Here is a 144,179-nt window from a genome sequence, read left to right on the forward strand (position 1 = left end):
AAATAACTAACTAAACAAACAAAGAAACAAACAAACAGTAAATACACTTTGCATTCACTTCATTTTCATTTCCTCTTCATTTTTTTTCATTTTCATTGTCTCTTTAAGACAGCAAACCAAAATGAAAACAAAATGTCAGGTTTCATGTATTTATGCATGTCTTTGATGAAAAGTAAAATTAGATATTTTATATACTATTTTACTGAGGAATACAATAAATTCTGCCTTTTACTGATTGATATAAGTGCAGTTGATTTCCATCAGCATACAGGATGAGATATGGATGAGGTGTATAAGGATTTAGTGTCACATCAATTGAGAGAAACATACAGTGTGTGATGAGTAATCAGAAAAAAAAACTATTAAATTATTATACACTGGATCATATTCATTAGACTTTATATGAGTATTTGAAGAAGATTAAATAATGAAACATTCATCAATTATTCATTGAAATAGGTAAAAAAAAATTAAGTTATTATGGTAGGAGCCTTGGAGTATAAAACTGTTTTGGCTCACATGAAATGCATGGCATTAATAAGGAGCTATAGTGAGCAAGATAAAGACTACACGGAGTGCCAACCTATCTCAGGGCACACACACACCCCCATTCACTCGCACACTACGGACAATTTTCCAGAGATGCCAATCAGCCTACCATGCATGTCTTTGGACCGGGGGAGGAAACTGGAGTACCCGGAGGAAACCCTCGAGGCACGGGGAGAACATGCAAAATGAAAATAATTCTGATGATACAGTGGTGTAACGCTAATATGTACATGTTAATGTGATAGAAAATCAGAAAGCTCACTGTACCTGCATACTGCAGAATCCTCTTCAGTTCTGTTGAAACTAATTACAACAAAACATCACTGTCATTAGATTTCAGATCAGTAATTATTTTTTTATTTAGATTTTGCAAAAAATATTCAATTTATACCATCGCTGTTGAATAAATTGTAAAATCCTTTGTACTCTGGCTTCTAATACATTCTTTTGAATTGCTTGAGGAGGTGTCTTATTTTCTCCCACTAAGTTGTTAAAGTGGGGGTGGCGTAGTCATTCTCAGTTTAATTATCAAAATTAGGAATTTATACCTTATGTTTCACATGCTACTGGTCACAGTAGTTACAGGTATTCACATCAACAAAATGGCAAGGGTGCCCAAATTTATGCACCTGTCTAATTTCAATTTGATGCTTATAGCACTTTGTTCTGTTAATCCAATAAACCTCATTTCACTACTGAAATATTACTGTGTCCTTCAGTTATTTGTTACATCAAAATGAAATTGCTAATCCAAACACTATTTATTAATGAAAAGCATCGAAATTGTCAGGGGTTCCTAAACTTTTGCATACGACTGTATATGGTGTAAGACATCATTTACAAGACAAGAAGCTTTTTAATTGTCATTTCAACCATATATATATATATATATATATATATATATATATATATATATATATATATATATATATATATATATATAGCTGTCTGTCACAGTACATAGTGAAATGAGACAACATTGTGGTGCTACCTAAAAGTCAGGACTTAGTAAGTCGTCCTAGTCACATAAAGTGCAACTGTGCAAACAGTGCAGGACAGGGCAAACAAGACAAATAAGACAGTGCAGGCAAAGAGTTACAAGACAAAAAATACAATACACAGACAGTAAACAAATAGTGCTGACCAGTGTAAATACTGTGTGTAAATACTGAATGTTCAAACAATATTTAATGCAGTAATACTAGAATGAACACAGTTTCTTAGCAGCAGGTCCTTGAGATAATGTATAGAATTGTACAAAAACAGCAAATGACTGAAATATTGTATAGTATGTGCAAAACGACTGAAATATTGTACAGTATGTTCAAAGGAGCAACAAAGTGTGCAAAACAGCATGTAAACAGTTTGATGGATGTAAGCAGCATGTACAGTTTGGTGTGTCAGTGTGAGTGTTTGGTGTAGGTCTGTGCAGTCCACACAGGTGATGTGCGTGTGTATGTTGTGCTCAGTTCAGTTGTTATTGAGAAGTCTGATGGCTTGTGGGAAGAAACTGTTACACAGTCTGGTCGTGAGGGACCGACTGCTTCTGTACCTTTTTCCAGACGGCAGGAGGGTGAAGAGTGTGTGTGTGTGTGGGGGGTGTGTGGGGTCATCCACAATGCTGTTGGCTTTGTGGATGCAGTGTGTAGTGTACTGTAAGTGTCCATGACGGAGGGAAGAGAGACTCTAATGATCTCCGCTGTCTTCACTATCCGTTGCAGGGTCTTGCGATCCAAGGTCGTACAGTTCCCAAACCAAGCTTTCTTGGTGATGGAGCTGGTGTTGAGTGACCAGGTGAGGATCTCCGCTAGATGAACACCAAGATATTTGGTGCTCTTGACAATCTCCACGAATGATCCGTCTATGTTCAGTAGAGAGTGGTCACTCTGTGCTCTTCTGAAGTCAACAACCATCACTTTAGTTTTATCAACATTCAGAGACACGTTGTTGGCTATCTATACCAGGTAGTTAGCTGTTGCACCTCCTCCCTGTATGCTGACTTATTGTTCCTGCTGATGAGACCCACCACAGTCATGTCATCGGCGAACCTCATGATATTGTTCGATCTGTGCATTGCTGCACAGTCGTGGGTCAGCAGGGTGAACAGCAGTGGACTGAGCACGCAGCCCTGAGGGGCTCCAGTGTTCAGTGTGGTGGTGCTGGAGATGCTCTTTCCGATCCAGACTACTGAAGTCTCCCAGTCAGGAAGTCCAGAATCCAGTTGCAGAGGGAGGTGTTTAATCCCAGCAGGCTCAGCTTCCCAATCAGGTGCTGAGGGATGATTGTGTTGAATGCTGAACTAAAGACTATGAACAGCATTCGTACATAAGTGTTTATTGTCCAGGTGGGTGAGGGCTAAATGGAGGGCTGTGGTAATGGCATCGTCTGTGGAGAGGTTTGGACGATACGCGAACTGTAGGTGTTCCAGTGAGGGTGGTAACTGGGTCTTGATGTGCCTCATGATGAGCTTCTCGAACCACTTCATAATGATGGGTGTGAGTGCAACGGGATGATAGTCATTGAGGCAGCACACTGTAGGCTTCTTTGGGCGATGAGGACAATAATGGTACTTTTGAGGAAATTGTGTCTCTAACTTTATTTTTTTGTGCATGTGTGAAGTTCTGCATTCACATTCAAATATCTATTTCCATTGTCATGCAAGAAAAGGAAGAACATTCATATGCCATGGTTTTTAATATGCTTATGCTTATAGCACATCATGGCATAAAGATTAGATTTTGATCTCTAAAAACATACCTGAACAATACAGGTATGTTTTGAAGACAAAACTATCCCAGATTAAACAATGTAAGGAATGCTGTAAGAGCATTTTGAACTTTTGAGCAAGAGAACTTTTGACAGTAACTAATACTGTAATGCATTCCTTTAAAAAAAAAATAACTCTGTTACCATATGGTGCATTGTCCATTACTTTTTCAAATTAATTCATTTTGAATTGTAGCCTACAGTATAGCCTAACCTGTTTACAGCAGCGACGCATTGTAGGTTTGGTGGATGCCAACCACTGTAAACACGAAGGAGACACACTGTGGAGGTGTTTCCGTTTATTCAAGTATGTGTGGAAGTAATGGCGAGTCAAGGCGTTAGCAAGACGAGTTTCTCAAAGTGGAAATATGCTCATTATTTTACTTTAGTTGAGCATAAAGACAAAAACTTTTTAGTCAAATGTAAGGTATGTCTTTCTGGTTCAAAGGTCCTATCTACTGCGATAAACAGCAACTCCAATCTGTCAAAGCACATCCAGAAACGACATGCCTTGATTAAGCTAGACGCTAACCCCGGGTCAGTGGACACACTCCAAGTGAGTCAAGCCCCTCCAGCCAAACAACAGTGACTAGATTTTAACCGGACTGTTGTTTTTTTTTATTTATTTCAGACAACCTTGTGATATATTCAGTTTGTGCTGGTCTGACTTAAATAAAATAGTGTTAAAAATTACTTTGTGTTTAAGTCAGTTTTGTGTTTGTATAGACCATAATGCATAAAAGGGCATTAATGGGAACATTAAAGAACTTTCCTTAAAAAAGTAACTATCCATCCATCCATCCATTTTCTACCGCTTATCCGGGGCCGGGTTGTGGGGTCAGCAGTCTATGCAGGGACGCCCAGACTTCCCTCTCCCCAGACACTTTCTCCAGCTCTTCCGGGGGAATACCGAGGCGTTCCCAGGCCAGCCGAGAGACATAGTCCCTCCAGCGTGTCCTAGGTCTTCCCCGGGGCCTCCTCCCGGTTGGACATGCCTGGAACACCTCCCCAGGAAAGCGTCCAGGAGGCATCCGGAACAGATGCCCGAGCCACCTCAGCTGACTCCTCTATATGTGGAGGAGCAGCGCCTCTACTCTGAGCTCCTCCTGTGTGACCGAGCTCCTCACCCTATCTCTAAGGTAGCGCCCAGCCACCCTGCAGAGGAAACTCATTTCGGTCGCCTGTATCCGGGATCTTGTCATTGCGGTCATGACCCAAAGCTCATGACCATAGGTAAGGGTAGGAACGTAGATCGACTGGTAAATAGAGAGCTTCGCCTTTTGGCTCAGCTCTTTCTTCACCACAACAGACCGTATATCAACCGCAACACTGCAGAAGATACACCGTTCCGCCTGTCGATCTCTCATTCCATCCTTCCCTCACTCATGAACAAGACCCCAACATACTTAAACTCCTCCACTTGAGGCAGGAGCTCTCCACCAACCTGAAGGGGGCAAGCCACCATTTTCCGGCTGAGAACCATGGCCTTGGACTTGGAGAAGAAAACAAAAAGTTCAAATGATGTAATGCATTTAACACCAGACCTGTCAGGCAGAACAAAGCATGCTGAATTATTATATTCTGAGTTTTTGCCAAGTGAGATCTGACAGCTCTAAACTGGGGGTAATTTTACTGGAGTAACATTCATTAGTTTTTAGTGTGAGTATATTTAGCAATGGATTCAAATGATTTGATTACATTTGATCTTATGAATTTAATAAACAACTAATAATAAACAACTTGTGAAAGGAATTTGTCATTTAAAAAAGTTTCTAATAATAATAATCATCATCATCATCATCATTATTATTATTATTATTATTATTATTATTATTATTATTATTATTATTATTATTATTATTATTATAAAGACATTTAAAATGACACACCTCTGTGTGCCTTTTGATCATATCCTTAGAATCTGTAAATGGTCTCCATAACATTTTTGTCACATGACAATCTGACCTCAACTCTCCTGCCTACAATATATTTGTGTATTTGTGTATGATTGTCAGTGCCAAGGGAAAGAGAGGGAGAAGGAGAAAGGGAAATGGAGAGCATGCAGGAAGAACCAGGTGAGGAAACAACAACAATAAATTGACATATAGTGAATAGTGGCAAGCAAAACAGTAACTACTCATACTCCTATACTAACTTACTGGCATTAAGTAGCCTATATTACATTTACTTTTTGTAACATTATTTTACACCACATTTTTTCATAATAAATGAGGAGGAAAACAACAGGGAGAGTCCATGAGAGGGAATTGACCAGTGAAAGAAATGAAGAGACAGAGGGAGTGCAACATAGAGACCACCAAGCCAAAGCAGCAGAGACAGAAGAGAGCTGTTCAGACTTAGGGGACAAGGACACTGGTCCTAAATAGTTAAAGCTCATACTCAGTTTGGCACACAAAATAGAGACTTTCAAGAAAAGTGGTTCAAAATTTTCAGATGGCTGGAATACTCAGCTAGACAAAATACTGCTTTCTACTTTCCTTGTAGGGTATTTGGCAAAAATGTCAGAAAGGATGCACTTGTTAATGATGGAGTTAATAACTGGCAAAAGGCACTTAGCAAGTTTCAAAAACATGAAACAACACAGTCTCATAAGGAAAGTGTGGTTTGTTGGAACAGCTACAAAGCAAGCCTGTCAAAAGGGAATGTTGTAGAGCAGATAGAGGCAGCAAGTACCACTAAAATTAGTGAAAGAAGGCAGTACCTAGAGCATATTATGGCAGTAACCTGCTTCTTGGGGAAGTAAGGCATAGCATTCAGAGGTCATGATGAAACGGATGAGAGTCACAACAAAGGCAATTTCCTAGAGTGCATATCACTTTTGACCAAATTTGATCCCTTCAAACACCACGCACCTCTCATCTGATAGCCAAAATGAGATGATAGAGTGCTGTTCACAAGAACGAACAGAAAATATCATCAGTGAGATAAAGGGAGCAGATATGTATGTCATTATGGCTGATGAGGCCAGGGAAGGAAAGACAGAACAGTTGGCACTCTGTGTTAGATACGTGTCTGTTGAGGGTGCCGTCAAAGAAAGGTTCCTAGCCCTTACAGAGGTGTCACAGTTTGATGATACTTTGATAACAGCTGCAATTGAAAATCAGTTGGTAAAGAAGGGAATTGATCAGTCGAAATGTGTGGCACAGACCTACGATGGGGCAGCTGTCATGAGTGGGGATGTTGGGGGTGTACAAGCCCATTTTAAAAAAAGCACCCTGAGACAAAGTTAACATAGACGACATAGGTTAACTCTTCCAAAGTAGAGCCAAATGGGGATTAATGGGAAGTAGTTCAAAGATTTCCCTCTCTTTTTTTTATATATAGATCTTTACTTTTTATTTTCAAGACCTTGACATTCTTTTATGAACAGCTCTCTTGACCATAGGGGTTCGTGCGTGGATTCATCCAGTTGGTTTCTAACACAAAGTTAATTGTTGTCCCAGTGATTCAAATTGTTCTAGGTCCTATGGCATTTAACATCATGCTTGATAGTTGCCATGAGGTGTTTGTGGCAATGTTTTGTATGGTTTATATCAAACACGGAGTTGGGCATGATCACCATACAGCTTGGTCTTTTTACTTTGGTTTCATCAGTCAAAAGGATAATGTTTATTCAGATGTAATTTTGCTAATTATAGTTGTGCTCAATGTTATTTTAGAATAGAAGGGGCTTTTTCCTAGCCACACCTTCATGACAGCTATACCTTTTCAGGTTTTCTGATTGTAGTCATTATCAGATAGATAGTGTCATATCAGTCCCAGAATATGTGTCAAACTACAATTCCCAAAAGAACAATGATCACAGAAACCTGGATTCTGTCACATATCTACACAGCTTAAAGACTCTTACTCCACTCACTGATAGTAAAAGTACTGTATACATTCAATATATACAAGCAATCTATACCAAGCCATTGTTAATTGATTTTTTTTGTCTTGCTCTTGTTGTGTGTTGATTGTAAAATATTAATTTGTACTCTCACGATTTAATAGATTAAATTTGTGAGATAAATATTAATTAAGTCTTAAATACAGGAGAGATGATCAGTGGTGCTGAATTTTTACGTCCTTCATGTAAATAAGGACTGAAGTATGGATAGAATTTCTCAGTGAAAGACTGACAAATGAAAGAGTAGATATGGGATCTGGACTTGGGATCAGACCCTGCTCATAATCCTCAGTCAAACAGTCCAGTATCCATTCTGAGGAGTCAGTGAAATATGCCCCTTCCTGTTACTGTTCTCTATCATGACTCCTAATGTCCAGTCAGTTTTCCCTTTGACCTGCACCACAAAATAAAATCTCCCCGAGGAGAAACTCTGCTTTCCCAGAACACAGACACACTGATTAAACCTCACTGGTGTATCAGCGAGATTCTGTTGTACAGTCGTGGCCAAAAGTTTTGAGAATTACGTAAATATTGAAAACTGGAAAAGTTTTTATAATAGCAATTTGCATATACTCCAGAATGTTATGAAGAGTGATCAGATGAATTGCATAGTCCTTCTTTGCCATGAAAATTAACTTAATCCCAAAAAACCTTTCTGCATTTCATTGCTGTTATTAAAGGACCTGCTGAGATCATTTCAATAATCGTCTTGTTAACTCAGGTGAGAATGTTGACGAGCACAAGGCTGGAGATCATTATGTCAGGCTGATTGGGTTCGAATGGCAGACTTGACATGTTAAAAGGAGGGTGATGCTTGAAATCATTGTTCTTCCATTGTTAACCATGGTGACCTGCAAATAAATGCATGCAGCCATCATTGCATTGCATAAAAATGGCTTCACAGGCAAGGATATTGTGGCTACTAAGATTGCACCTAAATCAACAATTTATAGGATCATCAAGAACTTCAAGGAAAGAGGTTCAATTCTTGTAAAGAAGGCTTCAGGGCGTCCAAGAAAGTCCAGCAAGAGCCAGGATCGTCTCCTAAAGAGGATTCAGCTGCGGGATCGGAGTGCCACCAGTGCAGAGCTTGCTCAGGAATGGCAGCAGGCACGTGTGAGCACATCTGCACGCACAGTGAGGCGAAGACTTTTGGAAGATGGTGACAAGAAGGGCAGCAAAGAAGCCACTTCTCTCCAAAAAAAACATCAGGGACAGATTGATCTTCTGCAGAAAGTATCGTGAATGGACTGCTGAGGACTGGGGCAAAGTCATATTCTCTGATGAAGCCCCTTTCCGATTGTTTGGGGCATCTGGCTTGTCAGGAGAAGAAAAGGTGAGCGCTACCACCAGTCCTGTGTCATGCCAACAGTCAAGCATCCTGAGAACATTCATGTGTGGGGTTGCTTCTCATCCAAGGTAGTGGGCTCGCTCACAATTCTGCCCAAAAACACAGCCATGAATAAAGAATGGTACCAAAACACCCTCCAACAGCAACTTCTTCCAACAATCCAACAACAGTTTGGTGAAGAACAATGCATTTTCCAGCACGATGGAGCACCATGCCATAAGGCAAAAGTGATAACTAAGTGGCTCGGGGACCAGAACGTTGAAATTTTGGGTCCATGGCCTGGAAACTCCCCAGATCTTAATCCCATTGAGAACTTGTGGTCAATTCTCAAGAGGCGGGTGGACAAACAAAAACCCACTAATTCTGACAAACTCCAAGAAGTGATTATGAAAGAATGGGTTGCTATCAGTCAGGATTTGGCCCAGAAGTTGATTGAGAGCATGCCCAGTCAAATTGCAGAGGTCCTGAAAAAGAACGGCCAACACTGCAAATACTGACTCTTTGCATAAATGTCATGTAATTGTCGATAAAAGCCTTTGAAACGTATGAAGTGCTTGTAATTATATTTCAGTACATCACAGAAACAACTGAAACAAAGATCTAAAAGCAGTTTAGCAGCAAACTTTGTGAAAACTAATATTTATGTAATTCTCAAAACTTTTGGCCACGACTGTATGTCTCCATGTGTCACTTGTTTTCCATCAGCAGACAGGATGAGGTATGGATTTGCTGGATCAGGATCCAGAGTAACATCCACTGAGAGAAACACACAGTGTTGTAAAGGTAAAAAATTTAAATCATTATCCAGTGGATCATATCCATAAATATTTATAAAGAGGATTTGTAGAAGATTAATTAATTTACTATTTTTTTGTTTATTATTTGAAAGGGGAAAACTTGTACAGTTCATGGTAGTTGTCTAAGATGAGAAATTTATTCTCATAGTATGTACAAAATATATTTAGTGAGGGTTTGTAGTGATAATATCTGATATGTTTTTGAATTTTGAAAAACAACATTTAATTTTAAAGTTAATGACAGGGACACTGCATAGTATAAATATTATTGGTATTATTTCTGTAACATCGCTGGTGTCTTTCAGACAAACCCGCGGCCACCAACATGGATCTTTATAGGCTCACGATCACATAGCTGCAATTAGCACAACTCGCGACACCTGTTCACGCCTCTATTCTATAGACAATACGGATCAGAGCACGCTGAGATGTAATCTCTCGCTTTTGCTTGCTCGTGCGCTCCATCAATAAGGGGTTAGGTAAGAAGTTTATATGGTGGCCCAGAAGTGCAAAACACATTAACAAATCCGAAAACACAACGACAAGTCATACAACTCGGAAAAGGTAGGTATCGTTTGTGAATGTATACTTACCAATCATCGGACGAGACACCTTTCATTCGCCTGTATATCTTGAATGAGAGGTGTCTTGTCTAATGATCGGTAAGTTTCCAATCACAAACGATACCTACCTTTTCCGGGTTGTCTGAATCGTTGCACGAAGCACATTAACAAATCCTTAAACACAACGACAATTCAGACAACCAACGGAAAATGTAGGTATAGTTTGTGATTGGAACACGTACCGATCATTGGACAAAACACCTGTCAATCAAGTCATACAGGCACACAAAAGATGATATTTTGAAAAATAACACAATTTTAATTTTTGGGTGAACTATACCTTTAAGAGTTACATTTAGCCTTAAATGTTATATGGATATGGGACCTGGAGCACAGGTTTTATCAGCTGACTGTCTTTTGTTGCTTATAATAAATTGGAATGTTGATAACACATAAGCAGTCTTTAATAATGCTCTAAATTACATGTAGATTTATGCATTAGTGAGTGTGGTGGTGTTGCTCTAGGATGGGTGTGTATGAGGCTGGGAGGGGGAAAAAAATCACAGTATACTGACTACAAAAAACTAGACTACACCACTGATAAGTAGGTATAAGTGGGCATCACATGCTTCTTTGAAAAAAAAATACGACAAAGGGTCAGACAGATGAGCATATGAGAAATTATTATTACAACCCTGTCTAGAGTTGTACACAAGCATCTGTACAATAGCGTCTCCTCAGGGTGGGCCCAGGCCAATATAATAAAAAAGAGAGAGAGAGAGAGAGAGAGAGAGAGAGAGAGAGAGAGAGAGAGAGAGAGAGAGAGAGAGAGAGAGAGAGAGAGAGAGAGAGAGAGTCTATTAGTTCAAGACTTTCTTGCCTGAAAGGAAAGAAAAAGTACAATTCAGTGGGACCTACAAGCTCTATATCATAAACAGGGAAAAAAAGAACCCAATCTAAAAAAAAAAAGCCACACTCCTATCAGTGAAACAAGTAGACAAAATGTACAGTGATCAATATACACAAAGAGTAAACACACAAGTTCAAAAGAAAATCCAAGCTCAGAGCCAGAAACAGGCACAACATTGCACTGACCAATCAGGTAGCACTCACACTATGAATATTAATGAAACTCCCTCTGCTGTCCATCCTTTTAACGTTTTTTTTTTCTAAATAAAATATGAATCTGTGTTTGATTAAGTTTTAAAAAGAAACAGAGTTTTGTTTGTTTTTATCTACACAAACATCAGCAGCTGAACTTTATAAATTTTATTGATCAAATTAAATTCTGCAGTAAAACTCAGAGTAAACTGTAAATGATCTTTATTTATGTGATTTTAAATGACAAAGTTCCACAATAATAATGTCACATAATCATAAAAAAAAGAGAGAGACTGTAGGATTACAGGATTCAATTAAAGCATTTAATAGATGATTGAATTTGTGAGGTTTAAATGCATTCTGTTTTAAATACAGGAGAGATGATCAGTGGTGCTGAATTTTTACCTCTTCCATTTTGACAAGGACTTAAGAATGGATAGAGTTTCTCAGTAAAAGTCTGACCAGTGAAAGAGTAGATATGAGATCTGGACTTTACATCATAAAAGGAGACCAGACCCTCCTCATAATCCACAAATACCCCCACCACCTCCACCATCTCTCTGTGTGGGAGGAGGACATCAGGATCAAGACAAGCTTCATACCGAATCCCATTCCTCAGTACCACAGTCCAGTAGTCATTCTGAGGTTTCAGTTTAATCCTCCCCGTCCTGTTAATGTTCTCTCTCACAACTCCAACATCCCAGTTAGTTTTCCCTCTGACCTGCACCTCATAATAAAATCTCCCTGAAGAGAAACCCTGCTTTCCCATAACAAAGATATAACGATTAAACCTCTGTGGTGTATCAGGGAGATTCTGTTGTATGTCTCCATGGGTCACTTGTTTTCCATCAGCAGACAGGATGAGTTCAGGATGAGCTGTATCAGGATCCAGAGTCACATCCACTGAGAGAAACACACAGTGTGTGATATGAGTAAACAGGTTAAAAAAAAGAATTATCATCCAGTGGATCATACTTGTTAAGATTTATAGGAAGATTTGTAGAAGAATAAATAAATGAAAAAAGGAAAAATCTTGTACAGATTATGGTAGAAGTCTGTCAAATATGAGAAAATTTTTTTTTCCTTCTTAGTCATATATTTGTGTTTTGTTATTTTGTGTTTTTTAGGAAATACATTAGGGGTGGGAGAAAAAAACGATTCACCAAACTATCACGATTCTTTTTAAAACGATTTTGAGATCGATTTGTTTAGCTCAGAATCGATATATATATTTAATTTTACTTTTCCAGAGAGGTGGTGGGAAGATGTTATCGCTTTTATTCCAACAGAGGGCGAAACGTATTTTGTTGTTGTCTGTATTAGAAGACGTCGTATCCGCTTTAAGCTGGCGCAAGAAAGCAAAACCATGGCAGAGGCAGGGGAGCAAACCTCTTTGAGAATTGTTTCTGCACTTTCACGTTTTAAATCACAAGTGTGGAAACACTTTTGATTTTACACACTGCCAGGAAGAGCTGCGCTGGACATGACTAAAATGGTATGCAAACTCTGTCATACAGTGATAGCATATTGTGGCAATACGACCAACTTGAGCCAGAAGTAAAAAAGTTTAAGCAAAGCTCAACGACTTATCTTATCTTTATTAAGCAAACAAAAATCACAATTTAAAAAATGAATCGCAATAGCTACTGAATCGCAATATGTATTGAATTGGCACAAAAGTATCGGGATAGTATTGAATAGCCAGATTAGTGAATCGTCCCAGCCCTAAAATACATAAACAGTCACATAACATGAGAAAAATACAGAGAAACAAACTTATTCCTGATCGACAAAATACTACAGTAATAGTCTCTATACAGTACCTTTTACATTTATATTTTCATTATTTGGCAGACGCCCTTATCCAGAGTGACATTCAGTATATACACTGGTCGGTCGGCGCTGTTTCTGTTACTGTTTATTGTCTTTTGTGTATTGCATTTTTTGTACTTTTTGTATTGTCTTGTAACTTTATGTCTGCACTGTCTTTTGCCCTGTACTGTCTTTTGTCCTGCACTGTCTTGTTTGTCTTGTCCTGCACTGTTTGCACCAGGTTGCACAGTTGCACTTTATGTGGCTAAGACTACTTACATGTCCTTAGCCCTGTCTTTGTTTTATGTAGCACCTTGATCCTGGAGAAATGTCTCATTTCACTGTGTACTGCACCAGCTATATATGGTTGAAATGACAATAAAAGCTTCTTGACTCTTGACTTGATTTACATTTTTATGTCATTTAATACAACTGGGCAATTGATGGTTAAGGGCATTGCTCAGGAGCAAAGCAGTGGTAGATTGACGGTCTGGGGATCGAGCTCACAACCTTCCTGTGAGTAGCGCAATACCTTAACCACTAGGCTAAGACCTGAATTTCTACAAGTTTTTCATTTTTTTTAAAATGGGTTTTTAGGGTGACATTTAATGTTAATATACAATTGTATTATTTTTGTAGAACAAATTCGCGACTTCGAAGTTTAAGCTTTGCTTGTAAATGATAGACACACTGCATGGTGTAAAAATTCTTTTCAAACTGCCTAAATATCAAACTCTGACCTTTGCCAGGCATGAAGATTACATTTAGATTTGATAGATTTCTTTGCCCATCTTTTATCAGTTTTGCACTTAAAAAGTTTTGCAGTTAAAAAAAGGCATAAAGTTAATCTCTGTACAAACATACATCTGTTCCTGCATTATTTTGTTAGTGAAATGTAAGATGATCAGTGTTTCTAAAGTAGAAAAGGGTTTAAGGGCTTTAGTGCATGACAGTAATAAAGAGCTATAGTGAAAAGGATAATGAGACACTTTAATACTCCTTTTATCTGGAGAGATCTACAGATTAAAATAAGTGTAATGATGCAGTGGTGTAATGCTGATATGTACAGTACATTTTAATTTAGAAAGCTCACTGTACCTGCATACTGCTGAATCCTCTTCAGTTCTGTTGAAAATCATTACAACAAAACAGCACTGTCATTAGATTTAAGATCAGTTATTGGTATTTCTTATTTAGATGTTGCAAACAAATTTCTCACCTGTTTCCATTAATTTGTCATCGAGGGCCTTCATCTTCTCTCCACTGCAGGCATCACAAAGAACCTCAGATTTGTCAGAACCTCTTTTCTTCTTGAAGTGATCTGCAACCTCTCTCAGTGTTGTATTAATCTTCAGTTTAGGTCTCTTGGTGAATTTCTCTTTACATACTGGACATTGACAATGTTGACTCTGGCCCCAGCACTGTGTAAGGCAGCTGTTACAAAAGTTGTGTCCACATGGAGTGGTTACTGGATCAGTAAACACATCCAGACAGATCGGACACAGAAGCAGATCTTCAGACAGGAGACTGCTGGAGTCATGAGAAACTACTGTAGATTTGATAGAAAAGAATATGTTACACATTGTTGATAAATGGTGTAAAATACTGTCATTTGTTTCAACCTCATCTCTATACAGTATACTGCATCCTGTATTTTAGGTGTGAAAATCACAGATCATAATTTGTGCAATTTTTTTTGAACTGTTACAATTTTTTTAAATTTTATTTTAAACTCACTTCAATTGATGCTGTTTCTGTCTTTTAATGTTTGTAGAAAAACAATTGTAGAATACATTCATGACTTTCACAGTCAGTGTTATTTGCAAAATAAGTTCTTACACAAGAAATAAAAGTACAAACAATGTCCATTAAAAATAGTTAGTATTAAAATTCTTTCAGTATTTCATTATTTTAAAAGTGATGTAACCTTTTATTAAATTAAGTCTCTAATAATCATTAAATTAAGGTTAAACAACCTCTTTAGAATGGCTAGTTGTGCTGATAATTATTACTAATTACATTCCACGATCATATGTTTTACTTAAGCTCTAAATAACTTTACATTTATTTGGTAAAGTATTTGTAAAAAAGTAATTGTACAATGCATGGTATTATACAGTATATATAAAGTTTTTTAATTTCTGTTGTAATTTTGTTTATTTCCATAATGATAGTCTTCATTGCTCAATTTCAAAGTTTATTTAAGGTTTAATTCCAGTTATAGCATTCAATTGAAATAAATCTGCAAAGATTTCACTTTTAATTATTTATGCTAAAAAAACATTCAAAAATACAATTCAGTATTACAAGCCCAAACCAGAAAAAGTTGGGACACACAAATAAAAAAAGAAGGTAGTGATTTCTAAAGTTACTTTGACTTGTATTTCATTGCAGACAATGTGAACACAAAATATTTCATCTTTTGTCTGGTCAGCTTAATTTCATTTGTAAATATCCATCCTTTCCTGTCATTCAGACCTGCACACATTCCAGAAAAGGTTGGGACAGGAGCAATTTAGGGCTAGCAATCAGGTAAATTGGTTAAATAATGATGTGATTTGAAACAGGTCATGTCAACAGGTGATTGTAATTATGATTTGGTACAAAAGCTGCACCTTTTGGAGCAAAGATGGGATGAGGATTGCCAGTTTGCCAACAATTATGTGAGAAAATTATTGTAATGTTTAATAAGAATGTTCCTCAAAGAAAGATAGACATTGTGCATAACATAATTAAGGTTGCCGGAAGTCAAAGTGACCACTAGGGGATGACCCAGAAACAAGCTTCATTTCATCTTTAAAGCATCAAATCTTCTAAAAACACGAAAAGACCTATTTACCTAGTAAAGTTTATACTCTCAATATTTTTTAAGCCCACACACAAAGCATAATATGATTCACAGCCTTCATACTATTAGAAAAAAATGAGAAAACTGACCTAGGTGGCGCTAGACCGGTTTTTCCCTTACCGTTAGACGCTTCCCTTTCTTCACTGGTATAATATATTCCAAAACAAATATTCCACAAAAATCCACACAGGTCCAAGGAACTGGAATCTGTAAGCCTTTTAATCCAAAACGCTTTCGTCGCGCCGCAAATATTCCGTTTGTGTTCCGAAAACTGGAAACAGTAGTGCGCCATCATCTAGTTTTGCCGCTCTAACTTCTCATTGGGGTATTCAAAAATTCTATATTTACGTCATATTTATAGCCTAGGACCTAACGAATCAAACAAGCCCTCACTTGAGCCAATCGGTGCTTGTATTGCAGAGATAGACGGCTGGGAAGCCGATGATGTCATGACATAATTTTTGGGAACCCGCCTTTGACTGACAATTACTCCTTCCAATAGCAATGAAATGGGCCGGGACCTATACAGCTCTTTAGCCAATAAGCAGACGATTCCAACGATATGCTGCAACCCCCCTCTCTGCTGCCTGGATCTGCGTGAAAAAGCTGCGCAGAAGAATTCTTGGGTAATCCTTGACCTTTCTCTTTTCTGAGCATGCAGCCTTTTAATTCAAAGTTATACAGTAAACAAGTACACAAAAACGCTGGACCATACGACCATGTCCGTAGAAAAATATTTTTATTGAAGCCATTTTTGGGTCTTTTGACTTGAAATTTTTTTTGGTGAAAGCCAAGACATGTGGCTATGACCCTCAGTTATTTGGTCCCTAACATGTTCCAGAAAAATAAGATTAATCAGTTTATCAGGTAAACAACCCAGGCGGAAATGAAAACCTTCCATTCTAGCCTCTGTAACTTTGTGCCAGTAAGGCCTAGAATCAATCTGAAACTAGTTTCTGAAACTAGAGAATCTCTTCTTTCCAATGAGACCAGACCCCTGTGTGTCAAAGTATGTGGGAGCTGTACCACTTTTTGTTGGGTAGGTTATGTAGGCGAAAAACCTGCAAAAGGGGGCCAAGGCATAAAGGGGTGTAGTGTCTGGTACACGTCATTTTAGATTTCATGTCCCAGGCACGCCAAACTTCAACATCTACTGTTCAATTAACCGATGACCACTCAGGTTTTACGATTTTATTGAGGGCTACACTCCACAGCATCACACACCCACACCTGGCTCCAAAATGTCTGGAGCCTCCACAAAGACCAGATAACCCCATGTGGCTTATTAGGGGCCCGCAAACAGAACACACACACACACACACACACACACACACACACACACACACACACACACACACACCACAATGAGACATTCCTTTTACTAATAAAACCCGAAGATAAGGTACTCTAAGGTTCTCATTCTTATAACCCTTTTTGTAATGTGTTTCTTCTTTTGAGGCTTGTCTGACTTAAAATTATTTGCTCCTTAATTTCCTGACAAGGGTGTATTTTATTCATGTGTCAGAAAACAACATTGTATTTTAAAATCAGTTATACTCTAATTACTGACCATGGTATGTTAATGTATACCTGTTCTAATGCCGTATGCCCCTTTAAGGTCTGATGTCAGAATGTATACGAAGCTATCATTTTCTTTTTACTTTCCTAATGAAAGTACATCTTGTTCTATGTTTCATTTTTGTTTCTTTGCCTTTATAAGAACACAATAGCGTATTAACATCAGTTACCCTTCGATTACGGATCTATGTATGTAATGTACCGCTGCCTTCATACCGTCATTACCCGTCATGTTTAGTATCCAAATGACCACAAAATTATCGGTTACTCGTTTTGCAAACAATGGTGTATTTTATTTATGGTGTATTATACACCCTGGATCATACTTTAAAGTCATCTAAAAGTTTGATAGCTAAACCACACCCACAGACACCTGAAACAAAGGGAGTTTTTCCCTCCAAAACCTTGACCGAAGTATTGGTCATCTCCCCAAAGATGGGTGGAGTTCACGACCTTTAAATTGTCAGAAACACCACTAATCCGTGGTCAGACTTTCGGAACAGCTTCAAGACGACTCCATCTTCCTTCAAAGAAGTTCCAGCAAGCTTCACTTCCAAGAACGACAACTGCTCTGATCTTCAGGAGAACTTGGAAGAACGTCTGACTCCACCCTAACTGACTTTTCAGAGATTTCTCTGTTGCATCCGGACTCTTGTGCAGTAAGCCAATGCAAGTAACCGTTTCCTCTACCAATCAATTTAGATGCGTAATTTTAAGTAGGAATCTTTCATTGAATCTTAAGGTGAATTTAAGTTTCTGTGAAGATTTCCCAGTTAGGGTGTGATTAATTTTGAAGTTTAAGCTTGCCATTCCTTTCCTTCCTTTCTCTAGTTTCTTCTTTCCAGTCTCTTCCTCCCTTTCCCCAATTTTAATTTCTTTTGTTTTATTTTATTTTAATCTTCGTTTTCCCTATTTCTTTTGTTTGTTTGTGTAGTTAGTTTGTGTTGTGTTTGTCTCATTCATTAAATGCCATATTCTTGTGCCAAATAAGTGATTGTCTCTGAGTATCGCTCACAAATTAAGGTACCTGCAATATTTGGTCTGAACTACATGCTCTATTGAGTTAATTTAATTTAAATTACGGTATACAGTAAAAGGAAAGCGAATCTTTCTTGGCCGGGAAGATACTGCCTTCATAGAATTAATAAAGGTTACACGGCCTGTTCGGCGGACGAACAGACCAAGTAAGTGTAACGTTAATTCCATTACCGTTAATTTCAACTTAGGTTACAATATTTAGAGTCACTACAACGTGTTATAATTACTCAAATATTTACCTTGCTTCACGAGCCAAAATCGCTACAGGGGTTAAAAGATTCAAGGAATGTGGAGGAATTTCAGTGCGTAAAGGACAAGGGCGCAAGCCTAAGCTGAACAACCGTGATCTCCGATTCCTCAGGCAGCATTGCATCAAGAATCATCATTCATCTATAAGCAATATCACCACATGGGCTCAGGACTACTTTGGCAAACCTTTGTCAAGTACCACAATACGTAGTTACATCCACAAATGCCAGTTAAAACTGTACTGTGTACATATGTTAGCAGTGTCCAGAAGCGCCGTCAACTTCTTTGGGCTCGGAGGCATCGGGGATGGACAATCACACAGTGGAAATGTGTACTGTGGTCAGACGAATCAGTATTTCAGGTATTTTTGGGGAGAAATGGATGCCGTGTGCTCCGGACCAAAGAAGTAAAGGATCATCCAGACTGTTAACAGCAACAAGTCCAAAAGCCAGGGTCTGTCATGGTATGGGGTTGTGTCAGTGCCCTTGGGAAAGGTAACTTGCACTTCTGTGATGGCACCAATAATGCTGAAAAGTACATATAGATTTTGGAGCACAATATGCTGCCTTCAAGAAGACATCTTCCAGGGACGTCCATGCATATTTTAACAAGATAATGCAGAACCAAGTTCTGCACACATTACAAAGTCCTGGCTGCGGAGGAAGAGGATACAGGTAATTGACTGGCCTCAATAGAGAATGTGTGGCACATTTGGAAGAGCAAAATGTGACAACGAAAACCCTGTATGTGTTGTGAAAAGGAATGGCAACGTTACAAAGTGGTACTGTAAATGCATTACTGTTCCAACTTCTTTGAAATATGTTGCAAGAATCAAAATAGGATTTTTTTTTAAAAACAAAATAATCATGAACACATTAAATAATGTGCTATTGTATTGTCTGTAATGAAATACAAGTCAAAGTAAATTTAGAAATCACTACTTTCTTTTTTTTATTTGTGTTTTCCATACTGTCCCAACTTTCTGATTTGGGGTTTTGTTTATTTGGCTACATATCTAATTTCATAATTAATTACTTGTATGTTAAAATACTGAATCAATCAAGTCACAAAAAGCCTCTATAGTTACAATATACTAAGTGAAATTAGAAAAATACACAAATGTGAATTAGAAAAAATAAGTAACAAATAATCATGTATGAGCTGTATAACTTACATGAATCTGGTGTACTCATGCTGCTCTTTCTTCTGTATTTTATTTGTGATGAAGATTCAGCCAATTCTTCCTGTGTTTTTAACCTTTTCAGTAACAAATCACATAATTTAGTTCAAACCTGTAATAGTATGAGGTTTTACTGATTAGTCTGTCTGCAGTGTTAAAACCTTATTAATAATACTAGAATCATTTAGATTGTGATATAAAACACACAGAAATGTTAATTCCTAATATGTTTATATAAATGTTTCACCCAAATCAAATTCAAATCAAATTTTGTTACATTACACATACATAAAGAGTACAACATGCAGTGAAATGCTTTAAACCCATTGCTTATCTCTGTACTCCTTACAAAGTATAATTGAATTTCAGTGTCAGTATTTCAGCAGTATGTTAACATTGTTACCATGTGCAGTTCATTCTGATAAATCACACACTGACAAAACTTCTAATTGGTAAAACATTCTCTAAAGTACATACCCTTATGTTACTGGTTTCTTTTCAGCAAGTGAGAATTAGCTACAGTACAGTATACAGTACAGCTACAGAGAATTAGCTACAGTACTCCTTTGAGCCTTACTGAATATCCTGCAGTTAATTTCAGAAACTACTGTAAATGCCAGGGGTTGTTTTTGATTTGAGATTTTTTTCTCACCAGTAGAACTGGTTTTCATTTTTACTTCAGTCACTTCCTTGTTCACTTCATAGTGTTTAATAAAGGAGCAGTGACACATATAATTATAATGCAGTTTATATCCACTCACCAGCTACAGTAAAAATATCCTTGTTAGTGAATGGTGGTGATCCCTTTTCTTATCTTTTTGATCCATTCTTTTGACTTAACCATATTTCTAACATGCAGTCAAACCTGACACTCAATAAACCCCCTAGCCAGTTCAGGTAGTTTGTTTTCTAGCTCAAGCAAACCTGGTGCACCACATGAATCCTTTATTACAACCATTTGTTTTGTATATTTGTGATGTTGTGAGGGATTCTATTTAGGGTCTGAATAATTGAGACTGCAGTATTCATTAAAAGTTGCATTGTCAGGTGAATTTGGTAAACCACTTAATCATTGTGTTGCATTAAACTATTTCAATTGCTTTTGTTTGATTTGTTCATTGCAAACAGCTGATCATCTGTAAATTTTGACAATAACCTTGGTTTGCTCCCGCCTCCGCCTTGTGTGTGCGGAGTTTGCATGTTCTCCCCGTGCCTCGGGGGTTTCCTCCGGGTACTCCGGTTTCCTCCCCCGGTCCAAAGACATGCATGGTAGGTTAATTGGCATCTCTGGAAAATTGTCCGTAGTGTGTGAGTGTGTGAGTGAATGAGAGTGTGTGTGCCCTGTGATGGGTTGGCACTCCGTCCAGGGTGTATCCTGCCTTGATGCCCGATGACGCCTGAGATAGGCACAGGCTCCCCGTGACCCGAGAAGTTCGGATAAAGCGGTAGAAAATGACTGACTGACCTTGGTTTGCAATGGGAGTTGAATAATACTGTTTGCAACTATATTTTATTTTTATATTTGTATTTATATTTGTAATTGTATATATATATATATATTGTATATATATACATACACCATTTTGACTCTTACAAGTCACTATAGACACAATGCTGCTATTTTTGTTTGTTTCATCAATTAGTGGGCAGCATATTTGGGCAGTTTGAACTGCATTCCGCTTTTTCTGCACTCAAAAAAATGATGAAATCAGATGAAATCAGCATTCATACAGGGATTTAAAAAAAATCAAATCCCATTGATTACTTATTTACTAAATCAGTCTTGTATAATTTGGACCATGGCTTCAGGTCATACTGTACATTTGTAGACTGAAACTGGCTTTCTTACTTCCTTACTTCCTGTGTTTTTAACCTTTTCAGTAAAAAAAACAATCACAGTTGGTGCAGTAAAAAAAATCACAATCACAGTTGGTGCTGTCATGACGGACTTTGGCCACGTGCATCTGTTTGTTTCTCGTCACGTGTCCCCGCCTTCATCTGCTCCTCCCTGTCTACACACCTGTTTCCTATTGTGATTACCGTTGTCCTGTTGTCTTGTCCTGTCTTTAGTCCGTGTCTTGTATAGTGTCTCCTTTGTTATTAAACCCTGTTTATTTTGTTATCCTGTGTTTGGGTCCATTTTTATCCCACGTCATGACAGAAGATTCCGCCGCACCAGGACCCAGCAGGATAGCGGTAGCTTGGACTGGCCGATTGGGAGCATTTATTTATTTATTTATTTATTTATTTATTATGTGACTTTTTTTTCCCCCTGGACTTTGCTGGTTTGGTGACATCGGTCCGCATTTTTTCAGTGAGGGACACCGCTCCACATCCAGTTTCTCCGTGGTGGGACTCACTTCCTGGTTGCGGGCCATGTCGCCAGCCCGAGTTTTGTTTTCTTTTTTCGGTGTCCTGTGACATCGCCCCGCATTTGTCCGGTTCCTGTCCGTGGGGGGTGTTGCAGGCCCGTATTTCACCCCTATGGATTTTCTGTTCTGTGGAGGATTATTATTTATTTATTTATTTATTTATTTCCTCCCTCCATCCGTATTCCTGGTTCCTGAGAGTTGGGACTGGCTGCGGTGCGTCGGGGGTAGCGCTCGGCCCTCCAGCTCGGCTGTGGATGTCGCTCGGCCCTCTCTGGCTGTGCCACAGTGTGCCTTGCTCCCCCCACGTGCCTCGCCGGGTACCTTGCTCCCCCCACCTGCCTCGCCAGGTGCCTTGCTCCCCCCACCTGGACCTTGTCAGGATTAGGCGCTTCGGGAGCCGCACCTCGGGGTGTGTGTGTGTGTGTGTGTGTGTGTGTGTGTGTGTGTGTGTGTGTACTGTCAGGACTCAGCCTGGACTTTCGCCACGTGCATCTGTTTATATTTCTCATCACGTGTCTGCCCCGCCTTCGTCTGCTCCTCCCTGTCTATACACCAGTTTCCTATTGTGATTACCCTGTTTATTTAACTGTGCCGTGTTGCCTTGTGCAGCATGGAATCTACTGTTGTCTTGTCCTGTCTTTAGTCCATGTCCTGTATAGTGTTTCCTTTGTTATTAAACCGTTTATTTTGTTATCCTGCGTTTGGGTTCGTTTTTATCCCACGTCATGACAGGTGCAGCTTACTCTTTCCAGTAATTTAGACAAAATTCCATCGACTGCTTATTTCCTAAATTAGTATTGCATAATTTGGACCATGGCTTCAGGTCATTATCCACTTGTAGTCCGAAACTGGCTCTCTTGGTATTTCATGGATTTCCTTGTTAATCAATATCTAAGCAATGTATTGTTGTTTTAATTAAAAATGTTTATTGATTTACTCTCAAAGAACATTTGAGTCATAACCCATAACCCATGATTTTGGGGACTTTACTGTATATTGTGTTCCATGTTTGTGTGCAGGTTTAATTCCGAGCCAGAATTTCCAGCATGCCCTAGCCTACACCCCAACCCAACCCCCCTTCCCCCACCCTTTTCTCTCCATGACAACATTACTGGTCTCCTAATTATAGAGGAAATAAAGGATGTAGGGGGGCATGGTGGCTTAATGGTTAGCACGTTTTGCCTCACACCTCCAGGGTTGGGGGTTCGATTCCCACCTCTGCCTCGTGTGTGTGGAGTTTGCATTTTCTCCCCGGGCCTCAGGGGTTTCCTCTGGGTACTCCAGTGTCCTCCCCCGGTCCAAAGACATGCATGGTAGGTTGATTGGCATCTCTGGAAAACTGTCCATAGTGTGTGTGTGTGTGTGTGTGTGTGTGTGTGTGTGTGTGTGTGTGTGTGTGTGTGTGTGTGTGTGTGTGTGTGTGTGTGTGTGCCCTGCGATGGGTTGGCACTCTGTCCAGGGTGTATCCTGCCTTGATGCCCGATGACGCCTGAGATAGGCACAGGCTCCCTGTGACCGATGAAGCGGTATAAGTTCGGATAAGCGGTAGAAAATGAATGAATGATTAAAGGATGCAAGGGAGATGGTGGTAGTGGTGATGTCTTGGAATAGTGATTGTTGTGTTATGGTTTCTGTTCTGGTGTTTATTTTCCCTGACTTTGGGCTTGGTTTCTCCTTTTAAGTTGTTGCTGTGTGTTTACTCGATATATATATATATATATATATATATATATATATATATATATATATATATATATATATATATATATATATATATAGAGAGAGAGAGAGAGAGAGAGAGTAATATATATACACACACACACACACACACACACACACACACACACACACACACACACACACACACATTATATATGTGTAGTAGGGGTGTGGCTGCCTTTTTGAAGTACTTTTGTTTAATTCAGGCAATCAGCAAACAGTAAAAATGTGGTCAAATCTCCATGTGGTCAAGTCCATCCAAAACAATAAGGCAAGATGTAAAAACAAGAATAGCAGGTTAGGACACATCGAGCATTAATTTAGAACTAGCTGAACAAACAAAGTCTATGAAGGTGTGTGAATAAACAAGTTTGAAATAATAGAACTCCAGTGACTGTGAACATGTTTGTGTAATGTTTTCTAAGTTTATTATAGTTCATGTTGGTCATGTATGTAAGTTACAGTGTGTTATCTGAAGTGGAGTTTCTGGAAGTTTCCATAGCTAACCAGGTATTTAAAATTGACTGTACAGCACTTTAAGAGGAAACATGTAGTCACTGTTCTAAAATTCATCCAAAAAGATCAAATATTAATTTTTATTTTCACTATTTAATATACAATTAAATATATGTGGTGTAAAAGTATAAATTAAAAATAAAAAGATATATAGATACTGTGAAATATAGTATGCTTGTTTTTATTTATTTAAAGTACTTTGTAGAGAGTGAACCCTGCTGAATTTAAACAAAATGAAACCCATCAGAAACTTGGCAGCATTTCTATTGGTTTGGTTCATTTCTGGAAAAACACACACATACACACACACACGCACACACACACACAATGGCAAACGCATTGGCCCCTCTCACTGAGTGACACAGAAAGAGTGTGCCATGTTAATTTACTCACCCCCCCCCACACACACACACACACAGACACTGTAAATGATGTAGTCCAACAAACCTCAGATATTAAAATAATCTGTACAACACTTTAAAACAGAATATGACTTTCTAAAATTTACAAGAATATAAATATTTGTATTCTATTTATTATTAGATTATTATCATTATTAGAAAATTAATTTATTTAATTATAAAATACAGGAGAGATGATCAGTGGTGCTGAATTTTTACCTCCTCCATTTAAACCAGGACTGAAGTATGGATAGAGTTTTTCAGTGTAAGACAGCCAGTGAAAGAGTATATATGAGATCTGGACTTCACATCATAAAAGGAGACCAGACCCTCCTCATAATCCACAAACACCCCCACAACCTCAACCTTCTCTCTCGGTGTGAAGTGGACAGGGGGGTCAGCACAAGCCTTATACTGATTCTCATTCCACAGCCCCATAGTCCAGAATCCATTCTGAGGATTCAGCATAATCTTCCCTTTGATGTCAACATTCTGTCTCGCAACTCCTAATGTCCATGCCATTTTCCCTCTGACCTGCACCTCATAATAAATTCTCCCTGAGGAGAAACTCTGCTTTCCAAGAACATTAGGGCATTTTTTAAACCTCAGTGGTGTATTAAGGAGTTTCTGTTGCTTATCTCCAAGTGACACTTGTTTTCCATCAGCAGACAGGATGAGTTTAGGATGTTATGTTTTATTATATGTTTATTATATCTTTTCATGTGACTCGACTGAATAAATGACACAATGTAAAGTAGTGACTGTACAGCTTGTATAACAGTGTAAAGTAAAACTAAATAAATAAAGACAGAAAAGTTTTTGTTAAAGACTATACATCTATAAAAAGTAGTAAAGAAATCCAATTTCTTGTGAGGAAAAAGTGAGGACACCTCCACATTTATTTGTATGTATTTTATCATTTTTTTTACTTTTATTGATAAAATTATTTAAAGGTGTATCACATCAGGTGCACAACATTAATTATCATGAGAGGTGTGCAAGGAGGAAACCTTTGCTGTCTGAGAAAAACATGAGCGCAAGACTGAAGTTTGCCATAGAACACAGATAGAAAGAACAATAATTTCTGCAATACTTCTGCAATAATGTGCTTTGGAAGAATGAATCTAAAATTGAATTACTGGGACACCATAATAGAGGGCATGTGTAAACCAAATACAGCATTTCAGCAAAATAACCTCATTCTATCTGGGAAACATGGAGTTGGAAGTGTTATGGTTTGGGGACGCTTTGCTGCAGCAGGACCCGGCCGGCTCACCGTAATAGAATCCACTATGAATTCTACATTGTATCAGAGGGTGCTCGAGAAATGTGTGAGACTATTTGTCAAAGAATTCAAGCTGAAGCGGAACTGAACCTTGCAACATGACAATGACCCAAAACATACCAGTAAATTCACCAAGGACTGGCTGAAAAATAAAAAATGGAGAATTCTGGAATGGTCAAGTCAAAGCCCAGATCTAAGTCCTATTGTAATCCTGTGGGATGATTTGAAACAGACTTCAAACATCACACAATTGAAAGAATTCTGCACTGAATAGTGGGGGAAAAGTTCTTCCAGTTGATGTCAGAAACTGGTAGATGGCTACAAGAAACGTTTCATTGAGGTTATTCCAAACTTTTTTCCTCTGATCAAATCTTCATATTTGTATTTTTGTTGAATAATTGAAAACAAAGTGGGGTTTTTTTTGTTGTTGTTGTTGTTATTTGCATCCAGTTATATTACTACAGGTACAAATTGACATGATGACATTTTTTAATAAAGAACTTGGGTATGCAATATCAACTAATATTAAAAAATATATGTATATACTGTAAGTCTTGAAAAGACATACAGTATAAGCATATTCCTCACCTTCTTCCTTTAACTTGTCATCGAGTGTTTTAGTGAGTTTCTCATTCAGAGTCTGCTGAAGCTGAGACAGAGCTGTCCTCACAGTGTCCTCACTCACATCAGTGTTAATACTGATCTCAGTCCAGTTCTTGGTGTGTGGAAGTCTGCACATGGAGGAGTAAACCTACAGTAGAGCAGGACAGAGGAGAAATCCCTCAGCATGGTGAGTGTTGTTCTGTGATGTTCTGCATTGTCAGTGAGCAGAGAGAGGAACACTGACCTGTAGGAGGTGGAGATGCTCCTCAGTGTGTGAGAGCTGCTCCAGCTCAGTGTCTCTCCTCTTTAGCACACTGATTTCCTGCTCCAGCTCTTTAATGAGTCCTTCAGCCTGCCTCTCTGCTGCTTTCTGCTTCTCCTCCATCATCTCCAGCAGCTCAGCCTGACTTCTCTCAATGGAGCGAATCAGAGCAGTGAAGATTTCAACACTGTCTGCTTTCTCTTTCTCTGTGCTTCTCTAAAGGAGGAACACATTTTCACTTTCATTATATTACAACATTAAATAACTAATGTTTAATGCAGTTTGTTAATTTCAACAACTGAAAGCAAACAATACATAAACTATTTTTCACATGCTTTGCGTTGCTGTACTGTGTTTGATTTCTTGAATCTTCTTTAATCTGTCCTGAATCATCTGATGCAAATCTCTCTGTGTTTTTACCAGCTGAGTCTGAGGACAGAGCAAAATATAAATAAGAGTCTTTTATGTCTGTTAGATTTGTCTGGTTGATTTTAGATGGACTGGGCTGAAAGGTTCTTTCCATTTAATTTGGTGTTTTCCCATTTTACCCTCATTTATGTTCATGTGTTCTCTTCTGTGTGGCATTGTGTATGTCTGCATGTATATATTTTTTTGCATCTATCATGGTGTATCACTTCACTTCACTTCACGCTTCTTGATTGAGTCATTAATCACACCTGGACTCAATTAGCTTGCTAGTCAACAGCCTATATGAACAACCAGGCCTTCAGCCACACATCGGTAGATCCTAACAACTTCCAGTATGGTAACTTGTCAGGCTTACTTGTTTGCATTCTGATTTTGAACATTTTTTTTCTAGCATGCATGCAACTCTCTCAGCATGTAAAACAATTCTGGGAACTCACTTTTTTTGAGCAAACTCACCATTGTGGCCCAAATTGAGCTCCCCCATCAGCAACTCCTCAATGTCTTCCCTCAATCAGCCCAGATACCTCCTGACTGTCAGCCTGCCACAGCAGCCTCTGGGGCTTCCCCCATCACATGAAGCACACAACCCTGAACTCTATATGGGTGAACTGGGGAGATGCAAATTATTTCTCCTTCAATGCTCCCTCATGTTCTCCCAGCATGCATTAGCCTACTCCAAGGATGCTGTTCCCCTAGCCATCAAATTGGTTAACCGTGTGATAACCTGTGAAGACAGCAAAGAGATAGCAGCTCCTTGCCAGCCTCCTGTTTAACTGACCCCAATGCCCTTGAGCCTCCACACAGCCATCAAGCCCCATCCAGTCCTTGGCCTGGAGAGGTTCTTATGTAGTTTGCCACCCATGCTGAGTGTGGCCATACATTTAAGGCAGGTGTGTGCATCTATTATCGACTACAACAGAAAAAAACCTCTCTGCATGAGAATCAAATCTCAATCCCCAATGGTTGAACTTTGGTTTAATTTCACTAATTACTAACTTGACTAAAGTGTATTCTCAATAGTGGACTCTACTGCTGCTCTGAATTACAGCACACAGAGAGAAGAGACTCTGTGATTGGTGGATGATCTGGAAGACAGACTTTGTTGTAAGAATTGTAAATAATTAAACCAGATGAGATTCACACACAAAGGTGTGTCACAAATGTCTCTTAGGTATTTAGTGGGACAAGAATTTTTTACACAATAAAGCACTGTTTAAAAAGAGTGTAATACATATAATGAAAACTTCCTTGAAGTTTTTGACCTTTGCTCCTTGGAAACAGTTGCGGCTGTGGAGGGATGGTGGGGAGGAAAAAATCTAGATAATCCAAACCTATATATATATATATATATATATATATATATATATATATATATATATATATATATATATATATATATATGAGTGTGTGTGTGTGTGTGTGTGATTAGTGAAACACAGTGCCAATAACAAGGGAACCAATCAGCATGAAGCTCGATGGGCATAAGGCTACAATAATCTAATTGTCTATTGATGCGAAGCATATATGCGAAGTATATATATATACTTAGTCTAAATTTATGCACTGGTTTGTTTACTTTTTGGATTGCATGATAAAACACCTTTTAAAAACTGTCAAAGGTATGTCTAGTTTAAAACAATGTATATATAATAGTGTATATGTGTAAAACACTTTAAAAAACAGACATGACAGACTTTTTGTGAAAAACAGACATGTTTATATAGGCATAATAGATAGAAAGTTCATCAGTAAGTTTGTTTTCACAATTTTCTTTTATTGTCATTTCAACCATATATAGCTATCACTGTACACAGTGATATGAGACAACGTTTCTCCAGGACCATGGTGCTACATAGGTCAGTGCAATCCATACAGTTGAGTGTGTGTGTGTGTGTGTGTGTGTGTGTGTGTGTGTGTGTGTGTGTGTGTGTGTGTGTGTGTGTGTGTGTGTGTGTGTGTGTGTGTTGTGCTTGGTACAGTTCAGTTCAGTTATTGAGTAGTCTGATGGCTTGTGGAAAAAACTGTTACACAGTCTGGTCGTGAGGGCCTGAATGCTTTGGTACATTTTTTTCCAGATGGCAGGAGGGTGAAGAGTGTGTTTGAGGGATGTGTGGGGTCATCCACAATGTTGTTAGCTTTGCGAATGCAGAGTTTAGTGTAAATGTCCATCCTAGTGGGATGAGAAACTACAATGATCTTCTTAGCTGTCCTCACTATCCACTGCATTGCTGTCCGATCCAAGATGGTGCAGTTCCCAAACCAGACAGTGATGCAGCTGCTCAGAATGCTCTCAATGGTCCCTCTGTATAACATAGTCAGGATGGGGAGGAGATGTGCTTTTCTAAGCCTTTGTAAGAACTAGAGACACTGCTGGGCTTTCTTGGTGATTGAGCTGGTGTTGAGTGACCAGGTGAAGGTCTCTGCTAGATGAACACTAAGAGATTTGGTAATGTTCAGCAGAGAGCAGTCACTCAGTGCTCTCCTGAAGTCAACAACCATCTCTTGTGTGGTGTTCAGTGTCATGGTGCTGGAGATGCTGTTCCCGATCCAGACTGACTGAGGTCTCTCAGTCAGGAAGTCCAGGATCTAGTTACAGAAGGAGGTGTTTAGCCCCGGCAGGTTCATCTTCTCAATCAGGTGCTGAGGGATGATTGTCTTGAATGCTGAACTAAAGACTATGAACAGCATTCGTATGTAAGTGTCATTATTGTCCAGGTGGGTGAGGGCTAATTAAAGGGTTGTGGCAATGGCATTGTACGTGGAGTGGTTTGGACGATACGCCAACTGTATGGTGTCCAGTGAGGGTGGTAACTGGGTTTTGTTGTTACACTTTTTAAAGTATTCTTAAAGTTCTTAAAGCACTTCATTACAATGGGTGTGAGTGCGATGGGACCTTAGTCATTGAGGCAGGTACACTGTAGACTTCTTTGGCATGGGGATGGTTGTCTGTCAGGGAAATTTTGAAGTTGTCAATAAAGACATCCACTAGCTGTTCTGCACATTCCCTGACCACCCTGCCAGGAATGTTGTCTGGTCAAGCAGCCTTCCATGGTTTAACTCTGCATAGAGTTCTCCTCACGTCAGCCGTGGATAGACAGAGCTCCACACGATACGTGCTGGGAATGTTTGTGTAAACAAGATCAAGCATGTTTTCCCCTCCTGTTGCAAAGTCCACATACTCATGGAATTTAGGGAGCACAGATTCAAATCTTCGGCGATAAAAAACAGTCCACCAGGGCGAACATTCTGCAGATCGTAATAGGCCCACAGAGTTCACATAGAGCCTCTTTAGCACTGGGGGGAATGTACACTCCAACAATGAAAATGTGGTGAATTCCCGTAGTAAATAAAATTGCTCAATTTGGGGGACAAAAACCGTTAATAGATCTCGGTCTCTGCAATCAGTCCTGCCTCGATAACTCACTTCTCTAAGAGTATTGGCTTTGCCATGCTTGTGTTCCGACTCTCTAATCCATGTCTCTTTATGATTAGTTTTGTATTTTTTTTGTAAGGTGTATTTTAGGCTGAAACTACATTGCAGCTTGTATGAAGCTCTCAAAGGTTACCGATAATAACTTGGAGAGTCAGCACACTGTCACCGGTGGTTCATTTAAAGAACAGAGTTCTATAAAATTCTTGATAGTGTTGATGTTCAGCTTAGGGACTGGTTCAGTCTGCCAGATCTTGATGTTGTGCAGAAGTTAGAGGAAACTCTACTGACTGGAGAAGTAAGTAAGATTGTTGATCAGTATTCAGAACTGAACAGGGACAATCTAAATGTCCAGCTTACTGTGTGTGTGTGTGTGTGTGTGTGTGTGTGTGTGTGTGTGTGTGTGTGTGTGTGTGTGTGTGTGTGTGTGTGTGTGTGTGTGTGTGTGTGTGTGTGTGCGCGTGCGCGTGCGTGTGCGTGCATGTTTAATTCAACTAAAAACAATAATTAATTATTTGTATTCTGTGATGTGTTATTTTCAGATCTGGAAATGATCTGCTGGTTCATTAAAAACAAGTATTATAAACTTGCATATTTGTTTTTTTTTTTGTTGTTGTTTTGACCTGTGTAACCTTAATAAATAACACCAAAAAATACTATTTTAAATATTTTTCAAGTCAGGTAAACGGCAATAAACTTGTGTACTTTTGTGACAACCCGGCTCTGTAGACCAATTATATTTATGTTCCCATCAAAGTCAAAGTCAAACCTACGCCCTTGCTTTGGCATATTAAGAAAAAGGAAATAAATAAAATGTAAATGGAACACGGTGGCCACTAGAGGGCGAAATCCGACAGGCAAATCCAGAGTATGAGTTCGGTGTAAAAGATTTCACTGCCGCCTGATATAGTAATAAAATGAATCCAGTTTAACTAGCACATACGCCCTGGACGGAGTGCCAAAGTTCGGATAAGCGGTAGAAAATGAGTGAGTGAGTGAGTGAGTGAGTGAGTGAGTGAGTGAGTGAGTGAGTGAGTGAGTGAGTGAGTGAGTTAAACTTATCAACAATTATTATTATTATTATTATTATTATTATTATTATTATTATTATTATTATTATTATTATTATTATTAGCCAAAGTCAGAAGTTATGCCACTAAATCCTTGCAGTGGAACTATCTGTTAAAATTAACTTGACCTAATTCATCCATCATGTATGAGGGCATGGAGTCAAATAGGATTTTGAACTTAAAACTTAAAACTTAAAAAAAACTTAAAACTTAAAACTAAAAAACTTAAAATAGCATATGTTTGACTAATAAGTTTATTGATGCTGAAGATTCTAAACCCTCATATCGTGGTTATTGCTCTAAAAGATTATAGGCCAACAACTTAATGTATTAGAATATACATAGCAATCAGAATCAGAATCAGAACCAGGTTTATTGGCCAAGTGTGTCGGCACTCACAAAGAATTTGGTTCCAGCTTTTTGTGACTCTCAAGAGTACAGACATAAATAATACTATACTATACAAACTATACAAGACAATGCAGACAATGAGATACAATATAGACAGAATGAGTATTAAATATGAATATAGAATATGAACAATCAGTTATGTACAAAAAGTGTGGGAGTGCAAATAACAATATTGTGCAATATTATGCTTCTTGTACAATATATAGCAACAGTAGTGTGTGTAATGTATACAGATGGTTTGATGACTGACAGCCCTGAAAATTCAGTACTTATACTGTAGATATGAAGCAGTGAATACCGTACTTGTACACTATTACAATAAGTTAATGATTTTGTCACTGGTGCCTAAAGCCCATCAGTGACCTTCTATTAGAGAAAGTTAAGCAGAAGGGTAAGCAAGATATGTTTCTATAGAGTATGATACATGATGCAGGCCTAATATTAATTCTTCACTTGTAAAGACTCAGTGCTTTTGAGGTTTAAAAAATTATTATCCATTGCTTTATCATTCACAGAGTCCAAGTGTATCCAGAGCCTATCCCAGGGACCTGGAGAAAATCCTCACACACTCTGAAAGAACATGCAAAACACATATATACGCATAATTCTTTCATCTGCATTAATAATCCAATGCATTTCACACTTCTAATCAACAAATCAAATTCTTGATCATTTTTGGAAACAAAGTTCTTTAAATAAATTAAATAAACACCTCAACAGTTCCTGTGGCAAGTAGTTAAATTTTAGTAAAATTGCCCTTCCAAAAACAATGTATACTGTAATATTGTTAAAGCATATCAGTAAAAAACAAAATAATATATCTTGGAGGGTAAATGCAGCCGATGACTCAGATCAGTTCCGGATCTCCACCTGTGACTCGTCCACCTGTGGAAAAGAGAGACCAAATCCAAATGCAAGGTTCCAGTGTGCTTGGTACAGTATACTTTTATTATACAAAAAAAATAGACTAACTACATGAAATATAACATATATAAACTGAATAACAGGGAAGTGGCAGCCTAGTGGTTAAGGTGTTGGTCTACCAACCGGCAGGTTGTGAGTTCAAATCCAAGGTCCACTAAGTACCACCACCCTGAGCAAGGCCTTTAACCCTATGTTGCATAAGTGACAGGAAAAGAAGCAGACAGAATATCTCTTGATTGATCTTGTGCAAGAAAAGTAGGTGCCATTACCATGTTGAACCACACATGGGCCCAGTGTATGCACTTTTAGTTGTAGTACAATAGAACAATGAACTGCTGAGTTCAGGCAGACCTAGTACTGTAGCTTACTGTCACCTCACTGAACAGATAGTGGCTGTGTTTTATTATCTCAGCTTGACACCTACTTTTTTGAATAATGCTTAGAACCCACGAACAGAGAATCTGATAATCATAGTGGTATTCAGAAGGGTCTATGTGGAGCAATCTGAAGATAAGTGTGTTTGTGTATGCATTGTGCATGGATTTTCTACTTGAGACAGCTACTTGATTACCTAACCCAAACATAGTTAAAGCTGGATCACAGCCAGCACCACTGACATACATAATGAAACAATTTCCAGCTTTGGCCAAATAAACACATCAGGACTCAGTGAGCTCATGGCATGTAAGTAGCCAACACTGTTTTATTCAGATTATTGACTCATGAAATAGAATAACACAAAAGCATGTTAACAGATAAATCAATGTATATATTTTTTTACATTTTAGTTGAAGTGTCTTTTAAAAAAAGGAAAAATCATCATCCACCATTTTTTGTTAAGCAAGTGCAGATTACATTCAGATTAGGTTCAGTTTTCGAATGTAACATTTCTGTTTGTTTCCAGTTTTAATTAAAGAAAAATGCAAGATTTTCAGTGTCTCAGATCTTAGATCCCTGCTGTATGTTTGTGTTCAAATTTTACAGCAGACTGGAACTACGGTATTGACAAATTGTTACTTCTAAGTTAAAAAAAAGTATATTGTTTTCTTCCTTAATATACTTTTTTTTAACTTAGAAGTAACAAGAGTGGGCTGATTCATATGCACATTAGCATCATTTCATGCACTTTTTTTTCCAGTAATGTTAATTGGAGGAAATTGTTCGATCCTTCAGTTATTTATCTCTGTATAATGGTAAACCTTAATAACTCAGACATTTAAAATACACACTCACACACGTACGCGACTGTAAATCCTTGTCAAATCTTAATGATTGACTGGCCTTGTTGTGCACAGGGCGGTGATTTCAGGACCAGTGTTCGTCATAACTGCGTCAGAGCCCAATTCAGCTGAGACACACACACAGACACGCACACAAACACTGAGGGGGGGGGAGAGAGAGAGAGAGAGAGAGAGAGAGAGAGAGAGAGAGAGAGAGAGAGAGAGAGAGAGAGAGATCGGGGTGTTTGCATTGTTCCTCAGTCTCAGCTCGGAAAGCAGCTCCACAGAGCGTCTGCTACAAAACCTGTAGTGGAAGAGAACAATCTCAGAATTGCTTTTTGAATAATAAGAAACCAAAGAAGTCGTTCCCGATCTCGCCGTGTTAAACGTTTAACCGGCCGTTTCAGCACCTCGAACAGCGCACACAATGGCTCCTGTAAACGCGGAAGACGGACATGTCGGTGAGTAGCTTGAAGGCAGACTCAAAGACAACTTATATATATATATATAATTGACAATATATACATATGTTGATTATAGATTCTGGGTAAATATATGCTTAGAAATTAAAGATAATCCCCCATTACTTAATTTTATGTAACTGTAAGTTAATTACATGGTGCGGGGCGCTGTTTAATGTGCGTGATTCTTATGTGTCGATGAAAACGCTGCTTTTCTGTGACGCGCGAGGTGGCTATAAGTATATAATGACGTAGTTGTTGTGGCTTACCTTATTGCGGTGTACAGTGTGGTGAATTTGGGCTTATATGTGTGCGTGTGTGCGTGCGTGCGTGCGTGCGTGCGTGCGTGCGTGCGTGCGTGCGTGCGTGTGTGTGTGTGTGTGTGTGTGTGTGTGTGTGTGTGTGTGTGTGTGTGTGTATGTGTGTGTGTGTGTGTTTCCACTGGGAGAAACACCCACCATGCAGTAGGAAATTTCCACACCATTATTATTATGAACTCACCTCTATATGTAATTAATTCTGATGATCCCCATACTACAAAATTATCACCAGAGTCGAAATATTTCATATACAGTCTATTATATACAACCAGGATAAATCTCTTGAGAGCTTTGCCTAGGTGTGCAGCAAGTGTTGTGGGTTTTTCTGAGTCATCCTCAACTACGTCAGTCACGATGTCTGTATTTATCTGCTGACTTTGATGCAACACAATAGTTTGTACTCGATGTGCTCATATGTGACGAAAGCTAAAAACAGAAGATCATACATATACATTTTCAAGTTAGCAAGTCTGACTTAATTTGTTGACATTAAAGACAAGTTAATATTATTACATTCTGACCCACCTTAATCAGGTTATAGTAAGTTTAATGTCTTGCATGCAATTATAATAGTGACCTGTTGTACTTATTAGATTATTAAAAATTATTAAAAATAGTCATGCCTGAATCATATCATCTTGTTTTGGATGCACTCTGGCATATAGTAAACCATATTGACTAAATAAAAGTGCCAACTAAAGTTAAAATATTGGAAGTTCATTAAATATGCTTCGGTCCTATATTATTTAAGCTAGAGTTTCTAAAGATAAACTAGCTGACATTATTATGTGTGTTGTCTTGTCTTCCACAGCAGAGGTCCCAGTGAGTGTGGCTGTAGTCAGTGTTTTTGGTCTTGTCTTCAGTGTTTCTGCCTTTGCCTGGATTTGCTGCCAGCGCAAGACCAACAAGAGCAACACCAAGACTCCTCCATACAAATTTGTCCACATGCTCAAGGGTGTAGACATCTATCCAGAGAGCTTAAATGGCAAGAAAAAATTTGCTGGAGAGAAGATGCCAGACCCAGTGCAAGGAAAGTCAAGCCCAAGTCCCAGCAGCACGCGTCCAGCACTTCACCTCGACCTGGAAAAACGAGACCTGAATGGTAATTTCACATTTGTAGCACCTGTTGCCCAACCCAAAGTGCGAAGCTCCCCAGACTTGGACATCCCATCCCCACACCCTGGCTTCAGACAGGGGGGATACCAGGAGGAGGAAACTTCAGAGAGCAATGTTTCCAGCCAGACGCCCACACCAGCTCTGGAAAAGGCCCAGGACAAGGATAGTGGTGTAGGCACACTCTCCTTCTCACTTGAGTACAACTTTGAGAAGAAGGCCTTTATTGTTCATATTAAGGAGGCGCATGGCTTGTCTGCCACTGATGAGCAGTCCCTGACCTCTGACCCTTACATTAAGCTCACTTTGCTCCCTGAGAAGAAGCACAAGGTGAAGACCCGGGTGCTCAGGAAGACTCTAGATCCAGCTTTTGATGAGACCTTCAGTTTTTACGGCATTCCATATGCTCGTGTCCCTCAGCTGGCTTTGCACTTCATGGTGCTAAGTTTCGATCGGTTTTCTCGTGATGAGATCATTGGAGAAACGCTCGTTCCATTGGCTGATGTTGACCTGGCTGAGGGGAGGGTCCTGATGAGCCGTGACATCATCAAGCGGAATGTAAGGGTAAGGCCTAGGGTCTTCTAAGGTTCTAGGTTAAGTTCTTATTCATAATTATTAATAATTATTATTAATTAAAAATAAGAAGAGGTAATTATTATTTTAAAAAAACACTTAATGACTAAATATCAATGTTCTTACCCATTTTAAAATATTCAAATGTTTGAAAAAGTGTATCAGCTTGTAAAATTGGTCTATTATCTTATCACTAATGGTAAAAAAGAAAAGCAAATACATTTATACAACAATCTCATTTCAGCACGTGTGTGTGTGTGTGTGTGTGTGTGTGTGTGTGTGTGTGTGTGTGTGTGTGTGTGTGTGTGTGTGTGTGTGTGTGTGTGTGTGTGTGTGTTTGTGTGTGTGTGTGTGTGTGTGTGTGTGTGTGTGTGTGTGTGTGTGTGTGTGTGTGTGTGTGTGTGTGTGTGTGTGTGTCTGTCTGTCTGTCTGTGTGTGGTGCCTGATATGGTTCAAAATGGATCTCCAATTTCTGCAATTCAATAAGGCACCCTTAGAATTGCTCAATACTAAGTCTACATGACATGAGCAACTATAGACACACCCATGAGCCCAAAGACACTTAATGCTTTATGGCTGTGTATGGAGGGATCAATAAAGAGGTTTAAATGTCCCCTAGGCTGAGGCAAAGCTGAACCACTGAAGCAAAAGCTCTAAATATTTAATCATATCTCTAATAGATCAAACTACATAACTTGTATTTTAAGGGTGTAACATGAAATATTTGCATGAATAAGTACATTTTGGAAATAATAATATCCAAACATATTCAGAGGATTACTGTTTGGAATTTTAAATAATCCATTCATATTTGGGGAATGTGATTGTTATCTATTTGTTATTGATAGCTCTGGAATGTACCGTCTCTTCTCAATATATAAACGGTCTGTGAACGTTTCTTTCCAAGGGGAAAGCTAAATGATTTCCTTTTCATTGGTGGATGATTTATGGACTGATGAGCTGTCATATCGCCCAGGTGGCTATTGACTTAGATCCTGCTGATTTTCATGGCTGGCTGACTCACACAGTAATGCCTGTGACACTGTCACAACATACTGTAGAACAATTGCTACTGCTAGAGATATGTCATGATTTCACCATCATGCATGTATAATGAAGTTTATTTGGAGTGGTATGAGAAGTGATTATTCTCTTCTGGTAAAAACAGCTCACAGCAGTAATTGGTGGCCACTCTGCTCGACTTTAATCACACAAAGAGGTCGAGACACATCTGAGTCATTGCCACGGGAGGAAAAAGAACCCCTGCTGTTGGTTGCCATAGTAGTATATCACCAGATTCACACTTGAATGTGTTGAATAGAGCCAGCATTTAATGTACTGGGTAGACTGGGTAGAGAAAAATTAATAAGATGCTGGGTCAGGTTGTGTTTGGAACAGTTGTAGATTTAGGTGCCATGAGTTGTACTGATAGAAACTGTGATATCCATGCACAGCATCAAATAGCATAAAATGTCTGCAAATGCAGAAAGAAGAAAGGCAATATGTCTGGAAAAGTGTTGTGTCTTGAATATGAATGTGTACTTTTTCTATCCACCTCTTTTCTATGTAGAGGAGTGCAGGAAGAGGAGAGCTGCTACTGTCCCTATGTTATCAGTCGACCACCAGCACCCTCACTGTGGTGGTTCTTAAGGCTCGTCATCTGCCTAAGATGGACCACAATTGCCCCTCTGGTGAGTATATGACAACACCTAGCCAGAAAGAAAGTTAAATATATTTTGACAGCACAGTTTTATTACAGCATGGTCTAATAGTATTCAATATTGTAAACATCCTATAAACAAGAGTCATCTAGCATATAACAGAAGGAACACTGTTTAATGTAAAAAAAAAAAAAATCCATTATTACCTTCAGTAACCTCATGGGAGTGAGGAATATAATACTTAACATTCTAACACCAGTATTGATTATCTAGAAGACAGTCTTGTGTATCTCAAATACAGACTGCATTTGTTTATTTAGTAAATCTTTTGTGCTCTTGTTTCTGCTTTAGGCCAGAATAACTCATAAAGATATTGTCATGACCTCAAAGCAATCAGTGCATCTTAACGGCATTCAGTATCTTTTCTTCATCAACCAAGTTATAGGGCTCTGTATTGTAAGATCCAACTGAGCCTTACTCCCTCTTTTTTCTATTTCCCTTTGTGTCTTTCTAGATCCCTATGTGAAAGTAAACCTGTACCAGGGCAAGAAACGTGTATGCAAGAAGAAGACTCATGTAAAGAAGTGCACCCCAAACCCTGTCTTCAACGAGCTATTTGTCTTCGACGTGCCTTCAGAGGAGGGCCTGCGTGATACCAGTGTGGAGCTTCTGCTGCTGGATTCTGATAGGACCGCACGCACTCCTGTCATCGGCCGCCTCCTCCTGGGCACATCCACCCCAGGCACTGCTGGCGAGCACTGGCGTGAGATATGTGATCATCCACGGCGGCAGATTGCAAAGTGGCATGCGCTGGCCGAAGACTAGGTCATGACATGTGAAAAATGCTCAAGAACTGTCAGAATACAAAGGAAATTAATCGGGACTTCTTGTGTTTAGGGGACTTATTACGAGCAATGTCACCTTTTGGCTATGTATTTAAGGTGGGGCTTCTTCCAGTGGGGGAGAGTCAATTGTATCCAGCCAATCAATGATTCCAAAGACAATCTGTGACACCCAGTGATGATTCTCTTCATACTTCATATAATTGGTCACCACATTGTGCAGTTTCAAATGTCATGTCTCTATTGCTGTTCGCTGCGAAATATGAATATCAGTGTATGGAAAAATGTGAAAAAGATACATACAGTTACTCTGAATATAGATGTAAATATATGTGGATGAACCTTATATTTTGTAAAGGCCTTTAATTTGATCACATTTCATTATCTTTTAACAGATCTATTCTCTTTTTTGTACTTCATTTATTGATTTTGGTTTTGGGTACTTTGCCTGTTTTTTGTAAGTTAAAGTGGCCAGTCATATTTCATATTTCAGCAATGTGGGGGTAGCCTAAATTAGGCCCACCTTTATGAATGATGGACTGCATGAGCTAAAAAAATGAACTGTTTGTATGGGAGCCTTCTATCTAGGTTTGTGTGTGTGTGTGTTCAATTCTGATCAGAGAGAGGGCTCTCTTTACAGTGAGCACAATGGAAGAATGTAATGTACATTTACCTTAATATAAAATGTCATGCTCAGAGAAAGACACTATGCCTCCTAATTTTTTGTACCTAATATTTACATGATAATGTTAAGGCAAACATGTAGCCATTTTATGTCAGAGGTTCCAAACACATGCACACCCTTTGTTTACTGTTTAGCTCCAAAACCCATGCATTGCCTATGCTGGAAATTAATACAATGCTAGAGCAAAAGAGGAAGCTTCATGAACCTGTCATAGACCAGACATTCTAAACTGAGCACACATAATACTGGAAAGGTTGATAAAGCTTGTCAAATGACAAATTAAGTTTTCTGACTTTAACACTAACTACCCATTAAATATCAATATAATAACAATAAGGTTTGAAAAACTGTTGTAATTTCTGCATCAGATTTTAACAGTGATGAGCCAAGATTTAAAAAAATATATATACTGTATAGAGGGACAGAGAGTGTTTATCTCATTTATATCATATATTGCTTCATCATTCTCTCTAATCACCTTTTTTGTTTCCTGTTGTGCCACACCCTAGTCCTTCATCATTTCTAAAGCTAGCACCCATCTCTCTCTCTCTCTCTCTCTCTCTCTCTCTCTCTCTCTCTCTCTCTCTCTCTCTCTCTCTCTCACTCACTCTCTCTCTCTCTCTCTCTCTCTCTCTCTATCTATCTATCTATCTATCTATCTATCTATCTATCTATCTATCTATCTATCTATCTATCTATCTATCTATCTATCTATCTATCTATGTTCCTCTCTGTCTCTCTTTTATATATTGTAGCCAAGTTGATTTACTGTATCTGAGAAGGTAGGGTCCTTTTAGCACATTGTGTTCTGCTGACCAAGAGGAGCTAAATTCCAACTCATCAAATCTTTTGTGCTTTTGGCATATTTTGCAAGGTAAAGAGGAGGGGAGGGGAGAATACAGTGGAGAATGGACTTCTCCACATGACTTATGTAGAGTGTCAACCATTTTTCATACCTTATAGCGTGCCACTGGCGATTCGTTATCCCTTCGTGCAGTGACTGTGTGGGATGTGGACCTGTGACAATCGTGTAGGTCTCAGAGAAAATATGCAGTTCTGTTTGGGTTTGTGTGCACATTACAAACTCAAACCACCATGTCCTTTTGGCATCAAAATATCTTATTTGGTTAAAACATAGCAGAGAGTTACAGCTTTTTTGTCAATAGACAGCTTAAATGGAAACTTTAAAATATATTAACAACAATTTAACAGGAAGGGGAATCAGCTTGGATTATTTTTTGAACCAGAAACCAATAGGTTTGCAACCATTTAATATGAGTGCATGCATCCTGTTTCAAAGTGAAATAAGAAAAAAGATGAACAGTTACAGTGTTTAAGAAACCATTATTAAATGCTTACTTCAAGGGTAGAAATGCATCAACCTTGTCTCTGACGTGTTTATGTGTCTATTAGAATTGTATTTTAGCAGTGCTCCTGAGTTCTCAGAAGTGCTCTAGTCAAGGACTCATTTGTGCAGACATAGGCCATGGAGAATAACCTATTGGGCAATAGAGAGAGGAGGGGGAGAGTAGAAGCAAGAAAGATTTTTATGGCTTGAGCATCCAAATGCAATTTAGAGGAAGACATATTTTACAGCATGGCCGGTGGAGCCTGGAACATTCTCCTGGGGCTAACTCGGTGATAAAAGAGAGAGAGAGAGAGAGAGAGAGAGAGAGAGAGAGAGAGAGAGAGAGAGAGAGAGAGAGAGAGAGAGAGAGAGAGAGAGAGAGAGATGGGGGCTAGCTTTAGAAATGATGAAGGACTAGGGTGTGGCACAACAGGAAACAAAAAAGGTGATTAGAGAGAATGATGAAGCAATATATGATATAAATGAGATAAACAATGAGAGAGTAGAAAGATTGTGTGTGGAGACAAATCAAATCACAGTCTATGAGACCAGAGCTGAGCTGAGAAAGAAAAAGAGGAGGGGAACATCTAATCAAAACAATGGATGATTCCTGAGCAGATGGTGGAAACATCTGGCCTGGAGAATTGGATTAAATGAAAGGAAAAATGCAGAAGGATGTACAGAGAGATGGAGGAAAGAGAAAATATCAGCAAGGATTACATGGGGAAGCTGGGATTAGACAAAGGTAAAGGTAAAAATAATAGAAAAAGAATAGAAAGAAAGAATAAAAATGGTGAAGAAAGACAGAGAGATGCTTGACTACTTGATATTTAGAAGAGGCTGAAAACTGTCTTAAGAGTAAAAAATAAATTGAATAGAAATACAGATGATTAAATTTCAGTAGGGGAAAATGAATGAATATTGTGATCTCAGATAAGGACCAAGACAAACATAAATTGTACGGGTGAGCAACTTAACAAAATAATGTTAATGCCATGATATTATGGAATGACCTTGTGATGATAGTCATATGCAAAAGTTTAGGAACCCCTGACAATTTCCATGAGTTTTATTTATAGATATTTGGGTGTTTTGGATCAGAAATTTCATTTTGATCTATCAAATAATTGAAGGACACAGTAATATTTCAGTAGAGAAATGAGGTTTATTGGATGAACAGAAAATGTGCAACAGAAAAATCACATAAATATTTAGTAGAGGCTCCTACTACTAGATTCTGGATGAATGTATTTTGGACCATTCCTCCTTACAAAACATCTCCAGTTCAGTTAGGTTTGATGGTTGCCAAACATGGACAGCCCACATCAAATCACCCCACAGATGTTCAATGATATTCAGGTTTGGGGAATGGGATGGCCATTCCAGAAAATTGTGCTTGTTCCTCTGCATAAATGCCAGAGTAGATTTTGAGCAGTGTTTTGGGTCATTGTTGTTTTGGGTCTTGTTGAAATATAAAGCCCTGATGTAACTTCAAATTTGTGACTGATTCTTCAACATTATTCTCAAGAATCTGCAGATATTGAGTGAAATCAATGCAACCCTCAACTTTAACCAGATTCTCTGTACCGGCACTGGCCACACAGCCCCACAGCATGATGGAACCTCCACCAAATTTTGGGTAGCAAGAGTTTTTCTTGGAATGCTGTGTGCTTTTGCCGCCATGCAAAAATACCAGCAAATAACTCAATCTTTGTTTCCTCACAGCACCTTATTCCAAAATGAAGCTGGCTTGTCCAAATGTGCGTTTGCATACCTCAAGCGACTCCATTTGTGGCCTTTGAGCAGAAAAGGCTTCTTTTGCATCACTCTCCCATACAGCAACCTTTTGCAAAGTGCACTAAATTGTTGAATGATGCAGTGACACAATCTGCAGCAAGTTGATGTTGTAAGTCTTTGGAGATGGTCTGTGGGCTGTTTTTGACCGTTCTCACCATCCTTCGCCATTGCCTTTCCAATATTTTACGTGACCTGCCACTTCTGGCCTTAACAAGAACGGTGCCTGTGTTCTTCCATTTCCTCACTATGTTCATCACAGTGAACACTGAAAGCTTATATCTATAAGCATAATGTTGACCAATCTTTGTTTTCAGGTCATTTGAGTTGTTTTGAGGCCTCCATGTTGCCAAACTTGAGAGGAGAGTCAAAGAGAACAACTTGCAATTGGCTACCTTAACTAATTGTAACAATTGTATATTGGTGTAAGGTGTTCATTTAATGTTACAATTTTTTTAATAATTTAATGTAATTATTATTATTATTATTATTATTATTATTATTATTATTATTTGTATCAAATAATATCAATATTGCTGGTTTTGTTACAGTTTGTTGCAAACCTATAACACAAATGTGAATCAAAAAGTTTCCTTTCTCTTTGCCTTCATATATTTTTTGTCAAATTGCTCTAAAATAGTTTGTAGTATATACTAGTCAGATCAAGTCAAGAAGTTTTTATTATCAATTCGACCACATATAGCTGATAGAGTGAAATGAAACAATGCTGGTGCTACATAAAGACACAGAGCTACATAAGACAAAACAGATCTCAGGACTGAAAAGTACATTACGCTATACACATAAAGTGCCTACTACAGTATAGATATACTGTACTGTACTGTTTATGGTTTTACTTTAATAACATACTGTAAACTGATAATAATGCATATTAGGAGAGGCAAAAAGGCATAAGTTCAAAACCTATATATTTTTACAGCTTTTTGACCACTGAACATGATTTGTCATAACAAAAAAAAGAGTAGAAATAGTAAAGCTATAGTAATGTCTCTGCACTGTACACAGGTCTTGAAACTGAAATGGTCAGATGAATCAGTTGTGTTAAACAAGGAAATGCACTACAGCATGCCATGAAGAGCTCCCCAAGGACTGAGAACCATTAATGCAGAGCTGTAATAAGACTTTATTACACTGTGTGTCTTAGCTGTGTGTCAGGAGGCCATATTCTCAGCTCCTATGGGGTTGTTGTTCACTGTCTCTCTGAGGTAAGGGGTGTCACATTATGTTATAATGGAAGTCATAGCTAATTTTAGGCCTCTGTAAATGTTTTTTCCGGTGCGTGCACTTTTGTAAAACTCCACACTCTAAGAAATTTGCACATCAAACTTTCTAATATATACAATTCATGCTTTCAGAGACTGGAATGCATTTTCACAGAGAAGAGTATGTGTGATTCTGTTCAGACATGGACACCATCAAAATGAATGTACTTATTACTATATTTCATTAATGTTGTCAAATTATATAAATATATAATAACAAGAAATACTTTGACAACACTTTCTAATGTTTTCTTCTGCTCTCTTGTTCTATAAGCTAAATTTGAGTCTTAAATTTACATTATTTGTGTATGTAATATATTTTAAATGTGTTGACAGAATTCACAGGTTGTAGAATTTCAAGTGAGTTTTCAAGCAAAACACTTCAATTCTTTGAATGGTAATCACTGATACTTAAAGAATTGGTAGCAGGAGATGATCACACAGTGGGTAGCATGCTGCTTCCCTTTAGATTCTGAGCTCTCAGGTTATCAGGTTATCAGGTTTATGTGGCGTTTCACATCTTCTCCCCTTTCCACATAGTCTTCCACCAGATATTTTGGTTTCCTCCCACCACCCAAAAACATGGCAGTAGCTGGTAGGTATGGAGGTATGAATGCATGCAGTAGACTGAAAATTCCATTTAGGTTGTATCTCTGCCTCTTGCCCAGTGTTCCTGGGATAAGCTACAAAAAAAAAACAAGTGAGACTATTTGGCACGTTATGGCTTAAATTAAAAAAGGAACATTTTGCAGACACTTTCATATTGCCACATCCATTCCAATTCTGTCCGCATTGATTCATACAATGTACTCCATCGCTGCAAATGTGTTAATCTTCAATGTCCTTTTATGGTCACTGCTTCCTGTTCTTTTTCTGTTGCTAAGGTTGTTAAATGGGTTCCACATTTTTCTTATTAGTCCATATTAGTGTGTATATTTATAATCACTTTGTGTTCCTGTTTGACTGTTTACATGTTTCATGCATATTTATCACAAGTATAAGCTGTTCATCACTTCTGTTTATAAGTTGTTTATCACTGTTCTCTAGTTCCCCTGACTGTGTTTCCTATCCAGTTGTGGTGCATCAAATACAAAACACAAGATTTCACCTTGCGCTTCACTCGTATACATGCATATCTGTTGTTACCTATATCAACATTTTATCATTTTCCTACTTATAATGATGCTTTCTTGAAAAATGCAAGCAGTTTTCTTACATTTCTCTGTACATATGTGAGTACAATGCATCATACAAATAAAACAGTACAGAGAATGAAATCTGTTCAGTTTTCCTACTGTGACTATGCTAGATTTTCTAATTGATCATCAATATTCATATTAGCTTAATAATGTTTAAAAAAAAAACATTTCAGATGTCTATGGCTCATGGTTATTTTTAACTGCACTTAGTTTATCACATTGTGGTTGAGGGAATTGATACTCTGGTATCCATAGTACTTTATACATCAGAGCCTGATCCAATCTGGACTGGTTTACTGCTGATGTAGTAGTTTGTTTGTTCTAAAGAAAAGAAAAAACTATATATAAAACGATGAAGAATTAAAGAAAAGAAATATGCAAGAATTTATGATGAATCTTACAAAAGATCCTGCTCAACCTTCAGATGGTCCTGGTTGTCATGGTGATGGGTGGAGGGAAGTGAGTGAAAGAGGAAAGATGAAGAAGGAGGGAGATTGCAACAGATTCAAAGTTTATTTCTTATAATTCACTTGACTGGTGCCCGGTGCTCCATGGTGAAGATTCAATTCTGTTCTGCTATGTGATCTCTCAAGAGTGAAGAACACACCCACACAAACACACACATGGGCATGCACAAACATTGCTGTGAATTTTGCCATTGCCCAGGAGAACCATTAGCAGCGTGTAGCATGGCAGATGCCTCCTCTCGGCATGACTAAGAGGGCCTGCACACACACACACAGAGAGAGAGAGAGAGAGAGAGAGAGAGAGAGAGAGAGAGAGAGAGAGAGAGAGAGAGAGAGAGAGAGAGAGAGAGAGAGCTGTGTCACCAAGCAAGGACTTTTTGGATACAGTTCTCTGTCGTTCTCTCTCTCTCTCTCTCTCTCTCTCTCTCTCTCTCTCTCTCTCTCTCTCTCTCTCTCTCTCTCTCTCTCTCTCTCTCTCTCTCTCTCTCTCTCTCTCTCTCTCTCTCCCTCTCTCTCTCTCTCTCTACATCAATTTATTTTCCCTTTCTTCTTCCCCCTCAATAAGCTGAGCTAAACACTTCTGTTCTCTGTTGTCATCTGAGGATCTTATCAAAAAATTATTAGTCAACCACTGAGAGAGATGCATTTGCACCCTCTCTCCCTCCCACTGTCTCACACACACACACACGCACACACACACACACACACGCACACACACGCACGCACCACCTAACAAATTTATCCTCATTCCAAATCATCCAGTGTTATCTCAAACTCCTTAGTATCTATAGCAAGTCACCCAGTTTTGTACAATCAACTTTTATTTTCACTATATGCTTAAATATTCCAGTCCAGACTTGACCCCTGCCACTCTTTGACCAAACTATACGAAAAAACTCATTATCAAAATTGAACAACTTGTTATTTGTTCATCCTTAATTATCAAAGATGAAAGCACAATTTAATGCAAAAACATACTATACTGCAGTCCTCTTCCAAACATATCACATGAGAGCAGGGGAATGTTGTGTCTGGTATGATGCTGGAAGAAGATTTAAAGGCAAATGTGTGTGAAGCAGAGGAAATGTTTCAACTGGAAAAGCAGTAAAAGCGAAGCAGTAATCAAACTGCAGACTGATTCCTGGCTCATTTATCTGAATAACCTTTAAAGACAGACAGACACACACACACACACACACACACACACACACACAAACACACACATTTTAGTTTTACTATCAGTGGCACCAAGAAGAGCAGAGCAAAGTGCAAAGTGAAAGCAATGAGAAACTGATGAACTTTTATGGTGAGTCATCTGTCAGTGCCAACACGTGCACAAGCTCTCACATGTATACTTCCTACACTTTACCCCATGCCCACCCCCACCCCCCATCTCTCTCTCTCTCTCTCTCTCTCTCTCTCGCTCTCTCTCTCTCAAACACGAACACATTTATGCAATATACACTGCATGCATCTAAGTGCAGAATGGTATTTTCAGCAAAAGCAATAAACAGGCAAGTAATTACATCCTGACACATGCAGAGATAATGATTCTCAACCAGCCATGGTGTCTGTGCATCCTTAATGAGTGTGTACATGGATGCTTGTATGTATATGCAGATTTGTGTAGGTGCTGTAATTGAGCAGCTCTCGGGCCAGTTCTGTACAGATAAGGATTATTCATCTTTGAATAATCTACCGGCAGAGTAATTATGTTTGTCTAAGAACTAAAATAAAGAAGATTAAGGTTTGTAAATTTGTCCAGCTTGTACAAAACACAGCATCAAATATCATTACTTGAATTAAGAATTCTAACATTGTATCTACCATCTTTTTTTCTACCAGTTCTATTTGTCTATAAAAAATCCACTTCTTAACTAATCAAATAAAGATATGATCATTAATGTATTAACCAGATCAACTTATATTTCACCTCATTTAGACAACTGAGCTGTTGAACGTTTAGGGCTTTGCAGAAGGGCCCATCAAAGGCAGCTTGGAAGTGATAGGATGTGAAATTTTAATCTTCCAAAAAGTAGACTAACAGCTTAACCATTGAGCTATTACTGCCCACAATATTGTCTTGTTACAGTATATTCAGGGTGCAGGTCCATTATTGGTTGTTCTAGCACAATCTTTCAATCACTGTTTGAAGTTAAGGTACTATAACCACATAATATCACATATAGGCTAAAACATACTTATCACAAATTAGAGGTAAGTGAATGAGCTTTAATTTATTAAAGTCTAAGTCAGTTGACAATTACATGGTCAAACATACTGTAGGCAATGGACAAATAATCAGGCAAGCAGTGCAATATGGGCCAAAAATGATTAAAAGTCAGAGACTTAGAAATCATTCTGGAAAACTAAAAAAATTCTCAAATAATGTTCATACTGAGTTTTTTATGTAGACAGTTATTAGGGAAAAACAGGAAACAGGTGTCAGAAATGAGACCGTGTGTGTGTGTGTGTGTGTGTGTGTGTGTGTGTGTGTGTGTGTGTGTGTGTGTGTGTGTGTGTGTGTGTGTGTGTGTGTGTGTTTTGATGTCTAAGCCAGATCAGTGGTGGGTCTGGATTTAAGTAAGTGTGTGTGTGTGTGTGTGTGTGTGTGTGTGTGTGTGTGTGTGTGTGTGTGTGTGTGTGTGTGTGTGTGTGTGTGTGTGTGTGTGTGTGTGTGTGTGTGTGTGCGCATGCCAGGGAATGTTGTACCAGGTGGTGTTTCAGAGAAAATTCTTCTGTTCAGCATGCCACAATACACACACATTTAGTGGGAATGAACAAATATACTGTATAAATGGATACATATACAAAAGACGTAAATATAGAACATCTTCAGTTTTCTTAGTCCTTTACACACATACAAGACATCTGATACAGTGTGGTACCATGTAAACGTTGTATAAACCTGTGTAAAGGTGTTCCAAAAATCTTTAGTTGTGGCTTTTGACTAATCACCTTCTCATTAACTTCTTCTGGTAAAGTAGGTTCCTGTCTTTTGTATACTATCTGCTTAACTCACTTTGTTCTAGAGTAGTGTGACTTGAATCGTGTTATATTCTATAGCATTGTTGATTTTTATAGTGTTGGTTTTTGTTGTTCTCTCAGCTGATTAATCAGGAGTAGTTTCAGTCTCCCTTAAGGTGTGAATTGGGGGCAGGGCTTACCTATTTAAATTGAAGGTGAACCAGCCTACTCTTCAGTGTGCTTTAACTCTCTACATTTGATTATATTGTCTTCTGGTAAAGTAGGTTCCTGTCTTTTGTATACTATCTGCTTAACTCACTTTGTTCTAGAGTAGTGTGATTTGAATCGTGTTATATTCTATAGCATTGTTGATTTTTATAGTGTTGGTTTTTGTTGTTCTCTCAGCTGATTAATCAGGAGTAGTTTCAGTCTCTCCCTTAAGGTGTGAATTGGGGGCAGGGCTTACCTATTTAAATTGAAGGTTTGTTAGTAGCTCTCTCTCTCTCTAACATTAGTGTCTAGTACTGTCTTGATATATTCTACCATACCTCAATTCTCACTCTTGTTTGACTACAAATATGTGCCTTAAACCCATCTCTGTACTCAAGGCCTACTCTCGCAGACGCTCTCATCCACAAAGCAGAGGTCACAATCCCAATAACCTCATCTACCCTCCTCTGTTGTGTAAGTCTCAAACAGTAGTGGTAGGTGGGCTCTGGAATTGTCAGTCTGCGGTAAAGAAAGCTGATTTTATCTCTGCTTTAACTTCCCATTACTCCTTTGATTTTCTTGCTCTAACAGAAACCTGGATATCCCCACAGAACACTGCTACACCAGCTGCTTTATCCTCTGCCTATGCTTTCTCTCACTCACCACGAGAAACAGGCAGGGGTGGTGGTACAGGTTTATTGTTGTCAAAGAAATGGTGCTTTAAAACCTCTACTCTTCTCTAATTTAACCATCTCTTCTTTTGAATTTCATGCCATTTCAGTTACCTCTCCTATCAGCCTTGTTATCATTGTTGTCTACCGCCCTCCTGGTCCCCTAGGAAACTTCCTGGAAGAAATGGACTCACTGCTTAGTGCTTTCCCTTCCGATAGCTCCCCCCTGACAGTGCTTGGTGACTTCAACCTCCCCTCTGACAAGCTACAATTCTTCTTCCCTCCTGTCTCTTCTCGACTCTTTCTCCCTCACACTCAACAGCTACATCCCCACACACAAAGGAGGGCAATGTCCTGGACCTGGTTTTCACCCGTCCTTCTCCAGCTACAGATATGACTGCTACCCCACTCCACGTCTCTGATCATCACCTGGTATCCTTCACCATCACTCTACCTATCTTACCTAAAACTACCTCTCACCCCCTTGCTCTTACTCGCCGCAACCTTCACTCTGTCTCACCTTCATCTGTAGCTTCTGGCACTCTTTCTTCCCTTCCTGATGCTAAGTCTTTTTCCTCACTACCCTTAGACTCAGCCACAGATACTTTCCTCTCATCTCTTTCCTCAACTATGGACTTCCCTCTGCCCTATGTTCACTAAATCCAAGAAAACTTCTTCTTCTGCTCCTTGGCTTTCAGATGTGCTGCGCAACAATCGAAGAGAGCTAAGATCATCAGAGAGAAAGTGGAAGAAATCACAACTTGATGCAGATCTTGATTTTTACAGAACACTTCTTGTCAAGTTCTCCTCAGATGTGACTTCTGCCAAGACTTCCTTCTACAAGGAAAAGCTTGAAGCTTCCTCACATGACCCTCGGAAATTCCACAACATCATCTCTTCTCTGCTAAACCCCCCGGCTCCACCTTCTTCATCCTCCCTGACTGCAGAAGACTTTGCTTCTTTCTACCAGGAGAAGATTGAGGAAATCTGCCGGACCTTCACTTCAGCCCCGACTGCACTTACATCTCAGAGTATGGATTCCCCTACACCTTCGTTGTCACATTTTTCAACTGTGGCAGCAGAAGAGATTTTACAACTCATCCAGTCCTGCAATCCTACCACCTGCCCATTGGATCCACTCCCTACCACTATGCTCCAGACCATCTCACAAGACCTCTTGCCCTTCATTTCCACTATCGTCAATAGATCCATAGCATCTGGTCAGGTGCCAACTACTTTCAAGAGAGCAAGGGTTATTCCCATCCTAAAGAAACCTGCTCTGGATCCATCAGACATCAGTAACTACAGACCGGTATCACTTCTCTCATTTCTTTCAAAAATTCTTGAACGCATTGTCTATAATCAACTGTCTGTCTATCTCTCACAGAACAACCTCCAAGATCCCAAACAGTCTGGCTTTAAAGCAGCTCACTCTACAGAGACAGCCCTTTTGGATGTCTCTGAGAAGCTACATACTGCTAGATCAGCCAAACTATCATCCGTCCTTATCCTCCTTGACCTTTCAGCAGCGTTTGATACGGTCAACCACAAGACTCTCTTATCCTCCCTCAAGAGTCTTGGGATTTGCGGATCAGCTTGGGAATGGTTTGCCTCCTACCTGGAAGGACGCTCATATCAAGTAACATGGAGGGGAGTGACATCTGCTCCACGCAGACTCTCCACTGGCGTCCCACAGGGCTCTGTACTTGGTCCTCTTCTTTTCTCCTTGTATACTCACTCTCTTGGTGAAGTTATTTCATCACATGGGTTCTCTTACCACTGCTATGCTGATGATACACAACTTATCTTCTCTTTCCCACCCTCAGATGCCACAGCTTCTGACCGGATCTCAGCATGTCTGGCAGAAATTTCATCATGGATGACTGCTCATCTGTTAAAGCTCAATCCTAGCAAAACTGAACTGCTGTTCATCCCAGGTGATTCATCCCCAGGTCATGATCTTGCTATATCCTTGCACAACGATCTGATCTCCCCTTCAGCCACAGCTCGCAACCTTGGGGTAACCATAGACAATCAACTGTCCTTTTCCTCTCATGTTGCAAATGTGACTCGCTCATGTCGGTTTCTTCTCTACAACATTAGAAGGATTCGGCCATTTTTGTCCACACAGACTGCCCAGGTACTTGTTCAGTCTCTTGTCATTTCTAGACTGGATTACTGCAATGCACTGCTGGCAGGTCTACCTATGAATGCAATTTGTCCTCTGCAAATGACCCAAAATGCAGCTGCCCGGCTTGTTTTCAACCTGCCAAAGTTCTCGCATACCACCTCGCTACTGCGATCCCTCCACTGGCTTCCGGTAGCTGCACGCATCCGGTTCAAAACACTGATGCTGGCCTACAAAGCCAAAAATGGACCAGCCCCCTCTTACCTCAAAGCCCTCATCATTCCTCGCACTGCACCCCGTAACCTCCGATCTACCAGCACTGCTCGACTGGTTCCACCATCTCTCAGGGTAAGAGGCAAGTATACTACAAGACTCTTCTCTGTACTGGCACCAAGGTGGTGGAATGAACTTCCCATAGAGGTCCGGACAGCCGAGTCACTGGCTATTTTCAAGCGGCGGTTGAAGACCTACTTATTCAGGAAGCACTTCAACTAGCACTTCTTTCCTTATCTTTTGCATTAAAAAAAAAAAAAAAAAACCTTTGACACTTTTTCATTCTAACTTTGAACAAATGTTTTAAACTCTTGGTATCTTAAGTATGTAACCTAGTGAACCAGCATTAATGTATTCAGTGTTAGAGATTTAAGCACTTATGTACGTCGCTCTGGATAAGGGCGTCTGCCAAATGCTGTAAATGTAAATGTAAATGTAAATTAACTCGTTCTTACTCTGTTTCACACTTCTTTGTATGTATTTATTCATGCTGGTGTCCTTTAAATGTTAGTGGCCTTGTGCTCCAAAGTAATCAAGAACACAAGTTGCTACAGATTAAGGTCAAGCTGCAAGCAGAATATCAATGTGGACTCTGTCCTAAAATGTCCAATACTCATACATCACCCCCTTCTCTTTCTCCCTCTCTCTCCCTCCATCTCCATCTCTCTCTCACTCACTCACACACGCACGCGCACACACACACACACACACACACACAAATTTAAAGATAGAGAGATAGACATAGGAGAGAGAGGGAAGGAATAAAAAGAATTCTAAAGGCTGATCTGAGAGAGAGAGAGGGGGGGGGGAGAGAGAGGGGGGGGGGAGAGAGAGAGACAGAGAGAGAGAGAGAGAGAGAGATTCACTGCCCAAATTGAAGATGAGCAAAACATTTTCCAGCCACTGTTTTGTTCATCTATAGTGTCTGTCATATGAATTTCATATCAGAATATTCATAAGAGAGATAATACAACATATCTGCTCTTTGGTTACTGTAAGTATTAGTGACTTCAAGGGTTAATGATTCATTGGATCTCTCGCTATTTCAAAGCACATGGTGTGTTCTGACCTAAAACCAGCCATTTGTCATTATATAAGAAAGTGTACCCCAAACTGTGCATAATATTAACAGTACCACAGTGAGCCGTCACTTCAAGACCCCAGCATGTAATATTCACAGTTCAACATGGTTCACCACAGGTGACATGTATTTACACAGGAAAACAAATCTGTTCCAGTTAAGACAGGAAGCAGACCACTAAAGTTTGTTCCTTCAGGCTACAAGGCCGATTATATATTTATTTAAAATATTTATATTCAATTAATACCATTTGTTTTTTGTCAAGATATAAGAACTCACTTGCTTATGTGGCTTCTACATTTGTGTCAGACTAGTGGGAGTATAAGCTGAGGCAAGAAGTTTTCACAACAATTTGCACAGCGGAAATAAATTGAACAATAACATGCAATTCTATTGTACTTTTTTTTTCCTGATGTTATTTATTATGCTGTACCTCACAGATTAACTAGTGTTGCTTTAACCAAGAACAATCATAGTGGTGAGGGGAATGTCAGAGCGAGAGAGGGTCAGAGAGTGAGAGACACAACAGCAAACCTGTCTACAACAGAGGGAAAGCGTGAGAGAGAAAAACACTCAGCTGCTTGATTCTTGTAAGTTTTTGTAAGTGATGTTTAAGGCTAAAAAAACATGTGAGCAGCCAAAAAGCCACAAACAGCACGTGATCCAGAAGCTGCTGTACTGCACAGGAGAAATGGAGCACTTTCACGTGTACATGAAGGGTAAGCCCCTACTTACCAAATGTTCTGTAACACACTGTAAGTTTAATGGAAATGTTCACAAAGAAACTTATTAAAACTTATTAAATATGTTTATAAACATATTAAATATGTTTATATAGCATGCATTAACTGCGACTTGATGCATTAACTGCGACTAAATTGTTGGCTAAAATTGCATTTTCCTTAAGTTAGTGAGCCAGCTCTTACTCCAGGCTACTACTAGCACAGACACAAAAGTGGGTTTACTGGGAGAAAAAATGTAACAGTAAATCTTTGATAAAAATTATATATATTTTTTTGCATTTAACTAAAATATAAGGTATAATGGACAGATTTTGTTGTTAGCTATAATTGTTAGCATCATTGCAATGAGAATTTCCAGAATGTAATATGATAGAACACATTATATCAGTCTTTCTCTTTCAATTTCCAAAGAGAGCTTTACTGGCAGAACTGTGAGAGGGAAATTACTATAAAAGCTGACTACATCTATGTAAAATATGAGCAGTAAGAACATCAAACAAAAACAATAAAGGTGAATGCAATAACAATTACAGGATGTCAGATTGCATACCACAAAGATATTATTAATAAAAAGAATTATGATGAGAAAGTACTTGATAGTGATGAATGGGCCAGATGAGGGAGTCTGTCTCCACTGTCTCTCAGTCTCTACCTCACTTTTCTATTCTATTCATTCACAATGTAGGGTACTCAGGCATTTTTTTGTGTCATAGTGTGATATTACTCTATAAAAGTCTGTAATGCAAATATTCTTCACTATGTCCACACCCTGTACTTCATATAAGATTTGGAGATAGAGAAGGCAAAACATTGAGTTTTTAAGTATTTTCTAACATCAAGTATTTTCTAACATCATACGGAATAATATCAAGTGACAGATATAGTAGCTTGTAAAATATTTCTACATTACAAATTATCCCCAAATAATATTGTCGAAGCAAACCTATGCATTCCATTGCTTCTCTCTCTCTCTCTCTCTCTCTCTCTCTCTCTCTCTCTCTCTCTCTCTCTCTCTTGCTCTCTCATTCTCTCAGATCAAACTTTCCTCATGCAGCTGTTAGAGTGGTTATTGAGAGGTGTCTCTGGTGTGATCATGGTGAATAACCCTTTGAGTGGAGCTCTGATTCTTACTGCTCTGTCAATTGCCAGTCCCTGGCAGGCCCTGCTGGGAAGCCTGGGACTCCTCTCATCTACAGTCATGGCTATCCTAATCAGCGTGCCACAGTGAGGGAAAATCACTCACACACACAGGCACACTCACACACACACCACTTGATGAAATAGAGAGACATTTTTGTGGTGTGTTTGTGTGCCACAGAGCTGAGGTTTCCAGGGGAGAACATGGTTATAACGGGATGTTGGTGGCATTATTGATCGGTGTGTTCAGCAGTGCAGGAGACTGGTACTGGTGGCTACTGCTGCCTGTATGTCTTGCTGGAGCTGCAACGTAAGGCCCTTACATACACATATATGTCCACACATACACAGATTTTGGACTGTGATAGATATTATGGTCTTATACATTACTTCCCCCCTCTCTCTCTCTCTCTCTCTCTCTCTCTCTCTCTCTCTCTCTCTCTCTCAGTACATTTGTACATAGTGGCATAGCTGCTGTGTTAAACAAATGTGATTTGCCTGTAAGTGTTTTCCCCTTCAACACTGTCCTGCTCCTGTATTTGGCCTGCATCGGTACTGAGAACCCATACTACCCCAGTCATCCAGTCCTGCCTCAGGGGGGAACACTGAGCATTAACAGCACACAACTCAACATACCTCAGGTTAGGACATCAATGAGCTCATCAGGGGACACCAGAGCTGCGCTTGCTTCCTCAGTATTCCAGACATGTTTGAGTATGTGTTCATGCTGTGAAACGTAGTGCAGACTTGGATGACTCACTATTTGGGGATTTGCCAAAAAAGGAAGTATAGAGAGATGGACTCTTTTATTACTAAGCTGTCCATGAACAGCTTTTAGAAGATAACAAACTTAAACAAAATGCTTATCGGTGATTGCAGTATTTGTTTCAGTGCTGCTTTTGAATCCATATCAAATGTTATAAAATATTTTTGAACTTGTGCTAGCACAGCTGAAAGCTTTTTAAGGGAGCATTCTTTAGGTTAGTTTATTGTATACATGAAACTATACAATATACAATATTTATTGTATTACAGTTGGCCAGAAAAAAAGATGTGTATTTCTTTCATGCTAAGAACTTACCATGCTGTGGATTTCTAATCAAGGACATTTCCAAGTGTGTGTGTGTGTGTGTGTGTGTGTGTGTGTGTGTGTGTGTGTGTACTTTTCTAGTCTTTCAATCTACTTCTTGTAATATGGGTCCTTGAAAAAGAGCCTATTTATAATTCATAGTGTTTCAGTCTACTACCTCCTCCATGCTAGTCTGAATTTCAAGGAGTCTATATCCATGTTGCCTCCCTACTAGCCTGTGATGTGTCAGGTCTGTGATTTGTTTGTTGCTTCCTCAGTGTAGTTGCACCCCATGTTGGGCCTTTCAGGCCTCATCGATATACAACAACAGTATCCAGTGCTTCCTGTAGGTCTCCATGGAGATAACTTCAGCTAAGAGAGATTGTGCAATGGTGGAGGTGTCTGAGGAAAGAGGGAGCAAGAAAGAGTGGTAACTTTTATACATCTATAGCTCATTTACTGCCCTGTGTCATGAATAGCTTATTGGGTGAATAGAAAAGTTCAGTGCTGTCCCCCTCACCTCTATAACTCTTACTGGAAGGGAAATGCATTATTCATTACAAACAATGTAAATCCAACTGTGGCCTCACATTGCGTCTTTACAGTGCTGGTCAGCAGATAGAAGCATGAAGCATCATTTTCTTCCACACTTTTTTCTTCCACTCAACTTTCTGTTAACATGCGTGGATACAGCACGCTGTGAACAGCCAGCTTCTTTGACAATGAATGTTTGTGGCTTATCCTCCTTGTGAAGGGCATCAATTATTGCCTTCTGGACAACCGTCAGATCAGCAGTCTTCCCCATGATTGTGTAGCCTAGTGAACCATATTGAGAGACCATTTTGATGGCTCAGGAAACCTTTGCAGGTGTTTTGTGTTGATTAGCTGATTGTCATGTCACCATATTCTAATTGTTTGAGATAGTTAATTGGTGGGTTTTTGTTAAATGTGAGCCAAAATCATCACAATTAAAAGTACCAAAGATTATTCCAGTCTGTGTGTACTGAATTTATATTGCATAAGTTTCAATATTTGAGTTGAATTACTAAAATAAAATAACTTTTCCATGACATTCTAATTTATTGAGATGCACCTGTATGTGTTACCAGTTAAATATTCAGTATGGCATGTGAACATTTTGAATTAATGTCATGCAAACAGGATATTTACATGTCCAGTATTTTATAGAACGATTCCTCAATAAGACATAAAAAAATTAAATGATTTTATCTCTGCTTTGTGTAATGCATACTTGAATAATGAGTACCAAACATAAGAACATACAAGTTTTATATGGTTCCCAATAAAACAATATCAGCTTCATCATCATGTTTAGTAACATGCTTTATCCTGGTAAAGGTCCTGGTGGATCAGAGGCATATTTCAGAACACTGGTTATAGGGTGGGAACTTACCCCGGATGGTACACCAGTTCATCACAGGGCATCATCCACACACATTTTCTTACCAACAGGCAAATCAGAGTGTCAGCTCAAATTCTGGATGACAGTAAACTAGGGAACACTTATTAAATATACATGTGAATATACATATGATTAGGGTTTTAACACAGATCTAAATATTACAAGTCTGCAAATGATACAATATGTGGTTCAGCTTTATAATACCTTTCAGATATTCTACTGTATATGTCTGCCGTGTTCATAGACTAGTAAACACTGATTACACACTCAATAATGTAATAAAATGTCATGCAGCTCTCTTTCTGCAATAAAACTGCTGTTGAACTAAAACAGTAACTAAATTTTATATATATATATATATATATATATATATATATATATATATATATATATATATATATATATATTATGCTGAGTTTGATTTTGTCTCTGTTTTCTGTTAGCTTGTGCAGGGTGCAGTGTTGGGAGTAGGGCAAATCTACGCTTGTGATGATCTGGGGTCCACCCTAATCATTCTTGCTGCTGTGTTGCTTTTTTCTCCAGTCTTAGCCTTTCACTCACTGCTTGGATCAAGTCTTGGGGTACTTGCAGGTGAGAGAGAACTGGACATGGGGCTCAATAGTGACTCCTGTTTAATGTTCATTTTTCCATATTATGTTGTGTAACATTTTTCATTGTTCATGCACAACACCAATAGACTTTATTATATCTGTAATGAGTCTGTCTGTGTTTTCCTTTGTTTCTGTCTGCTGCCTTGCCCTGTTAATTGTTTGCGCCGCCCACTTCTTGGTTACCATGGACACTAATTGTACTCAATCTTTCCTCCAGGTGTGTTGTCTTTGTCTCTGATTGTCCCTGGTGTTAGCCGTTGCCGGTGTAGTATGTTGTCTAGTTATATCTCTGTCTCTGTTCCTGTTCCCTGTTTTTGCCTGCCTATTTGTTGTTTATTTCTTGTTTTGATTTAGTAAAACTTTAAGCTGCATTTGGATCCTCACTCGCCTTTGTCTCACCGTGTCTCTTTGTGACAGAACGACTAACCCTAATGAATCCAACAGAGATCTTATTTTGCTTACGCCAGGAAGATTCTCCGATCGAGGAATACACTGAGGTATTTTTGGACGTGTGTAACCAGGTGGACTTCGAATAGAAGGTCCTGAAAGATGTCTTCAGGTATGGTTTGGAGGACAACCTGCACTATTTAATGCCTGCTGGCCGAGAGATGGGGTCCCTGTCAGACTTTATCAATTTAGAGTTGCCCTACAGTGCCTCCGTCCAGCCCAGTCCCGCGCACACCTGTGACCAAGCCGGTTCACATGGCTACAGTACCGGCAAGCTCGGCTGAGGCCAGTGCTAACCGGCTGGTCTCAAAACTGGCGGATAAGCCGACCGGGTCGTCTGAACCAACCGAACCAGCCGAGTCGCCGGAACCAGACGAACCAGCCGGTTTGCCGGAACCAGCCGCGCCGAACGGTTTGCCGGGACCAGCCGGACCGACCGGTTCACCGGAACCAGCAGAGTCGCCGGAACCAGCCGGACCGACCAGGTCGCCGGGGCCAGCCGGGATGCCTGAACCAGCCGGGACGCCGGAACCAGCCGGACCGACCATGTTGCCGGAACCAGCTGGGTCGTCGGAACCAGATGGGCCAGCCGGGTCGACGGAACCAGCTGAACCAACCGGACCGACGAAACCAACCGGACCGACCGGGTCGACGGAACCAGCTAGGTCGACCGAAATGACTGAGTCTGAGAACGCAGTCGACATGGTTACACCCAAGCTCCCTGAACTCTCTGCCTGGCCTGAACCAACCAATTTTCCTGTGCTGTGTTTTGTTTCACTGGATGTGCCAGCCCCTCTACCTCCTGTCTCTGCTTACAGGCTCAGAGCACCCCCAGCACCACCCTGGTCTCTGGTCCTGCTCCGGTCTCTGGCCCCGCCTGCGGCACCGCCCTGGTCTCCGGTTCCGCTCTGGTCTCTGGCTCCGCCTCCAGCACCACCATGGTCACCTGCTCTGCCGTCTCCGCCCTGGCTTCCTGCTCTGCCGTCTCCGCCCTGGCTTCCTGCTCTGCCGTCTCCGCCCTGGCTTCCTGCTCTTCCGGCTCTGCCCCCCGCCCCCTGCTCTGCCCCCCGCCCCCTGCTCTGCCCCTGGCCCCCTGCTCTGCCGGCGCCGCCCTGGCCCCCTGCTCTGATATCTTTGTCTCTGATTGTCTCTGCTTTGTTATTGGTTCGTGTTCACTATGTCTACTCTGTTTGTTCACCTCCCTGGTGTTAGTCGTTGGCGGTGTAGTATGTTGACTAGTTATGTCTCTGTTCCTGTTCCCTGTTTTTGCCTACCTATTTGTTGTTTATTTCTTGTTTAGATTTAGTAAAACTTTAAGCTGCATTTGGATCCTCACTCGCCTTTTGTCTCACCGTGTCTCTTCGTGACAATATCACAAATTGTTGATTGTGTGGCAGGACAAAAAAAAAAAACAGATTGAAATGATCTTGACCATACTCCTGATACTATGTGGAACTACTGAAACTACTCATTAGGCATAAATAATAGCTTTGACCCTTGACTAATCTTACACACGCACATCTCTCTCGCTTTCACCATTGTTTTGTTAAATAAAAAAAATAAAAAAATGTATATGCATGGAAATTGTTTAATCAAAAGAGACAGCATGAAATAATCCCCCTCGGAGGTAAAAATAAGAGTATCATTTTAGCCTATAGACCTAGCAACACGTATACAAAGCATCTCATTTTTAATTGCTAGCAATTGGCTTTAGTATTATTGATTATTTCCTTCACCAAGGGAGTTCTGTCGGTGTTCACTTATTTATTCTCTGTTCCATGAATTGTACAAGTTGGACTCATGAAACATTTCTTCGATCGCGGCAGCGGCGAAGCGCTGAACGGCTCTATGAATGGGAATTTAAATGGTCGGGTAATACGGATGTCGTAACCGGATTGGTGCAAGTCGCGGACAGCTGATTAACAGATGATGCATGCTTGACGACGTGGCCTGCCAGAACTAACGCGATGCTTGATATATGAATCAAGCTGATATATGTGATGCTTTTAGGGGAAACACTCAGCGGTCAATACTCAATATATGTGTTTTTGATGTCTTTTTTCTCTTCCCCACATTATGCACACACACACACACACACACACACACACACACACATACATACACACGGTAGCACATCTCTGCCTGGTACCATACTAGCTAGACAGTAATGGGTTGTGTGTGTGTGTGTGTGTGTGTGTGTGTGTGTGTGTGTGTGTGTGTGTGTGTGTGTGTGTGTGTGTGTGTGTGTATGTAAAGATACTGTTTATGGTTGTGTAGCTGCATAAGAGAGTCATTTACTAACGGCTTGATAAAGCATATCTGATGCAGAAAGCACAGCTCCAAGCTGTGCCTAATCATCAAGAAACAGCCATGCATGCCTGGTCTAGTAGGCGTTGGTGTCTGAAGCCAGTTAGAAAGCCAATTTAGCAAAATCAGAAATATTCAAACTGTTTTCCTCTAAAGCCAGCTAAAGAGTGTTGCACAGCCTACACAGTGTGAGCTACAGAGTCTCCATTCAGTAACATTTAACATTTATCACTTTGCCACATTGATGTTTCTCTGTGCTAACATATAATGATTTAAACAGACAGTGCAGTACTGACCTAAGACCAGCATTTTGTATCCGTAAGACTATAATTATACTCACAGATTATCATTAGCCTCAGCCTTTACTAAATGCATTTTGGATCAATAGGCTGAGAGCTCTAAGCAGAAGGATTTCATCCCTAAAAAGAGAAGCAGTCTGTATCATTTTCCATCCTGCACTCTATCTCCCTCTTCTCCCTTCTGATATTCAGTTTCATTTCCCGTAAGTAAAGCTCAGTGAATATTACACAGACTGAAGTCTAAAGCAGAACAATGCCACATTTATTCAGACCAGACACCTCTTGTCTTCTTTTGAAAAAACAAATAAATAAATAGACCTATATGAAAACCAATGCAAAATTAAATAATTTAATTAAATAATGATTAAATTAGTGACAGGTCTTCTCTAACAATTGATTGATCAGTCATAGCTCAGCAAATGTAATTATATATAGGCACCTCTGACAGAGGATAGCGATATGTTTTATTAGGGAAGTAAATGCTTTCCTAAACTTAATAATGTGAATTAATGTGTAAAAAATGTGAAAAACAAATTACCATTCAGTAAAAATTACACTCAACCAGAGCATCTGCATTGATGCATGATATAAAAATTGCAACACAGATAATTTAACATATAGATGTGCACATGAAGCATTGAAGAAAAATGTGATTACTAATGATCACTGAGGATCATTGTTTGCTAGATGACACTGGACACTTTAACAACAATCATTATGGCATTCACATCTATTGCATATAATGATATATTTCTATCCCTTGTGGTGCTGGAAACATGCTTCTGTTTTATTTCCATCCCAATAACAGAGATAGTAAGACCTGTGGGGTGGGGGGCAGTGGGACATGGGTTAGGGTGACTGGGGAGGTTGGATAGCAATGGTGTAGGTTAGCATCACTCTATCCTTTTAGTCTTATAACACTACCAAGACAAGAAGAAGTAGAAGAATATTTTAATAAAACATTTAAATAGTAAATAATAACAGTTTGGATTTGTTTTGAACAAGAATGTGTTATGTGAGCTGATAAATGGGGATGTGGTAGCTTACTGGACTACTGCTTGTTTTAAGCACTTCTATGGATCTTAAGTCTAGCTCAAGCTGCCACTGCTGGGCTCCTGAGCAAGGCCCTTCCCCTCAATTGCACAGTTGTATAAAACGAAATTAAGCCATAAATTATTTTTTTTTTCCTTTTGATTTGCATAGACATGGATGTCCTTTATCATAAACATATGGATTGGCATGTGAATATAAAAACAATGAATAGAGGTAACTATATGAGGGATGTGGTAGCCTTGTGGTTAAGGTGTTGGGCTACCAATCAGAAGGTTGTGAGTTCGATTCCTATGTTCACCATGCTGCCACTGCTGGGCCCCTGAGCAAGGCCCTTAACCCTCGATTGCTTAATTGTATAAAAAAAAGTAAGTTGCTCTGGATAAGAGCATCTGCTAAATGCTGTATATATATATATATATATATATATATATATATATATATATATATATATATATATATATTAACTATCACCTTCTCAACATCCTCTCTGAGAAGAACACATTCAGGATTACAATACAGCACATTCTGTTTAACTTCACAGAGATTTTATATTTAAAACAACAAACAGTCACCTTAAAGATAAACACCCACAAGTAATCTATAATTGTCTAATATCCTGAACAGAAAAATGCAAGAGATTTACTGTGAAATTCATGCAGGATAGTTTGGCAGGTGATAAGCATTGAATTTATACATCACACTAACAGTGCTAGGAGCAGTTTCAGGGCAAAGAGATGAAGTCACACATACGCACTGTCACCATGGTGATGCTGAAAATAGGAAAGAGATAAATCTGTATAAGGGCACAGATGCATAATTTGGTTTACTGACATATGTGGATGCTTTTTCTAATGCAATGATTCCTATGGTGCTTTACTCCATCAGATATTGCAGTGCACATTTAAGTGGTTTGGTTAGAGAGAGAAAGGGAGCTAAAGAGTGAAACAAGAAAAAATGCAGAAGAGGGCATTAAGTCTAATAGAATAAGAGATGAATGAATCATAGCATTTGCATGGGAAGTGATGTAAGTACACACTGATTCATTACTGTTTACCGGCATTGTGTGTGTGTGGGTTGCGTGTGTGTGTGTGTGTGTGTGTGTGTGTGTGTGTGTGTGTGTGTGTGTGTGTGTGTGTGTGTGTGTGTGTGTGTGTGTGTGTGTGTGTGTGTGTGTGTTTGGGGGGGGTAAGTTCTAAAATAAATATGGGTCACAAATAAAGGGGAAAAATCATGACATTTATATTTGCTAATATATTTTGGGGCCACTTATTCCTTCAGACAGTTCTTCTGGTTGATCACTTATATCAAAAGATAACACATTTTTGTCCTGACAGGAGTATTTTCTTCCCCAATTAACTGAGGGCTCACTGAATGGTTTGATCAGGATGTTATAATGTAAATCATATTTGATGGTCATTATTGTCACTAGATCACAACCCCAGACTCTGCTGACTCATGGTAACAAAACAATATTATCAACCAACCTTATGTTGTTTTTTCTTTTCATTTGTCACCTGCAGATAGATAGATAGATAGATAGATAGATAGATAGATAGATAGATAGATAGATAGATAGATAGATAGATAGATAGATAGATAGATAGATAGATAGATAGATTATTTATATATTTTTACTGTATTTAACAAATTTGCAGATGTGTCATAACACCAAAATAATCTTTCTAAGCATTATGTTCAAACTCTCAAAAAATAATCTGTAGGTGGAAAAAATATTTTTTTAGAAATCCAAACAACTCTCTTTTTAAATGTCATTTAAGAAACAGCTTCTTAAAGGTAATTTATTTAAGGGACAGATGCTAAGAATCTGACAGATCATTTGTCCTCAAAGTTAAAGTTTGACCTATAAATCACAAATGTTTCTGTTCATTTGGATGCAGTTCAAGCAATGATTTAAAGCATCTGGGCAAAAACCAAATGAATGATGAATCACCAAGAATATAAACCAATTTTATCGTGCACTATCCTTGGTAAAATGGCTGTGTGGTTAAAAAAAAGGTGTTGGGAGGGGGTTTAGGGAGCTGGGGCAAGGCATAGAGTATTAAATCAGTCACCTCAACCTCTCATATCAACATAAATTAATCTGTATGGACAGGGGAGTAGTCAAGGCTTTTTGAAAGCATGGCTGAATTTATCAGAGCTCTGCCTTAACTGTGCTTCCTAACAAAGATTGCATATTTAAAATGAAAGAAATGATTTTATTTTTTATGTTTATTTCCTAGCATAATTAAATATCCCTTTGTTTCAAGTAAATAAACAGTTACTATTATGATAAATTGCTTTAAATGCATGTTTTTGCTGACCGTTAATGGAAGGGGATTAATCAGTCTGTCTAGCCATTAAAGTTTCAGCCCCTTTTACAAAGATATATACTGTAAATTATGTGTAGAGACGATGCAGCTTGTCTTGGCAGTAACAATGCAATACTGATTGCAACAGAACAAAAGAATATGAATAAACAATGGAGTATAACCACATTACCATACAACCACTGGACAGAAAAGAAAGAAAAGAAAAGAAGTGGGAGAGAGAGAGAGAGAGAGAGAGAGAGAGAGAGAGAGAGAGAGAGAGAGGGAGAGAGAGAGAGAGAGAGAGAGAGGGAGAGAGAGAGAGAGAGAGAGAGGGAGAGAGAGAGAGAGAGAGAGAGAGAGAGAGAGAGAGAGAGAGAGAGAGAGAGAGAGAGAGAGAGGATTATGGAGGTAGAGGGCATGAAAGAGGAATAATGAGCTATAAAGAGAAAGAGTGGATTGGTTGTGTTGTCCCTTTCCCATAATATAATAATCTCCAATCATCCAATCATCTCAGATCACAAAGTCACCTGATTATTGCATGTCATTTTGCATTTTTTTAATCCAACCACATCCGGGGTAAAAAAAAAAAAAAAAGGAGGAAATTGTGATATTTTTACTGAATATTTACACCAAACCTTTTAACTTATTGTGTTTCATGAACCCTGTTTTCATATTTTTGTTTCCATAGTAACTAGTCCTCAGCTGAGGTGTCAGAGAGGCCTAAGGCCTACATAGTACTCCTCCATGAAAAATGAAGCAAAACATAATAATGCCAGTGTTTGCAAGATGCACTTATGCAGAGAAGAAAAAAACATATATCTGAGCTTGCATGCTTCAGGAGATATTAAGTGTGTAGTCATCCATCACACCAGAGCCGGAAGATTGTAATTCAAACATGCAGTATAAGATTCATTTACTGTAACTGTGTCAGAGGAAAATGTCATCAAGACTTTTGAAAATGTGAGTTAATGTTCTGCTGTGTGTGTGTGTGTGTGTGTGTGTGTGTGTGTGTGTGTGTGTGTGTGTGTGTGTGTGTGTGTGTTGGGGGAGTGAAGGTGGCATATCCTCTTCCTCTTGTCTGGATGAGCAAAGTGCACATTCACACTCACACTCTCCTGACTGACAGTGAGGAGAAAAACCCCAAGGACTAATGTCTGGCTATAAGAGCTAATGCAGTGTGAATGTTCACAAGCCAATGAAGGCAGATTCTCAGCATTAACACTTTCAGTTCAGGAAAACCATTACCTTAAACGTAAGTAAAGAAGAAAAGTACAAAAATGGGTGCAGTATAGGGAGAAAGAGAAAGAGAGAGAGAGAGAGAGAGAGAGAGAGAGAGAGAGAGAGAGAGAGAGAGAGAGAGAGAGAGAGAGAGAGAGAGAGAGAATTTTCTAGGTGCAGGAAACCACACCTTAATCCCAGCGTAGTTTACTATTTTAAGAGTTTCTGTATTTTAGTCACATAGAAAAGGCAGAGTGGAGACTAGTCTGTGCACTTGTGAAATCCCACACAGGGTAGAATCTAAAAATTGTACTCTTGTGAGTTACAAATACCAACGATTTGCTTTCTGTAGGGAATAAAGAACCATTTTGGACACTGAGAAAGTGCAAGGATAAATAGTAAAGAAAGAGAAAAATCACACTTAAGTCTGCAGTGCCTCCTCCAGGCAGTAAGCACAATAGCAGTCAAGTGTACAAAATTGTGTTTATATACCAAAAAGATTATTAAGATAAGTAGCTATTGAGTCAACATTTAAAATACATACATTGTTTAATCGTACATGAAAATTGTTTCTTCTTCCTTTTGTAAAATTAGCAAACAACGATCCTTGGCTTTTACTCTGTACATCTCTCTATGTCTGTCTCTCTACAGGTATCTCTGTTGCAGTGCAGCAGGATGTTTTATACACAGGGCTGGCTGGTTTTAATGGTGCTCTGGGCTGCATGGCTGTTGGACAGTTTTTATTCACATTAAGCTGGAGAACCCATGTCTTCTCTATTATTTGTGGTGAGACACTCCTTCTGTTCTAATGTTCAGACATTCCTAATTCCTCATTCAGGCCAAATTCTGCTCTGTTTACATTCAATACTGTACACCATCTGTCCCATTTAGTCTCATTGGCTTTCTATTTTCCTTATATAATGAATCCTTCCTGTTTTTGTTTTCCTGTAATTAGTCTTATTTATGCTGATTAGTTTCAAATGTTTCCTTTGCTGTTGATAATGTTGTAGAATACCTCACAAATATTCTGTGACATTCTAATTAAAGTAAACACAGCAGACCCAGTGTAAGAATTCACATTAGTTTTTATTTATTGATATTTGTGGATATAGCTTCTCTCTGTTCTCTACAGCCTTCCTCTCTTCCTATGCAAACATCGCCTTAAGCAATCTGCTGGCACATGTGAGTACACCTTATGTATTTATTAGTTAAGAGATAAACCTGAGAAGTCGTACATGGTGCATGATTTATCTCTGTTTGTGTTGTGTGTGTGTAGGTGGAGCTCCCTGCCAGCAGCTGGGCCTCCACATTAACTATAAGTCTTATGATGTTAGTAAGTGAACAGAGCATCTCAACATACAGCATTGCTATTGACCATAACAGCTCACCTGGAGGGCCCTTACACACTCCCAGCCAATGTGCTGAGGCTAACACAGACAGTAGTTCTGTGTGACTTACACACACACAAACACACACACACACACACACACACACACACACACACACACACACACACACACACACACACACACACACTTGCAGTGAACCATGTTTATTAATGGTGTCCAGTCCATATATTTTCTCTGCTAATTAATGTGCTTGCTCTTCTGGAAACTTCTGATGAATGCATCCCAGAGGTAAAGAGTAAAGTCATTTGCAATAAAAATAACTTCTTAAGATAGAAACATGAGTGGGTAGCATGATTCATCAATTTTGCTGTTGCAAATATTGTCCGGAAATATGACTTGGACAGACTGAGTCTGGTTCTCTTCTCTCTGTGTGATTTCCCACTCGAATCCACCCAATCGCATTAAGCTTAGACCAGCTGGTCCAATGTGAACACTGATCTTCAGATTGAATTTCTGCAGGTCATAACAGATCAAGGCAATAAAAGTCATGTCAACTAAATGGATAGAATGTGTGAAAGTTAAATATTAAGCTCAAATATATCTAAAGGCATAAAGGTCTCAAATGAGTAGCAATATCCAAATGCAGACAAATTAATAACAGACTTTAAAGTTAAATTTATGCAAAACAAAACAAAAAAAAATATGATTCTAATTACCTGCAATATTTTTGAAATTTCTTTAAATAAATACAAAATGCAAACAGCACACCCTCTGCTCCAAACTTTTCAGCATTACACTGGCTCTATTGTTAATGAGAAATGTTTGACTTTTCATTTAGACATTGTTTAAATTGCACACAAAGTATAAGAACAACAGAAATGTTAAACCAGCAAAATTGTGTAGCGTCTATGAAAGTAGACTAACATTTATTATGAATTTTATTATAAATTGTATGATTTGCAAAATGCCAAGAAGGTGTATAACATCTATACTACATGTTTAAACATAAGGCACTTAGGCCAGGCTGCTGCCTATTTTTTATCAACCCATTAGGATTTACAAAAAACATAAATAAAGAAATAAAATCCTCAACAGTCTTTCTCATAGTTAAGGCAAAAACAAAGATTATATATAATATTTTATAGTGCATACAGTAAATAGTTAATGTTAATAGCCCTTTTCTTTTCTCTTACGTTCTTATCGTCTTATTCAGATTTTGAGTTGATACCTTGATCTCTGGCATAGAAAATCTGAAACCATGACAGCTGAGTTCGAACAAGAAGCTTTTAATGGTGCTGTAAACAGACTTCATTCCAATACAAAATAAAATCAAACATAGTCTTTAAAAACATTCAACATAAAATATTCTACATTAAATATCCTTAGCAGCCCAGTCTGGGCTTTTTATTAAACAAACCTATATTCCAACCAGCTAGAGTAGTGCAAAAGTTAGCAGAAACACAATTTTAAAAATACAGACATGCAAATAATAATTGACTTAAAATGAGATAATGATAAAGGGCAAATATCCAACAAAACATTACCTATTGTCAGACAAAAAAAATCTATTTTCCTGACTGTTTCTGCCAACCTAGAACCATAAGGAGTGAAAAAATGTAAAGTAGTGTATGAGAGGGTGCATATTGCTGCATGCAGATAAGGGGGTTGAAGGCGATAAAAGCTCTCCTTCACAGAGATATTTATATGCTGAATTGTGTGTGTGTGTGTGTGTGTGTGTGTGTGTGTGTGTGTGTGTGTGTGTGTGTGTGTGTGTGTGTGTGTGTGTGTGTGTGTGTCTGTGTGTGTAGTGATGAATACTGCACAGAAAAGGGGAGGTACTGTATTAAAAAAGCCTACAATGTCATTCAGTAATTTTTCATGCTAATTCCTGTAGGAAAGTAAGCCGAGACTATTCTTATTGTGCAAGCGGTGTGTGTGTGTGTGTGTGTGTGTGTGCGTGCGTGTGTGTGTGTGTGTGTATTTTTGTACTTGTGTGTCTGAAATAAGTTGAGCATCTACCTGTTTCCAGAATAAGAATTAAGTGCTAAGCAAACATGTTTGTGTGTATTGTGTGCGTATACAGTACAGTGAATGATAGTGAGAATAGTGCTATCCTTCAAACGCCATCTACAGTAGCCTAGTCACTGTGCGTTATGCTCCTAAACGCAATTACAGAAGCTTATCACTCATAACAAGTTACAGAGCATTAATACTAAAGCTATAAGACATGTAGAGTGCAGGTTTAGTGAATAAAACAACAGAAAGATACAGTATGTGCTGTATTGAATCAAGCTGATCAGGTGTGATATAGCGTTGGCAATGGCAGTTATATGGCAGTATTCATGAACAATCTTTATGCAGGTGTGCAGACCAAGTTACACAGCGGATCAAAAAACTATCATATATTAAAAAATACAGAAATAAAAAAAATGTAGCCTGAGTTTCCAGGTCATGTTTGCTGAACAAGAAGAGGCACAGAAATAGAATCAGTCCTCCCATCAGGGAAGGAGGGAATAAACCCATACCCAGTCTGTGGTGTAGTCAAGAATATAGTCAGTGTATACATGAGCATTTTTCTTGGTCTGTTCCTGTGTGTATACAGCTAATGATAGTAGACCTAAATATATTTTGCAGTATTACAGGAAAAAATCACCATGAATGATTATCTTCACATGGAGTGGACTTCACTGGCAGGACAGAGGCAGACAAAACCTGTTGTCAGATTGTCTTCCGTATGTCCACAATCAGTTTGGTTCATTTTGAAGAATTTTGCTTAGTGAATTCTTCATTTTCTACAGTTACAGGTAAGGAATGTTGGAATGCTACTAACATATGTATTATTGAGATTAGTCATGATAAAAAAATACTTTAGACTGGACTACACCACAAGACACGGGTCATTGTCAGCATTACTCATTAACAGAAACCGAAACATGGACATCAGGCCAGATGAGAAAAAAAAAAGTACAGACCACTGCACACCTGACTTCCAATAGGGTCTTTACGAACATGGATCTAAAACAAAAGGCCAATGATGGACCTCATACTTGACACAAATATCTTAGATTTAGACCCTCTTTGAATGAACTCTTCTTCTAAGCGCTATGGTGAGGTTTTAAACAAAAAGCTCTTGTAAAGATGTTAAATGGTACTAATCATTTGCGAATAAGTTTTATTCATCGCTTTTAAGGAATGCACCAGTCATAACACTAATAGTGCTAATCATTTAAAGGCTATTATAGAGCAGTTAGCATCATGCTAACCAGGCCACAGTGGCCAGTTGACTGTCAATAGCATGTTTTTGGGCAACGTGCTTCATCAGCCCCAAAATAGCCCTGTATTCAAATGGTACTTTCAACAGGCCCTCATCGACTTTCCTCCATTACAGGGAAGTGTGTATCATCTACATGACACAAGTGGCCACTTGCAGAAGGAGGGAATGAGGGCATAGTGGAGAACAGATTTACTAGACAGCCAGCCGAGAGCAGTAATACAGTTCAATCAGCTGTCAACTCTAGATGAAGTATTTCAATTTCAATTTAGTAAATTTTACATTTGGGAAATATAATTTTATTGCTTTATGTTCTGATGTTAGATATTCTGGGTAATATCTAGCTCTCCACAAAGGGTGATTTTACTAACAGCTCTTGAGATAACAAAGTATTATAATGGCCCTTGATGTGTATGTGATGTGTTATATCTACAGTATATGAAACTTCAAAGGGAAAGTGGATGAGGACGTGTTGAAAGATGTATTACAATCCTTGAACTTGACGCCTTTACTTAAACCGAAGGGCTGTTTAACGTGTATCTGTGCCCAAAAAAAAAATCCATCAATAATATAATCATTATCGTTATTGTTTGTAAGATAGTTAAGGCTTTAGAGCAGCCTGCCTAGGGTTAGTCCTTCTGTGGAGCAAGCCTCTCCCCTCACAATCTCCAGAAAACCTAGCTTAGTGAGGAACTCCTGCCTTAGCCGGTCTGTGGGCTGCACTTCACAAAACACACCCTGGGAACCTGCAGAGAGAGAGGGGGGTGGGGGGGTGGGGGGGGGGGGCACAACACATCATCATCTATCAAGAGTGTTTTTTTCTTTCTCAAACCTCAATCTTCTACTTTGTTGGGTTTTTAATCATCAAGCTGATTTTAAATGTCTATATTTGGATTTAGGAGTTTACAAAAAATATTAAGTCCTTTAGCTCTGTGACTTCATACAGTACATAGGAGATGACAATGACATGCTAGACGGCTGTGTAACTGTTCATAGGAGGTTTTATTACTATTACCATTAGCCATATTGCTCCTGTTCATTTGTGTTGTTTAAAAATTTAATGGTTGTTTCCCACTGGTCAAGCCTCAGACCTGTCTGATGCAGGAAATTATTATTTTGGCCAGTTCCTTTGCAAGGAAAACACACATTAATTAACATGTAGTCACTTGCCCAAGAACAAACAACACCTGTTTCCTACCGTTAGCTTTGAGTGCTGTGAGCAGGGCCGTGAGAAGGCTTCTGCTGACACTGCAGTCCACCAGTTCAGGCAGAGCATCAAGCCGGACCTGAGATGGGAAGTGGTAAAGCAGGGAGTCTGGGTAATCCTGCTCCTCATGCATGCTCAACAGCGCCTCCTGTGATTGCAGGGAGAAATTAATTTTGTGAATTTTTAGTGTGCAAATTCTTGTATTCTGTCAGTATTCTTGTTTGTGACATGTCTTAACCGTGATTGTACTCCGAATGTTTAACCAGAAATACAGTCATGAATACCACTAATAACTTGCAAATATGTTTGAGATCTTAAAATAGTAAATTTGCTTGAAGAAAAACTGATCACACTATTATACTGTGAGGTTTATCTCTTCTAGTTTGAACTCTGACCTTTTGAGCAGCGTGTCCATTTGCGAGATATGTACGTGTGGGGTATTTGTCTCTCATAGCAGGCAGCCAGGTGGCCTGGCACCTCTTGACAAATGAGCGTACATCCAGAATGCCAGCAACACACCCACACACACCAAGTTCGTCCTCCAGAACAAAGCCGTACTCTGGACACAGGGCCAGAGATGCACCCAAACACCTAAACACATACACAAACACATACATAAATAATCCTTTAAAGGTCTAAGATGTACCTGTGTTATGAATTATTGTTATGGCAGTATAAGGAAAGAGACAATTCTGTGAAGCTTGTATGAAGCTACGTCTGTGAAGTTTGCATACAAATGTAACCTGTCACCGATGAAGTCTGGATGAAGCACAGTCACATCCTGAGTACCTCTGGTTTTCTGATAAAGCTGACACACCATATGGTACAGCTCCACCTAACAGCACCCAGGATAAAAGTGCACAAACATACTCACAAATGTTAATTTAGTTTAGTTGGTATAAGATCATTCAAAAATATCAGTGTTTACTGAATTTTTACACCTGGTCACTTCATGCGTTTTCTGTGATCCGATAGCTATCCGATCGTAAAAAGACCAGGAGGTGGTCTGGGACGCATTTCAGATGAAACTGGACAGGTGTAAATGCATGTGGTTCAAGCCACATACGTCAGCGCTATACTCCTCCCAAACGGAAGTACGTCACTCGCAGGTGACTCACGAGTCGTGCATCACGCCATAAACAAATATGTTTTCCCACCAGCGCTGGCTCCGATCTTTCACCCAGGGGTCTCGTTGGGTCTTAAAATGCATTGCTGCCGCCAGTGAAAATGCAGAAAACAGTAAATGCTGTTTTTTGTAGCAAACGCACACCAAAGCGTGTTCCATTTCAATTACCTTGGAAATGAGGTAAAATATATTTGCATATTGGGAGGGAGTAGAATGATCTGACTGATATCCGATTCGCCAAGACGCATTTATGTGGCCTAATGTAAATGGAACAGTTTTAACAAATCAGATAACTATCGGATCAGAGAAAACACATGAAGTGACCAGGTGTAAAAAGGCCCTAAAATACAAACTACTGTGTTTGGCTTTTTAAGTTTAGAAATGTGAGGCTGAATAGGCTGTGAATGAGGGATATTGAGTGTGTTATGGGTTAAGAATTTGTAAATTTACGACACAATTTTGTATCACCAAAAAAAAAAAAAAAAACAACAAGGCACCAACCGGCCTTGGCTGTACAGTGTATATCTCACCTTGTCTTTGTGCTGGAAGGGCCGTATGTTATAGAGACGAGAGGTGGGGAAGAGAGGAGGGGGGTGACTGAACAACTCACTGCTGGTGCCTACAGGAAGAAGCATCTTCAGCACACACCAGATGGAGAGAGGAAGTGTGAGAAATGAAGAGGAATATATTGCATGAGTCATGATATATTAAATTCTCAGTGTCATCCATACCTGCACTTCCCCTGACAGCCCACCTTTAATAACCCAGGGCTCCGCCTCCATACCGAGAAGCTCTGCCCCTGATGAGGCTCCACACCCTGTTGGGTAGAAGCCACTCAGTCTCACAGCACATACAATCACACGCATGCACACTATGGCATAGACTGGAACGAGATACTCACAATGAAAACAGTTCTTCCAGGAACCCAGTGGAGAACTTTCACTTATTACCCGACCCTCTGAAGAGAAAAGAGATAGACAGATGTATCAGTACAGTTCAAAACACTGCAGATATAAACCAACACTTCCATATAGATTGTCTCAACTTACCCAGCCAGCTGATGAAGGCCTTGGCTACAAGCAATGTGTTTCTCAGGTCCCAGACATAGGGATAAAGGTCATAGAGCACAGCTCTGTTGACGCTGTTCACCACGCTGCCATGCAGAACCGCAATCTCATCACATGCAACCTGAAACTGCCCAGCTCGCACTCGCCACTCCTCCATCTGAGCACAAAACACAATTTAAATAAGAAGGAAATAAACCAAAATACACTTAGTATATTTTCTAAAAAAATCCTGAAATTAATTAAATATTAATGGGACAGAGCACAGAGCCAGAGAGGATATCGAAGATACCACTTTTCCCAATTTTAATACCAACACAGCTACTGAAACACTGAGTCTCAGCTGATATTGGTATCTGTCCAATATTTTTTTCTTTTATACTCTTTGAAAATCTGTTTTTATTATTTTTTATCATTTAACTAAACTCCACATTTTAATTCCTTCACCCAAAAATCACTAAACCTTTATACTCACATAAAATGCAATTGTATGATAAATCCTTAAAGGGAATTAATTTGAGTACATTTGGCACTCAGTGAGATTTGGTATTAAGAACACAGTTGCAACGTATTAATAAATTATTAGCATATAAAATATAATAGCTCCGATATGAAAATGAAGGCCAAGAAAACTATAGGAGATTATACAAATCCTTATTCACCAGTCTGTCAGAAGAAGGTTGGGATTGGGGGCTGGGATCTGGGGCTTTTTCCCAATTTTCTCAAGATACGCTCCAAATCCACCATGGTCCTGACCAATATCAATCTGTTACTGAATGGGGGCAGTCGTCGCCTAATGGTTAGTCTGACTTGTAACCCGAAGGTTGTGGGTTCGAGTCTCGGGCCGGCCACAACTGAGGTGCCCGTGAACAAGGCACCGACCCCCCCAACTGCTCCCCGGGCGCCGCAGCATAAATGGCTGCCCACTGCTCCGGGTGTGTGTTCACGGTGTGTGTGTGTTCATTGCTGTGTGTGTGCACTTAGGATGGGTTAAATGCAGAGAACAAATTCTGAGTATGGGTCACCGTACTTAGCCGTATGTCACTTCACTGAAAGTCTGACAGACAGTGAGTGAGTGAGTGAGTGAGTGAGTGATTGAGTAATGACTGCAAAGTGGAGAAGGTTAAACTTTTCGTCACCTTTGTGTGTTTTAATGTCTTCCAATGCTATTTTATAGTACTGTCACATCACGTACTAAATGATTTATTTATATACTAATTTTCAGCAACTGTTTATCCTTGTCAGGGCATCTGGGAATATATAAACTATCCTATGAATATTGAGACACCAATGCTTCCTGCTGCTGCACGATTGTCACTCGTTTATTATTCAATATGAGGAAAATATTGCTCTCTTCCTATGATGCCTTTCAACAGAAGAAAACGTACAAAGGACATGCAGAAGTCACAAACATTTCCACACATATTTGGCTCATCTAGTGTATCCTGCACACATACAGAGCATTCTGTATCACAGATAGAGACCTTCTGTGGTTGCATCTTCTTGCTGCTGCCGTTGACACTGACATAATGGCAGTGGTTTTTGAGCCAGGTGAGTGCCTGCAGCAGGCTCTGGGCAGGCGGTCCATGCTCATGTGGCAGGTAGTATAATCCCACCAGCAGTCGCACTTGAGCCTCACTAAGTGGAGACTTCCCAGCACACAGGCCTTTTCCTGATGCCTTTTCCCATCCTTGGCCTCCAGGGACCCGCTCCTCACTCTCACTCTCAGCTGAGACCTTCAGCACAGAGGTGGAAAAAGAAACCTGAGCCCTAGCAGAAGATGGAGATTTAGACTTGGCTCCATGCAGATTGTCTAAGCTTTCAGGAGGTTTAGGTTTGGAGGAGAGAGAAGATGGTTTGTGCTCTGTAGGCCTGTTCTGCCGTCCTGAGGAGAAAGGTTGTCACAAATGAAGAAATCAGAATTGCTTGTATGTCTAATTTTACACACTTTATCCAAGATACTTTCCTGGATGCAGAATTTATTTATTTTTTTTATTCCATTCATTTTTAGCCATTAAATTATATACTAACAGAATAAAATACAAAAGAGATGCGACCATCTCCAGTGATTTTAAAATTGAATTCACAGAAATAATACAAATACAAACGTCTCTTGAATTGCCTATTGAAGCATGTGTATCCTAAATATTTTGGATAAAATGATTCCTCGCTGTATTTTCATGGATTTTGAATTATGCACTTTTTTTTTACATTTCATTAGACATAAAAATATATTTTTTATTATGTTATTACAGGCAATTATACTGTAATATGCTTTTACCATTTTAAAAGGTTTACATGTGTTTAATTGGGTGTTTAGCATGCTGCAAAATGGCCTATGGCACATCACATTTACTGTAATTTATGACAGCAATTGCTTAAAGTATAGATTTTTTTCATAAAATCTGGAATTTCTGACATTTTAAATGAAAAAGATTTGTATGCATGTAGTCATGCAGCTATGTACGACATGCTAAATTGCAGTGTATCTGAGAATTAAATCTGTTATGTTAAAAACCTGTCTTATTACAAATACTGGTATAAAAATGACATCTAACATGTAATATGTGTGTTTTGCCTAAATAAGTAAAACCAGCTAAATCTGTAATATGTAACACAAAAATGAGTTGTGTGTTTGTATCTAATGGATAAGTGGTGTGTATAAAATACCAGGCTGTAGTGGTTGGTTCAGTTCACTCATCCAGTCTTTCAGCGCAGCAGAAAGAGCTCGCTCCGGACAGTACTGATACTCTTTACCTACACACATACACAGCTTAGTTTATTATACAAATCTAACCCTAGATTTATTTAATTCTTGTCTATATTGGTTATCATAGCAGTGCTCTTTATTTCATAACTTCTTTTGTCCATGGCATGGCATTTATTTGTTCAATAGGAAAGAGAAACAGATCAATAGATGACTGTACAATGCAATTTAATCAAATCCAATAAGGTCTAGCATCTCTGACACCGAAGCTGGTAGTCTCCAATAGTCATTATCCTTTACATCCCACATATACGCTATTTAATCAGAGCAACAGAGATAGTGAGTAGAAACACAGTGTGTGAATGAATGTGCATTAATGTCTTTGAGTTCATCATATTGTGTGAGTGAGCCTTTGGTCCATTCCAACTCTTTCCCTCTCATACTCTCTTTCTTTGAGAAAACAGACAACCACACACATTTCTCATCATCCCTCAGTGATTCATTGGGTGCCGTGGCCCACTTAACCCACCATCACTTCTCCCATAAAATCGAATCCTCCATCTCCCACACAATCTTTTCACCACCCTTCCTTCTGTCACTTATATTTTCCTCTCCATTTTTCGTTTCTTTCCCTATCATTCTTATTGTTATTTTCAATCCATAATTATAATATGCATACCCTTCCTCTCACCTTCTCTCTTCTCCTTCCCTGCTTTGTGCCATGTCCCAAGTGTGTGTAGAGGGATATAGTTTGCTTCAAATTCACAGTTAGGGTTTAGCAGCAGACCCCTGAGATGAGCTTGAAGGCCAGGTGGACGACCCTTGAAAGGCCCCAGGAAGACACGACGTGAATCGTAATCATTAGCGTGCAGATTGTCCCACACCAAGGGAGGGCGCTGTAACACTGACTGCACCTCCTTCAGCGAATCAATACTTAGCTCTCGAGAGATCACCTTGCTTCCTATTGGATAGAAAAATAAAACTGTAATGCATTCACAGTGACAATGGTCAAAAATGGTCAATTTGGAAATGGAATATTGTTTATAGTTTATAAATTGATATTTATAGCTAAATATATTAGCATGCTCACCAGTCCAAATGACTGAGATGCCAGGCAACAGATCTTCTCCCACTGTCAGCAGATATGGAGACTTGGAAACGGTGGGAGAGCAGAGCGAGCTGCAGTACTCTACACAGAGAGTAAAGGGGAGAGAGAGATCCTAGCTGGATATATTTGCTTTTCTCTTAAACAGTACAAAAGTCTACCATTGGTATGGGAGTACATTTCCATTTCCAGCATTTAGCAGACACCCTTATGCAGCACAACTTACATTTTATCTCACTTTATACAGCTGAGCTTTAATGACCTTGCTCCGGGGCCCAGCAGTGGAAGCCTGTTGGATACGGGAATCAAACTCACAACCTTCTGATTGGTAGTCCAACACCTTAACCACTAGTCTAGCACATCCCCATGAGAGTACAATGGTACTTGCTGTCTCTGTCTCTATTCCCATATGGGAACGGCAAGTAGTATAAATCAGACCTCAGATATACCACAACATTGTTGCTACTATTCATATCATTTACTGTTAACACTAGTGTTGTGAGGAAAATTATGCCCATGATGTTAGTGAACTCATTAATTTTGAGAAATTATATGCAATGATAAAGAGACACAAGAATTCAATCGGGGTACTAACATTTTGGTTTGCGATCCCTAACTGTGCATATTAAGCATAGTAAGAAATGGTGACCTGCTAATAATAAACATGGACAATGACCTACCAGTGGGGCAGAACAGGAAGACAGGTGGCTTTCCCAGGAAACGGAAGATCTCATTGGTCACAGAAACCTGAGCATGAGCGAATGAGGAGAAAGCCTCAGTATCAGCTTGACACATAGAGTGGTCGATGTCATCAAACAGAATAGCAAACGCCTGGCAGCCCAGATCTGCCACCTAGTAATGAGGACAAAAAAAGAAGAAGAGAAAGTAGAGCAGGCTTTTGTTTCACTTAAGGGACTGAGCTAATTTGGAGATTTTTTTAACCCCAATAGGCCAGTGGTAAGCTAAACGATAAAGTAGGTCTTTGTGGGTGTATGGAGGAGTGTCGTTATGTGTGCAGTTAAGGAGCTGGAAGCTAATAATAATTACCATTTCCTGCAGTCATTTCTCCCATGCAAAATAGACTGGTTTGCAGTCATGAAACTGTGTATGTTTATGTATGAATTCCAAATACCTGTCGAAGTTTACGCTTGAGCAGTGTGAGGTCAGAGGAGCTAGAGAAGACGATGTCCTGACCAGGAGACAACGCGTACACAAACTTCAACCCACTCGACTCAGCTTCATGCACCAGTGCTTTCAGCTGGGCTGCAGAGATGTACAGAGAGAGCAAGAGTTAAAAACGAAAGGAGGCCATGACTAAATAAATAAATGCCACATGTAAAACAGTCCTATACCTTCCTCCTCTGTGGAGTACACCTCTCTCCACAGCAACCGATGTTTCAGGTCATCTTTAGGACCGTACAAATAGGTGTTCAAACCCCATCTTTGCATCCTTAGTGTAAAACAGAAAGATTAAAAAAAGAAAAATCTGTCTTTAGTGATACATACGGCCTAACACAAAGAAGAACAAAGGACAAATTATTACTACTATATTTTCAAGATGCCCAATTATTAGCGGTTATTATAATGTGTAAATCTTCTTCTACTCATTGTTTAAGTCATTTGTAATAAAACATTTATTTTAAAAATGCTGATTCTAATTCAGTGCTGTTTTTTTTTTTTTAACATGGACCATAATAGTGTATACAATTTAGCAACATGTTTTTACAAAGAAAGTATAAGAACCACAAGTACTATACATACTAACATAACAAAAGCTGCTTGATATATTTTAAAGCATTATTTATACAACAATATGTTTCTAGGCTTTTAGTCAATTCTGGAAAAAAGATACTTAATAAAAAACTTAGCTTTGCAATATTATCATCAAATGGATCAGGATAATTTGTTTATATCAGGCTTCAGATCAAAATTTTCTAAGCGAGCCTTAAAGGAGGTGTGCATCTCACTTTCTTCATGCACAGTTTGAATAGTTTGTATATGAAATTGCAATTGACTTTGAATGCTAAAGCCTCTTTCGTTCTTGTCCTGTATAAAGAACCTCCTCAGTCAAAACCCTTGAACTGAGTGTGCATTAAGAATGGGGCACTTAAAGCACATAAAACGGATATGCCACAAACAGCATGAGAGGCCGTGGGAGAAATGCAACACTTTACTTCATTATCAATAATGGAGCAGATTGAGTCTGAATCATTATCACAGTTTGTCTGTGTGCTGAAACATCCATAACACTACTGCTAAATTTTTACAGGTATGATATATAAGGGAAATATTTTACCTTTGTTTGCCTTATTGTCTGACAGGTCACATGACCAATTAATCACACTATTTCAGTGAGGCTGATCTTGTCCATGCAAAGAGACACTATGCAGGTCAATACAAGTTCAGATTTCGTATTTATAGCTCTGGAATGATATTTAATGCATTAAATGGATCCACCAAGGGTCAGTTTCAAAGATTTTTTGTTACACTAGATACTGATATGACTCTGGATGAGTATTCAATAGACAAATATCTCTGGGTTAATAAGTTCTGTCTCCGGAAATATGCATTCACTCATACAGCTTCAGAGCCTGATCAGAGCCACAATGGATCCAAAGTTTATTACAGGAACACTGGGTGTGTTGACTGGGACTCCGGCTTATCACAGAGCAGCACACACACACCTGGGCTGACTAGCAAGGCCACTGGCTGGAATGTTTCTGGGGATTACCCATGCAGACTCAGGGTGAACATGTGGATATATATCATCATGAATAAGTGAACAAAACATATCACATGATGTATTATAAGAGATCTTATAAGAGATCTTATATGTGTGTGTGTGTGTGTGTGTGTGTGTGTGTGTGTGTGTGTGTGTGTGTGTGTGTGTGTGTGTGTGTGTGTGTGTGTGTGTGTGTGTGTGTGTGTGTGTGTGTGTAAGTCTGTGTGAGTATGTGTGTGACTATAATAAGAAGCAAAAAGGCAGATGCCCCACATATATTGAAGTTGAGCTGGAGTTGGATGTCTAAAATATTAAAGCACCCCCTGAGGGTTGCCCTTGAGCCAGATATGTGAAGCCTGCCGCTCTTTGCTATTGCACATAACACCAACCACTGGGTCAGGTTTAAAAACAAAGCCTTTCCTGCCTTTCTCTCACTCACTCATTTGGATTTCTCCAGCTGTCAGTTCTATCACTCTCTAGCCCAACCCAGCAGGAACTCACTAGGCTCAACTGGGTACATCTTGTCACCTGCCTGCTTCAAAATCTTTCTCTGTCTCTCTCACTCATTTACTATTAATCCTTTCTTCCAGCACAGAACTTGGGCCAGTTCCCTTTCTCTCATCCTAACTGTTTCTCTCTGTTTTTTTCTGTGTGGGTAGAATGTTCTCTCTTCTCCTCTCTTCCTGTCCAGATGGTGTCCTGCTCATTTGTGCTCTTTTATCACAAACTACAAACACACACTTATCCCACTGCTACCCTAATGTTACAGACAGAGTGAAACATGAAACAAAAACATTTCAGAGACATGAAAATAATGCACACAATGGAAGTTGAAAACTAATTAGAGTAGTAACAGCACTTTATGGACACAGTTCTCATTTGCACTGCTGCTAATGTATAGGTGGCAAAAAGGAGACAATAGGGTTTAATAAGGAAATAGTTTTTTTAGATGATTTTTTTATTTAGAGTAGGAAGGAGATCCATGACTAGAAAGTTACTAAGCTACAGAGAAACTAGAAATGACTTTTCTAAACTGAGTTATATTTAAGTTTGGATTATGAAGACTGTAGTGGATACTTTATGTACTTATATATCAACTTTTAAAATCACGATGCTTCAAGACATTTTTATGTTAGATATAATATGCATTGCATTAAATATACAGTAGGTTTTCTAACAAACTACCAACAAAACAGTAGTGTTACATTAAAAAATCTTTTTATAGTATAAAATGTATAAATAGTCTTTCATGTAATGTATAGAGAGACAGAAGTGCTAACCAATCTTTTCTACTGTTACACTTGACCCATACAGAAAAAGACATACAGACATGTCTGTCCTTCTCACTAGCTCTGACTTGGTTTTCCTTACTCTCAGGTTCTCATTCATCTATATACATGTAATTCATTCTCACTTCCTCACTTCCTCTCTCTCTCTCTCTCTCTCTCTCTCTCTCTCTCTCTCTCTCTCCAGTCACTCTAGTTCTCATCTAACGCCTTACATCACCACAGTAATCATCACTTTATCGATTCCCACTTCGCCCAGGGATAATGGAGCCAGTCTGCGTCACTCTTTTTCTCTGAGGGATGATGGTAAAGGCACTCGGGCCTGTGAAACTGCAACTCAATGGAGCCTTGCCAGCACCAGTCTGTGCTCAGCTGCTCCTACTGCAAAGGCCATTCGGCCAAAAAACTGTGCAATTCAGTCACAGCTTATGCAAGAAATGGAATTTCTAAATAGAGATCTGATTTTTTTTTCACCAGCAATTGCCCTTTAACTCTATCTGGCTTTGTTATGTTTTGAGTGTGTGACCAGCATACTCACCACTGAAACAACACTTTTCTCTGCTCCATGGACCAGGGCCGCCCATAGAAACCTGAAAGAGGGGGGTACACATTAGATCCATGTACAGTATCACAAATGTGTGCATGAATACATTCACATAAAGTGTAAAAGGCAAAAAACACTACAGATGTACAAAAGAAGGTACCTTCACTATTGCAGGTATAATTCAGTTGTTTGTTTACATCTAAACTCCCAATGTCAGTGTTTTACTTCTTCCATCCATTATAAGCCAGAGTATATGTTACAACCACACACATACAGCAAACAATTTAGAGATGCCAATCAGCCTAAAATGCATGTCTTTAGACTGGGGCATGGGATGAACATGTACAGGTACTCAGGGTGGATACAGGAATGGAAACAACCCAGGAGGTGAAAGCCTAAAATGCTATATAACCAATAAGGCCACCATGCCCAGGGAATGAAGCTTAATTCTGAAGTAAAAATGTATAGCCCTGAAGAGTAATCAAATCATTATGAAGGCACATTCATAGCAAAACTACTGCAAATTTGTTCATCACATGTTAACTTGAGAAACTTAAACAGGGCTCTAGCATGAATGTGCAGCTTGTTAAGCTTGTTATAACGACTGTCTCCATAAATATCTACTGTATGTGGGTAGCATGCTTGTTTGGTATGCATGTTCAGTGCCTGCTGTTCAGATGTCTGTTTAGCCATAAGCAAAGTGTAATGGGTTGTGTGCTGCTGCAAGACAGAAGTGGGTCAACAAACAGAGGAGACACACATATACACCTCCAGACTGACATTTTCCCTGCTGGGCAAAAGATTAAACTGGCCAATAATATGACATGGACTTACAGACACAAGCTGAGCCAATTAAAGTGTGTGTGTGTGTGTGTGTGTGTGTGTGTGTGTGTGTGTGTGTGTGTGTGTGTGTGTGTGTGTGTGTGTGTGTGAGAGAGAGAGAGAGAGAGAGAGAGAGAGAGAGAGAGAGAGAGAGAGAGAGAGAGAGAGAGAGAGAGAGAGAGAGAGAGAGAGAGAGAGAGAGAGAGAGAAGGAGAGGTGGTGGCTGTGTGGGCATGTTTCTACTATAACTTGGTGGGGAACAAAGAAATATCTGAAAGCTTTGACCTTGGGGTGATATTTAAGTGATCCCCACGAGGACAACTTTTTTTAAGCAAAAACTGCAGCTTTTATTTAAATAATTAAAAGACCTAAAAAGGCAATAACCCTCAACTGTGTAGTTACATCCTGTTTAAATTATAAATCAATGAATAAAAAATTAAAATGGCATATGCTAAATAAGCAAATGGAAATGTTTATTTTGCTAAATGTTAAGGATACATGTTCTGAATGAAAGAAGGTGGAAGAAAAGGTTCTTCCCTCTGTGTGTGTGTGTGTGTGTGTGTGTGTGTGTGTGTGTGTGTGTGTGTGTGTGTGTGTGTGTGTGTGTGTGTGTGTGTGTATTTGAAGAACCTCTATTCACTCTCACTCTGAATGTGGCTATTTATAAGGCTGCATGAAATGAATCAGCTGTTCTACTACTCTATAAAAGAAACCTGATTTAATATGATGGGCGAAACCTGAGCAAAACCAATGCACTCTGCTATATTTCTTTTGTCTGAACGGTAAATATCACAGTAGACTAGCATATCGTGCAAAAGTGATGATCCGTGCAGCGTTAGATAGGATTTCATTCACTACATAAATACACTCGGTTTAGGGGATGTTAAGGACGCGATGCTTACCTTCAACAACCCCACACAGAAACTCGTCTTTCCCCTCCATCGCTGTGATTGTGGCTGGAAAACGAAAGGAAAAGCTGGTGTGATCAGCGAACACTACGGCTCTTGTGTTGCCTCCATCTCTCCATCCTCTTCTCAGGTAGCAGCTAAACAGCCGATGGATGCTTCAGTTCAGTGAAGCCCAGTTTAACCTCTCAGTGTCCAAAGAGCCGTAGAAATACTGAACTCTGTCCCGATTCTTCAGATATACATCACCTTGTGGGAAAAGATGTGAGTAAAGTGAAGATTATATTCCCGATAGTGCTCGTCTGTTTCTCTGACTGTAACTATGTGTCGCTTGTGAATGACTCGGTCTTACGAATGAATCTTTTGGTTAAACGAATCGAGTCGACTCATCTAAAAAAAATAATGGTTTTACTGTTGTTTATAAGCCAAATGCCTCATTCGTATCATAAATTATATTTATCACAAGTGTTGTTTGCGTTCTGGGAAGATGGTCATACTAAATATAGTAGAAAGGTTCAGTTTTATGAGTTTATGAAGCTCACTGTGGCTGTGTGGTCCATTCTCTTATGATACACTAAGGAATCGATTCAAATGACTCGGATCTTTTGGACGAGCTATGATAGGCTAAGGTCCAATGTGTGTGTATCTTTCCTTAATCAGTCAATATTTAATAAATGCTGCTTTTTGTATTCATCATACAAATATATAATGGTGGAAATTATAATGCAGGAATTGTCCTAATGCTACTAATATAAGGGAATATGGTAGAAAACAGTGCCTTAAGTAAACAAAAAAAAAAAAGAAAGAAAAAAGAAATAAATTGCATCTTATTAAGAGTACATTACAGCAAAGAAAGTTTTATACAAGTTTAATACCCACAGATAGGAAATATGATATAAAAAGTATTGTTGCTTGCCCAGTGTTTACTAACGAGCTCTGTGTTTCCATGAGATATGTGTTGCTTGGTAACAAAGTGTCAGAGGAGAACGCGCAAAGTCACCAAACAATAACAAGTACATGTTCCGTCTTTATCATCACTGCTCCAGAAAAACTGCTCTGTTCTGGGATTGCCCAAAATGGCTCCGAAAAAGAAGAAACAAAGCAAAGAGCCGGGAGGCTCTGAGAAAGAAAAAGACATGGAAAAGAGAGCAGAAAGAGAAGCACAGTTACAGAGACAGTAAGAGTGTCGCGTCCCATATATTGTTAAACATATATGTTTTTATATGTCTAACAGCATCTGGTTTGTTTTGTGATTCTCAGGTTAGAGTCTCTGACCGAAACACGCAATAATCTAAGGAGGACGGTAGAACAACTGTATCCTTACTGAACACACACACACACACACACACACACACACACACACACACACACACACACACACACACACACACACTACAAATTAAATACTGCTTTATTGGGGTTTTGAAAATTTAACTCAATTCAACTCCAGACGATGTGACAATTTGCTTCTTCAAAATGAGGTCGACCGGATACGCATGGAGACTGTGAGCACACACACACGCACGCACGCACGCACGCACACACGCACGAACACACACACACACACACACACACACACACACACACACGCACGCACGCACGCACGCACGAACACACACACACACACACACACACACACACACACACACACACACACACACACACACACACACACACACACACTGCCTTATAGTACATGCAGAATTGAATTGTAAATAATGAATGTGTTACTTAATGACAAAAACAAGTCTTTTGTCTACAAAAAAGAAAGCAAAAATCATGTTAGTTTCAAAATGTTGTTTAATTCACTGATATTTTGGGGTTGTTTGTATGCTGAATGGACAACTTATTTGTGGATAAAAAGGTGAAAAAAAGGCTTTTGTGGTTGAAAGATATTCAGGTTTGGTTACAACTTCAAACTTCAGGTTTGGTTACAACTTTAGATTACAAACGACATCATTGCATGAGGTAACACTTCATGACGATTTCATTTTGTGATACAAAAAATGCATTTTGAGAGTCATTACAAAAAATATTATGTTACAAAAATAAAATAAGCACTTTGCAAGTAAGGCATGCTGCTATAGTGTCACATGGTCACAAATAATGATCTACTTTAGTGTATGATTGGTGTGTGTTGTAGGGAATGGTGTAGACTATATTGAGTAGGAGCAGTGTGGTAAAGTAATTATAGGGAAGTAGAAATGAAGAGGATCACATGAGGTTGTTGCTTAGAGCAGTAAAGGATCAGCATCTGCTTTAATTATGAGATGTGCTATTGTTGATTTGTTTATGGTTTAACACCTCTTTATGGTGCACAGGGTGTCCCAAAAGTGTCTATAAATACTGGACATATTGGATAATATGGTATTTGGCATCAGTGTCTTATGAGATGTGGATGCCATGTTTCCTGTTAAAGTCCATGGTGGTAACAGTGACTGCTGGATCATGATACACACATGAGAATGATTTTAATATATTCTTCTCTTGTCAGTGGCATTTTAAATATTTTTTAAATGTAAACTAAATCAATATTTAAAAAAAGACATGACACTGACATGACACTTGAAAGACATTTTGATAAAAAAGTGTATTTTGATATCAGCACGTTCACGTGTTTACTACTTGTGCGCTAGAGGGAAGCAGAGAGCTTACAGTAATTATCATTACTGTCCATCTGACCAGCTGGAAAAGTTTGTTCTACTAAATAGCTTAAAAAATCTGGGATAATATACTTACATTCAGAAATTAATCCAGAATATTTTTTCATTAAAGTATCCCTGAAAATGTCTGAATCCCTGAAAACTGCCCAAAGATGATAACAACGAAAAATAAATACAAAGACGGCCAGATGAAGACTTTTTTTTTTTTTAACACTTCTGGACACTTCGGGACGCTTTCATCCATTAGCTGTCTTCAGAGCCGATCCTGACCTGCCTGGGGCCCTAAGCAAAATTTTGCTAAGGGGCCCTCCTACCTGACCCATGAGCCATGTAAACCATTTGCCACACATTGACACTTGACACCCCACTGCTCCCACTACAAACCTCCCTCCTTTTAAAAAAGTTTGCTCCATCTCTTGGTCAAAGAGTAAAACAATACAGAATTGAATGAGGTACTGTATAAACAAATCTTTATTGAATGGAATATTTTATAATATATACTCGGTATTTGACCATTTTGGAATCTGTAATCTTGCTATAAGTCTTCGTGTCAGTCCTTTTTGTGTCTGGCAGCACTGCACAGCTAATTTAGCTAGTCAGATAGAGACTAGAGACAGAATCACATCAACTTAACTTCACTGTTATTTGCTCTTGCTGACATCAAACTTGAAAGAAAACACAAGTTTACCTGATTGCTGTTCTCACATTCACTCTCATTTTGTTTCTTTTTTCTCTTTTCCTGGTGAGATGGATAGCTCCGCTTTATATTGTCATCTACACAGTAAACATTAACACGCACTGTAAAATGAGGCAGGGGGAGGCGGGGCCTTTCATAATTTGCAGGGCCTTATGCAACTTGCATAGTGAGTGTATAGGTGTATAGGGCCGATCGTCTCTGGCTGGCTTAGTTTCCCCATCTGTGTTTCAGCAAAAGGAATGATTTTTTTGGCCAGGTGTATAATTTTTAAAATTCTAATTTTACACCCTCACATGTGCCACAAGACCCAAAATGTCCATTAATTTAATTAAATAAATTTTATATTACACATATATATATATATATATATATATATATATATATATATATATATATATATATATATATATATATATATATTTGCGTAAATCTGTTAATCAACCTCGGTTCTAATCAAAACTAGTAAATATCAGGTACTTTAAAAATTTAGTTACTAATAATAATGTAGTTACCATTTTAATTTTAATTACCAATTTAATTAGTGACACTAATTTACATAAAATACACAAAAAATGACTTATTTTTAAGTGAATTAGTGAACTGTATTTTTTTTTTTTTTTTTACACGAGACATATTCCAGCCTCAAAAAAATTATTTAATCTTATTTGTAGACATTCTTCCTACTATTATTTCAAATCATGCTCCTGTGATGTACACTTTTGAGATTGCACAGATCCTGGCAAACGCACACATAGATGGCGCTTTAATACATCGTTACTTCAGAATTCAGAGTTCCTGAAGCAATTGAATCACAATCTCAGATCTTTTCTAGAAATTAATTTAGAGTTAGCATCTTCCCCTAAATACTTTGGGAAACAACCAAATTCTTTATTATGGAGGAATCTATTTTATTTGCTTCTCATTTGAAAATTACACGATTAGAGAATTACACAATTAGAAAGTGAAATTCAGGTATTGGAATCAGATTAAAAGCATTGGTTCTCTGATTAAAAACAGGCATCTCTCTTAGCATTGAATTAAACAACCTATTAAAATTTAAAGAAGAATTTTCAATCCACTGTACTAGAGTGACTTACCATTGTCAAAGTAAAAGTTCAAGCAGTCTTCTAGCTGCTAAAATTAAGCAAAATTAATTGCTTTATATCTTTCATGTCTCTAATCTTCATCATTCAGCACTAATTTGGCTTCTAAAAAGTTATATTTGAAGGATTAACTGCTGCAAAAAGACAATTATGCATTCTTGGTTTTCACCTGAGCCCCCTTCAAAAAATGGTATAATTATTTCAGAGATATTGTTCTTATAGAGGGATCATTTCTTTCAAAAATTCTTGAACACATTGTCTATATTCAACTTTCTGTCTATCTCTCACAGAACAACCTCCAAGATCCCAACCAGTCTGTCTTCAAAGCAGCTCATTCCACAGAGACAGCCCTTTTGGATGTCTCTGAGAAACTACATGCTGCTAGATTAGCCAAACTGTCATCTGTCCTTATTCTCCTTGACCTTTCAGCAGCGTTTGATATGGTCAACCACAAGATTCTCTTGTCCACCCTCAGGAGTCTTGGGATTTGCGGATCAGCTTGGGAGTGGTTTGCTTCCTGCACTGCTGTTCATCCCAGGTGATTCCTCCCCAGGTCATGATCTTGCTATATTCCTGCACAACGATCTGATCTCCCCTTCAGCCACAGCTCGCAACCTTGGGGTAACCATGGACAATCAACTGTCCTTTTCATCTCATGTTGCTAATGTGACTCGGTCATGTCGCTTTCTTCTCTACAACATTAGAAGGATTCGGCCATTTTTGTCCACACAGGCTGCTCAGGTACTTGTTCAGTCTCTTGTCATTTCAAGACTGGATTACTGCAATGCACTGCTGGCAGGTCTACCTATGAATGCAATTTGTCCTCTGCAAATGACCCAAAATGCAGCTGCACAGCTTGTGTTCAACTTGCCAAAGTTCTCACATACCACCCCGCTGCTGCAATCCCTCCACTGGCTTCCGACTCAAAACACTGATGCTGGCCTACAAAGCCAAAAATGGACCAGCTCCCTCTTACCTTAAAGCCATTATCATTTCTCACACTGCACCCCACACCTTCCGATCTACAAGCACTGCTCGACTGGTTCCACCATGTCTCAGGGTAAGAGGCAAGTATACTACAAGACTCTCCTCTGTTCTGGCACCAAGGTGGTGGAATGAACTTCCCTTAGGGGTCCAGACAGCTATTTTCAAACGGCGGTTGAAGACCTACTTATTCAGGAAACACTTCGACTAGCACTTCTTTCCCTATCTTTTGCATTTATAATAATAATAAAAAAAAACTTTGAAACTTTTTCATTGTATCTTTGAACAATGTTTTAAACTCATGGTGCCTTAATCTAGTGAACCAGCATTAATGTATCCAATGATAGAGATTTAAGCACTTATGTACGTCGCTCTGGATAAGGGCATCTGCCAAATGCTGTAAATGTTAATTAATGTAAATCATTGGCTGTCATCCATAAAGCACAAAGCCAACTCTGGACACTTGGGATAAAGTTACTGCTGCACTTTTGAAATTGCCTATTATCCCTTTGGGCTGGCACATGATCTAAAAAGGTCTTAACAACAATACTAATGCAATTGTATCTGTTTGTCAGCACACTATACACACTTCATCCTGCCTTGTTCCATTTCTGCCTGGTTTGACTCTGGTTTCTGGTTTCTGTGTTATTGCCTGCCCTGTATGACCCTGCCTGCCTGACACTGTTGTACTGTATATATTCATTTATTTATTTCAGTTTCAAGTTTTTTGCAATTGTATATAGTTTCAAAAGGTTGAGTGTTTGCCCCTTCCTGATTTTTTAAATTTTTTTGGATGTTTGTCACACCTTAATGTTTAAGGTGAAACAAATTTAATTTAATTTAATTGAAACAAATTTAATTATTAGTCAAAGATAACACAAGTAAACACAACATGCAGATTTAAAATGAAGGTTTTTATTATTAAGGGAAAACAAAATCCAAACCCACATGGCCCTGTGTGAAAAAGTGTTTGCCCCCCCACCCCACCCCCGTTAAAACATAACTGTGGTTTATAATGCCTGAGTTTAATTTCTCTAGCCACACCCAGGCCTGGTTACTGCCACACCTGTTCGCAATCAATTAATCACTTAAATAAGACCTGACTGAGAAAGTGAAGTAGACCAGAATATTCTCAAAGGCTACACATCATGCCAATATCCAAATAAATTCTGTAACATCTGGAAAGGTGGAGGTCTGCTTTGGAAAGAAGAGGAATGAATGTCAGTTGTAGAAGGAGAGGGAGGGAAGTAGAACAGTGAGGTTAGAGGGGGCTGAGGTCAAGACATGCAGGAGTTGCAAGTATTTGGGGTCAACCATCCAGTGTGATGGGGAGTGTGGAAAAGAGGTGAAGAGGGCAGTACAGGCAGGTTGGAGTGAGTGGAGAAAAATGTCAGGAGTGTTATGTGTGACAGAAGAGTGTCAGCAAGAATCAAAGAAAAGGTGTACAAGACAGTAGTGAGGCCAGCTACTGTATGCTGTTGGGTTAGAGACTGTAGCAGTGAGGAAAAGACTAGAAGCAGAGATGGAAGTAGCAGAGATGAGGATGTTGAGGTTCTCTTTAGGAGTGACGAGGATGGATTGGGAATGAGCACATCTGAGGGACAGCTCAGGTTGGCTGTTTTGGGGACAAGGTCAGAGAGGCTAGATTGAGATGTTTGGACATGTACAGAGGAGGGAGATGGTTATGTTGCTAGAAGGAAGTTGGAGATGGAGATGCCAGGTAAGAGGTCAAGAGGAAGACCAAAGAGGAGATATATGGATGTGTTGAAAGAGGACATGAAGTTAATTGGTGCGAGAGTAGAGGATGCTGAGAATAGAGCTAGGTGGAAACAGAAACATAGATTTCCCCTAATGGGAAAACTCGAAAGTAAAAGACAAAGTATAAGTATATAATATAATATTTAATATCAGGATATTAAAGAAAGAAGGCAGACAGACCTAAAAAGACATACGTTTTGATTTTCTCATTTTGTCTATAAGTCTAAATGTAAAATTTTTTCGAAACAAACTTTGAAAGCTTTTAAAGATTTTATAAGTGGAACAGCTTTTTAACATGTGATTTTAAGATGTGTTTGGAAAAATCATCTGAATATATTTTTAAAGCAGTAAAACACTAAATGCTTTGAGGTATTAAGCTTTATTAAATATTAATTTCAGTATTCCATAAATATTTTCTTTAGAAAGCTAAACCACATAAACAGGATTTGGTAAGATTATGTTTTATTTATTATTAAAGAAACTTGAATCTTTGCTGGGTTAGATCAAATCCATTGAGAAAGATCCATGTCACTGTGTTTAGTAATTATAGTATTGTAATAGTGCAATGATTGACCTCTCTCTTCACCTCTCTCTTCACTGCAGCAAGAGTGCTTATCATATATGTCAAAGCTAACACAGAAGCACCAAGATGAGAGTGTTGGTCTGAGTGATCTGAGGCAAGAGAAGCTGGAAGAGCTCAATAAAAAGAGAGAGGAGATGGTGGAGAAACATAATGAGCAGGTCAATGGTGTGTATTAGTTTGTGTGTGTGTGTGTGTGGTCATATGTGTATGCATGTGTGTGTAATAAGGAGGAAGATTACATTCTAAAATGACTGCAAGGATGATACCATACTAATCATACAGTAGATAGATAGATAGATAGATAGATAGATAGATAGATAGATAGATAGATAGATAGATAGATAGATAGATAGATAGATAGATAGATAGATAGATAGATAGATAGATACTTCAGAACATTTATGAAATTTGAAGTTTTCTTATAATGTTGTGGTTTTAGCCTGGCAGCTATCAGAATAAAGATCCTATTGCTACAGTATAGTACAATATGATACGAATCACCAACATCCAGTTAATGAGGGATCTTTACATGACTATCAATCTTGTTGCCATATGAGAACTCCTTTACAGTCTAATACCAGCTTTCAGACATTCAAGCCCACATCTAACATTTTAGTGACATGCTTTTGAAGAGAAAACAATAGGAATGAACTGTATGTTTTTATTTTGAATTTTAACTAAGTTCAATTAACATGTAATATATATTTTGCTTCAAAAAGAAAAACAAGTGTATTTAAATAATGTTTATGTGTGTGTTTGTATTAAGCCCTGAAAAACAAGATTTTGGAGAAGGAGAGTGAGTTGGCTCAGCTGAAACTTGAATCAGCTGAGCTTGGGGATATGAAGGTAGCTATGAAATCCCTTTTGTGTGTAAATTTAAAAGTTACTTTTAAAAACTGTGTAGGCCATTAATAGTTAACTATGTGTCTGTTTAACTTCATGTGTTTTTATGATTTATGTTTGTACATTGTGTGTTATTGTAAAATGTAGTAAATAAATAAATGTAAATAAACTTCTCGCATTTACTAGTGAACATAACTGATTTTATGATTTTACTGACTAATTTTATAGACATGTCTATTGCAAAAAAAATTATATTTTTTTGTCTATGCAAAGGCTATTTTGTGTATGTGTGTGTGTGTGTGTGTGTGTGTGTGTGTGTGTGTGTGTGTGTGTGTGTGTGTGTGTGTGTGTGTGTGTGTGTGTGTCTGTGTGTGTGTCTGTGTGTGTTGTAGAGTCTGCGGCAGCAGCAGTTGGATCGTATAGCTGAGTTGGAGCAGGAGGTGGTATCTGCACACTGCCGTTACTCTGAAACTCTTAATACTCTGAAAGCGAACAGCTTCATAGAGAAGGAGCAGCACAAGGCAGCATCTAAAGTTACAGTGCGGGAGTACACACTCAAAGCTAACAAGGTGGGTGTACAGCTATATATTTTTATGACCCAGTCTAGGGTCAGGCACACAAAAGTGTTACCACAAAAAAGTATTGGTATATTGTAAAACAAGCAATATACACAACAGTGTGACATCGGAAGGAAAAAATAATAACAAAAGAGGTTAATATTTTTGGAAAATCAACAAAAAAAAGAGTCAAACATGACTAACACCCTAACACACAAAACAGAAACAGAACCAAAGAACCAACCCCCAGAAAGAATAAATGGCAGGCAGTCTTATTAAAGGTGAACTGTGTGAACAATATGTATAGTGATAAATATATACAGTACAGAAAATGATCTTCAATGATATGCACACACTGACAGAAAAGGGGAATCAAATCTTAAAGACAACTAACAGGCACAGGTCAGAACCAGAACAGAGAATCCAAGACGGCGGCGTGGCAGTAGCACACAGCAGCCACTCCGGATACAGTATGGCGCTATTTATTTTTAAAGAGAGAGTATACAACGACGTTCATGTATACAACTGCCAGAACTTAATACAATACAGAAATCGTGCAACAACCAACCTGCACAATGATGTGTTGGAAAGGCTTTGCGTCCGTGCTAGGTTAAATACAAACCCTAGCTGGCCGGCTCTCCTGTCCATTCTACTTTCAAATGATTGCTCCCTGGACAATAATCTAGACTACATCTGACTCGATTGGACTACACAGCGAGAGTTTAGAAACTGCTGCGTCTCTGTTTTCACAGAGACTTGGCTCAGTGACACAGCTCTGGATGCCGCCATTCACCTAGATGGAGTGTGTTTACATCAACAAGAAATGGTGCAAGAACTCTGTGCTTGTTTCTAGCAACTACTCATCGTTAGTGGAGTTTGTGACTGTTAAAGGCAGGTCATTTCATTTATGACGGGAATTTACCACGGTTTTCAGTGTCGGATTGTACATCCCCCCAGCGCTAATGCTAAAGAGGCTCTAGGTGAACTCCATGGGGCTATTAGTGATCTGCAGAATGTTCACCCCGATGGACTGTTTATAATTGGAGGAGTTTTCATTCATGCAAATCTCAAATCAGTGCTGCCTAAATTCCATCAGTATGTGGACTTTGCAACGAGAGGGGAAAACAAGCTGCAAGAAGCAAGAAGCTCTACAAGAAGCTGTGGATGACTGCTAAGGTGCGTGCGCTGGGGACACAGAGAATGCGCAGAACAGCTAGCGGATGTCTTCACGGTCATCTTCAACATTTCCCTGAGCAGTGCTGTTGATCCTACGTGCCTCAAGACAACCACCATCATCCCCATACCAAAGAAGTGTACAGTGTCCTGCCTCAATGACTATCATCCCGTTGGACTCACATCCATTGTAATAAAGTGCTTCGAGAAGCTCATCATGAGGCACATCAAAATCTAGTTACCACTCTCACTGAACCACCTGCAGTTTGTGTATCGTCCAAATCGCTCCACAGATGATGCCATTGCCACGGCCCTTCATTTAGCCCTAGCCCACCCGGACAATAAAGACACTTATGTACAAATGCTGTTCATAGACTTTAGTTCAAAACAATCATCAAATCATATCATCAAGTTTGCCGATGTCATCAGCAGGAACGATGAGTCAGCATACAGAGAGGAGGTGCAACAGCTAGCTGCCTGGTAGAGCCAACAACCTGTCTCTGAATGTTGATAAAACTAAAGAGATATTTGTTGACTTTAGAGTGTCCACTCTCTGCTGAACATCAATGGATCATCTGTAGAGATCATGAAGAGCACCAAATTTCTTGGTGTTCATCTACAGTAGCAGAGAACTTCACCTGGTCACTTAACACCAGCTCCATCAGCAAGAAAGCTTAGTAGTGTCTCTACTTCTTATGACGGCTGAGAAAAGCCCATCTTCCTCCCCCCAGCCTGACTACATTTTACAGAGGGACCATTCTGAGAGCATTCTGAGCAGTCCTTTGCATTCTTTGCACATGCTGTCCCACATTTTAGTGTCTTGCAAAATACTTTACAATACCTCAGGTAACTGCTGCTATAATACTAATGTGTTCATTCTAGTATTTCTGCACACATAATATTGATTAAATATACAGTATATACAAGTGGGCAGTGTTTTTGTGTATTGTCTTTGCTTGTATTATTTGTTTGCATTGTCTTTTATCCTGTACTGACCTTTTTTTCTTGTCTTGCACTGTTTGCACCAGGTTGCACAGACACACTTTATGTGGCTAGGATTACTTACTACGTCCTTAGCTCTGTCTTTTTTTAAGTAGCACCATCGTCCTGGAGAAACATTGTCTCATTTCACTGTGTACTGCTAGATATGGTTGAAATGACAACAAAAGCTTCTTGACTTGACTTGAGATAGATAGATAGATAGATAGATAGATAGATAGATAGATAGATAGATAGATAGATAGATAGATAGATAGATAGATAGATAGATAGATAGATAGATAGATAGATAATGAATCTCTCTCTCTCTCTCTTTCAGGAAGCATCTGTCTCTCTGCTGTCTTACATACAGCAGGTGTTTGAGGAGAATCATCGTCTGCATGAGGAACTGCAGCAGCTTATCCAAAGAGCTCAAACTCTGCGCCACCACGATCAGCTCCTGCAGAAGCAGCGCAGACAACTGCTGATGGAGAAAAAGTTTGGGCAGGAGCTGCAGTGTGTGCGCATCTCTAAAGCACAAGGGGCATCAGCACAGGAGTCGCTGATTAAAACTGACAGTTCCCTGGATAATAAACAATAAGCCATGATTTGATTAGTTTCATGTTCATCAGATAGAGTATACTGTACAGTATATGTTGATAATGCTGTAATTTTAGCTCTTGATTTTAACCTGATAAATAACATATGTTTTGTTCCATTTCAAATTTCAGCATAATTACATCGTTAATTTTTTGACAAGCTATTTGCATTAGTGTGTACATAAGGAGTTAAATCTCAAATCATAATTAAAATAGGGTGTTATTTCTCCTATTGCAAAATAAATTCCCCTCTTGTGGTGATTTAGGCAAAAAAAAGAACAGAATTGGACAGAAGGGTCTGTATGTTCCCTATCTGTGTTGCAATTTTACAATGCAACAAATCACAGCTAGAACCAATCATACATACAGTCGAAATCAAGTCAAATTTTAATTTGTCATAAACACATACATACAGAGTACGACATGCAGTGAAATGCTTTTTATGTCTGTCCGTTATTATTCTAGCATAAAAAGGAATGAAATTAAGGATAAAAATATAACCAAAAGGAGGTAGATAAATAAAAAGTATAAACTATATAAAATATATGAAAATATATGTGAAATTATATGTATATACATAAATATATTGTATTGGCAGTACAAATTAAAATGATTTTGTGATTGTCCTTAAAGTGTCCACGTGCAGTATGGTGTGGTATAAAGTGTTACTGTGCTGTGCAAGTCCAGAGTTAAAGTGTCATAGTGCAAAAAAAGGTTGTGCAGAAAAAAGTCAAGATGGAGGGAGAGGTCCAGTACTAGATCCTAGGTGTTTCCATGGTTTAAACTCAGAATGGCCTTCAGGAAGAAGCTTCTCCTCATTCTCTCTGTGTTCTTTCAAGAAGCGGAAGCGTTTCCCTGAACGTAACAAAGAAAAGAGTCCATTGTTGGGATGGCTGAGGTCCTTTACAATCTTCCTGACCCTGGTCTGGCACCGCATGCTGTAGATTTCCTGCTGGTCAGGGAGCTCAGTGTGGATGGTACGTTCAGCTGACCGCATCACCCTCTGGAGGGCTCACCTGTCCTGCATGGTGTTGTTCCCGAACCAGGAAGTGATGCTACCCATCAGGACGCTCTCAATGGTGCAGGTGTAGAAAGTCTTTAGCACCTGAGAGGCCTGAAGTCCCTTAGGTGTCTCAGATGGTACAGACGCTGCCGGGCCTTCTTCACCAGGGTGTTGATGTGACAGGACCAAGACAGGTCCTGTGTGATGTGAACACCTAGGTAAAGGAAACTGTCCACTCTCTCCACTGGGGTCCCGTTGATGTTTAGTGGTTGGTATGACCACTCCTGCTTCGTGCTGAAGTCCACTATCAACTCCTTAGTCTTGCTGACGCTCAGGAGAAGATCTGGCACCATCTCTCCAAGTTTTTAGTCTCCCGTAGGTAGGCCGTCTCATCGTTATTGGAGATCAAGCCCACCACAACAGTATCGTCAGCAAACATGATGATGGTGGTGGAGTTTCTAGTGGCCACACAGTCATATGTGTACAATAAGTACATTCCCCATTCTAGACGCTGGTATTCTATAGTCCGTGATGTTCCTTAGTCCCTGCCACAGGCTCCTAGAGCCACCATGTTGGAACTGTGACTCTAGTTTCCTCCTGTAGCATTGCTTTGCTTTCTTCACCGCTCTGAGTACACTGTAAGACGCAGCCTCGTCCATGTCCCCGGTGGTGAGCCCCGTGTTGTAGGCAGCGGAGCAGGATCTCAGAGCATCACGGATGGTTTTATCCACCCACGGCTTGGTTTTCTGCACCGAATCATCCGCTAGTTTCCCGATGAATCCCACAACCGCTAAACATGACGTCATCAGAGCTGCACCTGAACATGTCCCAGTCTGCGTCATCTAAAGCATCCTGCATAGCAGCCACTGATTGGTCAGTCCAGTGCCTGACCTCCCTCTGAACCGGAGCTTCCTGTTTTAGCCTTTGTTTGTATACAGGCATGAGGAAGATGGCGGCATGGTCCGATTACCCAAACGGTGGGTTCAGCCAAGTTTCGGTGAAGCACAGAAGGTTGCCGTCCCGAATGTCCCGCTGGAACTTGACCCTTGCCCTGAGGTCATCGAGCTTGTTTTCCAGAGACTGGACATTGGCTAACAGGATACTAGGTAAGGGAGTGCGGTATGCACATGCTCTCAGCCTGTTCCTGAAGCCTGCTCATTTCTCTCACGGATGCCAGTGTGGGTACACCATTAGATAGAAGAGTGGCTCTGTCATATCTAATGATGACCATCTTGTATAAATAAACCAGTATCTATGTAAATAAATATATAAAATAAACAAAAAAAGATGAAGCGTAACTGGAGAAGTCACAACCTCATTGGCCTCATTGGTGCCATCTATCCTATATATCATGTATGCCCATGTGATCAGCTGCAGTAGAATGGTGATTGAGAAAGGATCAGTTCATTTCATTCAGTGCAAAATTCAGTCCAAGTTCAAGGATCACACATTTCAGAATAACGTGAGACGCACTTCATGTGTTAAGTCTGACTTTTGATCAGAATTTTTGTAAGAATTTTTTACTTTGTCTAAAAATAATTATTATTTCATAAATCTTACAACTGCTAGTAAATATGAATCAGACCTTAATAAATAATGTTTTCACTTGAATTTACAACACAGTGTTAATTACACAGATTCCTCACAATGGATTCTGGATCATTGCTCTGAAAATGAGAATCAGTGTAAGTTTGTGCTGATCCCTGTGTTCTCCAAAAAACTTAACTTCTCCCAATGAGTGTTAATTTTCAAGTACTTTAAGAAAGTAATGAGATCTTGCGCCTAATATTTGTCAAGATTGTCTTAATACCAAGCCCGTAGGCAGGGGATCATTTTTTATGTGATTATTGTCATCATTGTTTTAATCAATGCTGGATGCAGACTGGAGCCAATGGAAATGCTTCTCTCCTTTGGTTTGCATCTTTAGTCTTTAGTAAAGTTCATTAAATCTATTCTGTTGTTAGTGTGGTCTCTAAACTTATGAACAGTGTATGGACTGACAAAGGTGGTACATGAGGAAGCAATTTGACAACAATGCGGTAAATAATTTAGGTGCATCAAAAAGCGTGCTTGTTAAGATACCAGCAGACAAGCTAATCCAGCACAAATTAGTGCATAAAAGGTCACCAAAATGAAGTATTTGAACCTCATAATTAAATACAAAAGGAGGAGAAAAACTGCAAAAAGTCCACTTTTTGAAAAAAGACGCCCCCCAATAGGCTGGCTACGGACCTGAATACGTATAGTTTAAAAGCTGTTTATACCTGATCCTAAAAAGCCATATGATTTTTTCTGACTATTGATACATGATACTTGTTACTTCCACATCAGTACACTCCTTTAGGTTACACCTGTTAATTGTGGCGAAGCTACTGGTCACACCTACTGGGAAATTACAATATTACAACACGGCCACTTAATTTTACAAAAGCATTAAGATTCAAGAGGTTTATTTTCATGTGCACAGTGAAAACACAATGGTTTCTTTGCAATTCTTACTTTGCACGTCTCCCTTACAAAAAGAATACATTATTGTTGTTTTATAAGCCAAATGCCTCATTGATATCATAGATTTTATTTATCACAAGTGTTGTTTGTGTTTTGGGAAGATGGTCATACTAAATATAGTAGAAAGGTTCAGTTTTATGAGTTTATGAAGCTCACTGTGGCTGTTGTCCATTCCCTTATGAAACACTAAGGAATCGATTCAAATGACTCGGATCTTTTAGACGAACTAGTACAGGCTAATGTCCAGTTTGTGTGTATCTTTCCTTAATCAGTCAATATTCAGTAATGTTGTTTAAAAGGAAAATACATTGCAGCTTTTTATGAATAATTTGCAGCAAAAAAAGTTTCATACAAGTTTGATATCTACAGATATGCATATTTACTCACGAGCCCTGTGTTTCTCCGAGCCGTGTGTTGCTAAGCAACAAAGTATCAGAGGAGAACGAGAGTTTGTTCTGTTCTGTTCTGTACATGAATTGTTGTCCTGGTCTCGTAACTACTTGCCCAAAATGGCTCCGAAAAAGAAGAAACAAAGCAAAGAGCCGGGAGGCTCTGAAAAAGACATGGAAAAGAGAGCAGAAAGAGAAACGCAGTTACAGAGACAGTAAGAGTGTCGCGTCCCATATATTGTTAAACATATATGTTTTTATATGTCTAACAGCATCTGGTTTGTTTTGTGATTCTCAGGTTAGAGTCTCTGACCGAAACACGCAATAATCTAAGGAGGACGGTACAACAACTGTATCCTTACCGCACACACACACACACACACACACACACACACACACACACACACACACACACACACACACACACACTCTCTCTCTCTCTCTCTCTCTCTCTCTCTCTCTCTCTCTCTCTCTCGCTCGCTCGCTCGCTCTCCAAATTAAATAATGCTTTATGGGGTTTTAAAAATTTAACTCAATTCAACTCCAGACGAAGTGACAATGTGCTTCTTCGAAATGAGGTCGACCGGATACGCATGGAGACGGTGAGCACACACGCACGCACGCACGTGCCCACAACACACATACACTTTGCCTTATAGTACATGCAGAATTGAATTGTAAGTAATGAATGTGTTATTTAATGACAAACACCAAGTAGCACATTTCTAAAAAAAAAAAAAAAAGAAAAGAAAAGAATAAAAAAGAAAAGAAAGCAAAATTCAAATATCAGGTGAAACAATTATTTTGTGGTTGAATATTCATGTTTGGTTGAAATGTACTTTAAATTACAAAAGACATCAGTGCATGAGATAACACTTCATGACGATTTCATTTTGTGACAGACAAAATGTATCTTGTGTCACAAAAATAAAACCTTTAACAGCAAAACAAAATAAGCACTTTGTTGCTACCAAATAAATACAGAGTGGTACTTTAATGGTTTTTATGACACATGGACCTTCGAGGACCACAAAAAAAGGTTCTTATATCAATTTGTATTACAATTTATTACAGAGAATTTCAAAATTCTTTTGTTACTTGAAATTAAAAGCAACAAAAGAATTTTGCAATTCTCTGTCAAAAATAATGATCTACAATAGTGTAAGATTGGGGTGTGTTGTAGGGAATGGTGTAGACTATATTGAGTAGGAGCAGTGTGGTAATTATAGAGACACGTAGAAATGAAGAGGATCACATGAGGTTGTTGCTTAGAGCAGTAAAGGATCAGCATCTGCTTTGATTATGAGAGGTGCTATTGTTGTTGATTTAAGAAACTGCAGGGGTCAGAGGGAAATCGTGACCATCTTGAAGGGAAAGTGTGACCCGCTTGTAGATTCAGTAAAATAGTAAAAGAAATACTAACACCTGTTTATGGACTACAGGGTGTCCCAAATGTGTCTATAAATACTGGATATATTGGATAATATGGTATTTGGCATCAGTGTCTTATGAGATGTGGATGCCATGTTTCCTGTTAAAGTCTATCACACCCTGGTAACAGTGACTGCTGGATCATGATACACACATGAGAATGAGTTTAATACGTTTTTCTTCTGTCAAATGCAATTAAAAATTTTTATATAAACTAAATGAATATAAACTCAGTTTTGAAAGACTTTCTAATAAAAAGTGTATTTTGATATCAGCAAGTTCACGTGTTCACTACTTGTGCGCTAGAGGGAAGCAGAGAGCTTACAGCAAATATAATTACTGTCCATCTGACCAGCTGGAAAAGGTTGTTCTACTAAATAGCGTTTGTTTTTCTTTTTGTTGTTTAGTTGGTTGTTTGGTGTTTTGTTTGTTTGTTTTCTTCACTGAAATAGCATCAGAGTCACAAACAAAATTGCTTTTCGTGACTTGGGATCCATGTTGGTAAGATAATATTTCTGTTGTTGGCATTTTTTATCGAAAATTCTATTTCAGACTATTTCTATTCAAGAGGGGAAAAAACAGTGAAAATTTGAAAATAAAATATTAATTCCAGTGTATAATTATATAAATATAACACTTAATATCACATTTTTTAAGAAAGAAGGCAGACAGGAATACAAAAATATAAACGTTTTTTTTTTCCTATTTTCTCACTTTGTAAGTCTTTAAATGTAAAATGTTTAAAAAAAATTATTTTTTTTTAAGTTTACAGGTGGACCAGCTTTTTAATATATACTTTTAAAATGTATTTTAAAAAATTTGTTTATATTCTTAAGGCAGTACAACACTGAATGATTTAACGTAGTTTATTAAATATTATATGTTTTAGAATTAAAGATTATATGTTTCAGCAGGCTACACCACATAAACAGGATTTGGATTACACAGGATTCTGTTTTATTTAAGAAATGTGAATCTTTGCTGGGTTAGATCAAATCCATTGAGAAAGACCCATGTCACTGTGTTTAGTAATTATAGTATTGTAATAGTGCAACTATTGACCTCTCTCTCTCTCTCTCTCTCTCTCTCTCTCTCTCTCTCTCTCTCTCTCTCTCTCTCTCTCTCTCTCTCTCTCTCTCTCTCTCTCTCTCTCTCTTCCCCGTCTCTTCTCTGTAGGAAGAGTTCAAAACATATATGTCAAAGCTAATGCAGAAGCGCCACAATGAGAGTGTTGCTCTGAGTGATCTGAGGCAGCAGAAGCTGGAAGAGCTCAATAAAAGGAGAGAGGAGATGGTGGAGAAACATAGCGAGCAGGTCAATGGTGTGTATGTTTATGTGTGTGTGGGGGGGTCCTATATGTGTATGTATGTGTAATAAGGAGGAAGATTACATTCTAAAATGACTGCAAGGATGATACCATACTAATCATAGATAGATAGATAGATAGATAGATAGATAGATAGATAGATAGATAGATAGATAGATAGATAGATAGATAGATAGATAGACAGACAGACAGACAGACAGACAGACAGACATATAGATGTGCTATCTACTTCTACTGCTAGAGCATCTAGTGGCAACATACAGAGTGATAAGATTTCACAAACACAGTAAAACTGTAAACCGCTCTTCCCTCCACCCGCTTACACAAACGTGCAAATGAGGTCATTTATAAAGGTGATGTCAAACCAATCTCGCCTGAGATCATAAGCAGTTTATTGGCTTACTCTGCACATTTCTGAAGAATTCAGACCATTTATGAAATTTGAAGTTTTCTAATAATGTTGTCTTTTTAACCTGGCAGCTATCAGAATAAAGATCCTTTATAGTACAATATGATATGAATCACCAACATCCAGTTAATGAGGGATCTTTACATGACTATCAATCTTGTTGCAATATGAGAACTCCTTTACAGTCTAATACCAGCTTTCAGACATTCAAGCACACATCTACCATTTTAGTGACATGCTTTTGAAGAGAACACAATAGGAATGAACTGTATGTTTTTATTTTATTTATAATTTGAACTAATTTCAATTAAGTTGTAATATATATTTAGCTTGAAAAAGAAAAACAATTGTATTGAAATATTGTTTACGTGTGTGTGTGTTTGTCTGTATTAAGCCCTGAAGAACAAGATTTTGGAGAAGGAGAATGAGTTGGCTCAGCTGAAACTTGAATCAGCTGAGCTTGGGGATATGAAGGTAGCTATGAAATCCCTTTTGTGTGACATTTAAACGTTATTTAAAAAAAATGTGTTGGCCATTAATTGTTAACTATGTGTCTGTTTAACTTCGTGATTTTATGATTTATTTTTGTAGGTTGTGTGTCAATGTAAAATGTAATAAATAAATAAATGTAATAAATAAATTGTTTATTCAAAGGCTATATTGTGTGTGTGTGTGTGTTGTAGAGTCTGCGGCAGCAGCAGTTGGACCGTATAGCTGAGTTGGAGCAGGAGGTGGTATCTGAACACTGTCATTACTCTGAACTTCTTAATGCTCAGAAAGCGAACAGCTTCAGAGAGAAGGAGCGGCACAAGGCAGCATCTAAAGTTACAGTGCGGGAGTTCGCACTCAAAGCTACAAAGGTGGGTGATAATATATATATATATATATATATATATATATATATATAAATATATATATATATATATATATATATATATATATATATATATATATACAGTATATAGCTGGGAGAACATCTAGCAACTAATTAGGTTTATTGATATCAGGTCTATAACATGATTAGCTATAAAAGGGATGTCTTAGAAAGGCAAAAAGATAGGCAGAGGCTCTCCAATCTGTGAAAGAGTGCATACATAGATAGATAGATAGATAGATAGATAGATAGATAGATAGATAGATAGATAGATAGATAGATAGATAGATAGATAGATAGATAGATAGATAGATAGAAAACCAATGATAGATAGATAGATAGAAAACCAATGACAAACTGGTCAATGCTTCTCTCTCTCTCTCTCTCTTTCTCTCTTTCTCTCTCTCTCTCTCTCTCTCTTTCTTTCAGGAAGCATCTGTCTCTCTGCTGTCTCACATGCAGCAGGAGTCTGAAGAGAGCCATCGTCTGCATGAGGAACTGCAGCAGCTTATCCAAAGAGCCCAAACTTTGCGCTGCCACCATCAGCTCCTGCAGAAGCAGCGCAGACAACTGCTGATGGAGAAAAAGTTTGGGCAGGAGCTGCAGTGTCTGCGCATCTCTAAAGCACAAGGGGCATCAGCACAGGAGTCGCTGATTAAAACTGACAGTTCCCTGGATAATAAATAATAAGCCATGATTTGATTAGTTTCATGTTCATCAGATAGAGTATACTGTATATGTTGATCATGCTGTAATTTTTAGCTATTGATTTTAACCTGATAAATAACATATTAGTTCCTTGTGAAATGTCAGCATAATTAAATAATCTTTAATTCTTTGGCAAGCTCTTTGCATTAGTGTGTACATAAGGAGTTATTTCTCAAATCATAATTAAAATAGGGTGTTATTTCTGAAATAGTTTTATCCTAATTTAAAAAAAAATCCCCTCTTGTGGTGATTAATTGGTTTTAGCCTACTTGGATGTACCTGCATACTTGCATCACAGTCAATTTACAGGAAAGTGTTCATAAAAGGAGGGTAGACTTTTTAACGTGTTGTTCTTCAAACTTTCCATGCACCTTGCGACAGGTTATGCATTTGTGAAGTACTGAATTGATTAGTGACTTGCCTCCTGATAGCTTCTTCTGTCAGGTGACGGCCTTGATGTTTCACTTGCTCATGGTGATGTCGATCGAGCAGTAGGGATATGTGGCTATCTTGGGGAGCATTGTTGGTTTCTTTTCTGCAATTGCAAGCTCATAGTGCTTTAGTCGTCCTCCAACACAAATGAAATTGCCCTCCATGATTGGACTGAGTGACTACTTTTGGATAGGGCTTGGTTAGCTTGGAGGGCTAACAGTTCTTTCGCAAATAACTTTCCCGGATTGTCAGTGAAATTTGTCTTTCTTGTATTCTTAAACATTAAAGTGCCATATCAGATATAATGTTCTGTAATGTATGGAGAAAACTCCCTTTCCACCAGTATCAGGTAACCCATTCTAGTGTTGAAAAATGAGTTACATATGAAACTTACTGAATCAAACTGATGGCATGTTACATCTGTAACATAGTAAAATATACATGTAATGTAGTTAAAAATACTCCAGAAAACCACTTTTCTAGTTTCACTAATTCTCAGAGTAAATCCTACAGTGTAGCTAAGATCAGTGACATTACTGACACTGTATTGATGCTGTGTCAATGAAAATGTCAATGTCATGGGACCATTCAAGACTGCTATGCATTACTGTCACTATGCCATTACACTACTAGACTACTAAATGTCCTAAGGTGGCTTTCACCTCATCTGTCACCACTGATATATTATTGACATTTCTAACCACAGTGTTTGCTCATGAAGGCAACCCTGAATGCATTGTCACTGACAATGTCAGTCAATTTTGTTGAGATTAGATGAGAAACCTGTAGAAAGTGCTATTCAGTTGATTGCTAAGTGTAAACTAAAGTTGCATGGAGAAGATATCAATCCCCTCCATGTTACCTGATATAAGAGGCCTTCCATGTAGGAAGCAAACCATTGTCATACTGCTGCACAAATTTCAAGACTCCTGAGGGTTGATAAGAGAGTCTTGTTGACTGTGATAAATGCTGCTGAAAGGTCAAGAGGAATGAGGACAGATGACAGCTTGGTCGTTCCATCAGCATGTAGTTTCCAAGTAAAGAACAACCTCCAAGATCCCAACTAGCCTGGCTTTAAATTAACACATTTTTGTCCTTTTGGCTGTTGTAAAATGAATGGAGTTACTGTAACAGCTTGTATTCAGAAACTTGTCAGACGACACAATGAAGTTATACAAGTCCATCACAGAAAACTGCTTTAATTTACTTTATGGACTACTCATCCATCTTTAATATTCTTTAGTCTACATCCAAAATATTACAAAACAAACAAGTAAACAGCCAAATAACTAAAAAAAATAGAGGAAACAAATAAATAACCAGTATTGTGCTAGTTACTAAGAAATAGTAACTAGTTACTGTTACTAGTTACTTCATTCAAAAAGTAACGCGTTATTGTGTGTCTCCTGACATTACATACTGTACACAGTGTTTAAATTTCACGACATGGAGAAAATCATTTCACTGAAGGAACCCTTTCACTGTTCAGCTTTATGATTTAATTGAATTCAGCTTCACTTGTAGAAATGAAAGATTCTAGATGTTAGTAAAACATTGTGTGGAAATAATGAATGATTCTGAAAGAATGATTTGTTACACCATGTATGTGGAAAAGTGATGAGTATAAAACTCTTTGTCTATCAGAGGGGAATGTTGTTGTTTTGCTGGACAAAGAAGGCTGAGAGATTTACATATCATACAGAATTTAAAAGCATACAGTTTCTCTCAATCACTTGAGAGTAACATGTTTTCTTTCTAAATGTAAAACATGCCAGATTTTTATCACTAGAGACACTCAAGGTTTTTACCTCAAATGTTTTTCTCTCAAGTTCTGTGACTCTTTCTGTGTATTTCCTGAAAAACAATAAATACAAACACAAATAATCACTACAATTTCAGAACGAAAACATTTACATTACTGTACATTACATATACATTTCTCATCTGTGACAGACTTATATTATAAACTCTACAAATTTGTTTCATTTTTTAAAAAAATCCTTTAAAATCCTTCCACAAATCTTTTTTATAAATCAATAATGAATTTGATCCACTGGATGATGATTTAATATTTTTTACCTGTTTACTCATATCACACACTGTGTGTTTCTCTCAGTGGATGTGACTCTGGATCCTGATACAGAAAATCCATCTCTCATCCTGTCTGCTGATGGAAAACAAGTGACATGTGGAGACACACAAAATAATCTCTCTGATACACCACAGAGGTTTAATGTGTTAATGTTCTGGGAAAGCATAGTTTCTCCTCAGGAAAATTTTATTATGAGGTGCACGTCAGAGGGAAAACTCACTGGTCACCAGGAGTCGCGAAAGAGAAAATTAACAGGAAGGGGCCGATTTTACTGACTCTTCAGGATGGATTTTGGACTGTGGTCCTGAGGAATCAGTATAAGGCTCTTGCTGATCCCTCTGTCCCCCTCACACTGAGAGAGAAGGTGGAGGTTGTGGGGGTGTTTGTGAATTATGAGGAGGGTCTGGTCTCCTTTTATGATGTGAAGTCCAAATCTCATATCTACTCTTTCACTGGTCAGTCTTTCACTGAGAAACTCTATCCATACTTCAGTCCTGGCTTAAATGAAGGAGGTAAAAATTCAGAACCACTGATCATCTCTCCTGTATTTAAGACCGAATGAATTTAAACCTCACAAATGTACATATCTAATAAATGTTGAGAATAAAAAGAGATATTTTTTATTTTGGTGAATTGTAGAAACACATTCCCTTTTAAAGTGCTGTTTACAGTACAGTTTATACCTGGTTTTAATTGTAATCCTAGAGTTTGGTATGTATGATTATGTGACATTATGATTGTGGAACTTTGTCAATACAAATCACATAAATAAAGATCATTTACAGTTTACTCTGATTTTTACTGCAGAATTTAATTTGATCACTAAAATGTATAAAGTCCAGCTGCTGATGTCTGTGTAGATAAAAAAAAAAAAATCTGCTTTAAACTTCATCAAACACAAACACAATCAGATTCATATTTTATTTAGAAATTAAAATCTCTGGTTAAAATCTCTTTATCAGCACCAATAAGCAAATTTCTAAAAGGATGGACAGCAGATGGAGCTTCAGTGCTACCTGATTATTCAGTAAACTTTTCATATGTATCTGTGTGTTCTAAATTCTTTTTTAACTGTATGATTATAAATCTCTCAGCCTTCTTTGTCCAGCAAAATAACAACATTCCCCTCTGATAGACAAAGAGTTTTATACTCATCACTTTTCCACATACATGGTGTAACAACCCAGATAAAGTCATTGGTGGTTTATTTTTTTTTTTTTTGGGTTTATGCATAAACAAATTGTTTGAGTTCCATATAAATAGTTTTATAAATTAATGTTGTGAAAGTTGAAATGTATTGGCCAGCAATGATTGATGTAATGAGGTCATGTGATATCTGTATAGGGTAAACAGTAATTAAAATAAATTAATTATTTGTTAATTGCTTTTTTAATAAATACTATAAATATGCTGGTAAAAATTATTTTAAAAGAATTTGTATTTTATTTGTAAGTTTTGATTATGTGTCATGTGATGATGCATCCTGGGTGTGCACGTGCATGGAGCGAGAGAGAGAGAAAAGGGTGAGAGTAAAACAACGGAGTGGCTGAACTTAAAATAGTCAATGTACGATCTGTGCTTTGTAACGCATCTAATTAGGTGTTTAACACGAACACTCGGTGTAGCATTAGTTTCTGTTCGGAGTGTTTAAAGACAAAACATAAATACACACTTTTTGTTCAATGCCATACAACAAGAGGTATCAGTCACATTTGATACCAGAAAAGAAAGGAAAAGAAAGGAAAAAAGTTACGTTTTCTGAGCTTTTTTGTTTTTTACTTTCTCCAGGAGATTACTGTATAACTTGAAATCATTAATAAAATGGGACAGATTTGGTTTACAAAGTGCCCACTTTGTTTTGTGTATATGGTACTTTCCTAATACAATGAATAGTTTTATAATATATTGTTCATTATTTTCCAAATTATAAAAAAAACACATCACATACACCAATTTCTACCACACAACTCAATTTTCTACTAAAATAATTTTCCATATCCTTCCAAAAAAAGTCTTGAGTAGATACAATTATAAAACAGATGCAAATTGTTTCCTTTTCCTGACCACAAAATTCGCAAGCATAATAAATATTAAGCTTAAATCTTTCCAAAACATGTTTAACAGGATAAATCCTATGTAGAATTTTGTAAGACACCTCCTTGATTTTATTGTTGACACAAAACTTGTTCAGTATTTTCCATGTTTTGTCCCAGTATATATGACCAAATAAGGAAAAGAAACACAACAGAGGGCATTTCTTATCATATTATTGCTACACACTCACTCTCTCATTTTCTACCGCTTTATCCGAACTACTCGGGTCACGGGGAGCCTGTGCCTATCCCAGGCGTCATCGGGCATCAAGGCAGGATACACCCTGGACGGAGTGCCAACCCATCGCAGGGCACACACACACTCTCATTCACACACACATTCACACACTACGGACAATTTTCCAGAGATGCCAATCAACCTACCATGCATGTCTTTGGACCGGGGGAGGAAACCGGAGTACCCGGAGGAAACCCCCGAGGCATGGGGAGAACATGCAAACTCCACACACACAAGGCGGAGGCGGGAATCGAACCCCGACCCTGGAGGTGTGAGGCGAACGTGCTACCCACTAAGCCACCGTGCCCCCTATTGCTACACATTTGTTTCAAAATATTAACATTGCCGATGTATAAACTACCACAGAAGTCATCTATATTAATATGCAAAGAACTCGAATTCTTTAAAAGAAATACAACACTCTTTGGAATTGCATCAAAAACAATAGCAAAATCTCTTGGTTTAACTGGTAGTTGGAATTTTTCAAGAAACTCTGTGTAAGACAACAAATACCCATCAGAATTCAACAGCTGCCTTACCAAAATAATCCCTTCATTAATCCAGTTTTGATAAAAAAGTGATTTGTTTTTAAATAATATGTCTTTATTATTCCAAATGCAATAACTGTGTGGTGAAAAATTGTGTTTATAGATCAAATTCCATGCTAACAGGGCCTGCCTATGGAAGCCAGCCAGTTTAACTGGAATTTTATCAACAGAAAAATTGCATTTAAACAAAAATGTTATGCCAGAAATAGAGTTAAATATATAATTAGGAAATACATTCCAAACACTATCTTTATTTTTCATAAATTCTATTAACCATCTAATCTTGAAAGTATTATTGAGTGTACTATAATCCAGAACCTCTAGCCCCCCTTGTTCTTTAGTATTGCATATGACCTCTTTCTTTAAATAATGGGGTTTTTTCCTCCAGATAAAGTCATACAATATCTTATCCAAATCTTTCATCACAGTGGAGGGCACCTCTAATAATAAAGAAGTATATACAGATCTGGAAATACCTTCTGCCTTGGACAACAACACCCTCCCAAAAATTGATAAATCTCTCATTAACCACAAGTTAAATTTCTTTTTCGTTTTTTCAATAATTGGTTCAAAATTTAACTGGCTTCTTTGTTTATCATTTTTGCAAATGACTATACCCAGAAAAGTTAGCTGTTGTATAACTGGAATATGTGTAAGTGAGCAAGCTTTTAGGGGAAACAATGCAGATTTATCTAGATTCATTTTAAGACTCGACGCATCAGAGAATTCCTCAATAACTCTAATTATAACTGGAACCTCAATTTCGTTTTTTTTTTAAAAATAGCCGTGTCATCAGCAAACTGACTAAGTTTAAATTCTGTACCTAAAGCACCGATACCATTAAACTGACCTTTCTTAATATGTACTTCCAAAATTTGAGTGACTAGCAAAAATAAAAAGGGAGAAAGAGGGCATCCTTTTCTAATTCCACAATTGATATCAAACCTTTGTGAAGTTCCACCAGCAAGTTTAACCGAGCTATTACATCCGTTATATAATGTTTTAACTGCTTTTAAAAACAAATCACCAAAACCTAACAACTTAATAACTTTGAAAATAAAATCATGATTTACAGTATCAAAAGCTTTATAGAAGTCAATAAATAAAATAAAACTGTCATCATTTATAAGGTGATTATAATCAATCATATCCAAGACCAGCCTAATATTATTCCTAATATGACGGCCTTGCATAAAACCAGACTGTACTTCATCTATGAGTTTGTTTCAATCTTGTTTCAATCTTCTTGCAAAAATCATTGCAAACAATTTACTGTCATTATTGAGCAAACTAATTGGTCTCCAATTATCGATAAGTAACATATCTTTGTTAGGTTTGGGAATCAAATGATGATATCATGATGCCTTGTTTTAATGAAGCTGGCAATTCACCTTTATTCATTGCTTCTATAAAAACTGATAATAAAAATGGTGAAAGTTCCTTAGAGGTCCTGTAGAACTCTCCTTTTAGCCCGTCGTTGCCTTGTGATTTATTGCTTTTTAGCAGGTTAATACACTCTCTCAACTCCTCAATATTCATTTCTTCATCACACAAGTACAGAAAATCCTGATCTATTTTTTTGATGTCACTCATAAATTTTATTAAAAAAGTATCAATACTGGAAGTGTCCAAGGTGGAGGAATACAAATTACTATAAAACTGGGCTACATAATTTGAAATAACTAAATGATTATCTACAATTACGTTGTTGATCATTAATTTTGAGACTAAGGCAAATTCACTGTTTCTCTTCTCAAGGCCAAAAAAATATTTAGTATTTTTCTCCCCTTTTTCTAACCATTTAAGTTGCACAAATGCTCCTCTTGCTTTTTCCTCATACATGTTATCTAATTCAGTTTGTAATACATTTAATTTCTCAATCTCTGTAACATTCAAGGTTTCCTTTTTTGTTTTACTCAACTTCAAAATTTCCTCAATAACGGATTTCGCTTTCACTCTTTTACATTTCGCTACAAGTTTTCCCTGGTTAATAGCTGCTGTTCTAATGTCAAACTTCATTAGTTCCCAGTATTTTCCATACAGGTTTTCTGTACATGCACCTGCCCAATATTTCTCAATAATTTGTTTAATTTGAATCTTGAAGCCTTCATTTTCTCGCAATTTACTATTTAATATCTAATAATTACCATTTCTTTTACCTGATTTACCCTGCAACAAATCCATTTCAATAAATATTCCTTTATGATCTGTCATTATACATGGTTCAATCAGGACTGAGGTCACATTATTAATTATATTGTTAGACTCTAACCAATAATCAATACGTGAGCACAGTGATGCATCCTTATTACTCCATGTATACTCCTCCCTGTTTGGATTTTTATATCGCCATACATCTATACCCAATCTAGAACACAAATTGACCAGTTCACTACCAGGGCCAGGATATCTTTTACGAGGCCATCTATCAAGTGTTTCATCAAACACGGTATTAAAATCCCCTCCCCATAAAATTTTGGCAAAAGGATATATGACAATAAAATACTGAATTCTAGACTCAATATGTGAAAAAATTATATTATTATTGGCTTTGTTGTTGGTGGCATAACAGTTAACCAAAATAAAAAACTCGTTGTGTTTACTATAACAAGTAGTATCCATTTTCCACAATCATCCTTTTCAAACTCCAATATCTGCCCGGTAAATCTATCTTGTAAAATAGCGACCCCTGCCGATCGATTACTACCGAATGATAACCAAATTTCTTTTCCCCATTGACTTTTCCAAAATTTAGCATCTGAAGAAGATGCATGTGTCTCCTGGATAAAACAAAAATCTACATTTTTTCCTTTGCAATATAAAAACAAAGCTTTTCTTTTTAACTGATCACGAATACCTCTGGCATTGATAGAAAAAAACAGAAAGTGACATAGAAAGATACTAAGATCAACCACAAGAGTAAATAAAGAACTTAAACTTTAAACTTTCCCACATGTGGAATTCCCACAAATATTCTATATTAATAAACTATAGTAGTTGCAAACATCTTAAAGAACATAACATGTTTCATATTATTATACCCAACATATCAATATCAACACTTACATCCGTACAGTAAAGTTAAGCCTTTTTTCTGTCCACCTCGTACATTAGTTACATCATTGCTAGTTTATCTGTTTTCTTCTTCAAAAAAAATTTTTTCCCATCCACAAACGGCCATGATCCGCTGAAGTATGCATTCTTGCCCACCTTCCTTGCTTTCTCAACAGCCGGCCAAAGACAATTCCGTGTTTCTCTTGATGCAGTCAAGTCCTCTTTGAAGAGTAGACCTTTAGTAGTTAGGTACTCGTTGTTTTTGGAAATCTTCCAGATAAAATCTCTGGCAGTACGAGATATGAACCTCATAATAACCGGTCTTGGATTAGCTGTTCTGCCTTTATCCAAAGTTTTTAGACTACCAAGACGATGCGCCACATCCAGAGAGTCCATTATCACATGCTTGTCTGTACCTGAAACCAGCGCCTTGCATATCTCCATGACTCTCATTTTCACACTCTCAGTAGGTTCTTCGGACAGACCGTATAAACGAAGGCACCATCTGCGGCTGTAGCGTTCCTGATCCTGAATTCTTGCGTTCATTTCACTGACCCTTTTCTCCAGACGTGCATTTGCATTTTTTAAGTTTTCATTTTCCCTCTGCAGTCCCATTACATCATTGTGCACTGAAGTAAGAGATTTGCCTAACTGTTCTATGTTGGACGAATTCTGCTTTAGCATTTTTTCAATCTGATCAGATCTCTCGTTAATCTTTTCGGAAAGAATTCGGATGATGTTTTCTTGCACGTCGCTCAAAGAGAGTTCCTTTTCTTTAGCCGAGGTGACTTTTTTGCCGTTTAGGGGCCTGATTTTTGCTTGGTGTGTTCAGACAGGAATCACAATCTCCTTATGTTTTTACTTTACAGGCATACGAGTGAATTTCGTTAAAGTTTCTTTTCTCATTTACAGCCTCAACTTCCATCTCTGCACCAACATGAGCATCCTCCGCCATTTTTAAACGTGCACAACACCACTTCGGAAAACTTTATAGAAAATGTTTGCACTGTCCAAATACACGATTGTTTATAATTTTGACAACCAGTAACTATCTTAGATATGTTAGTTAGCAACTATGTGAATATTATACCTACATTTATGAGAAATACCCATTTCTTCCTCAGCTTACAAAACTACAACCTCACCGGGCGCCATCTTGAACCCCTCTCTAGTTGTGGAAGGAAACATCGAAAAGACATTGACATTGCCTCTGACGAAACAGAGACTTAAGTTTCCGTTTACTGGGCCATGTGCATTTACTTTGCTGATGGACTGGCGGATAGTTACCTCAACTAGCAGGGACTAAGTTTGGCAAAGGAGAACACAGTGAAGCATCCAGGCTCTGTCTGTCTTCTCCATTGACTTTTCTGACTTGTGTATGGTGTGCAAAAAACATCATCAAAGGTAATATTTTTCTTTTTGTTGCACTCGCGGTGAAGTTTGTTTGGCTTCCACGAACCCCAGCTACATACAGGCCTGCAACTGGTAGACTGAGTACTTCTAATTAAGTTTTCATTTAATTTTGATATCTTTTATTATTTATTTTATGGCCATTTGTGATTAAAAAGTGGGATGCGTTACTGATACTTTTTTAAAAACTAAACTTGAGTTTGAAAGTAATCTGGACAATATTTTGCTTGACATCACATATAGTAAACTGTTCATGTTGTGTTGTGAGTGCATATTTACAATATTGAATTGCATTCCACACTTCTTGGTACCTGTCAGTTTAATACATTTAATTATAAATAGAACCCACACTCAAATTATATGTAGAGATAAGACAAATGGATTACGTTTAGGATTTTCAGTAAAAATCAAAGAGCTCAGGTTAGCCACCCCATAATAGCCAGTAACTCTAGGGGCGCTACATGTACAAGATGTGTTTTTATACACTGTCTACCAGAGACTAAGCCACAGGTTTTACACCTGTCGTAGCAAGCTGTCAACTCTCTGCCAGCCAACTATGCTTTCAGCGGGTGAGCCGTTTGCGATGATGCCCACGATGTGCGGATGAAGGGCGACAGGACTGTGCACACTGTTTCATCTGTGAAGAGGATGGACACCATGCAGTGGGGTGCCTATGATGGCCTAAGAGGCAGGGAAATGGGAGCAAGCCCCTGCAAAAGGGGCGACCAGTAACCGCACAGCAAATGCCCCAGTCAGACATTACTCCCCCAAAGCTAGCCAAGCCTAGCAGTGGAGTGTTAGGACAAGATTGCCTGTATCAAAGACACACAGACAAATCAATAAATCAGATGAACACATATGAGGCACTTCCCCTCATTGGGCTGAGTGCTTTGATATTTGACATGTCCATGTTGTGCAAAATTTATGATTTTGCTTATTTTGGGGGCGGGGCTACATGTGATGTCACGTGAATACCCGGTGGGGTGCCAATACTTTTGGACAAAAGTGTATTGACTGGGGGCCAATACTTGTGGAATAATTGGATTGACAGTGTGGAGTTGATAGTTACATGTATTGACAGTCTCCTTTACATGTACAGAGAGAACAAACGAGTTTTAAGAATTCCTTTGAGGTTCCATACCGGGAATTCCGGAATTCCGGAATGTGAAGCACATTCACATATGACATGTCCAGGTTGTGCTAAATCTTTGATTTCGCTTGAATTTTAGGAATTTCCTATTCATTTCTATGGGACTTTTTTGGCCGCTTTTTCGTCCGCTGTGCAAACATCGTTGGTCAGATCGCTTATAAAAGTCATAGCACATCTCTCCTCAATGAGCCGGTCGATTTGACACCTCAGTTATGGGTCTAGGATAAAAGCTGCAGGACAAGTTACGCGCCGAAAAAGTGTCCGGAAGAAGAAGAAGAAGAAGAAGAAGAAGAAGAAGAAGAAGAAGAAGAACTAGAACGGTACATTTCCTAAAGAAAATGTAAATGTGCTTGCACGGGGCAAGTTCCTCTCATCGTGCTGAGTGTTTTGATATGTCACATGTCCATGTTGTGCTAAATTTTCTATTTCGCTAATTTTGGGGGCGGGGTTACACGTGATGTCAGTTCCCCTCATCATGCTGATTGTTTTGATATATGACATGTCCATGTTGTGCTAAATTTTTTATTTTGCTAATTTTGGGGGCGGGGCTACACGTGACGTCAGTTCCCCTCATCGTGCTGAGTGTTTTGATATATGACATGTCCATTTGTCTGCTGCCCTCTGTTGGATTTTAGCACATCTTCAGAGAGAATTAAGAATTCCCCATTCAAGTCTATGGGGAAAAAACACCTTTTGAGCTTCCGTACTGGGAATTCCGGAATTCCGATCGCTTATCGAAATCATAGCACACCTCTCCTTAATGAGCTGGTTGATTTGACACCTCATCCATGGGTCTAGGACAACAGCTGCGGGACAAGTTACACGCCGAAAAAGTGTCCGGAAGAAGAAGAAGAAGAAGAAGAAGTATGCAAGAGAATAAGAATGTGCTTTAGCAAGCACATTAATAACTAGAACGGTACATTTCCTAAAGAAAATGTGAATGGGCTTGCACGGGGCAAGTTCCCCTCATCGTGCTGAGTGTTTTGATATGTCACATGTCCATGTTGTGCTAAATTTTTTATTTCGCTAATTTTGGGGGCGGGGCTACACGTGACGTCAGTTCCCCTCATCGTGCTGAGTGTATTGATATATAACATGTCCATGTTGTGCTAAATTTTTGATTTCGCTTATTTTGGGGGCGGGGCTACACGTGACATCAGTTCCCCTCATCGTGCTGAGTGTTTTGGTATATGACATGTCCATGTTGTGCTAAATTTTTGATTTCGCTTATTTTGGGGGCGGGGCTACACGTGACGTCAGTTCCCCTCATCGTGCTGAGTGTTTTGGTATATGACATTATCGACCTCCGACCTAGGGTGTCCTGGTGCCACGTGTACTGATGGACACCCTTATGCTTGAATATGGTGGTCGTTATGGACAAACTGTGACTAGCACAGAAGTCCAAAAACTGAACACCACTCGGGAAGTCCAATGTGATATATGTAAATGTAAGAAAATAAATAAATAAAACAAAGGGTCTGTTTATCAGATAGTTGAGCATATGAGAAATTACTCTTACGACCCTGTCTAGGGTTGTATTCATACAAATAACTGTACAATGGCATCTCCTCAGGGTGTCCCAGGCCAATATAATAAAGAAAAGAGAAAAGAGTCTATTAGTTCAAGACTTTCTTACCTGAAAGGAAAGAAAAAGTAAAATACAGTGGGACCTACAAGCTCTATATAATAAACAGGGAAAAAAAAATCAATCTCAAAGAAAAAAAACAGCCACTCCCCTACTAGCAGTGAAACAGTGAACAATATGTACAGTGACCAATATACACAAAGAGTAAACACACATAACAAGTTCAAAGGAAAATCCAAGCTCAGAGCCAGAAACATTCACAAGTCAAAACCAGAACAGAAACTAACCACTCAACTAAATCGCTTTCTCAATAATACTACTACAAACACCACTTCTAGCATTTTCTAGCATACCTCAGTGGTTTTATAGATAAACCATTGTTACAAACATTGCTTCTCCAAATTATTCTATAATGTTGATTTAAAAGAACTAAAGTATGCGTCAAGAACTAAAGCGTTGAGTTAATTTGAAACATTAATTTGGCAAATGCATCACAGTGGATGACCAGCTGCAATTTTTCACCTGTCAGTGAAAAATAACAATCCTCTAAACTAGCAACTATGTATAAACTAAAACTACACAACACAGAAAATAACCTAAAAAAGAAAGTTTTTGGGTAGAAAAAAATGTGTGTACAGCATTTTAAAAGGGAGTCTGTGTATATAAAATGTATGAGAAAAAGTTGAATATTTTCATTAATCTTATAAATTAATAGGTGATTACATTTTTGAAGTGAAAATGCTGGAAAAAATAACGAGGTGGCAAAGATATATTGATTTTATCCTGTCTCTAGAGATACATATCTTGTACGTTTTAGGTATTCCAAGAAATTAAGTGACTTTAAGGTTGAGACACCATGTTTTCAAAAAAAATCTAATAAAACACTACGTTTTACATTTACGTTTCATACAAACATTTACGTTTGGTAGAAAAAGAGATAAAAGCTCTCTCTCTCTCTCTCTTTCTCTCTCTATGTCTTTTTTCTGAAGTGGACAAGGATCAGTAAAGATTTATTATCTTTCTATCTATATTGACACATTCAATTTCACATTCTTTATACATGTTACAGAAATAGTGTCTAGATTCTTCTTCTTCTTCTTCTTCTTCTTCTTCTTCTTCTTCTTCTTCTTCTTATTATTATTATTATTATTATTATTATTATTATTATAGTAGGGGACTACTATATACCCCTCTACTGAATTACTGTATATTTCCTGTAAACGAGGAATATTCAAAATGTTATATTTAATGTTAAAACCGCATATCGCAAATGTGACAAACCGGTTCTGCGCTTAGCACTTAGGTTTTTTGCGTCTGGCCATTTTTTGTACAGTGTGGGCGATTCAGAGCATGTGGGAAAGGCAACTGTGTGCAGAGCCGTTCGTACAGTATGTCTGGCACTTAAACAGTTCTTACCCACGTTTGTAGTACCTCCTTTGTAGTAAAATCTATGACGCATATTTAATATTTAGTCATATTATTTATATCTATACATGTATTCATTATGCGCACACACACTTCATATTTCCATAACTTTCTGTTTCATGGTTTCCAAATGTAATTGGGTGCATTGATGGCACTCACATTCCTATTAAAGCTCCACCAATAAATGAGGGAGACTATGTTAATAGGAAATCTATTCATAGTATCAATGTGCAGGTAACAACTTAATTTTTTCCCTTCTTAAAATCATTAAAGTCATTACTTTTTCCACTAACTAGGTAATATGTGAGGCAACCCAAATCATTACCAATGTCGAGGCAAAATGGCCAGGATCTGTGCATGATGCCAGAATTTTCCTCGAGTCATCATTATGCCAGACATTTCAGCAGGGTATGTTTTGCTTTATACAATTGATTTTTTTTTTTTCTTTTTACATGCTATTTGTGTTGTACACTTTAATCGTTACAGGACAGTACAATGGTTACTTGCTGGGAGACAGAGGATACCCTTGTCTGCCCTATTTAATGACACCCTAAAATTTAATGAATGAGATGGTTTGGTCAGACAATAAAATTCAAATATGGACACCTGGACACAAATTCTTACCCTGCTTAGATTGTGTGCTGAGGTTGAAGGACCCTCATCTGTGGGCAAATCCCTAGGTATGTACTGTGAAAGGACAATGACAGTTTGTTACTCTAATGCAAAAAGGGGCCATACATCATAATGGTATGCATCATACCTCAGTGGATCTACCAGCATTGTCCACTTCTGTCACGGCAGATGTGGTCTCTTCATCGTCATCTTCATCATCTTCATCCTACAGGAGAAATATTCAAGTATACATTATCTGGCAAAAAAAAAAAAAAAAAAAAACTAAAAGCAACTAAAGGTACCTGACAACAAATCACTTACAACTGTGACAGACTGTGTTCTTTCTGGAGGGTCCAATAATACAATCCGTCCATCAGTATCTATAAGAACACACAACCCATTAAATTCTCAATATTATCAAAGAAAATAATACATGAAAAGAGTAACATGGCAGACTAAGATCACAGTAGCCCATACATCATATGCAGTTAAATAAAATAAGCCTACATAAAAATGTATCTTGTTCAAAAAGCCTTTAAGTGACAGAGATAGTAATTTATTAGGACAAAAAAATTAAAACAAATCATAGAGGTAAACTTACATTTCACCATTTTTTTCACCATCACTTGTGGTGCATGGTGTGTGCGAGGAACTGCATCCTGGAATGCCAGCAACCACTGGTTGCCCTTTATTAAGGGACAGAGCCAGCTCCTCAGATGGGGTGAGGGGCTTCAGTCTTCTTTCTATTAGCTACATGACAGAATGAATATACTAAATCCTGTTATAATAATAGTTCTGTAATTGTGTAATCAAATTACAAGAAATTTAATACACTCACGCATTTACTCTGTCTGTTATTTTTTGCCAAGCCAACTATCTTGCTTTAGCCGATGCAGCTGTATTGCTTCTTTTTAATATAATTGGCTTAAACTCTTCATAAGCGTGCATTAAAACCTCCAACTCCGCCTCTGTGAAATACGCTGCTCTCTTTTTTTGCTTTGAGTTTCCATGGTGACTCGTGAAATCGGCGATCCATTGAAAATGTCTTTATACATGCGAATAAACTCTGGGTAACCAGTTGGAGGTTGATTAAACTAACTCTTCTCAGGTGTTTTGGAACCGACATACTCATGGTATGCCTGTTTGGGGTAAATCAACCCAGAGGTTATGATTTATCAAATGGTAAGTTTACCAAGCTTTCTGGAATACCCCCCAGAAGTGTTGACTTGCCATACACTGTTTATCAGGGAAAATGCTTTGGTGTGTGACTCTTATCCTTGTCAGCTTTATGAAATCTCAATCAGGGGGGTATTCCAGAAAGCAGGTTATGTGACATACCTGGGTATGTTTAAGGGTAAGTTCGTGGATAACCTCAACTTTCAGTTCCAAAAACGGAGGTAACTTTCTGGGTATGTATGTAACCATAGTAAATAAAATGGTAAGTTAACCAAGCTTTCTGGAATACCCCCCAGGTATGAACTCTCTCTCTCCCTCTGTGTGTGTGTGCCCCGCCCGTCCGCCCGTCCGCCCGTCCGCCCGTCTGCCCGTCCGCCCGTCCACCCGTCCGCCCGTCCGCCCGTCCGCCAGGCATTACTATCCGAGGGAAGATGAATTGATTCCACGAAGTGTGCATGCGCCCCGCCCTCTTTTAAACCACTGGTGCCGAAATCACTATCACTAATAACAGAGAGAATTTTGTGCTAACACTTTAAAATAATGATTTTTATTTTATTTCTTGACTTTTACAAGACATTTGATACTGTTGAACATACTTTTTTATTTGAAATCTTAGATTTTTTTAGGTTTTGGGAGTAATTTTTGTAAAATAATTAAGATGTTTTATACTGACATATAGTTCTGTATCCCTGGATCCTAGTATAACTCCTAGGTTTGAAGTGCTCCGTGGTATAAGGCAGGGATGCCTGATTTCTCCCAAACTGTTTATTCTAGCCACTCAATCACTTATATTGTTCATTAATAACTAACCCTGATTTGCATGGGATCTCAATATTTGACAAGGAATTTAAAATTAGTCAATTTGCAGACAACACAGCAATCCTTTTAAAGAATAAATTCATGTTTGATGTTGCCCTAAATTCAGTCTCGATTTTCTCTAAAGCTTCAGGATTAACCCTTAATATTAAAAAATGTGAGCTACTTCCCATTCACTCATCAACGGACTCTATCATCTCTTCAATTGAGGTTAAAGACGAAGTGAAATATTTAGGAATAGTTTTATCTAAAAATGCTATTAGATGAGAAGACATTAACTTTTCTAACCAGTTAATAGATATTAACAGATAGTTAACAGACTATGGTGATTATATTTTTAATAAGACATTTTCTCTGATTTTCATTGGTTTTGGGTTTTGTGGGATCTGAATTCTGATATTTGGTTTCAGTCCTGAGTTTTTATTTTCTGTTTCACATACAGCTGTATTAAACTATGTGTAAACTGGTGACACTTTTTTAGTTGATTATTATAATTGATTGATGTGTAGTTTGTGGACAACATCTCCACGTTGCACCAGGGCTGCTGAAATGCAGATCTTTGAACTACAAAGACCGCTGGATTCAGCACAGCCATCTGGCTGCTGCTGCAGGACCAACAGGTACACACACACAAGATTTACATTCAGCTGGAAAGATTTTTTGGTTCGATTTTTTGGTTCAGCTGGTTTGATTTTTTGGAATGTTTTCTTTCCCTCTGTGTCTGTTTTTGATGACTCTTTTGTGCATGTTGGTCAGTAACACACACAACCCACGGCTCAGAAATCGCCCATATCTGTCGCCTGCTCTGTTACTACCTGTTACCCTCTGTTATTTGTATATTTTATTTTGTGATTGTTCAGGTATTATTTTTTACTGATTAAATACCTGAACATGTTCCTTATTGGGTTTTTTTGTTGTTGTTGTTGTTGTTGTTTGTTTCAAATTAAGATTTAATTATGATGTTTTATCTTTGTATTTTATTGTATGTTTCAGATGTTTGATTTGAATTATATTTTTTTGTAAACAAAATATGTATTCTACTGAATTCATTTAGTTGACTGATTTCTATTTATTTTTAAGTTATTTGATCTATTTTACATCATTACTATAAAAAAATTCACAGTTAACTATTTACTTCATCTGTTTAAGTGATGTTTGAATATTTAATAGGCTGTATACTGTAGCTAATAAAGCATCATTCATCCACCAGAACAGTGTGACTCTTGGAAACTACTAACATGTATTTAATTTTAATATTTGCCATGAATGGCCTGTATTCCTTTAACGCAGGGGTTCCCAGACTTTTCAGACCAGACATCGGGCATCAAGGCAGGATACTGTGCCTCATAATGTAGTAATTGTATTATGAACCCATTTTAATGTTTTATACATCTGTTTAACCACTGACTGAAGTTTAGATTTAAACCACGTACTTTTGTGAATGGAAAAAAAACGTAGCCATACAAATCAAAAAGTTAATCACAAAATCTAAATGAACAATTACACAATGCCTGCTTAATATCATCTGGCATAAGTCACATTAAGCTCCTTGTTAAACAAAAAACCTAAAAGCTCCACGTTTTTTCAAACAGATTTTTTGACCACATTAAACCTTTGGGCTTAATTTTTAATCATGTTTAAAGAAATACATTTGGACAAATTCAATGTGCAGCAAAGTTACAGAAAGAGATAAAGATAGAAAAAAGGGGACCAATGAAAATGTATCATGTGATACAAAATAAAAATGTGTTGACTCAGAAAAAGAAGCTTCTAGCTTTGTCTTACGATACTCTGTCTATCAGGGGAAATGCTTTGGTGTGTGACTCTCTTATTCTTGTCATCTTTATCAAATCTCGATCCGGTATGAGAACTGTGTGTGTATGGAGTGACAATATTAAAAATGATACCATCGTTTTGAAGGCACAATGTATGTCACATTTCGAATGGAAAAGCAAAGTTCGTCTGTAGTTTAATTTCCTGTCTTTCGGGTTATGACCCTGACATACAGTATTTGAACTCTCCTGTAGACTTACTGTAAAGACATAATCAGTAGAGAAATAATTCAATAGCAATAATTGATTTCAATTCAATAGCAAATGGTGTCAGGGTTGTAACTCAAAAGACAGGAAATTCAGTTACAGATGGACTCTTCTTCTCATCCACTGTAAAACAAGGGCCCATTTTGAGTGCTGTATCCAGAAACAAAACCCTAACTGTAGAGGTACTGTGGGTGCTAAACGTGGCTAATTCACACTATTCCTACAAGTCTTGTGAAAACACAGGCCAGCTTTTTCAGACTATGTTCTCAGACAGCAAGATAGCAGCCAGCCTTGAATGCGGCAAAGGCAAGTGCTCATATTTATGCACTTTTGGACTGGCTTCTTTTAAGAAATTGACTTTGGCAGTTGTATCGAAGCAAAGCGTCTATGTTGTGCTCTTTGACAAAAGCCTGAATCACTATTTACATTCTAAACAGTTAGACATGCGTGTCAAGCTATGGAAAGGGTCCGAGGTGAAGACTAAATACATCGGCTCAGAGTTCATGGGCCATTCATCAGCTGAAAAAATTAATAACTTGCTCTCAGAGATCGGAATCAAGAATCTTGTCCAGATCTCAATGAATGGGCCAAATGTCAACTGGAAAGTATTCGAAATAATCCAGAAGCAAGTGCAGAAGGATGCGGGAAAGTCCCTAATTTACATTGGTTCATGCCAGTTGTACATACTGCACAATGCGTTCAGAGATGGATGTAAATCCACTGGATGTGAAGTTGAACACGGACTCTCTAGCTTGTATTGGCTATTCCATGATTGCCCTGCATGTCACGAAGATTTTATGACAGCAACCAGTTGTAAAACTCCCATGCTTAAATGTTAACGTTTCAGAAAGAGGTTAATTATATACAGTATATAAGCTAATGCAGAAGCGCCACAATACAAGTGTTGTTCTGAGTGATCTGAGGCAGCAGAAGCTGGAAGAGCTCATAACCAGCAGGTCAATGGTTTGTATTAGGGTGCTTTCACACCTATAGTTCGGTTCATTTGGTCCGGACCAAAAGCAAATAAATGATACATTGTATCTTTTCAGCAGTTTTGGTTCCTTTTCACACCACACTGATCGTTCTGTTCCGCACCGGTTGAAACGAACCAAAATGCAGTCATGTGATAACATCCACATCACTCATTGGCCACATGTATTTCCTAAACTGCTTCTCGATTGGTCAGAATAAATGTGCGGGAAATTTCAACAAAACTCCGGAAGTAAACAAAAAGAGGAAAATACAGGAAAATACAGCATACAGTACACCATGGAGAGACAACTGCGCGATGCAATTATGTTTGTGGTTGTAATCTACTACATCGCTTGTATACAGCATTCTATGCAAAGTCTTAATTTTCAGAATGAAGCGCGGATGCAGCTTTAAAATATAATTTTAATGCACTGCAAATGGCGAAGACGCATCGCAAGACACTTCAGGAGGCGGCGAGCATTACTTTTGCGAAACTGTGACATGCTTATCTTCCGAAAATATTGCCAACGACCCACTATGGCAGCTGGTTTAGTCCAAAATGCGCAATACTTTTGCAGTTAGATCTATTCAATCTCGGACCATGTTCTCACCACAAACGAACCGTACCAGAGTTCGCTTGAAAGCGTACCGAGACCACCTCTTCAAGGAGGTCTCGGTACGCTTGTTTAGTCCACTTTTGGTGCGCACCAGAGTTCGATTGCTGCATTCTCACTTGCCCAAACGAACCGCACCAAATGATTCAACCGAACTAAACAAGGCAGGTGTGAAAGCACCCTTAGTTTGTGTGTGTATGTTTATTTGTGTATGCATGTGTGTGTAATAAGGAGTAAGATTATATTCTAAAATGACTGCAAGTATGATACCATACTAATCATAGATAGATAGATAGATAGATAGATAGATAGATAGATAGATAGATAGATAGATAGATGGTATTTTTGAGCTACATTTCAAAAACACAGTCAGACTCAGAGTTGGTGGTAAAAGCAAAGGAGTAAAAATGAATTTTATATGTATATGTACATGTGTAGTGTGCTAATGGATATTTGTGTTCATCAGCCACAAGAGTGTTACGAAAGGCAGGCACTGATGTAGGTGAGGTAGGGTGGAGTCAGCGTTCACATTCATCCCAAAGGTGTTCAGTATGGATGAGATCAGAAAACAACCACATATAGCAGGAAAGGTCAGGTGACCCAATACTTTTGGAAATATAATGTATCCCAAGTGCAACACCAAGGGCATATCCCAAACTGTAGGGAGATTCCAGCTCTGTCCTTGAAAACAACTCAAAATTATTGTGATGTTTTACAAATGACAAAATTAATGTTAATTAAGTTAAGCACTTAGTGTTTTTTGGGTTGACATCAGGGGCGGTTCTAGGATTTCATCTTTAGGGGGGTTTAGCCCTCAGTGAGAATTTAAAACAAGAAGAGTTTTATATTATATATTATATGACAACTCTGGTAATAAGAATAGTGACAGTTCACTGCTTTTGGTTGCCGTCTTTGCGTCTTTCCGCCGATTAACGTTATAGATAAACGCCTCCAGCTCTGACTGCGCGTGCACGCTGCGCGTACCTGTGCTTTTCCGATCAAATAAAGCAGACAGCTGAAGACGCACTTTTAAAAGACTACAACACACTCGTGTAAAAGCAAAGTACAAAAAAATCGCTCTTGGATCAAACTGATAAATAATTTTCTTTCCCACCGACGACATGTCCTGCATTTTAACGTAATTTTTATTGTTTATTTATGAAAGTAAAAATTCTGATGGGTGGCTGAGATTACAGACAGGGGGCTGAAGCCACCCTAAAAAAGGTCTAGATCCGCCCCTGGTTATGACACAATTCGCAACGCATTCGCCAGGAATCCTTTTTGACGCCGATTATTTCTAACATCTCCCTCATATATGGTCATGTTTGTTCAGGAATGTCCTCGTTGTTAGTTATTTTAACATCGGTGACTCCCTCTGAATTAACATTAGCCATCCCTTTTGTAGGCGTGCTGCTCATTGTTAGCTCCGCTATCCTTAGTCTATGTCTGATAGCCAGTAAATAATACAGTACACCAGTCACATGGGGAAAAAGCCGCACAATGATAGGATGATAGGCTGGAAACAGCGCTCAATGAGAAGAAATAATACTAAAAGTAACGAGTCCGTTTTGAAAATTTAAGAAGTAAAAAGTACAGATATTTGTGTAAAAATGTAATGAGTAAAAGTAAAAAGTTGTCCGAAAAATAAATAGTGGAGTAAAGTACTGAAATGATACAGTAACGAAGTATTTTTACTCCGTTACTGCCTGAGTAATCTCAGACTTGCTCATAGGGGAATAAATACATACACACTGTGAACTATATACATCTAATAATAATCTAGAATTTTTATTCTGTTAATTCTTATTTCTTTTATTATTCGTTATTTCCTTTATCATTAATTATGTTTACCTTCTGCTCTGTGTTTATGTTCTGTAAAGCTGCTTTGAGACAATATCTATTGTAAAAAGCGCTATACAAATAAACTTGAATTGAATTGAATTGAATTGAATACTTCGCACCTCTGCAAAACATCACTAGAGCAACTCATCATCTTAATCATACGCTAGATTTAATAATATCACACAGAATAGATGTCACTGATATAGATATACCTCAAAGCGATGACATCACAGACCATTACCTCATACTGTACACACTACCTGTAGAACAGACTAACTGTCTCTCACCATGTTATAGACTCCGTAGAATTATTCCGAGCACTAAAGACAGATTCACAAAATACCTGCCTGATCTGTACTTCTTACTGTACCCTTAAACACAAATGATCTAGATGTAATGACTAACAGCACAGGCCCTGTATTCACTAGCACATTAGACACAGTTGCCCCAATCGGATTAAAGAATGTTAGAGACAAACACCTGCACCATGGTATAATAATCATATTCACACTCTCAAGAGAGAAACCCATAACCTTGCGTGAAAGTGGAGAAAAACTAAATCAGAGGTTTTTAGAATTGCATATAAACACAATATGTCCAGCTATAGACAGACTCTAAAAGCTGCTAGGGCTGAGAAAATAACCAGAACAATCCCAGGTTTTTATATAGCACAGTGGTTAGGTTAACAAAAAAACAGAGATCCGAACACACTATTCCATAACAGTTCAGTAGTGAGGACTTTATGAGATTCTTCTCTGATAAAACTGAAAGCATCAGGAACAAAATAGATGTTCAACATATGAGAGCAGTTTGTGACCCAATCTCACCTAAAGCTCTACACTCATGTAGCCCTCTCACTCAATCCTCTTTGTCGAGAATGTGATGTTCTATATCAACTCTGCATTATAACTCACACCGTGCATGGGAGGAGAACTGGTGATGGGTCTACTAAATTATTACCTTATTTTTACTTTATTTTTAAATTATTACCTGCATGAGGGGGGCACAGCAAGCATGTGGAAGAAGGTGCTCTGGTCAGATGAGACCAAAATGTAACTTTTTGGCCAAAATTCAAAAGGTTATGTGAGGCAGAAACCTAACACTGCACATCAGTCAGAACACACCATCCCCACCGTGAAACATGGTGGTGGCAGCATCATGTTGTGGGGATTCTTTTCTTCAGCCGTCACAGGGAAGCTGGTCAGAGTTGATGGGAAGATGGATGGAGCCAAATACAGGGCAATCTTAAATCAAAACCTGTTAGAGTCTGCAAAAGACTTGAGACTGGGGCAAAGGTTCACCTTGCAGTAAGACAATGACCCTAAACATACAGCCAGAGCTACAATGGACTGGTTTAAATCAAAGCATATTCATGTGTTAGAATAGCCCAGTCAAATCCCAGACCTAAATCCTATTGAGAATCTCTGGCGAGATTTGAAAATCGCTGTTCACAGACGCTCGCCATCCAATTTGACTGAGCTTGAGCTATTTTGCAAAGAAGACTGGGAGACAAACCCCAAAAGACTTGCAGCTGTAATTGCAGTGAAAGTTGGTTCTACAAAGTATTGACTCAGTGGGGCTGAATATAAATGCACGCCACACATTTCCAGTGTTGTAATGTAACGGAGTACAAATACTTTTGCTCCGTACAAATACAATAAATTTACTCCGATATATTTCCACTAAGTATCTTTGTTACTCATTACTACAAAATAAAATCAGAAGAAATGTGTGCGCGACTGCAATAAGGGAGGTTTGCCGAATCACTGCCCCTAGATTGCATTACGCACATCCACATGCTCTATTTCAGTGTAATGTTGCTGAAGGAGGAGGAAGCACAACTGAAACTGCCATGGAAGCACCTACTGGAGGACCTCCCACTATCATAGAGGAGCACCCCGATGATAGTGGTGAACTCGGTGAACAGGGTGAAAATTATAACGTTAAACATCCGTGGCCGTATTTGCAAGAAATGTTTCTGTACATTGGAATGGAAGATTCTTCCTACCAGATGAAGTGCCTCATATGCCTACCGAAAATCACTGAAATTTTACTTTTTACTTTTACTTCAAATACTTAAGTACATTAAATATCAGAAAGTTACTTCTGATACTTAATATCAGATACTTTAAGACTTTTACTTGAGTAATAATCTAAAGGGTAACTTTTCACTTCTACTGTACCAAAGTATTTTTCTAGTACGATAATTGTACTAGAAAAAGTATTGCTTTCTGGTACTTTATACAACACTGCACATTTCAGGTGTTTATAATAATATTGATATTGTAAAAAATATTTGGACACCAGTTATCATTTTCCTGCCACTTTGTTTTGGTCTATCACATAAAATCCTAAAAAAATACATTTTTGTTTGTTGTTGTAACATGTCAAAATGTGAAATGACACATCAATCATTTCACATCTGGATTAGGGGATTTTCTGCCGTTGCTCTTTGCAAATCCTCTCAAGGACAGTAAAAGCAGGACCCCCATCAATGACCCAGGCAGGAGGAGGGGGTCTGGTTGAGGGAACCAGTGCACAGGCCCGGAAAGGTTTCAGTCTGGGAACGTGAAACGTGAAAACCGGGGTGGATGCGCAACACCCTGGGGAGCTTGAGCCGGACCACAACCGGGTTTATCACCTTGGATATGGGGAATGGACCAACGAACCAGGGAGCAAGCTTCCTGCATGCCAGCTTCAAAGAGAGGTCTTTGGTGGAAAGCCACACCCATACTAGTAAGCAAATTTCTAAAAGGATGGACAGCTGAGGGAGCTTCATTAATTTCATAGTGTAACCTGATTGGTAGCATGAGAAATGTCCTATTTCTGTAAAATGTTTGTGAAAATTAAATGTGATGTAAATCTCCCAAGAAATTCTGTACAGATACCAAATATGTTGACAATCAATATATACTTAATAGACTTCTGCTAATGCAAGCCACGCCTCTCCATAAGCCCCTCCCCATAACCAAAGCCCCACCCCCAAAATCTCACTCTAAAGCACTATTCAGACGGGATTAGTTCTACGTGGGGACGTGGAGTAATGCAATTTTACCTCAGGACGTCTGTAATATTAATTGGCCAATTCACATGGGACAAGACATCTCAGTAAAACTAGCAGAAGTGGGAGGGGTAACTCGCTTTATGCACCACAGTACTGTAACCTCCTTGTCGTCATGTGCGTATGACGTTGCTTCCTGTTATCACGTGCGCAAACAGACAACATGTCACCTCCATGCTTGAAAAACGGGCCAAAAACAGGAAAACTTTTAAACAGGAAATGACGAAATTTTACTGTACATATTTACAGCGGGTCTTTTTGGACGGGATTAGTATTACCTTAGGTAACTTTTCTGGACCTTTTTACAGAAGGTAAAAGTCACCGTAATCTTTAATGACATTGTCCGTAATGATTACCGAGATGGCACATTCGGACGGGACTAAAATCACAGAGAAGGTCTGGTAATAATTACTTTATCCCCACGTCCCCACATAGAACTAATCCTATCTGAATAGTGCTTAAGCTGAACTCAAAAGCTGTCAGCCCTGATGCAGCTCTTCATGTCCGCGTGAGAAATTGCTGCATTTTTGTTGTTTTTCTCGGCAAGATGGGGCTTCCTAAATTTTACCGATGGATATCAGAGCGATATCCGTGTCTGAGTGAAGTTGTAAAGGAGCACCAAGTTTGTGTTTATAAATGATGCTAGTTAGTGTTAGCACTAGCATCCGGCTAACACTTTACCTCAGTCAGGGTTGTGTATGTTTACAGGTGTATATACATATGACTGGTGATTCATTTTAGCTAAAGGAGGCAGAAAGGACAATAAATTCTCCGTGGAAACATTATGAAGTTTTATTTTCCAGCGCTTTAGATTTTTAGTTTAGGTGTGACAACTTACATGCTGTTTTATCTCTATAGCCACACAAATATGAACAATGTTTAATATATCTATAAATATATTGTTTAATACTAAATCTATTTAGTATTATTGTTATCATAGAATTATATTAACGTCACTACAAAAAGTTTTATTTGTAAAACTGAGGTGATTCAAATGGACTTTTTAGATAAGAGAAAATAAATTTATAATAGTCTATAATAAACTTTGAGTATTTTTATTTTTATATATCTATTTCTTTAATATATGTAGGTGTTTCCATATTTAAATATGGATAGTCAGGCGTTCATTTAACTGGGAACAAAATAGTCAGACTTTAAAGTACAGATTTAACTCGAGATGTTTTCTTGTATCTTTTTGGTGTGCAGAAATTTTGGCACATTTCAAGTCATATTCCTTGTGTTCTAATGGATTAAAGGATGGTGTTTCATCTATCTGATAAACAGACCCTTCGTTTTATTTATTTATTTATTTTCAGAGAAGCATGTGATGCCCAATTAAACCCCCAGAAACTCCACTTCAGATTACACACTGTAGCTTACAAACATGGTTACATGATCTACAATGAAGTCAGCATAAACATTCGAACAAAGACACTTGTTCACAGTCACCTGAGTTCTAATCATGCAAATCTGTTCCCCTTCACACACACCTTTATAAACAGACAGGTCATTCATCCAGTTGTGAAGTAATGCAATGCTTAATGTGCCTTAACCTGCTATTCTGGTTGTTGATCTTGCCTTGCTGGCTAGTTTTTAAAGTTGCCAACATTGTACTTAAAGACAGGTCTTGATGTTCACTGTTTTCTGTGTTTGTTTACAATATGTACAACATAAGAAATAATAATTCAAACTGAGAATACATACATTCCAGTCCATATTCCATATATCACCCAGCATCTCATCTCTGGAATTTCTGAAATCAAAAGCTTACCCATTGATTGGTCATGTTAACTAGTAGTGGTGACACTGAGGCAGAGTTGGTGTTATTCAGGAAGGATAATCGTGTGATTATGTGATCAGCTGCTCATCCGAATGTGTCAGAATTAATTACTTTGTCTAAAAACAACTAATCTTTCATAAACCCTCTTAGAAATGCTAGTATGCAGCTCCCATGGTTGGACATCTTGATTACCAAGAAGAATGGAAGTGAATGATTTTGCCCATTGAGGCCACACTGTAATGTCATTAAGCCTTTTCTTTCGATTTTACTTCCACCATAAGCTACTAGTTTAGGTCTCTTTGATTGCTTCACTGGTCGTTCGTTGTTGGCAATGAATCATTTGTGACATTACGTTACATTTTGCCCTAGTATCTACTTTCACTTCAATTGGAGTTTTGTTTATGTGTAAAGTGACAAATCCCTGGCAATTGACGGTTAACAATTTTGACAAACTTGTCAAATTTGATGCCATCAACATAAAAAGTGTCACGATGGTCAAGGGGCTTGTCTTCAAGTTCAATTACCGCTTTCCTTTGACTGAATGTGTGTACTGAACTCCAAGTGTATTGTACTGAGAAAATCATATATATTTAAAAGGTATATTTATCATAAATTTATTTACTTTAAAAAAAAATATTGTTCTCAAATGGATTTGTTTTGTCAGGCTGCTTGACTGACAAAAGAGAACTGAACGGGACACTTTGCTGCAAGGAGTGTAGCTTCCCCAGCAGATCAGTGTGGCAAAGCATTTACTGCCAAACCCAAGAGGGCTTCAAAGAGCACCCGTGGAACATGGACATGCCATTGTTGAGTTCCAGGAGCCTGAAAATGTTAAGGGTGAGGCAGTAATTCACCACCACAAACACTCAAGAACTCATGCAGATGTGACCTCTTTTGCATTTAAAAAAAAAAAATCTTTGAGACTTTTTCATTGTAACTTTGAACAAATGTTTTAAACTCATGGTATCTTAAGTATGTAACCTAGTGAACCAGCATTAATGTATTCAATGTTAGAGATTTAAGCACTTATGTACGTCGCTCTGGATAAGGGCGTCTGCCAAATGCTGCTGTAAATGTAAATGCTGCACCTGGCACCAACCTGACTCATATGGCATGTGAATCTTCTTTCTGGCCTAGTGTCAAGCATGATCCTGTGTGGATTAACTGGCCTGGATTTTCAAATCAGCAGGGTCATCACCCATCAGTTCCAGAGATGTATATCTCTGGGTTATACATCCTTTCTGCCTGGTCATCACCCATCAGTGCCAGCACCTTTGTCTCAGCGTTCTTTATCATTTTGCCAGGTCCCCAGCCAAAAGCTCCAGTCCCACAGTCCCAGAACCAACAACGCGCATGGAAACTGCGAAAGGCAGAGCTTGTGGCAAGAGGGGAGCCACCAAAAAAGTGTCTGTCAAAAGAAGGCTACCACTACCACAGTAAATTATGTGGTCAGTCAAAGAACAAACTTACTGGCCATACTCAAATTAAAGGTAAATGGTACTGTCCAGCATCTGTGAAGGCCATTGAACAGTGGAAAGACTCTTTGTGATTCAATCAAAGAACATTTATGTAACTTCAAACCTTCAAACACTTTTTTTTCCTATCAATTTTTTATTCAAACTTTTTTTATCTTATAACCTTTGTAATAAGCGAAAAGCTCTATAATGATAGTAGTTATATAATAATTATTTTATTAGTGTTAATAAGTTGAAACATAAATTGTTTAATAGGCATGCTTGTTGAAATAAAGTGTATTAGTGAATAAAATGTAATGAGCATTGTGTGTTAATCTTTCACTTTATGGAAGTCTACAAAGAATTTTCGGGCAAACACCCCCCCCCCCCCCCCAACACACACACACACACCCCACCCAAATTGAAGAGGAATAATCACGTGATCAACTGTTCATCACTGTTTGGAAACTGAATCAATATTTCCTATTTGTTCAGGGTTTTTTGTTTTTGTTTTTAAACTTTGGAAAAAAAAAAGACAATAATTTTATATTGCATGTTATAAAATCTGTGTAAAAAAAATTAAATAAAATAATCAAATCAGCCAAGCATTGCAATTGTGAGTAGTTCAAAGAGTCGATTCCTTCACTATTAACACAACATTACACAACACCTATGTGCAGTAAATAAGGAAGTAATATCATTCTATGTAACTGAAAGTGAAAGAGAATACGTTGGAAAACATACGTCGAGATAAAATCTCTCTTTTTACAGAAGAATATACGAAAGACTACAGAAAGACTTCAAGAGGAGTGTAAACACAGACAAGTCTGACTCTCAAAAGAAGTAAGGAGAAAAATAAAACTATGTAAAAACTATATGTACTTTACTGTTCAAGGAAAGTGTTGAGTTGTATTTCATGCTAGCAGTTAAACCTTTGTTAGAACAATGAACTGAACAGAATCACACAATTTCGACAAACAAAAGGCTTTTAAACAACTTTTCAGCATCCTTGCTTATGATTGGTTCATTATTCATCTTTAAGGTAACAGGTTTAACAATTCATACATGCTATTAAATGTGTGTAATGAACAATTTTTGATGTAAAGTTTTAACAGGAACTTAAAATGGCAGAACCTTCATCACCACAACTAAGAAAAGGCAGAAGAAAAAGCATAGATACACCAGATTATTGTAAGTAACACAAATCATTCATGAAAGTCACTTTGAACTATGTCCAGTTAAACCAGTCAGTTGAGTGTACAGTGGATCTTTTCACAGTGTTAAAGAAAACCGCAATTATCTACCATGATTGTGTTTTTTTGAATGAAAATACATTTATAAAACATTCCTAAAGAATAAATAAATGAAATGTGTGTGCGTGTGTGTCTGTCTGTCTGTGTGTGTGTGTGTGTGTGTGTGTGTGTGTGTCTGTCTGTCTGTCTGTCTGTCTCTGTGTGTGTGTGTGTGTGTGTGTGTGTGTGTGTGTGTGTCTGTCTGTCTGTCTGTGTGTGTTTGTGTCTGTGTGTGTGTCTGTATGTGTGTGTATGTGTGTGTGTCTGTCTGTGTTTGTGTCTGTGTGTGTTTGTGTCTGTCTGTGTGTGTGTATGTCTGTGTGTGTGTGTCTGTGTTTGTGTCTGTGAGTGTGTGTGTGTCTGTCTGTGTATGTGAGTGTGTGACTGTGAGTGTGTGTGTGTGTGTGTGTGTGCGCTTGTTTGTGTGTGTGTGTGGTGGAAAAGAAGACAAACAGACAAATGTTCATCAAATTAAGTATATCACTTAAGTCAAACAAAACCCAGTTCAGTGAGAGTTCATGTGTATAATTTTTAACTTACCTAAAATTCTATATTTACTTACATAATCTATGAAATTTAGGTTCTCATGACTCCAGCAGTCTCCTGTCTGAAGATCAGCTGCTGTGTTCGATTTGTCTGGATGTGTTCACTGATCCAGTCACCACTCCATGTGGACACAACTTCTGTAAGAGCTGCCTTACACAGTGCTGGGACAAGAGTCAACACTGTCTCTGTCCATTATGTAAAGAGAAATTCACCAAGAGACCTGAACTGAAGATTAATACAACACTGAGAGATGTTGCAGATCACTTCAAGAAGAAAAGTGCTGTTGACAAACCTGAGGTTCTTTGTGATGCCTGCAGTGGAGAGAAGCTGAAGGCCCTGAAATCCTGTCTGGATTGTTGTGCTAGTTTGTGTAAAACCCATTTAGAGTTTCATAATAATATGCCCAAACATAAGAAGCACAAACTAATAAACCCTGTGGAGAACCTGGAGGACTACATATGCCAGAAACATGAGAGAGCTCTGGAGCTGTTCTGTAGAGATGATCAGACGTGTGTGTGTCAGTTCTGTATTGATGGAGACCACAAGAATCACAACACTGTTCCTATAGAGGAGGAGAGCAGAGAGAGGAAGGTGAGAAACACTGATTAATATCAGCTATATACATTAAGAAAGATAATGCAAATTAATTTATCCAGTATTCCTGATACTGTGATGAAGTAAATGTTAAGCCTTTAACCCTTCAGTGCACGATTATACAGTTAGATTGCACTCTTTCCTATATGAGTGTCTAAAATGTAGACATTTGATCAAATAGAACTCATTGAAATTGCCATACTGTATATATAAAAAAAATTACAAAACAGTTATATAAAACTACTTTACACAAAAAGAAATTTGCCTATATATATTGTCTTCTGCTCTATTGTCAGACTCAGCTGGTGAAAACACACACAGATGTGCATCAGATGATTCAGGACCGACTGATGATGATTAAAGAGATCAAACACTCACTAGAGCAAAATAAGGTGTGTAAAAATGTGACATATATCTTCTCTATTCACTTTTTTATGTTGTAAAAATGTACAACTGCATTAAACATTAGTTCACTATTCAGTGTTATCTGATGGAAGTGAAAATGTTTTCCTCCTTTAGAGAAGCACAGAGAAAGAGAAAGCAGACAGTGTTGAAGTTTTCACTGCTCTGATTCGCTCCATTGAGAGAAGTCAGGCTGAGCTGCTGGAGGTGATGGAGGAGAAGCAGAAAGCAGCAGAGATGCAGGCTGAAGGACTCATTAAAGAGCTGGAGCAGGAAATCAGTGTGCTAAAGAGGAGAAACACTGAGCTGGAGCAGCTCTCACACACTGAGGAGCATCTCCACCTCCTACAGGTCAGTGTTCCTCTCTCTGCTCACTGACAATGCAGAACATCACAGAACAACACTCACCATGCTGAGGGATTTCTCCTCTGTCCTGCTCTACTGTAGATTTACTCCTCCATATGCAGCCTTCCACACACCAAGAACTGGACTGGGATCAGTATTAACACTGATGTGAGTGAGGACACTGTGAGGACAGCTCTGTCTCAGCTTCAGCAGACTTTGAATGAGAAACTCAATAAAACACTCGATGACAAGTTAAAGGAAACAGGTGAGAAATTTGTTTGTACTTTAGATTTGACAAAAAAAAGTCTCTTATAATAGACTAAAGTAGATGTTTTAGATATATTTTTGCAAAATCTAAATAAAAAATACCAATAACATCTGAAATCTAATGAGAGTGATGTTTTGTTGTAATTAGTTTCCACAGAACTGAAGAGGATTCAGCAGTATGCAGGTACAGTGAGCTTTCTGATTTCCTCTCATATTAAAATGTACATATCAGCATTACACCACTGCATCATCATGCTTATTTTCATCTGTAGATCTCTCCAGATAAAAGGAGTATTAAAGTGTCTCATAATTCTCCTCACTATAGCTCCTTATTATTGTCATGTACTAAAGCCCTTAAACCCCTTTCTACTTTAGAAACACTGATCATCTTCTTACATTTCACTAATGTTCGTACAGAGATTAACTTTGTTTAACTTTGAGAGCTATTTTTAACTGCATGAAAAAAGGTGGGTAAAGAAATCTATCAAATCTAAATGTAATCTTCATGCCTGCCAAAGGTCAGAGTTTGATATTTAGGCAGTTTGAAATGAATTTTTACACCATGCAGTGTGTCTATCATTTACAAGCAAAGCTTGAACTTAGAAGTCATGGATTTGTTCTACAACAATAATACATTTGTATATTAACATTAAATGTCACCCTAAACACTCTTTTTTTAATAAAAAAAAAAAAAAAGAAAAACATGTAGAAATTCAGGTCTTAGCCTTGTGGTTAAGGTATTGGGGTACTCACAGGAAGGTTGTGAGCTCGATCCCCAGACCATTAATTTATCACTGCTTTGCTCCGGAGAAAGGCCCTTAAGCCTCAATTGCCCAGTTGTATAAAATGAGATAAAAATGTAAGTCACTCTGGATAAGGGAGTCTGCCAAATGGTGAAAATATAAATGTAAAATGTACTGTATAGAGACTATTACTGTACTATTTTGTCCATCAGGATTTTTTCCTTATATGTTTTTCTCTCATGTTATGTGACTCTTTATGTATTTCCTGAAAAATACAAATTACAAACACATATATATCTCTAAGATGGAAAAAAGGTTTTTTCCTTTTTTCATTTATTTATTCTTCTTCAAATCTTCTTATAAATCAATAATAAATCTGATCCACTGGATGATGATTTCATATTTTTTACCTGTTTACTCAAATCACACATTGTGTATTTCTCTCAGTGGATGTGACTCTGGATCATGATACAGCTCATCCATATCTCATCCTGTCTGCTGATGGAAAACAAGTGACACATGGAGACATGCGACAGAATCTCCCTGATACACCACAGAGATTTAATTATTGTGTATCTGTTTTGGGAAAGCAGAGTTTCTCCTCAGGGAGATTTTATTATGAGTTGCAGGTTAGAGGGAAAACTGACTGGGATGTTGGAGTTGCCACACAGTCCATTAACAGGAAGGGACATATTACACTGACCCCTCAGAATGGATTCTGGACTGTGTGGCTGAGGAATGAGAATCAGTATCAGGCTTGTGCTGGTCCCCCTGTCCCCCTCACACTGAGAGAGAAGGTGGAGGTTGTGGGGGTGTTTGTGGATTATGAGGAGGGTCTGGTCTCCTTTTATGATGTGAAGTCCAGATCTCATATCTACTCTTTCACTGGTCAGTCTTTCACGGAGAAACTCTATCCATATTTCAGTCCTTATTTAAATAAAGAAGGTAAAAATTCAGCACCACTGATCATCTCTCCTGTATTTAAGACTTAATGAATTTAAATCTCCCAAATTTACTCATCTATTAAACAATTAGGTTAAAAGAAATATTTTAGTTTTTCTGCTTCATTTTAAATACAGCTATAAGTGAAAACAATATTAATCCTACAGTCTGTTTTTTATGATTGTTACCAATCAACTATTAATACAATAATTAACCATGTATAATTATTTACAGTTCACAGTTTTACTGCAGAATTAATTTGAGCTACACAATGTATTAAGTTCAGCTGATGAAGTTGATAAAACAGATCAAAACTTAAAACATAAATATAATTACATTCATATTTTATTTACAAATAAAAATCATGATGTTATTTAAAACAGAAATAAAATAAAGATAAATAAAGGTGAAACATTTTCCCCAACATTTTCTCTCAGAAAACACAAAGCAACAGATGGAGGCTCAAAATATTCACGATCTACCTGATTGGTCACTTTTCTTCTGCCTGTTCTAAATGTGTTTTAGATTTATAATTTTGTGTTCATCAGGGTGAATTCAAAAGTGAATTTCAGGTTGAATATAAAATAATTCATAATAATAATGTTTTACAGAATGGTTCCATGTCATAGTCCAGACACAGTAAGTAGGTAGTGTGTATTATTATTATTTTAAGATGTTCATCTCAGCTACATTCTAGGATTTAATCTGAGAGTAAGTTAACCTAGAAAAGTGCTTTTCTATAGTATCTTCAGCTAAATTACATTTATATCCTACTGGTATGTTACTGATATATCTGCTTTAGTTTCATTCAGTTTCATCTGTACTTCCTTCTTTTACACTAGACCACAGAGAGAACTGGGTGATCTAGTACTGGTGGAAAGGAGATTTTCTACATATATTAGACCTGATATAGCTTTGATATACAACAGTGATTATGGTCATCTCTGTCACCTTTCTCCATGAATTTTCCAAGTTTTATATGTTTTAATAATTAATAAATTTCACTTCCTCTGAAAATTGGTGTTGTATCAACTCAACTCAAGAACAAAATGCAAAAGTATTCTAAATAGGACATTGAACTTCACATGAACTGTTATGCTAATCTCTAATTCCAACTGGATTGTAACTGTTTGTTTTTTATGATTTTTGATTGATTACTTCACACTTTATAAACATGAATCAAAATGATTGCTGTAAATGTTTACTGTACTGTAATTGTTATTTCAATTAGACATCATTATTTGTAACATTCTCATTTTCATGACTGTATCTTCTATCCATTTTGCAACTTATTTAACGAACAAAAATATGAGAATAATCATTTTTGGGAATTTTTGTTTGTTTTTCCATCAAGTGTTAATTGCCAATAAAATAACTCCAGCATCAAGTGTGGGGTTTGGATGGATCGTCAAATGAAACATTTTTATTCTCTTCAATTCTTTTGAACTACATTAATGTGGAGTGTGTGTGTGTGTGTGTGTGTGTGTGTGTGTGTGTGTGTGTGTGTGTGTGTGTGTGTGTGTGTGTGTGTGTGTGTGTGTGTGTGTGTGTGTGTGTATCTGCATATGTATGTGTGTGTGTACATTCTGTTCTGTAGGGAGCCATTGGCTCTTATAGTGGCCTGCATCTATGGTGTGTGTGTGTGCGTGTGCGCGCCCGTGTGTGTGTGTGTGTGCTCTTTGCTTTGTAGGGAGCCTCTTATGCCACCTTTCCACCAGAAAGAACCAGGTGCCTTCTAAGAACTGGTTTGTCTTTCCAAGGGCTAGAGAGCCATCACAGTCTTACTGTGTCCTACAGTATTACGTCACTGTATACAACGTTATACAACAATGTTAGCACAGCAGCGGCAAAAACAACAATGTCAGATGTTGCTTTAGTGTTAATGCTCATGGCTTTGCAAACCTACATTGGCATCTAGTGGCAAATCCTTATTTAAAATGATTTAACAATGGTGCTAGTGACATTCTCTTGTGTCTTGTTGGTCACAGTAACCCCGCCCCCAGTCCCTGGCACAAGCGGTTAAGTCTAGACCAGCAACGTTTTGGTGCTACTTAAGAACAACTTTTCCTGGTTCAGAGCTGGTGCTTTGGGTGTTGAAAACCAGCTCTGAAACAGCACGCAAACTGCCTTGGTGGCAAAGGGGCATTATAGCGGCCCATCTCGATGGCCTGTGTGTGTCTGTGTGTGTGTGTTAAAGTAATTGTACTGACCTGCATGTCCCTTAGTGACAAATGTTCCTGACCTGCCTGGACAAAGCTTTGACAGTCCCACTAGGAGTGAGTCCTATGTTTTGCAAGAGTAAGCTGCTATCATGGCAGGCAGTATAAATCAAGACTGGTCTTACCTTGGAGTGGGTTGTCCTTCGAAGCCTCAGCATCTTTTCTAACTTTCTAATCTGCAAACAACAGCCTCCTGCATGGGAGCTGTAACAAAAGCAATATAATACAAATAAGTGTATGTAGTATATGTAAAGAAAAAAAATACAAATAAAATCTCCTTCAAATAATCAAACAATTCTAGCGTAAGTAAAAGTAATTAAAATGCAAAGATAAAAGAATCAAGAGTTAGCCAAGTGTTAGCCTGTGTTTGTTTTCTGATGCATAATACTTAAGCAATGCAAATGTAGTACAGTAACTATGTATAAGCTTGCTTATAGTAGAATGGAAACCTTTCCTACAATCAGGAAAGCTTACATAAATCTTTTTCCAACAATTTCCAAGGCATGGCACGCGCAATATTGTGGTTGACCTTTTTCCAACCTTTCAAGGAACGCGCTGTGATTTGTGCCAGGAAGTCATATCCTAATAGTTTCAAAACATTGTGCATCATGGAGCATTAAATGAGTAATTTCTAAATTGCCCTTTAAATATATACTTCTAAAAATACATTTCATTATAGTAAAAGGATACATATAAATAAAAATAAAAGCAGAGTTCTCTTGAACATCTGATAAATAAAACTTATCTTTGCATAAATCTTATTAGTCAGTTGGAGTCTTCTTCCAGCTGTCTAGGTACAGCGTCTGATCCTCTGCAGTCTTGCAGGTGCATTTATGGCAATTGGAATTATAATTGTATTTAATTCATATTCAATTGTTTAATTTCTGTAACCAAATTTCAGAAGTTTATTGGCAAACAGAAGCTGCTTCTGTTCCTCTTTTTCTTTCTTAACCGTTTTTGTTCACTTTGTGGTTGAATAGGAATTTCTCCTAGAGTGTATTTAGGCTGTATCTTAGTTTTAAGAGGAGCTCAAGGGGGATCCATGAATCCTACAACTTCATTTTCTCCTGTCCTCATTCTTTTACCTTTTGGGGATAATCTCACTACAGTGTGCACTCTCTGCTCTGTAGGGAGCCATGACCTCTTATAGCATCCAGTCTCTTTGGCCTGTGTGCGTGTGTGTGTCTCTCTCTGTGTGTGTCTCTCTGTGTGTGTGTGTGTGTGTGTGTGCACTCTCTGCTCTGTAGGGAGCCATGATCTCTTATAGTGGCCTGGCTCTATGGCCAGTGTGTGTGCACTGAGTCTGTACTTTGTCATTGTGGTTCTGTGTTGGTGTTCAGCTACAATGTACAGTCGATTTAGGGCCAGATAGCACTGCATTCTACTTTGTGCTTGTAGAAGTTTTCCATCTCTCTCTCTCTCTCTCTCTCTCTCTCTCTCTTTCTCTCTCTCTGTTATCTATCTATAGCAGTTATACACCCTTAGCTTCAGCTCTGAGATATCTGATCACTTTCACAGTCATAGAGCCACACTGTATAGTTAGTTTTAGCAGATAAGAAAGTGCTGAGTTTAATTCTGTGTGTGTGTGTGTGTGTGTGTGTGTGTGTGTGTGTGTGTGTGTGTGTGTGTGTGTGTGTGTGTGTGTGTGTGTGTGTGTGTGTGTGTTTGGCAGTTTTTGCTGAGGGGGGTAAAATGGCGAAATGGCGACAGGTGAAGTCCTATGATATATTAAATTTATTGAGATGGGGGACATGGTGGCTTAGTGGTTAGCAAATTTGCCTCACACCTCCAGGGTTGGGGGTTTGATTCCCGCCTCCGCCTTGTTTGTGTGGAGTTTGCATGTTCTCCCCGTGCCTCGGGGGTTTCCTCCGGGTACTCCGGTTTCCTCCCCCAGTCCAAAGACATGCATGGTAGTTTGATTGGCATTGGTGAATTGGAATTGGCATCAGTAGGTTGATTGGCATCTCTGGAAAATTGTCCGTAATGTGTGAGTAGAAGTGTGTGTTGTTAATGTGACTGTCATACCATGACATAGAAGGCAAATAGTTATCTCTCTCTCCTTCTCTGTCCCCCTCTGTTTGTGTGTATATTGGTGTTGTGTAACTCAATATTTATCTCTGTGTGTGTGTGTGTGTGGTGTGTGTGAGTGAGTGAGTAAAGGCCTTTGTATTATTAACCCATTTTAATGTTGTATACATGTTAGTTTTTTGGTTCTGGTTCTGTGTTAGGGTGTTAGTCAAGTTTGACCATTTTTTTTTTTGTTGTTGTTTTTGTTGGTGAATATCCATCAAGTTATTTATGTACTGATAAAGGTATTTTAATGTTTGGTTGTTGTTATTTGGTATAACTTTGGATGTATTTTATAAAAGACTTTTATGCTTTTAGTTTGCACATATGATACTCTATAATAAATATACATTTCTTCTGGCATTTCTATTTTAAGTCAGCTTTTGATTCACATTCCAGTAGCTCAAGTAGTGATTGCATCCTATTAATTTATTCATATGCATTATTAAAATTGTAATATACAAAAATACTGTGTTTCATTAATATTTTGAAGCAATTCTAGAAATACTGTACATCTACAGCAAACAGATTACAAACTGAGCTAAACATGGAGCATTAAAATGTTCAGATCAGGAAATATTATTAATATTATAAACAAAACAAAGCCTGTTCTAAGATAAAAAACAACGTTGTTGTATTTTCAATACTTTATTGTATTTTCTCTATTAAGAGCTAACAACTGTCACCTTTTAGGTATAATTCGTTGTTGTTTTTTTATCTGTCCTTTATTAAATTTTAGGTTTGAAAATGTAATTCTTTTTTTCACTTTAACTTTGTTTAAATTTATTTTAAATACTATACGCATATCAGCAGTGTTGTAATGTAACGGAGTATAAATACTTCGTTACTGTACTTAAGTAAAAATTTCACGTATCTCTACTTTACTTCGCTATTTAAATTTATGTCAACTTTCACTACACTACATTTCCTAGATCAAATGTATAAGGTACTTTTACTCCGCTATATTTTCAGACTTCTTTTAAAAGAAGCAAACACATACAGATCAGGTGCAAACAGACCCCAGCCCAGCCCCCAGCCCCTACATCACCACAGTACCCCAGAGCAGCTTCCTGCCTGATGCTAGTAGTCAGACTTCACAAGAACCAACAACAGGTTTGAGATCCCACATCACTGGGAAATCTCAAATCCAGTATCCACACCATCAGCACTAGTGCCCCTCAGGGTTGTGTCCTCTCCCTGTACACAAATAACTGCATTTCTAATGACCCCTCTGTCAAGCTCCTGAAGTTTGCAGATGACACCACAATGATCGGCCTCATCCAGGACGGTGACCAGTCTGCTGTCTGATGCAGTCTTAACAACCTGGAGCTGAACACGCTCAAGACAGTGGAGATGATAGTGGACTTCAGGAGAAACCCCCCTGCTCTCCCCCCACTAACCATCATAGTCAGCATTCACCTGTAAACAATACCTATACATCTTTATAAATACATAAATACCACAACACTGTGTTTTGGTGTTTGATATTATTATAGGTCGTAAAACACAAAAGTATTAATCAACAACTTAAGAGAGTGGCCAGAGGGGTAGATTTAATAATGAAAAAATGAAAAATTTTCCAAGATTCTCGGTGCTGT

At 38.3% G+C, this 144,179-nt stretch overlaps 8 protein-coding genes and 1 long non-coding RNA gene across 15 annotated transcripts in view; 5 read left to right on the forward strand and 4 right to left on the reverse strand.

Annotated features, from left to right (window-relative positions):
• LOC113663137 (E3 ubiquitin-protein ligase TRIM21-like) overlaps positions 1 to 3,545 on the reverse strand; it is a 9,762-nt gene extending 6,217 nt beyond the window's left edge. The window contains exon 1 of the mRNA XM_047812177.1: positions 3,083 to 3,545. Within this exon, the coding sequence (XP_047668133.1) occupies positions 3,083 to 3,176 (94 nt within the window). The 5' untranslated portion in view covers positions 3,177 to 3,545. The remainder of the gene's footprint in view (positions 1 to 3,082) is intronic.
• Positions 3,546 to 10,472: 6,927 nt separating this feature from the next.
• On the reverse strand, positions 10,473 to 20,356 carry LOC113663200 (zinc-binding protein A33-like). Its single transcript, XM_027178409.2, has 5 exons — positions 20,220 to 20,356; positions 19,737 to 19,819; positions 14,069 to 14,398; positions 13,948 to 13,974; positions 10,473 to 11,940 (listed from the first exon to the last, which is right to left on the reverse strand). Exons 2-5 carry the CDS (start codon positions 19,753 to 19,755, stop codon positions 11,387 to 11,389), a joined length of 930 nt encoding a protein of 309 aa, XP_027034210.2. The 5' UTR covers positions 19,756 to 19,819; positions 20,220 to 20,356; the 3' UTR covers positions 10,473 to 11,386.
• Positions 20,357 to 32,995: 12,639 nt separating this feature from the next.
• Positions 32,996 to 34,534, reverse strand: LOC125145222. The gene is made up of 3 exons (XR_007143560.1): positions 34,398 to 34,534; positions 33,288 to 33,352; positions 32,996 to 33,125 (listed from the first exon to the last, which is right to left on the reverse strand). It is a non-coding gene; the product is annotated as an uncharacterized LOC125145222 (long non-coding RNA).
• On the forward strand, positions 33,036 to 40,060 carry syt4 (synaptotagmin IV). 5 transcript variants are annotated; one of them, XM_027178385.2, is made up of 4 exons: positions 33,036 to 33,173; positions 35,977 to 36,842; positions 38,422 to 38,542; positions 39,027 to 40,060. In XM_027178385.2, the coding sequence occupies exons 1-4, from the start codon at positions 33,074 to 33,076 to the stop codon at positions 39,335 to 39,337; spliced, it is 1,398 nt and encodes a 465-aa protein (XP_027034186.1). In that variant the 5' UTR covers positions 33,036 to 33,073; the 3' UTR covers positions 39,338 to 40,060. The 5 variants fall into 5 exon arrangements, with proteins under 5 accessions (XP_027034186.1, XP_027034188.1, XP_027034187.1 ...); XM_027178387.2 differs by having other exon boundaries at positions 35,977 to 36,836; XM_027178386.2 differs by having other exon boundaries at positions 33,074 to 33,173; positions 35,980 to 36,842.
• A 13,797-nt stretch (positions 40,061 to 53,857) lies between these two features.
• si:dkey-183c6.7 (urea transporter 1) lies at positions 53,858 to 67,544 on the forward strand. The gene is made up of 8 exons (XM_027178404.2): positions 53,858 to 54,179; positions 55,238 to 55,427; positions 55,522 to 55,650; positions 55,789 to 55,981; positions 58,276 to 58,423; positions 66,728 to 66,862; positions 67,209 to 67,258; positions 67,353 to 67,544. Exons 1-8 carry the CDS (start codon positions 54,068 to 54,070, stop codon positions 67,527 to 67,529), a joined length of 1,134 nt encoding a protein of 377 aa, XP_027034205.2. The 5' UTR covers positions 53,858 to 54,067; the 3' UTR covers positions 67,530 to 67,544.
• A 1,608-nt stretch (positions 67,545 to 69,152) lies between these two features.
• On the reverse strand, positions 69,153 to 84,312 carry si:dkey-183c6.8 (protein O-GlcNAcase). 2 transcript variants are annotated; one of them, XM_027178338.2, is made up of 17 exons: positions 84,182 to 84,312; positions 82,452 to 82,503; positions 79,258 to 79,355; positions 79,038 to 79,168; positions 78,586 to 78,757; positions 77,891 to 77,989; positions 77,492 to 77,761; positions 76,764 to 76,850; positions 75,578 to 75,978; positions 74,079 to 74,253; positions 73,931 to 73,987; positions 73,761 to 73,846; positions 73,560 to 73,664; positions 72,647 to 72,738; positions 72,299 to 72,494; positions 71,895 to 72,051; positions 69,153 to 71,442 (listed from the first exon to the last, which is right to left on the reverse strand). In XM_027178338.2, the coding sequence occupies exons 1-17, from the start codon at positions 84,219 to 84,221 to the stop codon at positions 71,306 to 71,308; spliced, it is 2,355 nt and encodes a 784-aa protein (XP_027034139.1). In that variant the 5' UTR covers positions 84,222 to 84,312; the 3' UTR covers positions 69,153 to 71,305. The 2 variants fall into 2 exon arrangements, with proteins under 2 accessions (XP_027034139.1, XP_027034138.1); XM_027178337.2 differs by having other exon boundaries at positions 72,638 to 72,738.
• Positions 84,313 to 96,622, forward strand: LOC113663202 (mRNA export factor GLE1-like). 2 transcript variants are annotated; one of them, XM_027178414.2, is made up of 8 exons: positions 84,319 to 84,448; positions 85,231 to 85,361; positions 85,445 to 85,498; positions 85,635 to 85,689; positions 91,993 to 92,137; positions 92,739 to 92,818; positions 93,208 to 93,384; positions 95,864 to 96,622. In XM_027178414.2, exons 2-8 carry the CDS (start codon positions 85,261 to 85,263, stop codon positions 96,122 to 96,124), a joined length of 873 nt encoding a protein of 290 aa, XP_027034215.2. In that variant the 5' UTR covers positions 84,319 to 84,448; positions 85,231 to 85,260; the 3' UTR covers positions 96,125 to 96,622. The 2 variants fall into 2 exon arrangements, with proteins under 2 accessions (XP_047672270.1, XP_027034215.2); XM_047816314.1 differs by lacking the exon at positions 85,231 to 85,361 and having other exon boundaries at positions 84,313 to 84,448.
• Positions 96,623 to 100,078: 3,456 nt separating this feature from the next.
• ccdc166 (coiled-coil domain containing 166) lies at positions 100,079 to 104,979 on the forward strand. Its single transcript, XM_027178426.2, has 7 exons — positions 100,079 to 100,237; positions 100,321 to 100,374; positions 100,570 to 100,624; positions 102,630 to 102,774; positions 103,584 to 103,663; positions 103,873 to 104,049; positions 104,493 to 104,979. The coding sequence occupies exons 1-7, from the start codon at positions 100,143 to 100,145 to the stop codon at positions 104,748 to 104,750; spliced, it is 864 nt and encodes a 287-aa protein (XP_027034227.2). The 5' UTR covers positions 100,079 to 100,142; the 3' UTR covers positions 104,751 to 104,979.
• Positions 104,980 to 133,853: 28,874 nt separating this feature from the next.
• On the forward strand, positions 133,854 to 139,699 carry LOC113663160 (E3 ubiquitin-protein ligase TRIM39-like). Its single transcript, XM_027178341.2, has 8 exons — positions 133,854 to 134,007; positions 134,271 to 134,355; positions 135,037 to 135,593; positions 135,893 to 135,988; positions 136,116 to 136,349; positions 136,446 to 136,608; positions 136,759 to 136,794; positions 137,801 to 139,699. The coding sequence occupies exons 2-8, from the start codon at positions 134,289 to 134,291 to the stop codon at positions 138,343 to 138,345; spliced, it is 1,698 nt and encodes a 565-aa protein (XP_027034142.2). The 5' UTR covers positions 133,854 to 134,007; positions 134,271 to 134,288; the 3' UTR covers positions 138,346 to 139,699.
• Positions 139,700 to 144,179: the final 4,480 nt, after the last annotated feature.

This window comes from Tachysurus fulvidraco, chromosome 1, assembly GCF_022655615.1.
Source record: "Tachysurus fulvidraco isolate hzauxx_2018 chromosome 1, HZAU_PFXX_2.0, whole genome shotgun sequence".
In the NCBI taxonomy this organism is placed as follows: Eukaryota; Metazoa; Chordata; class Actinopteri; order Siluriformes; family Bagridae; genus Tachysurus; species Tachysurus fulvidraco.

What these genes read in the sequence shown, in the direction of transcription:
- LOC113663200 (XM_027178409.2), bottom strand. An exon ending in TGACAAATTAATGGAAACAG is followed by an intron (nt 13,975 to 14,068) that starts GTGAGAAATTTG and finishes GATTTTCAACAG; the next exon opens with AACTGAAGAGGATTCAGCAG. An exon ending in GAGGATTCAGCAGTATGCAG is followed by an intron (nt 11,941 to 13,947) that starts GTACAGTGAGCT and finishes TGTTTCTCTCAG; the next exon opens with TGGATGTGACTCTGGATCCT.
- si:dkey-183c6.7 (XM_027178404.2), top strand. Translation starts at nt 54,068, where the DNA reads ATGTTTAAGGCTAAAAAAACATGTGAGCAGCCAAAAAGCCACAAACAG. An exon ending in CACAACTCAACATACCTCAG is followed by an intron (nt 55,982 to 58,275) that starts GTTAGGACATCA and finishes GTTTTCTGTTAG; the next exon opens with CTTGTGCAGGGTGCAGTGTT. An exon ending in AAGTCTTGGGGTACTTGCAG is followed by an intron (nt 58,424 to 66,727) that starts GTGAGAGAGAAC and finishes GTCTCTCTACAG; the next exon opens with GTATCTCTGTTGCAGTGCAG.
- si:dkey-183c6.8 (XM_027178337.2), bottom strand. Translation starts at nt 84,221, where the DNA reads ATGGAGGGGAAAGACGAGTTTCTGTGTGGGGTTGTTGAAG. An exon ending in GTACTCCACAGAGGAGGAAG is followed by an intron (nt 79,169 to 79,257) that starts GTATAGGACTGT and finishes ACATCTCTGCAG; the next exon opens with CCCAGCTGAAAGCACTGGTG. An exon ending in TCAAGCGTAAACTTCGACAG is followed by an intron (nt 78,758 to 79,037) that starts GTATTTGGAATT and finishes CCTCATTACTAG; the next exon opens with GTGGCAGATCTGGGCTGCCA.
- syt4 (XM_027178385.2), top strand. Translation starts at nt 33,074, where the DNA reads ATGCAGCCGATGACTCAGATCAGTTCCGGATCTCCACCTGTGACTCGT. An exon ending in GCAAGGTTCCAGTGTGCTTG is followed by an intron (nt 33,174 to 35,976) that starts GTACAGTATACT and finishes TGTCTTCCACAG; the next exon opens with CAGAGGTCCCAGTGAGTGTG. An exon ending in GGACCACAATTGCCCCTCTG is followed by an intron (nt 38,543 to 39,026) that starts GTGAGTATATGA and finishes GTGTCTTTCTAG; the next exon opens with ATCCCTATGTGAAAGTAAAC.
- LOC113663202 (XM_027178414.2), top strand. Translation starts at nt 85,261, where the DNA reads ATGGCTCCGAAAAAGAAGAAACAAAGCAAAGAGCCGGGAGGCTCTGAG. An exon ending in GAAGCACAGTTACAGAGACA is followed by an intron (nt 85,362 to 85,444) that starts GTAAGAGTGTCG and finishes TGTGATTCTCAG; the next exon opens with GTTAGAGTCTCTGACCGAAA. An exon ending in ACATAATGAGCAGGTCAATG is followed by an intron (nt 92,138 to 92,738) that starts GTGTGTATTAGT and finishes GTTTGTATTAAG; the next exon opens with CCCTGAAAAACAAGATTTTG.
- ccdc166 (XM_027178426.2), top strand. Translation starts at nt 100,143, where the DNA reads ATGGCTCCGAAAAAGAAGAAACAAAGCAAAGAGCCGGGAGGCTCTGAA. An exon ending in ACCGGATACGCATGGAGACG is followed by an intron (nt 100,625 to 102,629) that starts GTGAGCACACAC and finishes TCTTCTCTGTAG; the next exon opens with GAAGAGTTCAAAACATATAT. An exon ending in CTGAGCTTGGGGATATGAAG is followed by an intron (nt 103,664 to 103,872) that starts GTAGCTATGAAA and finishes TGTGTGTTGTAG; the next exon opens with AGTCTGCGGCAGCAGCAGTT.
- LOC113663160 (XM_027178341.2), top strand. Translation starts at nt 134,289, where the DNA reads ATGGCAGAACCTTCATCACCACAACTAAGAAAAGGCAGAAGAAAAAGC. An exon ending in CATAGATACACCAGATTATT is followed by an intron (nt 134,356 to 135,036) that starts GTAAGTAACACA and finishes TATGAAATTTAG; the next exon opens with GTTCTCATGACTCCAGCAGT. An exon ending in AGGAGAGCAGAGAGAGGAAG is followed by an intron (nt 135,594 to 135,892) that starts GTGAGAAACACT and finishes CTCTATTGTCAG; the next exon opens with ACTCAGCTGGTGAAAACACA.